Genomic DNA, 121,896 nt, shown 5'->3' with positions numbered 1-121,896 from the left:
AGTTGAAGCAACTTTCATTAGTACATTTTGATTTGGAGACCCTATTTGTATGAGAAGCATGCATTAGTATCGGGTATTAAGTGACCACAGCACTGCCACTAAAGCAAGGTCGCTATATTCCTTGACAGCATTATAAGGGTCTAATAAATGATTATTTAGCATTAGATGTTTTGTTCAGAGGGAAGAGACCTTTAGTGCATTCTTCCAAATGCACTAAAAATATAATAATTTATGACAATAATAAAATGATTTCACTTGGGACACTAACAGATATTTCCTCTGCTGCGAGAGCTCCTTTCCCTTTCTTAACAAAGGGTACAAAAGGTGAAGCACAGATTATATTGCAGTTGTATCTCTGTGTGGTTCACTTTGAGATAGGAGGCCCAATATATTAAAGTATCAAAGCGGAACACCTGAGCTATAATTTTTGATTAAATTTGCATATCACCATAAATAGCTTTTGGAACAAGTCACTGCGCAGCAGCTGAGTCTGGTCCTCGGTTTGTAGGAGGCACAGACACTGCTGATTAGACAAGATGCAGACTTAATGAGTAACATGCAATCTTTCTTACTGAATCTTTGAAGTGAAACCTTTGGCTATTCCAGATGAAAACAATGACATCCTGAAAGATCCTTCACCTTTCTGATAAGGGGAGGTGGTAAAAGTAACCAGCTCATGTGCTAACCAAGAATTTCACAACAAACAGAAGGTGGCTGTTCATATGCAAAATGCTGTCTCATTTAAGTCTTTGACGCTAACTTTATTCCAGAACGTGTTTCAAATATTACAACTCAGAAAACTATTGGTTAATCTTTAAGTCCTTTCACAGCTGCCAGAAGCATGCTTAGCCTGACAATCTATGACCACTAAGCCCTTTCTGCCCCCTTGAACTTCAAAGAGTACTATAAAAGCTATTATAGCAGAAATGGGTTAAAATTATGTCAGAACACGAACAAACCCTGGTTTCCCCCACACAGTCAATAAATCATTGTTGTGCTATTTAAGGCAAACAAAAGCAAGGCCTGGTGTTCTTCCTCTCCATTTAGATACCCAGACATCACCACTAGGCCATGCAAGCTGGCAGTAGTAAGCCATTAAGGTTTTAAATTTTGGCAACAAAATCAGCCAGTACACCCCCAAAAACTTCTGTGAAAATCTAAATCAATGAACGAAACATCATCCAACTGTGCCACCCTTGCCATATAAGAATATGTCCGCAAAAGCTGCACAAGAAAAAGCAGGCCATCTGTTCTCTAATTGTAATACAAGCTAGTTACAAAGAGATAAAGCCTCAGACTTCTCCATTCAAAATTCAACTGCCTGTTCAAACCCTCTGGGGACCAATTCTGTTGTTTCACGCATGTGGTAAGACAAATGCAGAACACCCTGGGCAGCATTCCCACTGCCATCTCCCTTTCAGGCACCTCGGGCTCCTGGAGGCCTGCTGAGGCACGGGCTCTGGCCTCAGCCTGCAGGCAACCCTGGCTGCAGCTCTGGAAGCCAATACTGAAGACTTGGGAGCCTTCTGAAGTAGCCCAGCATCACACAGGCATGCACGCCCTCACCTGCAGCTGCAGGCCCTTCATAGCCACCTGTGCTTGTCCATTGGGGTGTGGGACTGGCAGCCCATTGAATGGGTAAGGACTTCAACTCAGTCTTTTGAGGAAAACGGGAGGGCCCGCAGTGCCCCTTGTCTTCTACATTTCCTCTTTTTGTTAAAGATAAGGGTTGAGACCATTGAAGGCTTGGGACATCTTCATTCAACAACAATGTGAAGAAATAGAGAGGTCCAGGCCAAACCTGGGCCACAGGGCCTTCTATGTATCTCCAGCTTTGGTCTATGCAGCTGGATACAAGAGCATTCCTGACACCGCCCCCATATATGTGGTTAGCTGCACTGCGTTCAGGCAGGCAGTGACAGAAAACAGTGCCCAGAATAGCCTCTAAGGCTGCCTGCAGTGTGGTCCCTCACCCTGACAAGTCACCTGGCTGCTTTGGTTTCCCCTTTCGACAAGTATGACAAAAATCCTTCACCAATATCAATGTAATGTGTGAAGACATCAATGTTTGCAGCTATCTGCTTTGCTCCACAGCCAGAATTTTATTACTCAGCTGCAAGAATGACAGACCCAGACAGGCACCTGTGTCTCATCTGCTCTTGTGCAAAATGATATATTACCTCCTTGATGGAAAAGAGAGCACAGCAGTGTGATCTGAATGAACAGCTGAGGCACAGTTACAGATGGATGAAAAACAAGGAGAGTAACATCTCAAATCATGTCAGTATGCTCCAGTGAATGATGTTTATTAATTGGCAGAATTATCACTTCACTATATATATGAATCCATATTTATCTGGGATAAATATGAAATATAAAATTACAATTTTAACATTACATCAGCATGTCCTTAACACATCCATCCTCCAAAGGAACTTTTATGATTTTTTTTTCCAACATTTAAAACACCATTATTGCACAGTTTTCAATAACTAACGAAAACTGCATATGACATCATGGCCACTGTCCTTCATTCTATGTGATGTCTACACAACTAGTTACAGGAATACTAAGACTGGAAATGAGTTTCACACCCACATTGCCATCTGCAAAGCTGAAAAGATATGTTCATTCATTCATGATAGTAATAAATTATATATAAAACAGTCTAAAATTAAGTTCAATTATAATAATTCAAGAACATACCAGGTCCAGGGGTATAGAGAAATCCAGCTAATCTAGAGCAAGCAATCTTCGTTGAATCAGAAGGTGTACAAAAAGTCGTGACGAAGAACAGGCAGCTTCTTCATTTATGGCACATCTTTAGCAGGTGATACGCTCCTGTCTTTCAGTCACCACAATAAGCCTTCCTTCCACCCACACAGGTAGGAAGACTAGGAAAGACACTGACCCACATTCTGGAAGTGAGAGACTAGTTACTTAGGGAACCACCCCTTGGCAAGATCTTGGTTCTTTTTTTTCTTTTTTTTTTTTTTTTTTTTTTTCCCTACACTTCAATATTTTTTTAAGCTTTTAGAAATCTGAGTTCTAAAGAAACAGTTCTTTCTTTTATTTTACACTGCTAAATTTTGGTAGGGAACAAACTAATCTGAGAGAATATTTACTAGCAAAAAGAGTAAGACTGGTTCCCTTTACTCAAAGATTATTAAGATATTTTGGCATAATTATTTCGAGCTAACTGAAAGTGTTTTGTTTCTCACTATCCCACTATTTCAAAAGGCAATACATTAATTTTCCAAGCCTGTTTTTGCCCATGACAGTGACTAGTTAAGTGACTTCTGTCTTCATCTTGACCCATTATCTTTTCCATCCTGTTTTCCCCCCTGGCCTACTAAGGACAAGCAGTAAGAAAGCAGCTGGGCTGGCTTCTGACATTGGGCCACAGTCTACTCACCCCAAGATACAGTAGAAACAACAGTGTGCAGGAGAAAAACTTCCGGCCCTCTTGGCTAAGTGCATATTATCTGCTTCCCTTGGGCAACACAAGGAGATTGTCACTATACTTGCTCCTACAATCATCACCACCTGCTGAGACATTCTGCCAGCAGTGACCAATATCCAATACTCAAACTTCCTCTTGTATCTTAGGTTATTTTCTCTGTTTTTGTTTTTTTTTCCCCTATAGCTTATGTTGAAAGTATTATGAAGCTCTCTAATTTCCAGACACTCCCTAATTCAGCTGATACATGTTTGCAAATTAATTATCTACCAGGCTCCCAGAAGAAAGAGAGGAATCAATTAATTAATCGAGTCTTGCCTTCGCAGATGGAATGACTTAATTTCCTCTATGGTCTACATACAAATACTACTCTTAGAGTGTTTCCATTATATTCTGTTTCAGTGCAAATCATTTATGGGTTTCCACACAGTTTGTGAAAGAAGCCATTTTACAAGTAGAGAAACCAGTACAGCAAGGCAGTACCCATAGCATGAACAGGAGTCAGAACTGTTCTGACTCAGACTGTAGTTCCATCTCTGCTTTCCCCTCCAACAAGAGATCATTGCTGAGTTTTGACACGAAATGCTTTAAATATCTTATGGCTTCAATACTTTTATGTTTCAGCTCGGTTTTTCTCTTGTTTTAACCTTCTTGACTTCTCATAGATAAATCATTTTTTTTCTCAAGTTGTGCTCTAGGTTTGGGGTGTTTTTTTTTTTGTTTTGTTTTTGAGGGAAAAAAAATAGAAACTGTCAATAAAGTTTCATTTATTTATGTTTCTGTTGTTTTTTTTTTTTAGCCGTGCTCTTTGCCACCCTCCCCTCTTCATTATTTTGTACTCTGTAGAGAATGAGCTGGCACTGACAGAAGTCTTTGGAAACACTTCTGATAACTTCAATGAGCTCCAGGTTAAGTCACGAAGGCTCACACCTTCCAGACACAGTTAATGTTCTCGCTGGAACTGTTCCTGAAGCAGGCGTGTTTTAACAAGTGTACCTGTGATTAAGCTCAACTGCGAAAACAGAAGAACACAGAACTGAGAGGCCCTTGGCAGCTTTCTAACTTTATTCGGCAAAGTAGGCAAACACAGGCAGGTGCAAAATCCTGCTAGAAGTTCTTGAGGCCTAGCCCTGCTGAAATCAGGGTCTTGTTCCCCTCCATGGCTGCAGGGCAGCATAAAATACTGGGGGCCCCCTGTGGCCTTGTATAGCTGTCCTTCAGTTCTCATATATCAGCACCAGTGAACAGAATCTATTTTAAACTTCGGTGAATCTAGAGAAGAGTCATAGGAAAGCTGTCTTCTCCAAACCAAGTCCCTTGTAATGTCCTTTGTCCTAGCTATCAGTTTCATGACTATTACGTCAGTTTTCAAGGAAGACTCATTCTGCAAAGAGGGGATTAATGAAGTCCAGTTATCTCTTCCGCCAACTTATTTTTGCACAGTGCCTGTCTAACGCAATTCTGTGAATAGAATTTTTCTCGTGTGGCTTTGTAACTTTGCTAAATTGTATCTTTTTGTTCTTTATCTAGTAACAGAACGTGTACAGTCTTAAAAATACATTTCTAACAAAAGAATAAAAATATTATTTTACCTTTTCTCACCATTTTTCCATTTTCTGTCCCATAATATTTAGCAATTCCCACCACATTCAGATGGATCAGTGAGAGGTTGTAGTCTCTTTATTAATTAATTGCAAAAGAATTAATCACACTGAGCTCTATCAGGCTTCTGGAAGCAGTGAGATGACCATGAACACGTTCAGACTTAAACTGTACAGTACCACTGTCTTTTTTCCCATTTTTTTACAACTTCAAAACTACTCCAAAGATACCTGGCAAAGGAAGAAGTCTAAGAAAATTACATTATTTCTATCTGCACTGGCACATTTAATCATACTTAGTATGATAATATTTCAGTTTCTTATTGAATTAGTTATTTATAAATCCTTCTCATTTCTCTCTGTTTTGATAGTCTTTCTTTGCCAAAAATATTTAATCTGAAGGCAGCTTGTTCTGGTCTTTTTAATAGCTAGAGTAATAATCTTGACAACCTCACCTTAGACCTTAATAATGAACATTATTAAAAAAATGAAAGTTAATAACAAGTAGAATTATTATTATTATTGCTAACCATAAGTATCCTTTTAATATGTCATTTGATTATCCTTTTCTGCGATGACTTTTTAGGCTACACATGTCAGACAGTAGGAGGCTTATAAAAATCATAAATATCAACCCAGGAAAAGCTGAAGCAGCATCAAATAAATCCATAGCTATTCTGTCTGAGGAACTGACAGAGCTGGACCTTTGGGATCATCAAATCTGCTGTTTGTTGTGAGCTGCATGATCATATGGATTCCATAGGTCAGGATCCACAGTAAAATTATAGATGTTACCAAGCCCATCCAGATTGCAGGACTGAAGAAACCTGTACAGTCGCTGGCATAGGAAAACTGGCCATTTTCCACGTTGAATCCTTGAATCTGAGAATGAAGAAAGACAGATGAGTGAGATTAAATGTAAAATACAGACGTTACTTCCAGAATGTATGCCACTCTCGCTCAGCCCATTAAAAAAGAGTGAGAACAAATTATTTTGCATAACAATTTTCCAGGTCTTCTTTCCACTTAAAAATTTAAGATGCAGAAGTTATACGTTTGGCAAGAGAGAGTTGTGTTTCCACTTCACAAATCTGTATTAGTTCTGAAAGTAAAACCCCATGTGTGATCAGCCTAGCTCAATGACCACTTCTGAATCAGGAAATTCAAGGGCACGTGAGGCAAGGCTCCCTAAATGATATGATTTGTCAAAATATCTGGAGATTTTTAGATAATATCTCCTTGATGAGTAGAACTTCTAGAGCCTACTTTAAAATGCATTTAATGATACGTAATATTTTACCTGAGTTTCAGTAAAAGTTTAAGAAAATAGTTGGTAAGGTTTTTTATCCTCCATTGAGGTGTGGACTCCATGCTGTGTATTCACATACAAAAGCCCACATATGGAACTGGACTTCGTGAAGGGTGTGAAAAAATAACAAGAAGGGATTCTACAGGTTCACTGGGCAGAAGAGACAGGCAAAGGACAGCGTACCTCCTCTGACTAATGAGAAGTTACCTTCAACAGGCATGAGAGGTAGTCAAAGACTATCTATTCTGATCCATCTCCAAATTTTGCAAAAAGTATGAACTAACTGAATGCCTTTGAGACTGATACTATACTTAAACTTTTGTTAAAACCAGTTAAGATTTTGAAAGACATAAAGGGAAGACAATTTGCTGTGTAGAAACAGGCACATAATGACATAAGCATCCACTCCTTCAGAAGGAAGGGAAACCAGTGGAAGAAAATGGGAAAAGAAGATCATGGATTTTTAATTTCTGTGTTCCCATTCTATGATTACTCTGTGCTTTAAGATAAATTAACATAAAAATGTTGTGTTAATAATTGATTTTGCACTTCCTATGAAAGATGCTGCACAAACTAAAGCAATTTGTCTGCAGTTTGTAGACAATGCTATTTCAGTAAGCACTCTGAGTTTGAGTTAACTTATGGTTCAGGCAACTGAAGTTAATATGCATATAATATGTGTTAAAGGCAATGCCTGAACCTTGTGGAATGCTGATTAATAAAGCTATTATCACATGCAGGAGTAAGGTACCATGGTTGTAAAGATAACTTTAACATCATGAGATTTTTTGGACCTTGCAGAAGAACCTTTCCGAGCGAGATCTCTGCCGCTACTTGCAAATCCTAAATGCTTTCGCTATGGGCAGTCAGAGTTCTGATTAAAGCAGGATTACTGGCAGTAAGCTTTTGGGTTGGGTAACTGTGCAGTTTCAAAGAATACAGGTGCTTACCAAAGCTGTTTCTTATTAAGCCACTGCTTTGACAACAGATGAAAATGTAAAATAGTCATGAAATACAATCTGAAAAATTTATTTACAATAAAAAGCAGTTGATGATTTATATTATTTCAGTAAAAAAAAGGCTGAAGTTCTGAAAAACAATGCAATCTCATTACCACTTTTACAGGAAATCTGAAGCACTTAGCACCTATATTTTTTTTAGCAAGATATTACCACTTCTTTAGAGCCAGAAATACTGTATTTTATTTTGTCGATCCTATTGGTGGTGGTTTTTTGTGTTTTTTCTTTAGTGCTTTTTTTTTTAAAATGATTATGCTTATTGAACCTCTGAGATGAAAGCTTTAATTGTACATTCTTAAAATGTGATATCTACTTTCAAGAAGAATTATATGCAGGATTCTTTTTTAGCTTTTCTGAAGCTTTATCGTTCCTGTGGGGGTGTCACAACGCAGCTAAGCGATAAAAATGTCATTTCTAGCAGCATTTCTACCAAGAGGAAATTAAAAATACTTCAAAATTTCTCTAATTTTTATGAATGCAAAATACAGCATACAGGAGCCAAAGCTCACTTTCTGTGGAAGTTTTGGTTTTACTGTTTGGACTAGCATTATTTGTCTTGTCCATACTAGCAAGCATTTGCTGAACATGTTTTAAATTATTTGTCCTGAATTGAGTCTCCTCATCATCTGGCTTCTGACAAAGCCTTCAAGTAAGATCTCTTGTTTTCACTGATCTTAAATGTACACTGGACTTATAATTTTTGAACATAGTAATATTTCAGCCATAAAGAATCTTGCCACAAAAAGCCATAACAGACTGATATTAGTACAGTTACATCTGTGAGTGGTGACACTGTAGGCAAAGGCTTTGTCTAAACAATATCATACTGAGGTTCTTTATAGCTCCAGAATAAAGCAATACCTGCATCATTTCAGCCTGGTTCTGGAACATACTATGGAAGCCTTCACTGTGCAGACGCTACAACCTCTTTAGCATGGTGATACTATTTTGACCATCCAAAGTAGTAAAGTGCAATTGTACCAGCTAGACTGGCACTGGGTCCTGATTTCTGATTCACTGCATAACATTGACAATGAAAATGATGTTCACCAGTGTCAGCAAGCAGATTCTGTGCTGTCTGCAATCACTAAGCACATCCCATGTGCTTTCGTCATCTTGCAACACAGCTTGGGAGTTAGCAAATCTCATTCTTGGACAAAGACCAACAGTGATACCATTCAGATTTCTTCACGTATCGGTAGACGAACACTGGGAAGGTATGATCTAGCTTAGAGAGAACTTAGAAAGTGGTAAAAAATGGTGACATTCTGGCTTGACACAGAATCATATAACAAAAATGTTCAGAATAAGACTTTCCAGGCTGTTTTTAACACCAAAGACTTGATTAGAGAAGAAGGCCTTGTTCCAAAGGAAAGTTCTGTTATCTGAACAGTGGAAGTGGAAGCAGCTGTTGCTCCACAGGAATAAAGAAGAAGGTAGGTAAACCTACTTCCTCTCCTCTTATTAAAACTAGACTGAAAGGATTCCTGCTAAAGGAGGAAGAAGACCTCTCGTTACACTTTGAGAAGGTAGAAGTTCTAGGAAAAGACAGGTTGTTGTAAGTGGACCCTTTGTATTTTCACAACCCATGAATTTTCACAGATCACAGACTAGTGATGTCAAAATCTGTGCTCTGCACTTCAAAGATTTGACTAAACAAGGTCCAGTTGCATGGACTCAGACATTTTCAAGCCCTTCCTTAAAACACCACCATCAGGAGGAACCTTCACAACAATGGTATGTACTGCTGTACTGCTTCTCAAAAACTGTGGGACTTAATCTTAGAGCCTGCAAAGAGGCAGATAAAAACAGTGATTCAAAAGGAAGGCTGCCAGAGATACTTAGGTCTAGTGTTTTTGTGTGGCTGAATAATGACTAAACATATTAAACTTGCATTTCATCTTCTTTTAGAATCCAAATCTGCAACAGACCTAAGCAGCTCTGGGTAGTAGGAGGAAAGTAAATCTTACTACCAATGCTATTCTTTTGAGATTTCAGTGTTTAAACTGAAATGTCAAACGTGAATTCAGATCACTGAGATTTTTTGATAAATTATTAAGGACTATATGACTATACCAGCATTTGTATTCAGTTATGAGATTAGCTCATCTTTGACAAGGTGAGTCTGGTTTGCTAATGTGCCTCTCCCTAAGTGAAAATCAGTGCCCACCTGCATCTACACAAAATATAGGGAAGATCTGTATTTCATTAAAAAAAAAAAAAGCAGCAAAACGTTTTCCTTCTGGGCCATGTGGTACCTAGTATTTCTCCTGATTGAAATCCATGGCAAACCTTCCAACCTTCCATTACATTTAATTCTACTGGGCATTGTTTCTGTCTGTAGGAGTTCAGACTATCTATGTCATTGAAGGCTGTAACCACACTAAGCTGTACTTTTCTAGGTAAACAAAGAGCAAAGAAATCAAATAAAAACAAAGTAAGCAGCATAAAGCCACCCACCTAAGAGGTCCACATTTCCAGCAGCAGCCCAATTCATTAAACAGGCGTGGAGACTTAGTCATTCTTTGCCTGATTAAGCGCATTTGGTTTTATTGGTTTTTCTTTTCTGAGGACAACTTTGGAGGTTTTGTTTTTCACAGCTGCACTTCCATGTTCTTACTGTTCAGCAACTGCCATCTCTTTTACCCCTTTTTTGAATAGCTCACCTAGGGGGAACAGGTTTTCTTTTACATTTTTCCTCAGGTCAAATTGAAAGTAAGGGCATTATGAATTTGTGTCATTTGGCACCTACAATAGCAAGTAATAATTCTTGGAATTATCTCTGAAATAGCAATGTGTACTCACTTGGAACCTGGAAATGAAAACATCCCAGTTGATTGCTTCCATGTTGGATGGAATCAGCCTTGCCGGATAGAGACTACTTGTTCCCACCAGCTGACAATGAAATGAGTACTCTGCAGGAGCAGAGATGACAGATACATTATACTTAGCAAGCTTTTCTTCATCTTGTACAATCTCAACTGAATCCAAAGTGAACCAATTTCTAGCTGAGCCTCCATAGAACATATTGGTCATTAAAAACCTAGAAAGACAACAGAATAAACAGTAAGTCCAAATGCCAGAAGGAAAAAATTAACATTCATTTGATAAAGCACTGGTGGCAAATAATAAAGGTACATCACAGCTGGCGTCTCACATCATCAGGACTGTTCATAAGTGAATAGCCTTTGTGAACATTTCTACTGCTTCTTGGGGTTTCATCTCACATCTCATCTTTGGCAGGCAAGGAGCAAGAAAATGTGATTTCATTCTTCAAAGGCCTATACCAATGCAGTATCTCATCACTTACCAGCACTTTATCATGAGTGGACCAGAACTTAAAGACACTGTCAATAGGCCTGTAGTGGCTCTCAATAAACAATTTATAGGATTTTTTGAAAAAAATTGCTTTTATGATAGGTACAGCCCTGATAACCATTTTGATTTGTTGTAATTCTTCCTTGATTCAGATGCTTAACTTGCAATCTATCTTTGCAAATGTCTGAATTTACAGTAAAAGACAGTTTTCTCTCACTAGAGGGGAGGAAGGGTTGTCAGCCACACTTTCCTATGTGTAGCTGTTTAGCCACAAATGAATATTTTCTCATTTTGCAAAAAGTGGTTTCCAGTAGTTTACAACTGTGGCATTTAAATAAGTGTTACTACCACTGCAGTATGAACAAATGTTCTGAAAGAAAAATAACTGAGAATATACAGAAGTAAATTCTTATCTATAGATACCAGGACCAAATCTTTACCATTTTTACCCAGTAGCTTTTAGGTAATCAAATTATTTCTTCAGGAAATGATAAACTTTTCTCCTTATTATTTTTTGCTTCTTACTTAGTCCCCACTTGTTTTGCATATTGATATCTCTCCTGGATATGTGGAGTCATATAACCACAAGGAGTTTATAAGAGTAATCTGTTTATCAATAAGTCAGACTTGATTCAAAATGAAATATTCTAATGTTTATCCACACCACTACGGGCACCACTATGTGTGGATTTTAAAATCTAGGGTAATAATTAGATGCAATTATGACAGGTTTGAAAAATACGCAGTCACCTATAAATGAGGCACAATACAGAGTAATAGAGTTCTCCATTGATTGTTTAAATCAGTTGCTTTCAGTAGCATATCATCCATTCAATTGAAAGTCTACACTCAATACTATCAATGTTCCTTAGGGGTAAAATAAAAAATTACTACATTGAGCTATTTTCTTGGTTGTTGGTTTTTTTTTGTTTGTTTTTTGTTTTTTTTTAATGATCAGTGGGTTTTGATTCATATAATTTCATAAAATCATAGAACTCAAAGCATCATTCAGGTGAACAAAGGATGTTCTGTCTTTTGTCATTCCTGTCTTGAACTTAAACCGCTCCTTCCACACTATATCAGCCATAAACATCAGTGAAAAAAGAACACACCCTTTGAACTGCATCTAGTATACAAGCATGTATGGAAAATTACCCCATTGTTATAATGAAAACAACTTATAAATGTATTAGCAGAGATACTAGTTGTGAGAATCTTTCCTGATATATAGCACAATTTGAACTGAATTTTCATCTGCAGGCACTAAAAGAACTTCTTCAACTTAAAGACATGGCCTTTTATAAATATACATAAATATACAATATATACATAAACATACTTAAATCTTGTGCCAGCCACAAATGATGAGTGTGCTCTGTGCTTTTGCTTAGAAGGCAAGGAAGTGAAAATAAGGAAGTTCTTTGGAAACACACTCCATGAACAAACAAGTTTTAGAAGGCTATGCATCTTGCCCTTTACAGGAAATGCTGTGCTCACATTGAACATTACAGCCAATGCAGGAAGCAAACTTTCACAAAGCCATTATACTCTTTAAGTATTGTGGCACAAACAGTTCTTGGCTGCATGCTAGACTTCCTTTGTGGCAGATAACCCTGTGAACTCTAACTGTCACTACTTGTTACTGATCACCATCTCACATGGCTATTCATTGCAAGGAGAAATGTTTCTGAAAAGGAAGTTATATGGAATTACTGTTGTTCCAAAGATTGCAACAGAAGCACAATTGACATGTACCAGACTTTACACCACAGTTTCTGAAGCAATTCTATTTAATACATGCTGTACAACAACAGTCACATTCTTAGAAATTTAAGTAGAGAAAAGAGAAACGAAGCTCTATCCAGCCAGACAGAGCATTAGCACTTCTGTCCAATTTGGTACCTTTCTCCAGAGAAGCAGCACAGCCAGAAAACAGTTCATCCTTCTACGGCAAATGCAGGAGGCTGACCACTGCTCTTGCTAGAGGGAAGAGCGAGGCATGTTTCCATAAGAAGAGACAGCTATTGGTGGGATATGCCTAGCTGCTCAGCATAACGTGGTAGGCTTGGGGTGGTAAGGACATGCTTGGATTGAGTTTACACTGCTGAGGTTAGAGTTTATTGAGCTTAAAGAGAAACAAATTGAGCTATTTAACCATGATCCTGTCTGGTATCATTTTATTTTATTAAATGACCTTTATAGAGAAAAAATAATGCAGTTATGGCTTTGTCTTCTGTTCCTTCTCACCTCTTTGCCCTGCTCATGTCCTGTCTACTGAGGCAGAATGTAATCTTCCCAAGAAGTCATCTTCAACAGCAAATGTAATTGAAATGAACCAGAAGGGGAGAACAGAAGTTATAATGTATCTCTGTGGGCTTTAGTTCTTGAGAACAGACATGCTGGGATGAGCAAAGTAAATAAAGTCTTCCCGAATCATGAAAAGATCAATGGACTGTTCTGGTTCTGTTAAGTACATATTATATACCATGCAATACTGTATTACAGGAGCTAGTAGAGGCCTAAAATGACATGACTGTCTCTTTAAGCAGGAGATAAAGTGAAATGAAAAGAGCAGGCCACATTGCCTCTGACAGAAAACATTTAACTGCTGTTCCTGCTGCTGAGGAAAGAACTGAGGTTAGTGGACCAGTAGCTGTATGGCAATTCTCACAGCAGTACAGATGCTATCCTGGAGTCCCCTAGCAAAAGTAAAAGCAGCATGTTTTCTCTTTGAGTTTTCATCCCAAGTCTTCCTGTTTCTTCATTTTCTCTTCCCTATTATATATTCTCTTCCCTTCTTACAGTGGAAGAAGCTTCCTCTTGCCATCATCCACAGAGCAGAAAAATTATCAGTTTTTGCAGCCCTCATTAGCCACAGGCTAACTCTGAAAGAGCACACTGGTAATCCATATCAGGTTGAAACACAAGCCTGGCAAGGGAAGCAGACTTCAGCTCCTAGAACTATTTCTAAATTAAAGTTTGATTTCCCTAAGAAGGGAAATCCTGTTCTGACCCTACCATCAAAATATGATGTTTCGTGTGCCACTGTCTTACAGAATGATTGATTGTTTACACTATTTTTCAGAACTTTACCTGAGCATGCTTAGATACTCCTTAGTATATGATAACTCCTCAGCAATAAAAAACAAAACCGTGATTTTAATAGCCTTTTCACCACTTTTTTTCTTTGTCTTAACTTACAAATGGGCTTCGTTCATCACAAAGATTTATTTAAGAATAAATCATAAGTTACCTTATCTCTAGGCTGTTGATTCCATTCACTGGCTTTGTGTATTTTAATGACAGTCTAAGAGTAAGAAAAAGATTTTTAATGTTAGAGTAGTCAGCCTTAATTAAATCCCTGTGACATTTCAATCAGAAGGAATATTCTAAATCAATAGGCAATTACAGAAGTCATGTAGAAAAGGTTCACAGTACAGAAAGCACACAGAAAAATATGACAAAATATTTCTATAGCCGTTTTTCTTTTTTTTTAACCAAGAGCAGGTGCTTCAAAACAAATGAAAGCAGAGATCATGTTTCATTAATGTATTTCCAACTGAAGTACCACCTACCAAATGGCAATACTGCACTTCAAGGGAATTTTACAATGAAACAATAATCTTGTTAATGCTAGTGGAGATCTCTGTGATGGCAAGATTGGGCACAGAGAAACCCATTTGGACCAAACAGAAACAAGCAAGCAACTAAATAATGCAGAAGGAAAAAAGAGCAAATGTAGAGGAGGCATCTGAAAAATTGTTGTGGTCTTGACTCAATCTTCTTTGTACAAGAATATTAAATTTAATATTTTTTTATTTTGTATGCTTTAGTAGAAGAAAATTAAGTTTTTATTCTTTCCATTGCTCTATTAACTTCCAGAACAATATGTATATGAAATCTGAAATTTCTTGTTCTACTCACGTTGTGTTGGCGTCTGAGCACGTAGAGGAAGAAATATCCACACTCCGGGTAACAAACGTCGCTTTTGTCAATTCTATTAAAACTGAACCATTGACAACAAGGCTAAAATTACTAGCATAGAAAAGGATGCACGTATTATTTCCAGTGGTCACATTCAGAGGTGGATATGAGGAATCGTCGTCTTCTTCAGTAGCCATTAACTGTCGTCTTAATTTCCACATCACATCAGGTTTTCTAGAAATCTGGAATAACAGCACATTAACACTTCATAACCTTTGAGAGAGAACTCACAGAATCACACAGAATCACAGAATGGCCAGGGCTGGAAGGGACCTCAAGGATCATGAATCTCCAACCCCCCTGCCACACGCAGGGCCACCAACCTCCCCATTTAATGCTAGACCAGGCTGTCCAGGGCCCCATACAATCTGAACTGAACACAGTGAACCTCTATCCTTCTTAAATCTGCATTTAAACTATTTTAATATTTGCAATTGTCTGCCTTTTTAATGGGCAGCATGGTGGCTAACTGGGTGGTATTGACTTTGGTTCCCATGTCAGGTGAGTAAAATGAGTACCCCTTATATGAGACAAATGAATATAAAACTACACTAGTGCTGCCTTAAGACGGTAGCATCCATTTCTGTTAACATATAAATAATTAGATTACAAACAATATAGCGAAATAATTTCAACTCTTCTGTGATCACAAGAAAATTTTAACTTAACAGTTCAGTGACCATGCTCCTTGATAACAGGAACAGTTTTTACACTCTTCATTCTAATAAGCAAGCCAGTAAACCTCTGCAGTTCTGTATTTAGACTCTTCTCATGGCTTCTGGAAGAAAATGTATACTCAGTTGGATGAGAAGGTGAACTTTTATAAGAGACTTCACTACAGATACATTTGCTTTAAGGAAGCTTCAAGGAATTCCTTTAATTGGTGCCTTCCTGCAAATGTGCCTAGGGCATCTTCGCTAAAAAGAGCCCCTCTGATACCAACAGTAAAAGCTATCTGGTCGTACTGGATAAAAACTCTATCTTTTTGTTCATGTCTTCACTTTTTACTCATACCTGTACTATGCCATTTATTTTTAACACGTGCATCAGCTTTACAACTTGACATCCTACTAGTGGCCTTTGCCCCTGGATAACTTTAGAATATAAGAAATGAGAAGTGTCACAGGAGTTACCAGAAGTGTAAGTGTGTTGATCTACTGTCTCAAACCATATCTAACAAGTTCAAAGATAGGTAAGGACTTTTTTTCCAGTTTGAAAGAGAAGCTATCATATGACTTTATAATCCGACTGTAGAGAAGCCCCCCCAAAAATTTGTTACATTAACCCTCTAAACTGCCCTCTAAACACTGTGGGACATCTGTTATTTACAATGTGTCTTTGCAGATAGCCATCTCATTCTAGGAACAAAGCAGAATGGGTTGAGTAGAAATCCTTTAACTAAACACTCAATGAAGATTGCAATCTTCCTCTCCCATACATGCATACTTTATGAATTTCTTTTTAATGCAGAGCAGTGCCTTTTCAAATACATCAGAACATGCATTATTTTAAATGAATACCATTTCCTTTAAAAGAAGAGTGCACAACAAAAGAAAATATTCAACTTTTGATATAAAACTTTTAATCTTCCCTTAGGCTCTCCTGAAATGTAATCATTTTATTTCAAACTGAGAGGAAGAGCTGAAGTCTAAATTATATCCTGTCTAACAATTGACTTCACTATGTGGGCCCCGCATATCATCTAAGGAGGGCTTTAAAAACCACCTGGTAATAGCTGAAAACAATGCTGCATTGGAGACTGTGATTGGGCTGAGTTTGGGGATTAGTCTAAAGTATCTTAAAATAAAAAGAAAGCCATTAGGATATCATCAGGAGACTGCAGCTTTATTTCTATTGCTCTGCTGCCAGTACCTCTGACATGAAGCTTTCACATGAAGATTCCCTTTGGTCTCAGAAAAAGCATACAAACCAGAAGAGCATTTACCTGTAAAGTAGGGGTGTCAGGGACAAAGAAATCCATTCGTTTTCCCAGACTACACCTGTTTTAACCAATTTGATCATGCTGAAGAAGGGAGGCAACACAGCTTGCCAGGCACATTTCTAAAAGTGGGCTTTGTGTCAGTCATATTTGTGACTGAAAACAGAGAAAGTTTCAGACGAACAGCAGTCCTTATGTGCACTGCTATTGGTAGGAAGCACAACACCACCAAACGGGAGCCTGAAAGTGTCCCCTCTCTGGAGGAACGTCCCCCAAGTGTATTCATCCTGTCAGCCTGCAGGTGTACGAGGTACCCATGGCTGAGGCAATTTAGCATGTTCACAATCAGAAAGTAGCAATTCAAGAAAAGCTCAGTCCTGAGGCTGGAAGGAAAGGGTCTGAGATAGATACACAGCCTAGGAGCTGCTGGAAGGCTGAGGACAGCAATGGCTCCTTGCAGCATCCTGCAGCTTGGGGCGGGCAGCTCTCCCCAAACATCCCCATCTCTCTGTTTAAGTTTCCTTTTGTGGCTGCACAAGCATGAGTTTACTGAATTAAAACTGCTCTCCCCATAACGTATATTCCATGCTGAGCTGTAAATGAACAGATACTTCCTTGAGACATTGATTATATTTACACTAAATTTTTGTAAATCAATCAGATTTTTTAGAAACAATTCATAGTAACAGTGCTCTCAACCATTACACTGTATTTTGTTTGGTGCCCCCTTCAGCTTTACCTAATCTGAACTGTACGTACTGCGAGTCACTGTCGTTTGCCTGGATTTATCAATGGCATTTCTGACTTCAGATTTACAATGAACAATCACAAGACAAGATCAAACAAGATATGGGGGAAAGAAAGGGTGCAACTGACACTGTCTTAGATCTCAATTGAACACTATGGCTCCTAACTGAACCTACAGTAGAAGCTTGGACAAGATTTTTCCCTTTGATCTAGTTTGTAATCATTTCTCTTGGAAAGGAGAAAGCTAGCCGAACTGGCTACATTTTGATGCACAGACATGCTGATTTTTTTTCAAAGCAAACAGATCCAAAATTATTCATTTGTTTTGTTGGCTGGCTTACTGTTGGCTGTTCTGAAACAGAATGGCTAGGGACAAGAAAAAAGATTTGGGGCCATTTTATGTATCTGAAAATACAAACATATAGAAATTGAATGCTTGCAAATACACGTAAAAAAAAAAACCAAACATAAAATACTGGGAAATAAAATTTAATTGGCTGAAATTATGAATGGTAATGAACTGCAGAACACAGGCTACATTTTGCATTAGTTCAGAAGCAAGATTTTTGGATAACAGTTCAACAGATGGTTATGCTTTTTTTCAGTCTTGCACTTCTTGACTTGTACATGGCTATATTTAAGTGTGAACTTAACTATCACTTAACTGTGTAACTATCAGTAAGAATACAAAGTGTCCTGACGGTGTCCATTGCTCCTTTTCATCTCTAACATCAGGGTTCTGTAACCACAGCTCTGTGGAGTTGTTGCTCTTATTGGAATAGCAACAGGAAACAAAAAGGTCATTCTGTACTTTGAGAGAAGGGGGGAATGAGGAAGAAGGTTATACTTCCTTCCACTTTTTGGGTTGTATCCCAGTCCTTGACTCCATACTGGTACTATGATCTGTGATGTTGGTATCACAAAACTACATAGAATCTCAGCTTCCATTAAAAGCAAAACAAAATAAAATACAGAATATACAGTATAAGGACCAGATAATAACTTATTATTAGCTTATTCTGATACACAAAGAAAAGAGCCCTAAAATATTTAGGGGCTGTATTTCAAAGACAAAACTCAAAGTGAGAGGGGATATAAAAAATACTTCTGGGTCACTTACAAATTTAAGCCTGAATCATGAGCCCAGTGTAACATCAGAGGAGGGGAAGGCACTGTAGCCATGTGATCAGAGCACTCCAAAGACAAATACTTGGGATCTGGAATAGAATTTGCCTCAACAGCTTGAACTGCATCTACATTTAATGTACCATCAGCAGAGCTCTTGAAGGACCCCAAGCTGAATGCACAATTGCAATTTTTTAATATGAGAGACCATTACAATGTTTATCACAAGGCATCTTTCTAAAAATGATGCTAGAAAGCTGCTGTATGCTGAGTGCTGTGGTGCTGGTCCCAGGACAACAGCAGATAATGCTGCTTGCTGGGGTTCTGTTGTAGCATATCAGAGATCACTCAGTATTCATGTCTCAGCCAAGAATAAGCACATTTCCATACCTTTTACGGAAATTTCCATTTTCCTTTTGTTCCTGTGAAAAAGGTCAGTTTCTTATGTTTTTTTAAATTCATATAACATCACAGCTTCAACACAGACAGCAACATCACCACTAGTCCAGCCCCAGCCCTGCCAGTACATCAGTTCAGCTAAAAAATACTGCATCAAAAATCTGAGCTGCAGGCTCATGGTAATGATAAGTATCAGAATTCAAGATCGGTGAACAAATATGTTATTTCCAGAATCAGGCTTAGAAAAATCATGAACAAGCAGAAGGAATGTCTTTGCTCAAACTTATTTTGAGCAAACCTATAAACCATTGGCACAAATCTATAGCCTATCAATATTTTGGCCTCTAAAAAAGTAGAATGTCAAGCAGTTACCAGTTATCTCTGGTTCTGAGTTTGAACTTTTCAAGGTTTTTATTATTTCCATTTTGTTATTGTCTTTGTTGCTTTTTTTGCCCCTCTCTGTACTATTTTAAAATATCATCTCGCTTTTGGTGTTGCATTTGGCTAACTCTGTGTTCCATTTAAATCTCAAGCTATCTCTCCTTTTTTTGCTGAGCAGACTGGATGTACCTTGGATTAATTCTCTGGTACACCAATGGATTGTGCTGCCCTCCAGAGGAAATTTGACAGGCTGGAGAAATAGTCTGACTAAAACCTCAGCAAGTTCATCACAGTGAAGTACAAATTCTGCACCAGACAAAGAACAGCCCCAGATACCAGGGCACACTGAGAGTTGCCCAGCTGGAAGGCAAAAAAGAAGCTGAGAGTCAAGGTGGACACCAAGCTGAACACTGACAGCAATGGACCCTTGCCACAAAGAAGGCCAATCCTGGGCTGCATTACGCAAAGTCCCCAGAAGGTCAAGAGAGGGGATCTTTCCCTTCTTCTCAGCACTACTAAGGCCATGCCTGGAGTGCTACATCCAGTTCTGCCCCCTCCCTAGTAGATGTAAGACATGGAGTTACTGGAAAGAGATGCTGAAGGGTCTGGAACTCCTGTAAAGAAAGACTGAGAGCACTGGGCCTGTCCATAAAAATCTTGTGGTGATCTCATCAATGTGTATACATACCTGAAGGGGGCACGCAAAGAGGACATTCTCTTTTCTGTGGTGTGCAGTGCCAGGACAAGAGGCAATGGGCACAAAGACTGGAGGTTCTAACTGCATTTCTGTACCATGTGGGTGATGGAGCACTGGCGCAGGCTGCCCAAAGGCTGTGCAGTCTCCCCATTGGAGATCTTCAAAAGCCACCTGGGCAATCTGCTCTGTGTGTCCCTGATGGAGCAGCGGTTGGTGCAGATGGACCCAGACATCCCTACCAGCCACAACCATTCTGTGCTTCTGTATGATTCTGTCCTAAGTCATCTAAAGATGTAGACATCATAAACACTAGACCAGGAGGCATGATGTGAAAGGCTTCCTCCAAAATTTCAAAGGCTGGGTTCCTGTACTTCAAAAGATAGAGGCCCCACATTGTTAGGACATAATTTCCTACCTACTAAACAAACTGCACATTTTTTTTTACTGCTTTTTGTTATTCCTACTGTTTGAATTGGCCAAGAAGGCCAATGGCATCCTGGTGTGCATTAAAAAGGAGTGCGGCTAGCAGGAAGTGATCCTCCCCCTATACTCTGTCCTGGTGAGGCATCCAGAGTACTGCATCCAGTTCTGGGCTCCTAGGTTCAAGAAAGACAGGGAAATGCTAACAAGAGCCCAGCAGAGGGCAACAAAGATGACAAAACGATTTGAAGCATCTCCGGTATGAGAAGAGGTTGAGAGACCTGGGGCTGTTCAGCCTGGAGAACAGAATACCAAGAGTGGATCTGATAAATGTTTATAAATATCTAAAGTGCAAGAGGCAATTGGATGATGCAAGAACAAGGAGCAATGGCCAAAAACTGCAACACAGAAAGTTCCAACAAATATACGCAAGAACTTCTTTACAATGACAGTGACAGAGCACTGTAACAGGCTACCCAGAGAAGTTGTGGAGTCTCCTTTTATGGAGATATTTTGGACACTTTCCTGTGTAATCCACTGCAGGGAACCTGCTTTAGCAGAGCAGAGAGGTAGGACTCAATCATCTCTAGACATCCCTTCCAATCCCTGAAATTCTGTGACTCAGTATGAATTAACCTACCAATACAATGCGTGAACTCTCAGATCCATGTCTGTCCATCACCTATACAGACATTAAATCAGAAATAGTACTAAACAAAAAAAGAACTTGGTTCAAAGTAGCAAAAGATTTTGAGTAAGTTCAAATTCAAATGCGAACTTTGATGGAGTAACTACCGTCTTTCATACTCAGTCGCAAATTATCTCACCTACCTGCAACTAATTTTGACATTCATTCCTTATTACTAAAAGTGACAGAGATAACATTTCTGTGCTGCTGCAGCTGAACTGATGTCTAAACTGCATTTTCACCAGGAATGTTTGTTGGGTGACATGTCTGTTTTCAGAATCTTCTGAACATTTCCAGTAGAGATGTCTAGCTTATCAGGAATTACCAGAAGCTCATTTGAATGAACCTTTCTTGCTCCTTTAACTATCTCTTTTGAAGGCAGCAGGGTATCACAACTTCAAGGTGGTTTTTCAAATTTGAAGTTTCTATCCATACTTAGATCACCTGATATTTTACAACTTGCATATTAATTCAGTAAAGCTTACATATCTTAAAACTGCAGAAATCCCAAGTAATTGCACGTGCTGGTGTTATCAGAAACAAAACTATATTTTCAAATTGTTCTTTCCTTCCACATTACATCTTTTCAGTGCCAACAGCATGAAGTAAAGACAAAATAGTTACCAACAGAACAAAACAGGTAAAAATGTGCACTGTGTAGATTTGGAAATATTTAGAAACTTGGTATAGAAAAATCCATTTCCATCCATCCATATATAAACTAGAGTAAGCACTTTGGATTGAGAGATCCAAGTCCTTACATTTTTTACTCAGGCACACTTCCTGTCAACAATTTTTTTCCTAAATAAAAGCTTCAAACTGACCAGAATCACCAAAGCACACAGAACAAGCTAGCAGGCTGGTAACATGCTTCTTTTCAGGGAAACACTATACAGAAAAGTTGTTCTAAGTAACAAGTAACAGGAGAAACAAACTTTAAAAGAAATATCATCTAATTCAAAATCTAAGCATATTATTCTTTTACAATCAGTGTCTCAAAGCTTGCTGGGGACACAGATGAACAAGTCCTGGGCAAGGGTTGAGAAATCCTTTGTCTGGAGAACACTGATGGACAAGTCCTGGGCAATGGCTGCAAGATCCTTTGTCTGAGGGACACAGATGGACAAGGCCAGGGGCAATGAAAGAGAGATGAGCTGCAGCTTAATGGCCGTGAAGCGGTCTTTTGTGTGGACTTATCTCAAGGATCGTGGCCATCTCAGCTCATCCCTGCTCAAGCACCCAGGGATGTAACGTAGGCAGAAAAATGGATAAAATGGATAAAATGGGGACCTACAATCACGAGGTTTAGATTTTCTGGCAATAGATTTCTCATGAAGAAGAGGTTTCTGCCATGAGAAGCCTCACGACCTGCCTCTCTCCCTCCTGGACTTGCTCTGCGCTCTACCACGATGCTGAAGAACAAAAGTGTCTGCCATCAGATTCCTCACTACAAAATTCCTGCATGCTGATGGACTCTCCTGGGCCTGCTATCGGAGTGCTGCTGCTTCCTCCAGGATTGGCTCTGCAACTTCTTCTTGCTATTTGCTTGCTGCCCAAGGCCAGCCACACTGCTGCTCTCCCCCCCTGCTGCTTTTGCCTCAGACCTTCAAACGCCGTGCAACAGAACGCTGCTGGATCCTGGTGCTGACTATCCCACTTTACACGATTCTTGCTTCTTTCCTACCTTTTCTATCGCCCTCCTTCCCTTCCCCATCTCCCTGATTAGGATTTAAAATAAACTGGTTGGACCAACATTCGAACCGTTGTTTCTTAATCTCATGCTGGGTATACAGATACTAAAAGAACCTCATCTCCCTCCTTTAAATTGGAGCGAGACAGTGAACTATAACAATACGTGGGGTAAGTATGGACTTGGTTGCCTGTAGTGTTCACATATGTATGTATGCAGAAAGAATTACACAAAGTATGAAGATCCAAGTGCACTGTGTAGAAGGCTGGCTCATGGAAGAACGGGATTCAGCAGATCAAAAATATACTTTGAAGCAGACAACTCCTTACTCAGAAATCTCATTCTTATCCCAGCTGGCTGCAAGGATCTTCAGTTGTATCTAGATGTAGAACACAAAGCTAGTGTAGAACACAGATCTAGTGGTGTTTGCAGAAGGACCAAAAGGAGCTTTAAGTGGTCATACTTAACAATGCACAGCAGGAATCCTGTTTCCAAAGCAAGTTTAATTAGCAGTGCTGAAAATGGAATGGGCTCCTCACCAAAAAAGAGAGAAGTGAAAATTCTAAGATATAATCCTACTTTCTCCTTTTCCTTTCCAGTTCAGCAGTTGGTAGGAATTCATTACACCACTGAAGCTAGCACTCTGAAGTGAACTGCATGCCATTTCACACCTTTGTAAAGCAGCTGTAAGCCTAATCAAGACATCTGAATAAAACTGAGTAGCATGTCCTTTTGCTCAGTGGAGTTCTTAGCTTCTTTTTCACATTTTTATTAATATTCTCACAGAGCAGGGGAAAAAAAAGAATGCACAGAAATGAGGTTATTATATCAATGGCAATCATTTATTAACAATGATTACTAACACTTTAGTGCCTTGCGGGATATATGACCAAGCTTACTGGTTCACATTATCACCTGATGCCTCCTTCACCAACCATGAATGCTTCTATTAGCAACCCAAACAGCTCAGGGACTATGATCTGCTATTCTGCATCTCATCTCCCAGAATTCTTCACAAAAGTGAGGCTGGGACATAGGAAAAGTGAAAGTATAAACCTGACTCTAAGAGATAAGGCTCTATAATTGATAGCATTGTTGTGACGTTTTGATATCTCTGGTTAGAAGGGACAACAGAACTGCAATATAACTGCTCAGCTCAGTGGCCTGTACAAACATAATCTGCAGTGTTATTCCGTATGTTTATGGCTAGATGTGTTTCTTCATGGGTCTGTCCTTTTGCAGCACTGGGCTGTACAAGATTTCTTACTTATGTTTACCAAGTGCATGGCCAGCCTGTGCAGTTTAATATGGTGCAGAGGTGAATGAGCTAGTCCACCAGAACCATAGTTAGCCATGGTTCTGGCCAGCCATGCACTTACCAGAACCCAGAGCAGGGAAATGCGCTGAGATGCAGCACTTGAGATGATCATTCCATTTAAAAGTCCTTAAAATGAGGCATGGAACGTTTTGTGTACATAGGCTAACAAGCATATCCACAAACACCATCCATAGTAGTCTCAATTTTTCTGAAGGAAACTGCAGTATTTCCTGTTTATTGCTCCAACTTTCAAATGATCTTTATACTACACTTTTTCAGCTAACTTCTGGAAGAACAGGAACTGGTCCATAAAAAAACTCTTGATTTTAGAAAGTAAAACACAGCATGTATGAAACAGTACAACGAAATATGTGTAAAACAGAGTATGTAGCACTGGAAAGAACAGCGACACTTAAATTCACCACTTATATTTCACTTATGACAACCACCCCAAATGCAATTATTCCAATGAAAACAATGTCCTGGTCATCTATCAAATTGTTAAAACTCACTTGAATCATTTTAGCTAACCAAATTTTTTAAACTTGAATACAAAATAGGGGGGGAAAGTACAGAGAATTTCTATATAACCTAGATTTAATCCTGCAAAGAATCTACCAGATTTATTGTTCAAGCAATATGCTGATGCCAATATCTCCAGCCTGATCTCAGGCAATTCTGCTGTATAGATAAAAGAAGCTGCAAATTTTACATTAGTCTTAGACTGCTACGGGGAATACCCACTCCATCTGTTTTCCCCACTTTCTTATATCTGTATATAGAATCCAAGTTGCCATGGGAGATGTGAAAAAGGATGAAGAGTCTCTGCTGCAGGAAGAAGAAAGAGATATGTAATGAAGGTTGGACTGAGATTAGACAGGGGTCTGGTGGGCTACATCACTGAAATACGCAGACAGGGTAAAATGCATCACTACCAGGGCTGGAAGAGTTGCCAACACTGTTTTTTTCTCCAGTGTAAAGTAATCACAGGAGAATTAGAAACATGAACATCCATAAGTGCCTCTTTTCCTCCACTTAAAATTTTGAGCCCATAGCTCTTTGGATGACTAATCTGCAAAACAGGAAAGCCTATCTCCTGACTGAAGAAAGAGATGTGGACAGTATGATGGTATTATATGCAACACTTACATTTTTACTTACACTTCAATGAAATTATTGTTTTGCTTTAAAATTTACATATTATTCTTACTACTCCTTGGGTTTGTCTGTAATGAATGAAAGTCCAAATACTGGTATGTTTTTCAGATGGTCCCTATAAAAATACTGTGTTCCATGTGACAATGACATTCTTTGCTTCCAGCATCTCCATCTGCTTGTCACAACTCTTTCGGAGAAACTCAGAACCTGCAGTGAAGGAACTTGTGAGGGGAATCTGGCACTGTCTGTCTAGTTTTGATGAATCACAAGGCAAAGGCCAATAATTCAAGCAAACTGCATATTTTTTTGAACATGGAAGCTGAAACAAGCATTTTTTTTTACAGAAAATCAATTAAGAAGTGTTTACTTTCTACTCTGTTTTCTTTTACTCAGTGATCCACTTAATTTTTTCTGACAGTTGCGTGTAGCTGGAAGGCATATATATAAATGCAATCCACATCAGAAAGTCTAGAAAAAGTCTTAGTTCTAAGATAAGAACTAAGAGCCACGCATGTTAGAAGATTAGCACACTTCTTTTTTTTTCTTGATAAACTTAAATGAAACATTACAGGTTTGCCTCAAAAAGCTGTATTTCCATCAAAACTTAGTTAATTCACCCAGTTAACACAACTAAGCCTGCATTATCAATCTCACCTTCATAGTTTCCTTCATCTCCTGCCACTCTCCAGCCCATACAAGCACTGCCAGCAGTTGGTTGTAACTGCCCCCTTTGGGGCTGTTAGTTACTGACCTTCAACACATCTTGATAAACTTTGAAAAACCGAACTTTGTACAGTGAGGTGTATCAGAAAACAAAAGACCAATGCCCTTCCAGCACTACAGAGAGGTTGCTTTAGTAACCCCACGCCTAGCACTGTTCTTACCCCCTACCCAGACAATTCCAAGCCTGTCTGGGGATTTGGTCCAATCACCAATTGCTCCTGATGGCAGTTCACACCCTGAGAAGAACTGTGGAGCAGTCAAAAGGAAGATAATTAGGTTCATAAAGAACGCATATACTGAGAAGAAGGTAAGAGTTTGCAACAGTGAAGAGGCAAAGTAGGATATAATATTCATAGAATCATAGAATCACCAAGGTTGGAAAAGACCTTCAAGATCATCCAGTCCAACCGTTCACCTATTCCCAGTAGCTCCCACTAAACCATGTCCCTCAACACAACATCCAGCCTTTTCATATCCTACTTTGCCTCTTCACTGTTGCAGACTCAGGATTTGCAATAGTCCTGCTCAACGTAAGGCAAGAAATTCTCCTTATTCTGTTCCAGGATTTTGTCAGTGTTTCATCTGAAAGCCCCAGAGGCAGAGCTATCTTGCTGTTAGAATACCAGGGGTTTAACTTACATGCTGTACCACACTAAAACAGAGGATGCTGCTGCTTATGAATCATTAAATATCTATCTGCGAAATGACTCAATCATTTGAGTTAAAACAGAAATCCCATCAAAGAAGAACAGCTGCAAAGTGGCTAAAATTGTAAACATTGAGGTGTTAGAAAAATGACAAGGACAGAACAAAACATGCCATGTAATATTAAATCTGATGTCAGGTACCACTTTACAATAATGCCTCCATTAACAAATTAAACAAGATGCCTATGGCATTCTGGCAGGAAAAGTATGGGTTCCTTGTCTTTTTTTTGTTTGTTTTCCAAGTTTGACAACTTTCTAAGCCAAAATGGTAGCAAGAAAGATACCATTTATTATCTGACTGAAATTCTACTGAATCCAATGCTGTCAGCTACAAGGCACAAGTAAGCATGGTCCTCGGAAAGGAAAAACTTCCACTACACAAGCCTTTCTGTAACAGGCAGTATTTTATTACTGACCTGATCTAATTTGTAGCTTTGTCTGCTAACGCTCTAATGTACAATCTTTGTGAATAAAGGTTTGCATGCAGTTCCAGGTGAATAGATTTTTATGGAAAAGCCTGTAGTATTTAATAAAACTAACTTCTAGAGAGAGCATTTCAGTAGAGCTATCCATCAGAAGCAAGGACATACTTCTCTGCTAAAGTCATAAAAATGCTTCATTATTAATTAATCTCATCATCATCTCCTCTACTTTTAGAGGTGTGCATGCTGAACTTAAGAAGTAATAGCTGTGTATGTACAATGGCTATGCTTGAGTAATGATGGCCTATCCTTCTGCCTGCTTCTAAGGGCAGAAGGGCATTAGGTGATGGCTTTGGATCAAATCTAATACTTCAGTGGATCTCAGACAGGGTAAGAGAGAAAACACAACTAGTACATGCACAAATATCTAGAACTGCTCCACAAAATGTCTCCCTACCAAAAAACACTGCATTTTTAAAATTGTAACATTCTGTTGCACTATATAAAGTGAATAAATTAACTTCTAAAATGAAGGGAAAGATGAAATACAATATGCCAGAAGAAATGAAAATGAAACAATTCAAATTTCTTCTAATTAGTTGTAACTGTGTTACAGATTGGATGCACTAAGATTTGGGGGTTTGTTAAACTGCCTCTAACCATTAGATCACAAAAACTTCCAGGGATATCAGGGTTATATGCATCTTACTGACTGCTGGCAAATTTTTCTCACGTGCTGGTGAAGGGTGTCGTTGTCTTTCTAATAGCTCTCTTTAGCACAGACAACACTAGAAATCAAATGATGCAGGATACAAAAGCTTTTGCTTTAACTTCCTACAGAGGAAAGGAACATGGGAAGTGCTGGTTGGTGCTTCAACCACAGGCATGAGCATTCTTGTCCTACAGCACAGAACTCCTTGCTCTTCAGACACAGGAATATACTGTGAGGAGACACCAACACTGTGATTCTCATGGTGGATGGGATTGGTTTCCCACTTCTAATCTCTCACTTCTTCAAAATAGGAATGCATGTTTACCTCTGAAGATTGTGCATGTGAACCTCAATGTCCACAGGCAAGCATGAGAAGGAAAGTCCGTAAACTTCCTTTTGCAGAGCTTTTTTTAGTCTGTTGGCTGCCTCTTCTTTCTAGTTAAATATGTTACATATTACCTTTTACATCCTTGTTACAGAGAAATGCTATGTGAATATTCCAACCTGCCATCACCAGGTAATGACACAAAACCAGCCACAGTCTGTGTGATCAAAGGTCCATCAACCTCCCTTCCAGTGCTACTGATCATAATTGGACAATGAAGAATAAGAAAAAATTACATAAAAACAATTATCCCAGTATACCCTCCTTGATTCCTGACATCTTGCAATAGAGACTTTCAGAGTTGAAGGCTACATTTCAAATGAACATGGGCTCTTCCTTCCATCCTTCCTTCCTTCCTGACTTTCTTCTGTTAGTTTACCAAATCACAGACAGCAATGTTCAAGTGCAGCTTTGAAAGCAATGCCTCATCTTTTATTACGTTGGTCAACAAAGTCAGAGGTGGATGTTGGTGGTACGGTAGTAGAGGCTGAACCTTTCTGCCAGTACTCCATTACATGTTGTTGCTGGGTGACAGATGGCAGCAGAGGGGCAGTCTGACAAAATGGTGTCTGACATGGAAGCGCCAATGGAGCAGAGTTGTCATTGCATTCCTTCATGCCATTAACTGACGCTTGCTGAATTTTTTTTGAGACCATACAGTGGATGTGAGCACAGTGAGGCAGTGGATGATGCATTTCAGCAGCAGTGACAGTGGGTCACCTCCACTGGTGCAGATTTTTACGAGTGCAGAATGCAGGCTCTTGTTCATTGCTGGCAAAAAAAATAGTGTTTTGTAGCTGAGAATTTGCTTGATCAAATTCTGTTACTGGGTTACTGTGCTCTTCTTATCTGTTGTAATTTCCACGGAAATAAATAGGAGGCATTACTTTCAGAGCAACCTACATACTCTTGTCATCCAAAGATAAGTAATGTGAAAATCAGTTTATTTTGTTTGTTTTAAGGAACTTGATGCTCCTGAATTCCTGATTGCAGTCTGTAAGTTCTGATCATCATCAACAGTAGACAGAGAGAATTAACAATTACTTCCTGTTTAACTTCTCCATGTTACTGGTGTTTTTATTTATTATTTCTCCTTGAAAAGTTGCTTTTTCTAGATGAAATATTTATGTCTGGTACAGACTTCTAATGCATCCCTTTGGAGATGGGGTGGCCAGAATTTCATGTGCTATGTCACTCACAGACTTGCACTCACCAAGGACTTACACAGTAAAATAAATGACGCTTACTGCTTTACTCTCTTCCTTTCCAAACAATTCCTAACTTTCTGCTTGCTATTCTTCTCAGTGTTGAGCACTGTGATGCTCCAAGAGGTGCGCCCACAGTCACACCATAATCTCTCTTCTGAGAAATAGCAGCCTCTCACCACAGTGAAATGTGCATATTTAAGGCTTTCCTCGTGTGTCACTTTCCAGTACACTGCATTTCATCTCTCATTTTATCACACAGTAACACAATGCTGCGAGTTGTTTCTCTAACTCATCAGTACATCGACAAACTGCAGTGCCTTTAGATTTTGGCCCCCTTCCATACTGATAGTGTCTCTGAGGAACAGCACATCTCTATGTAATTCTACTGATAATTACTCCCCATTATAAACACCGATCCTTTATTTTTATCCATGATTCCTACCTTCAATTATTTTCTTTTTATTTCTGCTCTCAAGTAACCCCATTTTTACTGCAGCAACAGGATCACTCCTCCTGTGTATATTATGCATCTCAAAGAATGTTGAATCCACTCTATATTGTCCTCTTGTAGCCACATAATTACTACTATATTTTAGCCAGCTTGACCATTACAGGAGAGAGGCTTCCTGGTTGCATTCTCCAGAAATATGGAACCTCTTTTAAAAAAACATGTAATACCAGGCAGCTCCTGTAGCATGTAAGTACATATATGTGTTATATAAATTATAATGAATAATTTAGTCATTAGAAATCATAGTTCGGCAGTCCCTTATTTTATTTTTCTTAGAACCCAGGTCAAAATTACCTTACTTTTCTGACACGAAACTATTTTATTGATTTATTCTGAAATCTATTCTACCAGCTCAGTAACTACAGAAGAGACTGGATGATTATTGAAAAAGTCTTTGAAGTGAGAACCTCTCTGTGTTCCATCACCAAGATTATCAACACAGAGATTCACTTGGCTTTGTACTGTCACTTACTTTTCAGATTTCCTCATTCTGATTAGAACCAATACTCTCTGAAAGCATTCCTGCCTACAGTACTTCCATATTTTGTATATCTTTTGTACATTATTTCTAAGAACATCTGCCTTATAACTTCACACTTATCATGCAAGAATTTACATTCCTTCCCATTTTCTGTACGCATACAAGATGTTCACTTTTTGAAGAACAGTTTTATTACTTTCAACAGTCTTCCACTCTATGGTTAATCATGACGAAATTTGGGACAGTTTTATTTGAGGAGAAGTGCAAGGGGAAAGAGGTGATCTTTCAAAACCAATTTTATACATTTAGTTTGAACTTTTAATATATTATGTTAGAACAGTTTGCATTCTAACTAAGAATCAGTCAACATAATTAGAGGATAACTGGGCAACTGACTGCATCACAGATACATGAACTGTTTCAGTTTTAGGATTAAAAAACTTTACATTCAAATCACATCAGCTGGATGCTATGTACAACCTGTCTTCTAAAACACTACAGGAAATCCTAGAATACTTACCTTTCTCTCTAGATTTCAAACTTTAAAAAGCTGTCCTTTGCCAATCTGTCATTCCAAAAACATCTCTATCTTGATATTTTCCTTCTACAAAGTTTTTAACATGTTGCCAAAATGCTATATCAGTATGCTTGCTTGTTATTATGTATTCCATTTATCCTATTTTATTTTAGTATTAGACTTATTTTTTATTTGATTATCATTTTGATGACCTCTAACTGTAGATTAATGTATTTTTACTAGTTTTCTTGGCAGTTCTTCAATCTACATTTTACAGATTTCTGGCTTTTTCTTTTCAGACATCCCAGTTTTCTTGGTCCTTAATTTCAGATGCCCTGAAGATTTCTAATATTGTTTCCATGGAATCCGCCTGTATCTTAAAAGTTAGAAACTGAAAAGATAAAAGACTATAATCGTCAGATAAGAGTAATAGTTTAGTTCTGTGCTGCCTTTCATTTCTCAGTGAAGTCAATGTACTTATATATATAAACATAAAAATGGAAGCAAAGCTTGCAAAATATGTTTGAATTAATTTATTCTTAACGCTGATGTCTACACAACAGTAGAAGAGTCTAGTGTTAAAGGTAAAACACTACCTTGCAGTTCCCCACTAACAAATGGAACAAATTATACAGAATTTCTGGCTAGAATTTTTCATATCCCTAGCACTGAATTTCCACACTAATTTGGCTAAATGTTTTGTTCTTTTTTTTTTTGGTCTATAGCAACACATAACTGGCTTCAACCAGCTTTAAGCAGATCTTCTGTAATTATTTAAAAAGACTCTACCTCATCTAAGTTGAAAAAAAACTGAGTTAGCTAGAAATAATTAAGTGCATATTCTTCATCTATAAGTTAAAGTTTATTTTTTATTATAATGGAATTATAAAGAGAGAGAAGGCTTAAGGATGAAGAATTCATGTGTTTCTTCTTTTATGTTGGAAGCCTTAATGCTTTATTATACTATGTCAATCTATAATTGCTTTTTCAAATGTGAAAAACACAAAAGTAAATGATTAAGATTCTTCCCCTATTTAATGATGCATGAGGGCATCTACCCTACAACCTCAACTTCAGTAAGTGGTATTATAAGCACTTTTCCAACATTTGGTTCACAGAAAAGCTCCCATTATAATGTTTCATTATATTTAACAATTTAAAGCACTTCATTAATCAGAAGCTGTGAAGTCAGTGGGGTTGCAGTGTTTAGTCTCCTCAGCATGGTGAACGAAAGAGAGCAGCTGCATGCCAGTAGAAGATGCAGCACTGCAAAATGCACTTGAAAAAAAGTGCAGTAGGTAAAAAGCAGAAACAAAGAAAATACAACCACAGATGCTTGCCAAAAAAAAATAAAACCTTTTCCAACTCTTTTTAAACCAAGGCTCGTTTCTGTATCACCTGAGAATCTACACCTTCAAGAAACTTTCTGAAGAGTCAACCATTTGTGCCGCCCATGTTACTTATGGTTGCTCTTGTAGTTCAGACTGCTTGTCTCTTCGTGGGACCAAAGATGCAAGAAGCTTAGATGCTATCTACAGCTGACAGCTCATACGGTGAAGCAGTCAAAAGCCCACGGTAGATGCAACTCTCTGAAAACGTGGAGGCAGTAGAGGAGGTTTGAGCAGCACCTCACAACGCATCCGTAAAAAGTGGCGTCAACAAAATGAACATCAGCTGGGAAGTAGCCATAAACCTCCCGTTGGCAATATTCATCTCTTCAGAATTCAGTCCAACTAGGAAAGTGTAAAACTGTCTTGCAGAAGTTTCAGAAGCAAACTTGCTAAAACCTGACATGGACAACACAAAGACCTGAAGGATGGGAAACATCATGAGATTCACAATTTGAGGGCTACCTTTCAGTCACCACAGTCTTCTAACCATTCCAGTTACAACAGAACAAGCAATGTCATGCTTACAAACACAAGCCGAAAAAATTAGCTGGCAGTCAGCACAAGGAGGGGTGACTTTGACCACAGCTCCCAAAACCACTAAAATTCATACATTCAAGACTCAAAGTAAGCTAAACCTGATTGTAGTCCCTTTATGACACTGGCATGAGAATTCTGTAAGCTTTCATGAGAAAACACGGAAGTAATTTCCTTGGTGAACAAGATCTGGTGGTGACACACCAACGGAGATATGCAGCACAGTCTATCAGTAGATAGAGCGAATCCCAGCTCTTCCCATCCTCCTCCGCTACAATTCTAAGGGAGTTCAGAAACAAGAAAGAACTCCCTGCTCCAACAGGAGATACCAGTGCACAGCACTTTAGGCCAGCACATCTCCTTGTCCTGATTCTCCAGATGAGAGCATCCACCATTCCCAGCATCTCAGTCTTCACAGGAACTGAGGAAGAAAGGAAATGCTCTCTCTGGAGGGAAGATGACTTCCTGATTCAAGAATGGAACTGGGACTGTGGAGGGGGATTCTGATGATTCTCCCAGAGAAACTAAGCTACCAAATGAGTTTTAAGGATGAGAAAGGTCTTGGAAAGAGACCCCTCAGATCTTGAAACAAGCTTCTGTTTTTTAATGGAAAACAATACTAAAGCTATTGCTCAAAAAGTGCTGCCTGACTAAACACCTATGTTGAAACTTGACCTAAGCACGTCGATTGTCATTATGCTTGTCAGAGACAAAGGGTGCATTTCCTCTCATCCTATAGCAATCATCTATAAGAGGCAAAAGAAATACACCATAAAAGGACCATTTCAGTCAGCCCTTTGACTGTGAATAGAACCTTGGTTGATGACATTTACATTTCACTTGCCCAGAATTAGATGACACAAACCAGTCTCTCAGTGCCAGCCCAACTCAGCCAGGCCTCAAGGGCAAAGCATCTGAGAGGGGTCACAAGATACGGCACTTGCCTTGTTGCAGGAAGGCAACTCGGTTATACCGCAGCAACTGAATAGTGAAACCATTCCATGTTTCAAACAGACTCTGTTTCAAGGTCTTAATTCTGTCTCCCAGCTTCAAGCTCTGAAACTGGAACAGAACAGGAACCAGGTGGAATAAATCTCTTTCATGCACTGGGGTTATTAACTGATAGCTAAGATAGCCCAAGGGATCTGTGGCTACTGACTAAACTGAACAGCTCTTCCTCATCAGATCAGAACAGGGACTTAGTCATCAGAGAGTTTTGCTTCCTTTCTCACTAATTCACTTTCTGCAAAGCCAATACCAGTCTGGAATCTTTTCCAATATATGCGTTTTTCACATTTATTTTTCTTTGCTTTAGGCAAGGAAAGAAGGAATGGATGAAACAAGAAGATGCTATGAAGCCAGTAACTGTCCAGCAGCAGAGGTATAGCTGTCAAGACAGAAATATCTCACAACCTCACAGTTTGGAAGCTTCATTGCATAAAATTAATTTAACCCATCAGAATGAGATCTTTTTTTTTCCTTCATTCTTGAGAATGTCATGCTTAAAGCTCATTTTCCTCATCAGCAGGAAAAAAAAAGCTCACTTAGCAAATGCAAATCTTTTATAGGAAATGATTGGTATTGATTTTCAAAAGTACTGAGTAATGTGAAATCTTTTCCCACACAATGAAAGCCTTTTACTTCTCATATTGAGTTTTCGGTTATCACTTGGGAGTGACCCTGTAATTGCTAGATCACTGAATATGGTGCCTACAGTTTAAGCAGAGGGGATCAGTCCTCTAAAGTATGGGTGCAAAACAGTTCACATCTTCCACAGTTCAAGCACACCAAAGATATGTAATACATACTAAGAAGAGGTTACATGCAAATCAGACAGACGAACCCTGAAAGGCACTTTCCATTTTGACTGTCCCAGCCCTGAACAGAAGTTGATAACTGTGAATGCACTGCAATAACTTAAAGTAATTGTATAAAAAATGCTTCCAAAAGTTTTATATGATATTAAGTTCACAGAATTAAGAAAAGTTTAAATTGCTTACTTTTAAAATGCAGAACATCTAAAATACATTGCTTTAATTATTTAAAAGTGCTTCAGTTGCTCAAACTAAGTCATTTCAATTTAGAAAGTCTTTTGAAATCTGCATAGTTTTAAAATTCAACAAACTTATAAAATTACTCTAAAAATTCCTTCTCTAGATACCAATTCTTTCATTAATTAAAAGTATTTTTCATTCTAATTGTTCTAAATGCAGTTTTCAGCTAAGAATGCCCATTGCCCATGCCTCTTTTGATTTCAAGAGTAAAAAGACATAATAACTGAATAATTTTTGTCATATCTTCATTAAAAGAAAAAATGCAGTATTTGAAAAATAAAAAAGAAAGCAAGGAGTTTGGAAGTCCAGAACTCTTACCCTCTCCTATCCACAAGAAATGCACATCACAAGAGTATCAGTGTGAGCTTCCCCATGCTGCTCGGTCTGATGTCTATGTGTTCTAGCCCTGGTCTTGAAAACTAAGCCTCTGGAAGTAGGCTTACTTTACAGGATGGATGATTGAGGGAAGTTTTGTTTTTCTTCAAGAGCATTAGCTTTTGCCCGTAGTCTGAAGGGACTATTCTGACTCCTAGCTAGAGGTTTAATACGCTATTTCCTTGCAAAAACACGTTATTTCTGATCAAACCCAGGACACCTTTGAGAAACATAACAAATTTTGGCTTTACAAAAAAGGATCATTTATGAAGTGCAGTCAAGTTCCCACTTACTCTTCTTTCGGGTGAGCTAAACAGACCTCAGAACCATTTAAAGCAGGTTTTCTAGGTATTCTTGAGCTACAAACAATTCATAGTGTTTGTAGCATTCCCTCCTGAAAACCCTCCATCTTCTCAAGATCCCGCCTGAGGGCTCACTGGAGATCTAGACAATCTCAGTAATTACTTTCCTGTTCCCAAACCCAAGAAAATCATAACTTCTGTATTTTCAACTGGCATTATCCTGAGCTTGAATTAAAAAACTAAACTAAGCGTTGTATTAGCAGCTCAGCTGTATTATCCACTGGATGAGACAATTTTCATTCAAAGTGGCTACTTTATGGGATACAGCACATCCCCCCTACGCCTCTCTTGAGAGTGAACTGCATTTTGTTTTCCTCAAGCCATTTAATTACATTAAAATGTGAATACTGCTTCAAGACAACCTGTACATCATACAAAACAGATAATGCAAGTAACTATTCTGCACTGCTACTTACTGTTAACATGATACGATGATCTGTACATGATGTACTGACTATCAGCAATGATGATGGAAACTTTGTGTTCCAGTTGTAAATATAAATATTGACTAAAGAAACCAGTTTCTTTAAAAATGACTAAATTAGCAGCCTTCAGTTAATTAAATACGTTCTATCTTTATTGACCTGAAAAAGCCCAATAATGCTTCACATAAAACTTACTATAAAACTATTAAAAAACTGTTAAACATTATAGTCACTAAAAATAACTTGTAAGGACAACTAAAGACATTGCAAACATATAGTCTCCTAGACCTTTTTTTTGCTCAGGGACACGATTTAGCAGAGGGTTCTTAGAGTTAGGGTAGTATGGTTAGGTCCTGATTGGACTCAATGATCTTTAAGGTCTTTTCCAACCTGAGTGATTCTATGATTCTATGATTTTAGTAGTTCTGTAATACAGCTATTGCATATGAAGACTCACGGAGTCATTTCTGGTCAAAACCTCATATAATACAGATTGCTTGCATGTGTAATCTTGAAAATCAGCTACATCATTCTTCTGTAAACATTCAGTTGTTAGATGACAACCACTTGACAGTTCTAGGCACTGAAGATTACTCACCCTTGAAGGTCTCACTGCAGTATAAATTACTGAAAAATGAATCCCTTGTTCCTGCAGATCCCTGGTCAGTCTTCCAATTATTTTATCTATAAATAGAAACATGTATAATTTAATAAATCCTGTATGCTGAGGAAGCTATAATCCTACAGTAGTCGGCAAAGTAATGAGCTAGATGTTTAAGCTTATTTAGTTTATTTATGTAATTTAGTTGCTAGTACCATTCATATGTCAATAGGTACAAATGGGATAAGACGTGTTCAGTGTCCTGAAAAATGAACAATCCAGTGAGACAATACAAAAACAAATACGTTAAAGATGTTCAGAAAAAAAGTAGATGTAGTTTTGAAGCTGACAAGTAAATACAAGAAAAATAATACCTGAAACACAGAAGTTTGAGAAATTCAATGCAAGAGAAGAATAAATCCAGCAAGAAATGAGAGCACAATGCATATCCTGCCAGTCAAATGACCAGTTAATAAATAAATAACTAATAAAGCTGAACTAGTACCAAGCTGTGAATTACAAAGCACACAGAACAACAGATCACTGAGAAGCAATCCTCAAAATAGCAGCAGTACTTAGCCTGGAACATGATATGTATAATATTTTTGCTTCAATGGATTTAAAGCCTGATTCTGTACTCTCAACAGAGTACAGAATGGAAAATTTTGCTGTTGACTACAGTGGATAGCAAGATAGAAATCACTGACATATTTCTGAAACAGGAAGGAAAATCAAATAAGGAAGAGAGGATCCTTCAGTGTGGTCCAAGAAACTGTGTAGAAAATTCACTTTTAGCTCTGAAATGACAGGTAGTTGTGACAAATACTTAGAATTAGTAAATGTTTTCAACTTGTATGCTGAAATATTAACATCTACTTATGATGAGGAACATAACAATTGTGATTCAAAAACTGATATTACAATTGCCATTAGGACTCAGAAAGAAATAAGCCAACAGACTGACACAGACTGTTCCTGTGCCATTCCACTACTCATCCACGTAATATTCTAGTGAATGGCTATTACACAGTCTGTACAAGCAGGTTTCTCAGACTACAACATTACACTTTACAGAAATTATATTTTATTTTCACATATTGGAAGTGAAGCTTATATTATTAGCCTTTTAAACCTCTTTAACTTATAGAATCACATAGACTGACAGAATCAATAACTGCAGGGTTTGGAAGAGTTTTATGGAGATCATCTAGTCCAACAAGCCACTAAAGTAGGTTCCCTAGAATAAGTCACACAGAAAAGCATCCAGGTAGGTTTTGAGTATCTCCAGAGAAACAGACTCCACAATCTTCCTGGACAGCTTGTTCCAGTGCTCTATCAGCCTCAAAGTGAAGAAGTTTTTCTCATGCTCAGATGTGCCCTTTGCGTCTTGTATTGTCTCTGAGCACCACTGCTGGCCCCATGCACTTGAATTCCGCTCTTCAGATATTTTTAAGTGTTGACAAGGTCCTCTCTGAGCTTTCTCTTTTTTAAACTAAACAGCTCCCCGTCACAAGTCACTCAGCTTCTTCTCATATGGGAGATGCTCCAGGCCCAACATCATCTTTGTCGCCCTCTGCTGGACTCACTCTAGTAGTTCCCCTTCTTTCTTGACCCAAGGAGACCAGAACTGAACACAGTACTCCAGATCTGGCTTCATCAAGACAGAGGAGAGGGGAGAATCACATCCGCTGACCTGCTGGCCACACTTTATTAATGCACTCCAAGATACCACTGGCCTTCTTGGCCATAAGAGCATTCTGCTGGCTCATGGAAAACCTGTTGTCCCCCAGTACACTCAGGCCGTTCTCCGCTGAGCTACTTTTCAATAGGTCAGCCCCTAAACTGTACTGATGCATGGCGGTTATTCCTCCCCAGGTGTAGGACTCTACACTTGCCCATGTTGAACCTTATCAGGCTCCTCTCAACCGAACTCTCCAGCCTGTTCAAGAATCACTGACTGGTTGCATAGCCTTCTTGTGTGTTAACCACTCATCCTGGATTTGTGTCATCAGTAAACCTTCTAAGGGTGCACTCTATCCCTTCATTCAGCCATCAGTGAAGAAACTGAACAAGATGGGAACGAGTACTGACTCCTAGGGAACACCTCCAGCTACAAGCCTCTAACTGGAAATCATGCCACTGATCACAACCATCTCAGTTGTGAATATGGCTTCCTGACTGAGTAAAATGCCTAGCTTTTGTGAAAATATAAGTATTACTTTTTATGTAAGGTTGCATAACAGCTTGTTTGCAAGCTGATTTCCTCATGTCAGTCAAGAATCATAGCTGTGTAAAGTTTCCTTCTAAAAAATTATCAATAAAAACATCTACTATTAAATAAGAAACAGACTTGGTCAGAAAATCAAATGGCTAATAAACTACTAGTGAAATTATACTGGGTATAGTTGTCCAAGGAATTACGTAATGTAGATTAGTATGCAAATCTACATGCACTGAGAGTAGCTCATCAGAAATTCTCAGCAGCCTCAGCCAGAACTTACAGGAAGAAAAATACTGCATTGAAAAATGCACAGATTGTGGGGGTTTTTTCTTCCATTAAAACAACTGATTGCCTTATGAAATAACACACTATTTACATTTTGCTTCACTAAGGAGCTACATGTAACTATAGTTACTGCTAAAATCTACAGCTTTGGCCTTTGGGAAGATTCTAGAGGAAATTTCTTCATTCATTCATAGTAAAATTGAAATAGATCTTTCTTTGTATGTGATAAGATTCTCTCGAGCCAGATACCTTGCTAATGAAGTGTTTGCAGATCTCCCAGAAAAATGGTCAAGATTTGTCCATTCTATCTTGAAGTACTGAAACTGTTTGCCTACACAGGAACATTAGTTAATCCAGCCTCCTTCTGTAGTGGAAAAAGAGGCATCTCCAGATGGTGATATTAATGTTAGAGGGATTTTAGAGTGGCATTATTGCTGGTATTTTAGTCAGTATGAATGAAAGAAACACTGTGTAGGTCTATGAATGTGAAACAGTTTGTCCAGAATAACTCTCTGCAGTTAGCTTAATTGCATGCTATGCTCTGGTGGAAGGATTAAAACTTTCCGTCTCATTGAAGGCATGTCCCCTGAATTTCAGCAGGGACTGCAGGATTAGTGCTGTTATTAATTTCTAATCTACTTTACTTTCGTTGCATGCTTTTATACATGGATGGAAAGGATAGAGGAACTGAGAAGCAATGTTCTGGAAGGAGAAAAGGAAAAAGAAATAAAGAATATACACTACAGGTAAGAGAGAAAGAAAAGAATAGAGCAAGATGGACGGGGAATGGGAGAGGAGAGAGTGGAAAAAGGGATAAACTGAGAATCAGAGCAGAAAGAAGAATACACACAAAAGAATTAAAGAGCCTCATCTTACACACAGAGTCACAAGCAGCTTTGACATTAATTCTGAGGTACACTGCACACAACAGGTAAGACTGATAAGGCATAGTTCAACCTTCTCCTGTGCAGAGAAATATTTAGGAGAACTGGCAAAACCTGAGTAACAATCTCAAACTATTTCATGCAAATGAAAGAAAGAAATACTGAAAAGCAGCACACACACACACAAAAAAAAAAAAAAGCAAAAAGAGAGAAGAAATGTACAGCCTGGATGACAAAGGAGGATCCATTCTCTAAAGACCTTGTTACAATAAAAAAAAAAAAGAGAGAGGAAGAAATAGTATTTCTAGCAACTGTTTTATAGAAATTACCCAATATCTGTCTATCTAGGCATGTATGAAGGGAGAGACTGGAAATAATTCTGAATCTGCAGAAGTTTAAGCAGGTTTGAATTCTGAATTCCAGTTAGGATTTTGTAATGAGTCTCATTTTAACGACGTGCTAAAACTCCTGCTTATTCTAGCTTCTAGAGTGCTCAGAACCGCACACTTCCTTTGGGCAGAATCTGAGCACATTTGCTCTGTCTGACAGAGATTTCTGTCTGCAGTGAGTAAAACAGCAGGAGAGATTTCTCTGATGTCTTATTACAGCAGATTTTAAAACCCTCTACAGCAGAAAGGAATTAAGTTGATGTGACAAACATAAGAGTCTTTGTGAACTTCTAGGCAGCATAATAGAGATCTGTCCTCATTTACTATGGGTTTACAGTTAATACTGTTCAAAAATTACAAGCAGCATTGTACTGGTTAACAATTCTCTTGTCACCTTACAGGTATGTGACACACAGTATTTTTGGTTGCTTATCCAGATAGTGCTAGCAGCACTCACTCCATGACAAACACCAATAACTCACGGCCTTGCAAGCCCTTACGACCTTGACAGATGTCCTGGCAACAGTATTCTGCAAATGGCTATGCTCCTGCTGCAGCAAGTGCTTGGACACCCACACCTGCCTGACCACATGATTTGGGACCCTCCTCTGGCAGTTTTGCAGTGACCCACTCGAGTCTGTCCTTTCCACTGCATAGACTTCAAGTAGGATAACTTTAAGGAACTGCAGCTCAGCTTGCATGTGATTTAAAACTTACAGCTGATGATATCTGCAGGTTCTACTCAGCAAGTGTTCAATGGCCAATTTGGCAGATGTGCCAGGACATGAGAATTCAGCCCACACTATCACTTTTCTAGAGCATAACTGCAACTGAACACAGTGTGAAGATTTTGCACTTGGTCATATGAAGCAGCACATCTTCCACAATCCACACACCTTCTTCCTGATAGCAGGTAATTGAAACTAACCACAAAGCTGGTATAGCCTGTTCCTGAGTCATTCCAAAGGTCTCCCATTAACTTTACTGTTCCAACACAAAAGCAGCCTGAAGCAGGATCTGGGAGGCCTGTTCTTGCGCTTGTGCAGCTGATGAAAAAAATGTCCCATAAAAAAGAAGGTAATGTTTAGCCAAGGCTGACATTAAGCCAAAGCTTTTGGAGACAAGAAGGAAGAACTGAACAGTAATGGTTTTAAACTGAAAGAGGGTAGATTTAAAATATTTTAAAGACATTCTTTACTCAGAGGCTGGTGATGCACAGAAATAGGTTGTCCAGAGAAGCTGTGCGTGCCTCATCCCTGGCATGTGTTCAGTGCTGGGTTGGATGGGCCCCTGAGCAGCCTGATCTGGTGGGAGGTGCCATGCCCATTGCAGGGATTTGGGATGCCTACGGCAGAGGTGAATCATCACCACATTTCGGGGCACAGAGATGTATCCATTTCAGTGGATTCTGAATTACTCAGTACTTCAACAGGATGATAATTGGCTGCTTATAGGTATGTAGATGGCAGAGAAAGCTTTAAACAGTATTACAACAAAATCTGGAAAAAACAGGAAATACAATCTGTTCAAGCAAAAACAGACTTAAGTGGTGAAATGTTTGCTACGTCCTGGCTATATTGCTTACCATTTTCAGCAATTGCTTCCAGGGTGGAAATCTCATTTAAATCACTACAAAGAAGTGGGAGAAAGATAATTAAATTTTTTTGCTATACAACAGTGTGAATCAGAAATGTATACAGGTACATACTAATCAGCATGTCACTTTCAGCAGACTACAATATTTTTTCATCTTTTTCTCATCTCCTCCTTATGAACTTCTCCTTCTGCAAAGCAGTTCATACGAGGACCACATCTTTAGCTGATTCCTCCAAAACCTCAGACTTCCTTATCTGCAGAGAAGACAGATTACTGATCTTCTTTTGACCATTCTCTCCCCAGATTTCCTTGCATTTGATGGTTGTTAACCTAGATCAGCTCCATGACCCACACCCTGTGACCAGGAGTGCTCTACACCAGTCAACCCCCAGCAGTGTAAAAGCCCTGCAGGTAACAGTCAGGCACTAGCATTCACCTGAAGGGACAGACTGCCTCCATTAGGCAGCAGTTGTTACAGGTCAGGAAACAGGAAGCTCTATAGGCTTCCTATTCCTTTAAGATTGATGAAAACTAGTCTCATTATTCATATTAAATTCTAGGATGCTTGGATGTTTATTTGTTTATCTTTCCTGCCAGTTCTTTGACCCCTGAAATGTCTTCTAGCAATTAATTCAGCAGGTTAATCACATGATGCATAAAATAATTCAGCTTTTCTGCTTAAAGTATGCTGCCATTTAGTTTATTAGTTGTCCCTTTGTTCTCATATAATGAAGCAGACAAAACAGTAATGCCTGACTGACTTTCTCAATGTAATTCAGTTATTATACCTCATCAGAGGACATTAAAAAACACTGAATTCACATTTGCTGGAAAAATAACTTTGTTAACTCTGTAAACTACTCTTTGGATTTTTACATTTCCTGAATACAACAGATATTTTCAAAAAGCAGTAAAAATCTTGCATACATTTGGGTGAATGTGTTTGTGACAAGGTCCTACCTGGTAAGTGGTTGTAGCTGAATTACAAGTAAGTTTGGTTTAGATGTATTCACTTCCAGCTGAGAGATATCAAGATTTGTCAAGTTTTGCAAATTCCAATCTCCTGATTCCTGAAGAAAGCTCAAGAGATCCCTGGTAGCCTTGCAGTCAACAGCAGGCAAAACTAAAGATGAAGGAGAAGACTGAAGAATTTCCTGTAACAAATTTATGGACAGTTTACTTAATAAGTTAATACTAATCACAAACTATTTCTTTTCTCTATCCTTCATTTAATACTCAAAGTGAGAAAACAGTGTGGTAACACTAGGTGAGCTCTCACCAGTCTGATGCTGGTTGCAGGCTGCTCCTGGAAAGGTGTAGTGAACTGACATCTCCATCACTCTTATTCCTGCACTATTTTGGAGCAAGCTTAAGACACACCGTGACCTCAAAATCTTACTGTCCTTTCCATGAGTGTAATGGAAAAGGAGAGGCAGCTGGTGTAGAAGTTCTCAAGCTGAAGAAGAAGGTAGAGAGTGTACTGGAGAATATGAGGCAAAAAGATGAGGCATCAGAGGGCCATCACACAGGAACTAAATGGTCTCTTAGGTGAAAAATAGCGATGTTGGAAACTTAACATTCCATCAGCTCTAGTTAGTAGGGAGTCATACTTCACTTACCAAATTACCTTCCTTTGTGTACATGCTAGTGGTGTAGCACGCAGTACAGATAAATATCTGATTTGTAACTATTAATTAGATAAATCTGCATATTTTAGAATCTACACAAGAATTGTCACCATGATCTCTAAGAGAGCAAACCTTAAGCATCCAAGGAGCTAGTTCACATTGTGCCTGGGGGATCTGCTTGAGAGGGTTTATGGATCCAGGACAGCTGGCTGCTTTTCAAGAAACACTTCTTAAAAGCCCACAAGCATGTAATCTCATTGTATCACAAGTCAAGAAAGCAGAGCAGAAGACTGGCTTAGCGAAACAAGGAACTCTGCCTGAAACGACTTTGAGTACTGTGTCCAGGCCTGGGCCCCCAGCACAAGAAAGGTACAGAGCTCTTGGAACAGGCTCAGAGGAGGGCCACTAAGATGATCAGAGGGCTGGAGCACCTCTCCTATGAAGAAATGCTGAGGGAAGTGGGCTTGTTTAGGTTGGAGAAGGGAAGGCTCCAGGGTGATCTCACTGTGGCCTTCCAGTACTTGAAGGGAGCAGATAAACAGGAGGGGGAACGGCTGTTTACGAGGGTGAATAGTGATAAGTCAATGGGAGAATGGTTTAAAGCTGAGACAGGGGAGGTTTAGGTCAGATATTAAGAGGAAGTTTTTCACACATTGGTGACGCACTGGAACAGGTTGCCCAAGGAGGTTGTGGATGCCCCATCCCTGGAGGCATTCAAGGCCAGGCTGGATGTGGCTCTGGGCAGCCTGGTCTGCTGGTTGGCGACCATGCCCACAGCCAGGGGGCTGAAACTAGATGATCTTTGAGGTCCATTTCAACCTAGGCCATCCTGTATTTCTATGATTCTACGAACTAGGTCTGAACAAGAAAATGTATGACCTCTGAAAGTAAGGTCAGCTTCACAGAGAGAGTACAGCTCACATTTGCAGGGGGAAAACAAGAAAAAACAAAGCTCAGCTTCAGTTGACACTGCCACTGTGGAGGCAGACAAATTAGGCTTTTTCAAGTATCCCAACAGAAACTGGAGGTCAAAGGAAAACACTGGACTGATTCTTGGACCTGATGGTCACCTAAGAACGAGAAGGAGAACGAGGAGGCATTTAATGCCTTTTTCCGCTTCAGTATTTAACAGTAACAACAAATCTTGGGCTGCCCAGACCTCAGAGTTGGAACACTGTGACCTGAGATAATAAGCCCGGAAAAGTTATGGGGAGAATTAACCTGGGGGTTAAAGAAAGGCAACTACAGAACAAAGCTACTACCTGCATGGGTTCAGGAAAGGAAAGTCCTGCCCTCTATGGCAAGGTTATCTTTCTGGTGATGGTGTTCATGGACACAATACTTTCCTAGATTTTAGGAAAGCCTTTGATACTATCCTTCATGGCATTCTTCTGCCTATTGCCCAACTGTGAGATAAGCAGGTTTGCACTACGCTGGTGATGAACTGTTCCAATGGCAATGCTCAGTGTGCTGCAGTGAATGGGCTGGCAGGTGGTCACTAGTGGTATACCCCAGGTCTCAATTCCAGGGCCAGTTCTGTTCAATATTTTTATCAATGGTGTGGACGCAGGAGTAGAATGCATTCTCAGTGTGTTTTCTGATGGCACTGAACTAGGAGGTGCTGTCGGCTCCCTGGAGGGACAAGAGGCCTTGTAGAGGGATCTGACAGATTGAAGCACTGAGCGATCAGCAGTGATATGAAGTTATTTCATCAAAGGAAAAATGTCAGATTCTGCACATGGAACAGAGCAGGACTCAGCAGGAAGGGATCTAGGGATGCTGATGACAGCAGATTCAGCAAGAGCCTGCAGTGTGCCAACAGCCAAGAGGACAAAACACATTTTGGGAAGCATTAAACGGCATATCCAACTGGTCCAAAGAGACTATTCTCCCACTATATTTAGTGTTGGTGTTACTTCACCTTAAATACTGTGTGCAGTTCTGGGCTGCACAATCTAGAAAAGGCATTAAGGTCCTTGAAATTATCTAGAGGTGTGCAACAAAGCAGGTGACAGGGCTGGAAGGCATGTCCAATGAGAAGAGAGGCTGAGGACACCTGGGCTGTCTAGACTGGAGAAGAGGAGGCCAACAGGCGACCTCACTGCTCTCTGCAGCTCCCTGAGGAAGGGAACCGGAGAGGGTGGTGCCAAGTTCTGCCTCTGGGATCCAATGATAGGATGCACGGGAACAGAACAAAGATGCACCAGGGGAGATTCAGACACGACAGTATGAAAAATTTCCTCACGTTAGAAACTGGAACAGACTTCCTATAGTGGCAGATGATGCCTGTGAGTGTTAAAAGGTATATCTGGACAATACCTCACTTTAACTCCTGACTGGCCCTGAAGAAATCAGGCAGTTGGACTTTTGAAAGTCCCTCCCAACTGAACTGAACTATTCTTGGTATGGAGGCACACACAGACTTCATATTGTGTACTCTGTCTATTCATTCAAAACACAAATTATAAGGCTCAGGCTGAGCCGGCTCAGATAAAGAAATGTCACGATATCTATTGCTTATAATTCTCATAGTTGAGTTTCTGATGAAAACACTTGAGTGAAATGCATTTTAGTCATTCTCATTCTATAAATTTCAAGCCTGCATTGCTGAAAAATACCTTCCCAAAGATTTTTCTGAAAGATAAAAAACACTTGGAAAATTCTGGATAAGAACATAAATGACAGAGAGTTGAGAATGATCAAAATTGATGTACACAAAATTTCATATGAAGATTTGAAGATTTCTTTTCCTGAGTTCTAGTTTACAACTTGTTAACTTTGCTTTCTCATTTTTTATATTTAGTCCTAGATCAAGTCTGTCACTCGATCCAACATTCAGATATCTGAGTTGTTTGAGATTCTTTTTCTCCCACTTAGTGACAGAAGCGTTGTGGTGTTGCTAACACTTTTCTCCTCCTACTCTTTTTTCTTTTTGTCTGTTCTCTGACTGCCTACCACTTTTCTGGCCTCCTCAGTTCCTTTCTAAATGCTTGCACGTTTTCCTTCCTAAGTAAAGGTTAGTTTTTTCCGTATTTCTATAGATGCTCATACAGGAGGATTATGTGGTATTGTCTGATTTGCCATACTGATAGAAAAACCAGAACAGAAACTAAAATAGGACAGAAAACACTGATCTCATTTACAAATCTTTGAACAGGGTGCTTAGCACCTCCTAGAAGGAAAGAATGATATATTCCCTTTTAGTTTGTTTTGCATGTACGAATTCAGAGCTAAAATCCTGAGCAACAGTTCAATTGTCAATTATTTATTTATTTTTATGATTATTATTTAAAATATTTTAATCCTCCACTGCTTAGCAGCAGCCAGAATGGCAGCAGCCAGTTCTATCAAGGATATATATTAAGCAGTTTACTCATTTATTATAGAATAAGAGATAAAACGCATAATTACTGAGTAATGTCTGAACTGAGCCTCTGCTCCTAACCAATCCTGCAGTGCCATCTGTCTCAGCTTCCAGCCACTTGTATTCAACCATTTTCCATTCAAAGAGCACACACAGCTGGATGTTTCCTCATTAGCATCAGACAGACATTTTGATCACATGCGTCTTGACATTTGACCACTGCACACTTGCTCTTAAAATACCAGTATGTTGCTTCAGGCATTCTGCCATTTCAAGTACCACGAGCATTCAAAATACCAAACCTCCAGAAGAGGAGAGCGAATGAAGAGGACAACTGAGAAACACCTGGCACTGCATTTTGCAAAACGTCTAAACAAAAAGGTGTAACCACATAGCAGCTGGGAAGGGAAAAGGGAAAAAAAAATCCTCTGATTGACCTGAGGACTGATAGCACAAATTCCTACACTGACAAGAGAATTTTTAATGTACCTATGGCTAAATCGCTCGGATTAATTTGCCTTCTGTAATGTCCCTTGAAGGACCTCTTGTGAGTGAAGTACTGCAAGAAGCACCACGACTTGTTTACAGATCTCACTGTTCAGGTTTTTTTGAAGGTAGGTGTGAGAATTGAGAACTGAGTGTCGTTCTTCACACAGGAAACTTAATATCACATCAGTGGCTGACAGTCATCAAAACAAAATAAAATACCAGGAGGTTCTGATGGAAAGTACTGAGGACTGAACAAAACAAATCATCATAAGACTGAATAAATTATGACACACTTATCTCTTGATGCATATGTAGTTCTGCATGTTCCTTTGTCAACAGAAATAACCCAAAAATGAACAAAACCATAAAGCTAAAAGAGGTGCATGGAATGGCAACAAAGACGATCAAAACTACAGGTAGGGCCTCTATGCTGAATGTGACTGAATAGTACTCCACAGTCTAGAAAAATAACTACTGAATGATGATATGACAGAGATCCAGAACCACAGTAGGCAGTGACTTACAATAATAATTATGCAGCCACCCAGCTGGCAACTAATTGTAGTTTGCTACTGTACACTGCAGTTCTAAGATGTTCAGTTATTGCCTGGGGAAAGCCAATGCTAATATTAAAGAAAAACAGTTTGTAGAATAGGTGACTACTTAACACAAAAAAAAATCCCCAAATGATAATCTTTGTACTTTATTATTTAATTAAGAAGTTATTGAATGTTTAAGAGAAATGATCTATCTACAAAAATCCTTTCTATATTAACTGGAAATAGAATTCTTTTATTGTGTACAAAACCACTGATTTTGAAAGTTCAAAACAGCATTAATGTAGCTGAACAAATCTAATATCTGCACATGTGGTTTACATGTCTATAACTCTTACAAATACTGCATTCTTTTTGTAGTACACGTGCTGCTACATGCACATACACTCTCTAAATGAGATCTCTGGTTTAAGTTTGTGAATAAATTTGGATTGCTGAAGTTTAACAGCAAGATGCTGGAGTAATACAGAACATCTATAATAGTTTAATGAATCACGTATATAGCTTAGATTGTGAAGGTATAAAACTTTCAGATTATGCAACATGAAAGATTCTAATTTCCCCAGTGAAAAAAATCCAGATCTGACCTTTTCTTTGTCCACTGTTCTGTGAATATTACGGTCTTTTATAGCATGATTAAGAAGGGATTTCTTTCCCAAAGTAACTCAACTGGAGCACAACCAATGTGATAGCTACTGAGCGTATTTTTGTAGTCTTTGTTGCACTCAGCATGGAACTGGATGATTAGATGATCTTTAAGCTTGCTGAGAATGTGAATTCAAAACTTTCTTCTGCCAGATACAGACTAAAGATTTACTTAAATGTGATGACTGGATGTAGACCATTACATCATTAGGGACTTGCAGCAGTCATGTACACACAGCTTCTTAATTATAAGATCAAACCAGCTTTACGGCTGTGTAAACACAAAACTGGTTCCGACACCATTGTGCACAGATCTGAAACCCAGAGAAAGTACAGCACTTCAGAGAAGTACCAATACATCTGCCTGAGGATGGAGTCACTAATCCTTACGCTACATGTAAGTGTTACCCCCATTCATTCCTCAAAAAAGCCATGTACACACACTGAATAGTTGTTTTTGTTCCAGCATCGTTCTTAAAATGCTGTCATATGGCAAAGAGATGAAGGTTAGTATTAGGGATACAATGAAGATGTGAGGTTCCTACACAGGATAGGTAAAGAGACAGGTAATATGTGAATATTTATGTATTTGATTGTACATGCAGCTTGCTGTGTGGTGCCTAGGAATTAAAACTTTGTGTGCTTTGATATAAGTTATATTACTAATAGCTCTGCTCCTCCTGCACTGCCCACAGGAATGCCTTAATGATTTTCAGGTGAGAACACTTCCCTTTTCCAATTACAATTCAATAAACTGTCAAGCAAGTACAACGAGAGATACTGAGCAAAAAATCTATAAACCTCTTCACTGGGAACAGAAGTTCACACTCATGACCAGCTCAGATTCTGTGCCTAGAGTTTATTTTGGATTACTGAAGTAGCACAAATATTAAAGCAATCCAGCATCTAGGCATATATTCACACTATTCAAACAGGGAATGACATGGAGCTGCAACAGGGGAAATTCAAGCTAGCAATCAGTACAAAATTCTTCATCAAGAGGGTGCTCAGAAACTTATCCTCAGAATTGGTCATGGCACTGAGCTTTTCAGAGTTCAAGAAGCATTTGGACAATGCTCTCACGCATCTTTTCCTGTGATCCTGTGTGAAGCCAGGAGCTGGACTTGATGATTCTTATGGGCTCCTTCCAGCTCAGTATATTCTATGATTCTTGGAATAAATTAGCTGTCTGGATGAGATAAGTCAGCTTCACTTTGCATGAAAATAAAATAAGTATTCAGTTTTGAAAATCTGGAGTACATCCTTGATTCCTTACTACTTTTCTTTGTGTGGCTTCAAAACACTATTTTGGGGTGTCAGTCTGGGACTTATGCCTACGTCTAGACATAGTTTTCCATTATTCAAAATTGCAACATGCTTAGAAACAATTTTTTCAGTTAAGATAATTCTGAAAACCTGTGTTTTGAAATAAAATAGCCGCAAAAGACATTTCTGCATACTTGATTGTTTTTCTTTAGCCCATATGCTGAAACTGAAATAATCTCAATAAATAAATTGGCAAACTGCTGCAGTTTGGTTTAATATTGCCAGATATTGTCTGTTTGCATCCTTCTTACATAATTTTCAATTTAAAAAACATGCATACAAGGAAGTAAAAGAGAGAAATGCTTGCCTGAACATTTTGAAATGGATTCTTGTTACCATAGGATTCACTGTAGTAGGTGAAATCGTCTATGCTAAGCTGAAAAACAGAGAGCAGATTGGTGAGAAGGAGCCACATTATCTCATTCAGATACAGACTTACACTTGGCACTGGTAAAGGAAAAGGAATTAATGTTGCATACCCTCTCTTGAAGGAACAAAACAAGGTTGCTGGGATTTGGAGTAAAAACAGGTTGCAGAAGTACAGCCAGCTCCTGTGCTGAGACAATGTGTCCTTCATGCAAAGCAGGGTCTGGATTCCACTGGGATCTGCAAAGAAAATAATTTTTTAAACATTAAATTTGCTGCCAGTGATGACACAGCTTCTTTCTTCAAACGTACACAACTAGTTCATGATATCATCACCTTTGGATTAAGACCAGGTTTACGGTTCAGTTTACTTTTATTCCACTTAAAAGAATTTGCCCATTTACATCCCTATCCTGTTAACTGGATTACAGCATTTGTCCAGACAAGATACAATTATTCTCTGCTAACTTTTCTTGTTTGCATACAACATCACACCTACATCTTTCAAAACATTAGCTATCAAATAGAATGAAGGATATGTTGAAAACCATTGGGAGAGGTCCCAAAGGGAATCCCAACTCCCAGTATTATTTCCAGGGCCATCAGTCACCTTGATGGCTAAAGAGCAACACAGGTCAGGCCAGACCAGAAGTTACCACATTTTTTTCAAAAACCTTCTATTGAGTTAATGATTATCATTCAAAATATGCCTCTCTCGTAAGGCTTTCATGGCAAAACAACCATCTCTGGAGAGGCAGCTCAGAGTAAAACACCCTCCCAGAAGCAGGAGCTCTTCTGAACAGAATGGCAAATGATACTGAGAAAAGCCTACAGATCTTTTGCTAATCTGTCTTCAGGAGGACTGGACAGAGAAATAACCTGGCCACTTAGTTTTATTACAAAAAAAAAAGAGCAGTTATGGGCAAAACTGGAGCTGGCATTATTCTTTCAGTACCTGACTGGGATTTTAGCACTATGCACTCTGGGTGTACAGGGATAAAATTTAATATGAAAAACGTTGTCCCGGGTGACTTGACTAAGGCAGCATCGTTGTGCTGCAGAAAACTCAGACCGAGAAGCTTTAGCTCCCCTCTTCCACAAGCACAAATGATTTGCTAAGGCCTGAAAATCTGGTACGTTGGTCCCTCTGAATGGAGCTATTTGCAAACAGAATATAACATCAGCTATTACGATGGTCACAACTTGGTGAATTGACATGCCGAATTGACGGTATTTTCTAACCCAAAAGCGACTCCGAAATGACCCTTTCAGTTCGTTTATGAATGAGAACAATCTTTGTTTTCATCATGTTTTCTGCTTTCATCTAGAGATGGAGGCAGAGTGGGGGCAATGAACATAGAGGGGCATTCTGTGTCATTTCTCAGATAGGGAAAACCCATATTGCACTTCAAGGCTTGCTGATGGTTCGAATGAAGACCGCAGGGAGGGAATCAAAAGCCGCCATCCACACGTACAGCAGAGATAAAAAAGACGTAATCGTACAGCAGAAGATATCTAACTCTCCTCAGATTTGGGAAAGTACTAAAGCCCACACTATTTCTGGGGGACTTTTCCAAGACAAGGTGCTGCAGGTGTTCAAACTGGATTCTAGAACTCCTCTTGCCTGTTTTTCAGCTTTAGATGTAAAACTTGCTATGCAGGAAGGAAATTTCTCCTTGTTTAACAGAAACTGCCATTCAACATTTTCTTAGTTTTCCTCAGCTCCTTCATTTCTATGTTCATTTGTGCTTGGCAATCCACATTAATTTGTATTTCCGAAGACCATGAGCTTAGAAACTGCAATAGACATGTTAACGTCTCAAGAAAGCTGACCTCAGGATGTCAGAGATTTAAATACAAACTTCAAGAATAAAGTATTTGAAGAAAAAAGAAAAACTCTTGAAGATTCTGAATTCAGTAACTGAGCGATGTTTTAGAGTTACATTAAAGGAGTGCGTGGCCACACTGAAATACTAGTAATACTGAAGGAAAAAAAGATAGATTCAATGGGAAATGTGAAAGAATGGTTTGTATGAAAGGAAATTATAGTGAATACCTTGTTATACTTATTTTTGCAAATCAGATAACTGATCTTTTACATGCCTAGCATAAAAAAACTTGAAGACTTTGAGAACCCTCTGGATTTGCAATTAAGTAAAAAAAGTAACAGAGAGAACATGAAACAAAACTAATTCATTTGCAGCAGCACAACAGCAAAGGCTTTTGTCTTAAAACCCTCCGAAATTTAATGATCCTGTTTTAAAACATTCTTTGCTTCTAAGGTTTCCTTGTTCCTTAGAGCAGCCCTTGCTGGCTATATAACCTGGAAAAGCACGTTTTGTGAGACCTTTTAGCTTTCAGACATCAACTTTAAGAGCTCCGGTGGCATCATTAGAAAAATAAATCTCTATCACCTGGCCAATAATTCTATTTTAATACAGTGTTTGCCTAACCCTCCTATTCCCCATATGATACACTTATTTTGTTTCTCTTCACTATCCTGCCAGGTGCTCCGGTGTGCCTCACATAAGGAGCCCATACTGTGGTGCAACAGAACTCTCACCGTGGATCAGATGGGAAATGTCAGATGTGTTTTGCTGGCTGCTTACCGTTAAGTGCAGAATGAAACGGAGATATGGGCCCACATGGTGGATATGCTGAGGGTGTGCATTACTGCCTGCAATGAACCCAACTATTCCTCTGAACTCTTCACCTCCAGCAGCGTCTGAGTGAGGGATGGCAGAGGATGAGGTAGGCAGCGGGCCAACACACGTATCGATTGCTGCTATTAATTGATGGCTCACACAAAATGTGATGCCCAGAGCAGCACAGCTGTCTGCAGCCCCAGCAGGCCCTGCCTCCTGCAGTACAGTCGTGTCTCAGCCACGGGGACCTCTGCTAATGCTCGTACTCTCCTCGGGCTAGAAATGCAGAAGCTCAACGCTCAGCTGCACTCTGTAGCCAGACAATGTGGTAAACAAAGGAGGTAGCTACGCTTTGCTTCCTCCAAAACTACACTTTGGAGCTTCCTTCTTGCTCTTAACTACTTGGGCAGAAAAAGAAGTCTAAGCATGCAGACTACTACCAAGCTGGGATACATTTTCTGATCTGTCTTCCTCCTAGGTAGAAGGGGGAGCAAAGATTTCAAGAATTCTTCTATCTGGACCTTCGAGAGGACAGACAGTAAATAAGCAGGGCTTCCTCACTCAGGCCTGTTGTCAGCAGTGCGCACTTACTCAGCAGCTGTATTCTGAACTCCTGCCTACAAGTTACTCCTGTCACTATTACCACATTAGATCACCACATAAGAAATAACGTTTTCCCCTGCACAGAAGAAGCCAGTAAGCTCATTAATAAAATTCTGGAGATGATTTTCTATACAAAAAGCTCACCACTCCTAGCAGCACCAGTACAGTGACAACTGGTGACTGCAAGAAAACATTAATCCAAAGGGCTCCTCCAGCAAACAAATAGGCTCAGAGCATCTGCAGAGAAGTCCAGAAAACTTACAGCTGAAATCATTCCCTGTTTTCACGTCTCCTTTCTAAACTACACCTCCTCCCAGCAAGATTTTTCAGTAAATTCCTTACAGCTTTAGGAAGCATGGCATATGTCCCATTTGGCACTAACACTTTCTCAAAATCACTTGTAATCTGGATTCACCAGAAAAAGGTTCACACAGCATAAATGAAGGTAGTAATAAATTGTCAGCGACTACAAGCAAAAAACAGTCTAAAAGAGACACATGAAGGCCAATCACAGAAGCTACTTTTAATGAGTTTATTTCCTCAGGCTCTCTAATAATCTGTGGAGAGAAAGAAATTCTTTTGAATATTGTTACAAAATGGCTAAATCATGTTTCCGTTCTGAATCACATGTAAGAGGAACCTCCCCCCATCCCTCCTGCTCTGGAAAGCAGCAGCATTAACGGCTTCGGCTTGAAGTCTGATTTAAGATAACGCTAATTTTCCCAGGGCAAAGTTATTTCAGAAAATGTCCACTGATAATTTGGTATCTCTTTGTGAAAAGCAGGACACTGTGACCTGCTGTCTTATTCCCTTCATCTTCCTGGGTGCAATGGGGGAAGATTGCTGTTTGGTACAAAAAAAAACGAACAAAAAAACCTCTGCATCTGTTATCTAATATTAACCTTGAGTAGCATGATCACAGTACAATAACACATAAGAGATTTTAAAACGTCACATTCTCCTAATGCAGCTCTTCAAAGACACCATTTTACAAACACTGTATTATCCCTCAAGGATTCAATATGGTATCCTGACAGTTAACCCAGGAGATGGTGATGGAACAGATGGGTGCATCTCAACTCCTGTCTGGCAACGAATGAAACCAAAGTTTTAAATTGGAGGTGTTTTTTTACAAAGTGAAAAGAAATCCACTGATAATTACTGTACTTCTACACAGTCACCTCTCCTGAAACTCTCAACAATAGTTCCCACATTGCAGGGGGCTGTAGAACACCCACTGAAAACCACACACTGCCACAAAACACCAAGGTGCAAACAGAAGTTCCTGTTGCTGTCTCTTTATTTTATAAACTGACATAAATCTCCTTTCCTGTAGCTTCAGAGGATTTCACAAGAACGATTTTTTCCCTCACAAAAATTTCCCCTTTGAAAACACAAAGGTCACAGGAGGAGGAACGCTTCTTCTATTGATGGAAACACAAAACTGGTTTAAACAGTCCACCATCCTGATTTTCTTGCTCTTTATTTGTATAGACCTGAACAATCTGCAGTAGAGCAAGTTGCTAATTGCATCTTGGTGGAAAATTTGTTTTACGACCTCCCTGGGACACTGCTTATACTGACAACACGCGTATTATTTATATAAACTAGGCCAAAGGCAGCACTGGTCTTTTCTCAAACTCTCAAGATCACTTTTATCCTAAGAACAACTCCAACACTTACTTTGCTTTTAAATATAGAGGTAGCTCGTGTTACTCAGTTATATCAAGGTGAGCAAATTAAGTATTTTGAATACAAAAGACCTTAATGGAAATATCTGTTTATTTCTTTTGAGGGTGTGGGGTATGGGACAGGTCAGTTACCTAATTAAACTCACTGAAAAGGTAATGTTTTTGGGTTCTGGTATGCTGTGGCTGCCTTTGGCCAGAGGAACTGCTTAAGAACACTCTGGAAACTTTTAAGAGATGGGCAGACATACATCAAAGTTGGTATTCATTACCGCTGAGAAAAGAATACAATGCCCAGGACACATATAAAAGAAACCCAACAAGCATCTCCTACCTATATGTCTTCAAATGCAATTTATCAGCGTCTTTCAGCATGAAAAAACAAGAGTATCATGCTTGTCTGTAGGGCACTATACATGGAAAAGAATTCCCTGAAGAACTTAAACAGCACAACTGCTAATAGTCATAAGATTTCTCTTTTTGCTGTCTTAAACTACTGCATTAAGGACTAGAAAACAACGGCAGCAAGAAAACCACAACAAGACAGCAGGATTTAGCTCTGAGACCTTAATTTCAGCAATCTTGCCCAAAGACATGAGATGTACGCTGAGATGAATGACGGCAGCATTCAGCCTGTCTGCCTGGTGGCACTTAGATAGATCACCGCGCTTCAACACCTTCATCAGCTCAAAGTCTCCTGAAAGGCAGTGAGCGTGGCCCTAGCAGCTGAAAGGGCGCTTATCACCAATAAACCATTGATGGATTCCCTTCTTGCTCCAACCCCTGGCTGGAGTGTGCCAAATTCTGACTGTGCATATTAGAGAAGTGAGTAAGAACCCAGCTGTGAGAAAGCCTGCTGCTGAACTGGTATAACACACGCTGTGCAGAGCGCCGGAGCTCTCCATTGGAGGGTCTGCAAAGTAGATAACGCTCAGTTATTCCTAATACGTGAAGCCTATGCACAGAGAAGTTCTTCTTATTAAAAGAAAGAACTGTATTTAAAATTAAAAAAAAAAAAAAGAAAGAAAGAAAAGAAAGAAAGAAAAGAAAGAAAGAAAAGAAAAGAAAGAAAGAAAGAAAAAGAAAGAAGGAGAACAATAATGAAGAGAAAAACCACGGTGGAGGAGCCGGAGCAGTGAGCCCGGCCCGCAGCTCCTGGCCAGCTCCTCCGCGACGCTGCCCCGCGCTACGCCTTTAAGCCAGCAGAGCTGCAGCAGCGCGCTCGGGGTGCCTCGGGGTGAACAGAGCCCAGCCACTCCGGAGCTGAGTAACGTGGGTCCTACCGCCCGGTTCAGAACACCAACACCACACACAAAAACGAGCAAACCGTCCCGTTAGGTAGCGTGCCAGGAGGCAAACTGATTCCCTCGGCTCAGCTCCTCGGCTCGGTTCGCTGCCGGCGGTTCTCAGCCGCAGGCGGTCACGCAGAAACGCTTCCCCCACGGCCGCACGCACGCAGAGCGGCAGGGTCCCTCCGCTCGTTCTCCTACCTGCCCGTGGACCACAGCAGCGCGGGGACGTGCTCCGCGGGCAGGCCGGGCAGCAGCAGCGCGCCCAGCAGCAGCAGCAGAGCGGCGGGCCTGAGCCCGGCCATGCTGCCGCGCCCGGCGGAACTGGCCTGCCCGGGGGAGGCAGGGCGCGCGGCGGCACCGGCACGCAGCACTTCCTGCTCGGAGGCCGCTCCGGGCCGCCTGTCACGCGGCGAGCGTCTGCTGCGCGCGGGCTGCCCCGGCGCGAGGCTGTCACGGCTGCGCTGGGCCGCGCTGTGCGCGCTGGCCCCTCTCGTGCTCTGACACCTCATGGCTTCGCGTCAGGCTCGTGAAGTCCGAATCTCTGTCGCCTTGTTTTCTAGCTCCTTGCTAACAGCTTTGCTCAACTTCAGAGTGGAGTTTACAGAAAGTTTTCTGTGCTGCAGCAAATGTATTCTGCAGCACTTCTCTCCCTGCCGCGTGTTACCGTGCCCCTCAGCTCCTGCACGTGTGCTGAGAGCTGGTGTCACACATTCGGGTGTTGACAGGTTTGAAATCTGCAGCAAACCTCTGCTGCAGTTTCAGCAAAGGAAGAGAGAGTGAGAAAATTGAATCATAAGAATGGTTTGGGTTGGAAAGGACCCTTAAGATCACCAAGTTCCAACCCCTGCTATAGGCAGGAACACCTCCCTGTGGACCGGGTTGCTCAAAGCCTGGTCTTGAGTGCTTCAAGGGAGGGGGCATCCACAGCCTCACTGGGCAACCTGTTCCAGTGTCTGACCACCCTCACAGTAAAGAATTTCTTCCTGATATCTAATCTAAATCTACCCTCTTCCAGTTTAGAGCCATTTCCCCTCATGCTGTCACTAAGTGCCCTTATAAAAAGTCCCTTCCCAGCTTTCCTGTAGGCCCCCTCACGTGCTGGAAGTCTGCTATAAGGTCTCTTGGTACTTTCTCTTCTCCAGGCTGAAGAGCCCCAGCTCTTTCAGCCTGTCCCTGTAATGGAGGTGCTGCAATGCTTGGAACACTTGGAGTGTATCCATTAAAAACATGGGACTGTTCAGCTGCTTTCTGTAGTGATGCTGTCCCAAAAATACTAAATTGCAAAAGTCAGGAGCAAACTGTGCTCGCTGCAGAACTTGGCTAGACTATTTCCCAAGTTTCATGCATGAAGAAAATTGTCCTAGAGGTACTCTTGCTGCCAGGAAGTGTGTCCCTCTGCAGTTCTCCTTCATCCCTGGTGCTGCTGAGCTGTCTCTGCCATCACCTGACAGCATGAGGCAGCAGGAGTCATGCAGCACATGGTGAGCACATGGGTGCCTCATCCAGCAAAATAGTAAGGATGTTACACAAAAGGAACAGTTAGCTGTGCTAAAACAAGTTAGAACAAGGGAGAAATAAGGAAGCACAATGAAAATTGTAAGGGAGGTTGTAAACACTGGCTGAAGACATGCATTTCTGAATCAGAGCACACATAGCTTGACTCATCCATTTGCCTTAATTCACAGTGTATTATTCCAGCACTGTTGTCTGACAAGAGACAATTTGTTCAATTTAAATCTCAAATCAGATTTCAGTTACAAAAATAATATTAATGAGGAAAGTAATGAAGCCGATCTTCTATATGTACCTTTCCATAGCACTGAAGTTAACCCTTTCATTGCACTTTCCCCTCCTCAGAAATATTCCATAAATCCTTCATCTCCCATTTCACTGCATGTCTGAGGGAGCACACTTGTAAGGACAATCAGATCACAGAGGATAGATGTAGAATTGGAGCGCCCTCAAGAGAATTTAGTATAGGTTGGAATCATTCAGTCATCGCAAGCAAAATTATTTGTAGTTCTAGAGGTGGTTGACTTATCCATGGTATCTTCCAGAATGTGAGATACCTGTTTTCTCACATAACCATCTGGAACAGCACTGACAAATTCTGTATTGCACCTGCTGCCTACAAAGTCATGAGCTGTAACTCCTTCCGTCCGCTTCTTCCCTTTAATCTTCATATCAAAATCAAGATTAATTGAGCGTCAGCATTATATAAATCAAGAGTGCACAATGTGGTTGCCCACAGAAAGGAGTCACAGAATTTATAGCAAATCTTTCCATTTTGCAGAACAAACTAGACCTGCAACTGCAGTTGGCAGTCTAGAGAAATAGCATGATACTGCTCCTCCCCTTGTTTTTATCCCACTAACCCACGCCTTCTGAGGTTGACTCCAGTCATTCTGCAGCTCTCACAATGCAGAGATTCTTGTTTTGTGAAGCAGTAAAGCAGCCTATTTCACTATTTTTCAAACAGCCAATGAAAAGTAGGCTCTACTGGCTCTCTTCCATTCCTAATACAGTTGATAATGTGACCAACGCTGCCAGGACCTTCATGTCTGAGTAAGACTTAACAGTCTGACCTGAATGTATGGAATTCAGGGCTAACAAATACACAGATAGATAATGTGTTATAACCTGACAGGAACCTAACCGCAAGAGCAAATGATTCATTAGTACTTGAAGATTCCATACTTTTTTCTTTTTTTTTCCCTTCCCTTCCCTTCCCTTCCCTTCCCTTCCCTTCCCTTCCCTTCCCTTCCCTTCCCTTCCCTTCCCTTCCCTTCCCTTCCCTTCCCTTCCCTTCCCTTCCCTTCCCTTCCCTTCCCTTCCCTTCCCTTCCCTTCCCTTCCCTTCCCTTCCCTTCCCTTCCCTTCCCTTCCCACTGCGTTATCATAGGGCTAAAAAATTACAGAATCATAGAAAATCCTGAGTTGTAAGAGACCCACAAGGACCATTAAATCCAACCACTGCCTCCACACAGCACTTGCACCATTTCAAAACTTCACTGCTGACATGTGAAACTTCTTTTGCAAGTCCACACTCAAATGCTGCCAGCATGAATTAAGAGCCCAAGTCATGCGATTCCTGGCTTCTTGTTCCTGAAACGGTTGATGTAAAGTAGACTGTTGAAGATCAAAGAGCAGCTGATACAGGGGAGAGAATTGTAAAATAAAGGCATAAAGTCCTTGTTTCTGGCTGATATCTTAAGAACAGTTCATCTCCTGGTTTGAATGGGATCTTTCAGAAGGCATTTGCACGCTGTACCCCGATCACACACAAGTGAAATGAAGCACAGGTGGTGGATATACTCTCCATATTCTGACTTACAGAAACAATCTTAAATTTTTTTGAAACAAAAACAGATTGTTTTCTCTAAGATTACCCCATCACTTATGATCAAGCTTCCAACTAAAAACAAACTGCATTTTCTTTTTTAATAACTCCCCACAAACCACAGTCTGGGAATGACTGAAGTGAAGAAAGCTCTAAAAAAAGGAACGAGAAGAACCCATTGAGTTGGATCTTCATCTGCCTCCCCCAGAAAATTTGGCTCTTGAATACTTCTGCATATATTTACTCCTCTTTTTTTTTTTTTTCACTTCTAAAAATAAAAATTTCTTGCCGAATGATAAAAAAGAAACTTAGCTCCTGCAAAGAGAGATTTTTCAAAAGATTCCTTTCTTTGAATTAATTAAAATGAGACAAGATCACAGAATTTCTTTTATCCACGAGCAGGAACCTAAATACAATACAGACTGATATCCCAATATACACAAAAGCACACTTGATTTACTCATGCATTGAGCGTGCATTTTCCATACCAGTTTCTCCTTGAAAATCCACAGGTTTTCTTGAATACAAGTTTAAAACTGCTTGTACATGAAGTTGTTTTTTTTTAATCTAGCACAACTCCAAAAACCTGAAGCGCAAAAATGCTCTGAAATAGTTATAAAACTGCAATAAAGAAAAAAATAATTTCATCACTATTTATCTCAATTAAAATAATTTTATTAAAAGAAGCTGCAATACTGACATACCTCGTGTTTGCCTTCTACTCATACCCATTCTTAAGAATTCATGTATTCTTTTATTTACAACTGTATTCATATCTCATATCCCAGATATTTCTCATCCTGTCAGCAATGAAATATGGAACTCAAAAATAATGGAAAGAAATGGGATGAACAAAATGAAGTAGGTTTAATTATAATAGAATCATAGAATGGCCTGGGTTGAAAAGGACCTCAGTGATCATCTAGTTTCAACCCCCTGCTATGTGCAGGGTCACTGACCAGGCTGCCCAGAGCCACATCCAGCCTGGTCTTGAATGCCTGCAGGGATGGGGCATCCACAGCCTCCTTGGGCAACCTGTTCCAGTGCATTACCACCCTCTGTGTGAAAAACTTCCTCCTAATATCTAACCTAAGCCTCCCCTGTCTCAGTTTAAAACCATTCCCCCTTGTCCTATCACTATCCACCCTTGTTAAAAGATGTTCCCCTCCTGCTTATACTCTCCCTTCAAGTACTGGAAGGCCACAATGAGGTCACCCTGTAGCCTTCTCTTCTCCAAGCTAAACAAGGCCAGTTCCCTCAGCATTTCTTCATAGGTGCTCCAGCCTCTGATCATCTTAGTGGCCCTCCTCTGGACCTCTTCCAAGAGTTCCTGAAAGCTTTTCTTTAGAAAAAAAAACTAATTCTCTCAACTTCATTATTCAACATTCCTGATGTAAGAACTGCTGAATATAAAGAATCATGAATGCCAGATCTCTGCGGGATGACGGTAAAGTTAGGACTGTAAATCAGACTAGAATCACTCTTGTAACAAGGACGATTTACAGTGCAAGATAAGCTAAAAAAATTGTGTACAGACCAGTGATAAAAATAAATGCCAGTCATTTCATATACAAATACGGTTCTGTAGCCATAGGTTTGGGAGCTAAGACGGTACTGAATCTTTTCACCTAGCTCAGAAAGTAAGCCTATTCAAATTTAGGCTTTAAATAAATCAAGATTTAGATTATGTATATATTATATATATTATATATATATATGTATATATTACCATTAGAAAATACATTTTCAGTAAGAAACAATACTATGCCAAATACTGGCTAGCAAGTGCTTTGCTACTCTCACATATTTTGTCTATAATACCATTTTATCAGTGTTTGCAATCACATTATAATACAAGAAGGGAATTAATGCTTTCTTAATTGGGAGACCTTTTGGAGTCAAGAAGGTGGAAAGAATGATTACTTTGAGTTCCTATTCCTTTGGGAAATAAATAGGGAAATTTACATCATGAAAAAAGCAGTGTTTTCTCTTGGGAGTGGGTAGGAAAAATGCCTGTTCTTTGCCAAACTCACATCTTACCCACTTCTGTATGTGGGAGAAGGCTGGAACTTTTTTGTCTGGAAATGCTTCTAGTGGGTAGCGAGAAGGCAAATTTTCCTTCATTTTTGAAAAGCCCTGCTCACAACAGAGTCCTGCAAAGTAAACTTCAGGTGTTAACTGTCCAGGTGTCTTTGCTAGTGGAGAATGAGAAATGCAAGCCATATGGGCCAATCTTGTTCGTACGGTGGGAAAGAACTGAGGCAAAGCCAGTATTTCTCACCACCATTTCTGGAGTCCTTGTGGACTCAACCTTTAAGGTAGAATTTAAGATTTCATAAGCCACATTCCCAAAGCAAAAGGAGGTCAGAATTTCATCTTAGTCTGTTATCCTTTGAAGAGGCACTGATGTTAAAATAATTGTATTAATAATTAATAATTGTAAAATAATTTGTTCACATTATCCACGAAAAATCTAAGCTCCAAAGCAGGGACTATTACACAAATAGATTCCAAAATCATCTTTTGTGTAAGTCTGAAGTTCAAGAAATGATGATCAGCTGTGCTTTTAAAGCATTTATTCAGTTCTAATAGAAACTGGCAGATCTGACCCTTTATCTGAACAGTTTTCTTCTCCTGATGAAAAGCAATGACAATTGAAGGTAAATGAGCCCAGGCAGATTTCCCAGAAAACACTTCCTAGAAATAGAATGTCTCTATCTGACCCTGATCTCCTGAGTTGGAATCTCCATTCTTTACCTCTGTCTGATGCAGAGAAAACTTACATCCTTCATACCTGTCCAGCATCCTTTGTAGCTTATATAAACAAGCGAACCAAGGCAGTAACTATTATAGAAAAGTTTCAAATTAATGCCTTTTCAAAGCGTAATACAATCATAAATGCTATGAACAAGTCATGCTAAAAATCTTTTTTTTGAAATTCAGTAATATAAAAACCACATGTCAGATGACAAAAGTAGCAGTCAGAGAAGACTATTAGGGTTGTTCCAAAAGTAGTGCCTCCTGTTTTATTATCTTGGCCAACAACATCAGAGGCGGTGGTACCACCATCATGTTGGTGGTACGGCAGTAGAGACTGAACCTTCCCACCAATATGCTGTTATATTTTGTTACCATACAATGGATGGCAGCAAAGGAGCAGTGTGATAAATGGTATATAAAACAAAGGTGTTTCACTCCTTTGAATTCCTCCATGTGGAAAAAAATGGCATCCACTGACAATCTTCAACATTTGCTGAACATTGATGGAGACCAAGAGTGAGGCAGTGGGTGGTGCATTTCAGCAGCAATGTCAGCAGATTTTTTTACAAGCATGGCATGCAGGCTCTTGTTGTGGTGAAAATGCATACCTAATAGTAGTGACTATGTTGAAAAACAGTATGTTATAGCTGAGAATTTGTTCTATCATGTAGTGTTACTGTGCTTTTTGTAATTACTCTCAGAGCAACACACGTAACATGAAATTCTGTATGATAATTTCAATCATTAGATTTTAAAAGTCATTCTATTTTAGAATTGAGGTGACAGCATTTGGCTTTTATCAAACAAAGAGTTTCAACAAGATAACCAATAAATTGCTATTTTAATACGTTTTTAATTTTAAATGTTCTTTTCAATATACCACATTCTTCAAAACACTCAACTTCTATGCTTTCAAAAGCCATTTTTGGACACTAGCTTGAAGGAAGACATGAGTTTTCACTGTATGTTCTGTATGCAGGTAGTTCTGTGAGAACTATGAGAATCATTCTATGATTCTGTGACAGTTTTTTTCTTCCTCTGAATGGTTCAAAATCACAAGACAGCCATGTCCCAGAAAAGTCAACTGGACTTTTGCATAACCAAACAAAAAAACCTGTTTGTGAGCAATTCTTTGGCAGGCTAAAACAGGCTTGGTTGCTAATGCTTAACTGAATGCAGAATCTAGAGATCTTCAAGAATGAATTCTTAACTCTGCATCTAATTTCATGTCCCTCAAATCAAGAGGACTACAATAAATGGAGCAAGTTCAACAGCATTCCACTGAGAAGCAAAGGAGGCAGAAGCACTTGATGTAGAAGGAGAGGCTGTACTTATTCAGCCTAGACAACAGGTTTAGGAAAATCCTGATAGAAGCTTTCTGAAATTTACAAAGAGATTATGAAAATTAAGGCAGGTGTGCACAGTAAAAGAGACAGCAGACTTCACTGAAAGAAAGCAGCTTTCAACTGGATAGGAGTGTAGATTTCTTTTTTAAGCTGAGGACAGTCAGGCACCAGATCAGATTGCCACTAGAAGTTGTTCATTCTCCATCCGTGAACATTTTGAAGGTACAAATGGATAAAGCCCTAAGCAATTCACACAATCATAGAATGTCTTGGGTTGGAAAGCACTTTAAAGACCATCTGCTTCCATCTCCCACGCCATGGGCAGAGTTGTCACCCACCAGATCAGGCTGCCCAGGTTCCCAGCTAGCCTGGTCTTGAGCACCTGCAGGGATGGGGCATCCACGGCTTCTCTGGGCAGCCTGTGCCAGCACCTCACCATCTCTGAGTAAAAATTTCCTCTTAATACAGAATCTAAATCTCTCCTCTTTTAGTTTAAAAAATGCTCCCCCTTTCCTTATCACTATCTGCCTGTGTAAAAAGTCAATTGTCTTTCTGTTTATAAGCTCACTTTAAGTACTGGAAGGCTGAAACAGAAAAGGTCCAACAGTTCCACATATTTTTATAAGGGCACGTAGTGACAGCATGAGGGGAAATGGCTTTAAAGTGGAATAGGGTAGATTTAGACCAGATACCAGGAGGAAATTCTTTACTGTGAGGGTTGTGAGACACTGGAACAGGCTGAGCAGTGAGGTTGTGGATGTTCCCTCCCTAGAAGCATTCAAGGCTTGGCCAAAGGGGTCCTAGAGAGGTGTCCCTGCCTATAGCAGGGGGTTGAAACTAGATGATCTCAAAGGCCCCTTCCAACTCAAACCATTCTATGGTTCTATGAATGTACACCATAAAATATTTTCCTCTCTAACTGTAATCAAACATAAATGTAACTGTGTAAGTTTAGGGAGGCAATTAACTTTTACTTTAAATAACACAAGCCTCTCAAAAGATAAACAAGTTCTGAACAGTCTGCACTGTGTATTTTCAAATGTTAAGCCTGATTCACAATAACTTCAAGATCTTGGATCCGATAACTGCGTTCTGGCAGTTCCATTATGACCAACAGGATGAGCCACAAAAAGATGGCTGACTTTTTTACACCAATGTTTCCAAGGCATAACTGCTTCTTTTGGAAGAGAATATCAATTTTGGTTTTTGATAGGTTATGATTTGGTGTTTTTTTGCTGGGTTTTCTGCCAAACGTTTTAAAATCAGAGAAATAAATTTCATATATTTATTGTTACTTTTATAAGTAAAAGACAACAAAGATTTAGCTTAATTACCTCATCAAAAATATTAGTTTGCAAACAAAATATTCCAAGTAACACAGGCATACATAACCAAACAGTCGTGGCTCATGAATGTAAACATCTCACCATCAATTATCTACCATTTAAATAATGAGGCTACAAAGCATGAAATGCAGTTACATGGATTGGTAAGGATCAAATTATTTTATACTCAGAATTTTATTTTGATCTATGAAATGCAGTTTAGATGTTGGGAAAACAACATATTTCTTTAAAAGCAGAGGAATTGTATTAGTAAATAATTCAGTGAACTTCTTTGACACCTGTTATCTGAAGAGTTACGTTTTCATATGAGTAGGAATAAGGATAACTATTAAAAATTAGCTTGCATTAGCCTGCTTGTCACTCCTGTGGAAAAGTGATGTCATCACTGGGATCTGAGCAAAGTACTTTTTTGCCCGGATATGCTTATGCTTTATTCCATGAATAAATGATGCTTCATAAGCCTGAAAGGAAAGAAAATCCAAATCCTATTAAATACAGTTAAAATATTCAGCAATATACTTGTTTGCTTTATATTTTAGTCAATAGAAATAGCAACTCTTTACTGAAGTGAACCATATAATGTATTCGTATCTAATACAGAATGAAATAAAACATTCTACAGTTCTATACTGCTACCTTATGGTGAAAATCACTAACCACTCCTGGTGAAAATGTAATCATCTGTTAAAAACAGTTTTTTATCCACCCGAGGTAAGTTCCATTTATTTCTTTTCAAGTAAGAAATTTCAAAAATGGAAATGGTTAAACATCAGCACTTGCAATGTAATTAATATGTGAAATTTCCTTGGTAAGAATCAGAATGGTTACTTACAAATAACCATGGCAGCAAGCACTTCACTGTGTTTGAGTCAGCGTATTTTCCTGATGTATCATGATCAGTACTAGCACAGAGGATGATGTATAAAGCCAGAATATTTAGTTGAAAAAATTTTTTTTTTTGCTATCTCTTTAGCCATAGTTATGAAGTAGAATCATTACTAAATAAAGTGCTTAAGAGGCCACTTTCTTTGTTTCAAAGAATGACAAACAATGATTCAACTTACGGCATTTTAGCTTTGCCTCATTTTCTCTTATTTCACAAACATTTTTTGAAACAAAGCTTTGGCCATTACCGCTGAAGCAGAGCAACTCCTCGCTGGCCCACTTCCATTTCTGCATCAAGAGATAACTGAAAATAACATGCAGCTTTAAAATAGATTATATACCTTATCTGCTGCTCTTCTGGCCTATCTCCCACCTCCACTAAAGCAGATGTGGAGGCCTTTCCCTGTTATCCTGCTGCTCATTATCAGTCATACAGAAGAATGAACAGTTCAAAAATTTTCATTTCCAACTTAGAATGAAAGCATTTGGAATAGGAAAATTAATGGTTCTTTTCAAGAGTCTGTAATTGGCTTCAAGCTGTGCCAGGGGAGATTCAGGCTGGGCGTTAGGAAATACTGCTTCTCTGAAAGAGTGGTCAGGCACTGGAATGGGCTGCCCAGGGAGGTGGTGGAGTCACCAACCCTGGAGGTGTTAAGGAACGTTTGGATGTTGTGTTGAGGGACATGGTTTAGTGAGAGCTGTTGGTGATAGGTGGATGGTTGGACTGGATGATCCTGTGGGTCGTTTCCAACCTCGGAGATTCTATGATAATTATAGAGTGAATACCAGCTTAAAACACATTTAATAACACATGAAATACAAGACTGTTACTTGTTGTCACAGATGAAGTTTGTTTACTTTCATTGTACATGGAAAAATGTAAAAATGCAGAAAAAATTCACTCTGTACGCTATCTCATATAGTTTAAGTTTCATTGTTTGGAATAAATTCAGTTACAGAGAACATATAAGTCCAAATCAGAAAATATTTCTATTTCTATTGTGTAAAAGTAATGAAATATTTTTTTACTAGTATTTATCATTCATATTAAAATGTCAAATCTAAGCTTTGGACTTAATCAAATTAAAAAGTCTGACAATGACAATCCAGCCTTAAGAAGTTAAACCAGGAAAATGCATAAACAGAACATTTGCCTGCCATCATGCCGGGAAGATAGATTTATGGATGCAAAGGTGTATTATTAGATTCAGACCGCCTGGAGAGCACTGTTGACTGGAAGTGAGACAGAGGACTTAATATAGGAATTTCCATCATTAAACCGATTCTAACTTTTAAAGGTAATACTCATGTAAGAATGTGTCTGCTTGAAAACAAAAGCTGGGCATGCACTGAACAAATATGGATTGTTAAATTCCCTTTATATTTTGAGTTCCCTACTGTATTTCGTTCCCAAAACAAAACCTTCTTTCAGAGAGTCATTTATTTGCTTTGTCAATTTAGCTCTCAGATAAGCTCAACATTTCCAAAACGAGTACCATCTGAAGTCCATGCTAGATCAATAGTTACATTGGGACAATTTAAACATGAATGAGTGCGAAGTCTTTGGCCAAACATCATTACTCACAGGATACTACTAGAACAGTAGAGTTACTGGAAAAATATAAGCCATCAGATATTACCTCTTGAAGGTTATGCAGCTTAAGATGTGCATCAGCTTCATCTTTAGTGAGGAGAATAGTGTTCCATGGAGACCACTCTTGCTGCTTATCCCATCTGACCATAACCAAATCATAGAGGTCATTGCAAGAACTAAGAGCTGACTGACAGCCCCATATGTTCTCAATCATGTACTGCAGATGCTGCTGCTGAAATGGAAAACAAGAGCAAGAAAGGTGAAGCATATTTCATTCTACAGCAAAAATGGTAACCATTTAAGAGTCCAGACTTTGGAGTAAAATACTTCTATGCATGTCACACAATCGCTTGGTTGAAGAATATCTAGACTTGCATCTTCCTTAAGCAGGGCATGGAACTATTAACTAAATTTTTCTTACGTCATAGCTAAAATGCTGCATTCTTACTTGGATTATTTCTGCCAGTGGAAATTTCTTATCTTCCTTTCACATCCTAATTGCTTAAATGCTCTTATAAAGCTTCTTAGATCTCATTTTCTTTCTCTTGTGGCATGCTTTAACCTGTTCAGACTTCTTTGGTTGATGATAATAATCCATCCCTTTTATCCCCCATTCAAGAGTTCAGAATTACTGTTATTGAATAAATAAGTTATTATACTACTAAATTACTTAAAGTTTACATATAATCAGAATAATCTGGCCTGAAAAATGTGGAAAATTACAACAATGAAAAGTTCTCCCTGTTACAGGCCTTAAATCGTGGCCCACTCAGCTTTTTTGCTCTCAGTCTCTTATTGGCACACTAAGTGTGTTCATGAAACTGTTATTCATTTTACCAGATGTGGTCACCAAAGATCAGGTAGTTAAGCTACAACATTAACAAAAAATAATGGAAGGGCTGCGTGTAAAAGTTCTCTGGTACAGAAAGATCTTTAGGTATACTTTTCAAGTTAATTTACATTGATCTTAATTTGTCTAATTTTTATTAGCCATCTGAAATAACTACAAATTCTTGATTAAAAAAAAACAAACATACATAACAAAAAAAATTAGGCGAGCAGTTGCCACTGAACTTGGTGAGTTTTTCAGTCACCCTACGTTGATTCTTCTCTGTCTCAGTCATGGAAATGTTATTAGAAGATCGTTCTCTACAGGAGCCTGTATTCAGCAGAATTTAAATAGGTTTTCCTCCAGCAAGCCATTTAAAAAGGCTCATTCCTCTAAGGAGAAATCATTACTTACTTAAATTAGTGTTTCCATCTTACTTATTAGAACCCTGGCAAAATATGGATGGAAGTATACCAACACAATGCTTTAGTGAAATGAAGTCTCATGTATTCTCAACTACCTTGCTTCCAAAATCCAGGAACCCACCTAAATTGTTGCCAGGAAAAAAATGTATGATAAAAGATGGGCTTAGAACATCCATTATAACAACTATATGCTTACTGGTTCCAAGAACATAAGACTGCTGCTACATCTGGTCTTAAATCTGGTCCTCCTTTATTAGCTTTCATTAATTGGTGTATATTTTTAGTATTTCCTCCTTTTCACCACATTTTGAATAACATTTTGAATAACTGCGTCTTCTTTTAAGAAGCCAGACATTTGAAAGTACACTGGCATGATCCTAAGCTGTGAATCTCAAATAATTGGCTAAAACTTACATTAAAGTATATGAAGTAACATCTAAAACAGACCCACAACCTAATTTGTCATTTTCCTTTCCTGCCTGTAAATTAGACGAAAGCCTGTTCTGTGTGAAAACTTTTCTGGTTATGGAGTAAAGTCTGATTTAAGAGACAACTTCTGCACTTTGTTAAGGTAGATATGCATTTTGCTGTGAAAATTCACAATTCATATCACATGACACTCTGTCCCTCCCCTCTGGTAACTTGTTCTACTCTCACAAAGAAACAGAAAAGTCGTTCAACCATTACCATCAGACAAGTTGAGAGTAAGCATCATAGAATACTTAGCAACGGAGACTGGGAAATGAGTGAAGGCAAAGAATGGATAAACGAGTTCATCATATTCATTAGTTCAAAGGAACACTCCCATCAGCCTCAGGACTTGACACGTTGCTGAACTAGTTCATTTTGATAGCAAAAAGCAGGTCTTTAGCTACAGTAAACTGAATTTAGTGGAGCTTCCATAACACACACCAGCTGCTTTTTTGCCTTAGTAGCACTCATGGCGTTCAGCCCAAGCATGGTTAGAATCAGCATGCAAGAAAAATCTTTTGTCACAAAAATCTTACATCTATCCACGAACAATACAATCAGAGCCTATTTTGGCACTGAGCTGGGCAATGAATAAATTCATAGCTGCTGCAAGACTTCTGGTTGTGACAGTCATTTCTGGATGAACCACAGCTGTTTTCTGAATAGGGGTAGAGGACAGACAGTTGTTGGGAGATGAATAAAAAAGCAAATAGCTCAGAAAAAAATGAAACAATTTAAATAAATGTTAGAGAAAAAAATAAGGAAATTAGTAGCTGAATATACAAATCTTGGCTGTTTAGATATTTGTAGCTTGAAACAGAAGAACTTGAAATTAATTTGGTTAAAAGTGACAGAGTCTCAGCGACAGTCATTATTGAGATTATGCCAATATCTTTAAGCAACAGGATGGCCAGGGCAGTACCAGAGAATTTGGATCATCTGATTCTGTTAGCTGGACATCCCGTTTCTTTTAATGTATTATTTGCAACCACTTTCGAAAGGACAGGTATACTTAAGGAGCTGAAGTGCTTTCTCTTAATACTACTGAACATCACAGAAAGAAGTTTTCATAGCTTTTAGCCTATTTCTCTTCCTGACAGTTACATCCACAGAACAAAAATTATAATCCAAGCCGCCAGTTTCCATTATTAGCAATGCTCTTGTAGACATTACCTGAACTAAGAAAACAATTCTAGCATCGTCCTTATAATCAGCTTCAGACTTTCTGAGACTTTCTAGAATCAGTCTGTACTTCAGAAATGATTCTCGTTGCCGAGCCTCATTATCAAGCTTGCAACAGAAGTGACATCTGCCAACGGTGTGGGAATTAGCAGGAATAGGAAACTCAGTAGCTGGTAAGTAATTTTGACAACTGCAACACAAGTGAACGTTTTTATAAAGCTTTAAGGGATCTGGTGGAACCTAAAAGATGAAATTAAAGAAAGAAGTTATTTTCTCACAACATATCTCACTGTTACTTGTGAGCCACCCAAATTCTGTAAGGAATAGATTTTACGTATGTTTAAGGAAATAATATTTAAAAGCCAATGATTTATTTCAAAATATTTAAAAGGATTTTTATTTTATTTTTTTAACAGAAGACTTAAAACAGGTGTCTACCACTATTTTTACTTCCTCTCTGTTTCTGCTTTTCAGGAAGTAAATATTCTTCCTTTCTGGACACAGGGGGACTGTCTTTCTTACAGTGGAAGAAAAAAAAACTTTCAAATCTCTCTACTGACTGGTTCCCCACTTGCTATTAAAATTTATTGTTAACATTTTGAAGATATGTAAGGCCACTTAAAATGCTCAGATTTTTCAGTTCATACCTGGAGCTCTTGGCTCGCTCTCTACTCCCTGCTACCTGACAAATTGTTAAAAACATGCCTATGCCTCCTAAATGACTGCATAAGTTTATTCATGTGATACTTGTATATATTTTGACTTCTTGAGGAATACTCACAGCAATTCTACAGCAAAAGGTTATAGGAAGTAAAAGAACATTCATGATTTTCAATTCCCCTTCTCTATCTTTAGTTTCATAGCCATTAAGTCAGATTGCAGTCTAGGAATACTACCTTAAGTATCCTTGCAACTTCAGGGTTAAACTTCGGAATTTTAATATACTGAAGAAATAGTGTACAAATTCTTTTCCTCAGTCCTTCTAAGTTGCATTCTTTTACTTCTCTTGACATAAGATCAACTTCCCTGTCAATTAATTCCACTATTTCCTGTGTTAATTTACATTTGTGTTCCTGAAGGAAAACAGAATTAAAAAGGAAAAGAAAACTTTATTGTTACAAAGAAACAAACAACATAACTCTTAACAATGGTATGAAAGCAAATTATAGCTTCTGTGTAATTCATCAGTCACAGCTCTGTTCACAATAAAAGAACCCTTAGTGGAAATAGGAAAATAACCTCCAAGCAAACTAATGTAAGAAGTTAAAAAAATAAAAAACAAACAAACCAAAAAACCAGGAATACATACAGATTTTGCTTCAATGAGCCTGCATATATACTGAAGCTAGGAAGAACTGTAAATCTGGAGGCACTAAATAATGCCTCTAAAACGAGGCTGAAAACTGTTCTGTTCTGTTCCTCTAAAAGCTTGAAGAAGCATCTCAATAAGAAGCTTCCTTTGGTTCTGCGATAGGAAATGTATATACACTGGTAGAAAGGAAAGGGGGAAAGGAAGGAAAAAAAAAAATGATACAAAAGGCCTAAGGGACTTACAACCATGCTTGAAGTTAGTGCCTTCGGTGCTCCAAACACTTAGAGATACTCCAGAGATAGAAATCAAATGACTTAGGTTAATGTTTCTTCAACTGAAACATGAGTGCTAATCTGCAGAAATTCTAGAATTTGTTTACTACACAGTATTGAATTGTATTAAGACGAACAGAAGTTCATAAATTAGCAATGCTCCCAACATCATATTGACTTTTAATCAAATTCTGCTATTATCAAAACCAAGAGCAAGACATTAGTTTCATTCAGTAAGAACCAGGAAACAGCATTCTATTCTACGTCACTGTGCTTGAAAACTTACCTTGGTATTCTTTTTGTACATTAATATGAAAAAAAGGAGAGAAAGAAAGAGATTAAAAGAAAGGCAGACAAGTTTTTATTCCACTGGGAATAGTGGCAGCATCTAGCGGGGATGTGAAGCGGAAGAGAAAAGAATATCAGTATTTGCCAGCCATAGAAAGTGGCAACAAACCCACAGAGATCACAGAATCACAGAATTGTAGGGGTTGGAAGGGTCCTCTAGAGAGCATCGAGACCAACCCCCCAAGATGACAAGGTTCTAAGCAGATATGTCAAGCAATTGAGAAAAACAGAAGTACAGTAATAGCCATTTACATTTCTGTCAAGATTTGCATCAGTTTGTTACAAATATTAAGCTGAACTTTGTACTAAATTTGTATTATGTATTAATACACACACACAAAGACTAAAGCCATGGGGTTAAAATCCTAATGCATCTTGAAGAAAAATGTGTACGTCACAAAGTGCAACATGGAATTTAAGTACATGTGGAATACAAATCTTTCTGTCACGCCAGTTGGTAGACTAGGCTTTCTCTTGCTGCCAACTGATTTCCCTGGCACTTATTTGCCAGAAGAAGCATTGTTTGTGTATCAACACAATTAAATCATAGAGTCATAAATGATCACGTCTTTTGAAAGTGCAGCTTAAATCCAAACATAAATAGAAAAATAAAAACATACCTTCACTGTACCTCTGAGTGTTAGCAGCACATCTCTTCTCTCGTCTTTCGGGATGTCATTCATGCTAACACTGCGGTAGATTTCAAGTAGTTCTCTGGCACGGAGTGTGTATTGTGTATCCATTTCAGTGATTTTTCCATCACATGCTTTCCATCTCTTAGGTTGTGCACACTTCAGAAACAATTTGTACGACTGAGCTACTATAACCAGCTGAACAAGTGTATTGTTACATAAAGTTTCACCAGAGCAAATTGGGACATGACTTTAAAGCTTAACTAACACCAAAATCTAATTCTATTGCCAATACTTTACAGTACCTTTTCCACCAGAGCAAGCATTCAATTGCACACTTTGTTTAAAATTGCAGGTCATGAAATCTCAGAGTAAATTAATAGTACATAATACTCTCCTACAAGGATACGCTCTACTCCTTTAGAACAAATTTACCGATGGTGGTGTTAGAATACATTTGCTCAGTATTTCATCTTGCAGTCATAAATCCCTCTGAAGTATCAGTAAGATCAATGGGACTGTTGACTGTGTAAAGATTGCAAATTTAAGCCCTCAAAGTCAGCTGCAGTACAAAACATTTCCAGGGAACTGCTCTATTTATGCTAGCTGCACAGACAACTGTAGAAGGCACAGACTTTGGTAAACTAAATTACAAGATGACTTCACAGCTTTTTGGATACTTGGGCTAGCTCCCTGCTCGCTAACTTAACTACGTAAGACATGCTTACTACTTCAATTCTCTTTGCACGTGTTTATCTGCTAAAGACAGTGAGAACTTACACGGTATTGGTTGCACTACTCAGTTTGAAAAGTCCAAACATCGTCCTCTTTCTACAGGACTGGCTCTGAGGGCTACTTACCCAGCGAGGTAGATATCTAAATCCAACAGAAACACAGCATTCAAAACCCTCTCCCCATCACTGCCCAATTCCATTCCCTGTCCTCAATCATATAGTGGGACAGTTACTTTGAACTTCATTCTCTGCGTTAATTATTCACTTTCACTGTATTTGAAACTTGAGTATTCACAAACATCTGTAAACTTCACTTTGTGATTTTAGTGGAAGTCAGATGCAGAAACACAACATGGAGCCTTCAGATACTTGAGTAGTTCTGTGGAGAACGCCCCAGTATCTCTGTGATCATCATTCTGATCAAATATACAGGCCTTCTGTGGTGATGTCATAAAAACAGCAAGGATATTAGATAGAACATGTATGAACAGTCTACATAGGGTTTTTCTCTTTTTAAAATAAATTACCAAATTATAAAAATACGTAAGCAAAAGGAAAACAAAGCAACTGAAAAGGGAGTCCAATACTGAATAACATTTGATTATGTTGTCCCTGTTTTCCAAGGAGTACTTGAATTCATTACCTTCATTTGGTCCTCCTAATGAAACCACTCTTTCTAAGACAGAAGGGTCATTTGCTTACAATATGAGCACAATGAGTCAATGAGCACAACTTTGCCTAGGAAATAGCTATTAAAGCTGGGTTTTCTCATCAGTTTGCACAAGCCACATATAAGCTAGCAGCCTCACTGTTCTACACTGAATACAATCTGTAACACAGGCCATTATATTATGACCACATTTAAATTATTCAACTCAAGATATGATATCTGTAAATTCTGTCATTTTTTCCTCATTACTTTATCAAAACTGAATATTGTATAAATTTTAAACAAAGAAATTAAACAGCTTTCTATTGAAAACAAAACAGGAGTCTCATCATTACAAACAATATTGCGGTGTTTCAGATGAATTCCAAGTTAAGAAGTATATTTACTTTAAACTGTTCCAGGCTTCTTTTTCTGAGATGACAGAAGAATGTCAAATAGTAGAAGCAAGTATTTAACAACAAAATGATTTATAATTTTGGTATCATTTCTAAATATTTAGTTTCCTAGCATTTTTCACTCCTGAAAGCAGTAATAGAGAATTCAACCACATCACAGCAATAAACCTCGTAACAGTTCCACCAATACTTCAGATAAGTAATTTATATGCATAGTGAAGAAAGATCATATATTTTACCAAATCAGTTTTTGTGAACCTGTTCCCATTCATCAATAATAAAAACAAGGAAATTTCCTTTGTACCAAAGAGTCACTTTTTTGAAAACTAAGTAGTCAATGTTGAAAAAAACAATGAACTTAGATATTCTAAAACTCTTGCTGCTGCAGTATATTTTTTCATAGTTATTTCACAACTATGAAAGTAGACACCAAAAACCTTTCTTCTTAAGGGATGGATTGCTGAGATATTGTTCTAACTTAAAAAAAAAACTTCTCATATTTTATATTAAAGAGCCATTGAATCTAATGTCACTCTAAACTGTTGTTGGAATGAACTGAATGAATTGAATTTATTTTTTTTTAGTAAGTTTTATCCTCAAGATTATACAAAAATAAATTCTCATGTAAAATTTGTTGCTCATCTAAGAGCAGTCAATTAATCACCGAGATCAATAAGATTCAATTAAAGCTCTCCTGGCTTTCTCATCCAATACATGAACAATGAATAAATACCTCCTTTCAAGTCCAACAGAAATGATGACTTAGGAACAAAGGCCTATCCTAAATGGAGAAATGAACAATAAATCTAATTTCTGAAGGATAACTTTTTTGAGGGAAGAAAAAAGAAAAAATAATCACATGATTAATTCTGTGGGATTTAAGATTTTATAATCTTTTTTTATCTCCATATAATCTTTTATAATTTTATAAATACTAAATATATGCTTAAATTTTGCATTTAACTGCAATAGCAAACATTTCATTCTAAAAAGCAATGAATGAAGATAGCAGAGGGAAGGTCACCTAGTCATTAGTTTCATTTAGAGAAACAGAATGTTTTTGAAAGAGCTTATAGGCAGATTTCTAAAGATTCAAAAACTGATTAAGACAGATCACAGTTTCATGCATGAATTATTCTAGCATTCTAATTCACAGAATGCAAAATACAGAATGATTTGCAATGTTCTTGTGTTTCATAACCTCAAATCAGCCTTTCTGAATTCTGTCAGAATGATCTTAACAATGCTGTCAGAATTCCATCCTTGATGCGGGACAGTTAAAGGATAAAAAATTCATCCACTCAGTGCTAATAGTTTAGATTAAATACACAACTGGTTGTGTCTATGGTAAATCTCACAATTTTAATGTTGCACTGTTTGTCTTTTGATAATCAGTCACAGAGCTGCAAAAGTTACTTCTAGCAAATGGTTTGCAGATACCTTCTCTGTTCTTGTATGCTGGAACTTTCTTTATATTCAGTCTAAAATTATTTCACTGACCTTATCCAGAAAGTGCAGCACTGCTTTCTGTTGATTGTCCTCATCTGCATTTAGCTTGTGTCTCCCAATGGAAGCAATCAGCTGTGTCTCTTGTTCTAGAAGTCCACAAAGTGCTGCCTTTCTTTCAGCTCCAGTAAGAGTTCTGTTAATCCGTTCCATCTCCTCCTGCCTCCATGCTACAGATACAAATATTCTGGGTAGTTTTTTAGAAGATGCTTTCCAGTGAGATTTCTACTTTCATATTCAAGAAATAGCATATTTTCTATAGTAATAATAATAATAATAATAAGCTTTTGTATTAGCAAATTGATTATTATGCAAAATAGACATAAAAACAGCACAGAAAATAATGCTGAGGATAAAGATGTTCTGAGAGTGCAAGTATAAATCAATACCACACTGCCAGGAAAATCAGTGAGAATTTAGCTTCTGTGCAAATGTGTGGTACAGTGATTTCTTTAGGATTTTGCATCTAAAAACTACTCCAAACAAGATGAACACTAGGAACTTTTTAACCAAACATCGATCACCGTGATCTTCTCAACAGATTAAGAACAGAATCTTACTGTGGTCCCACTAGTATTCGGTGCTACAGCTTCTCCCTGCAGAAATGAGTAGAGATCAAACAAGACTGACTGACAATCAAGTTTAGCACTTCAGGGCTTAACAGTGAATATTGAGTGGTATCATCTTTTGCCACCGAAGGCTGATGGATGCACATACATAATTAGATGATCATTATGTTACTCTCCCTTCTGCAGCAGAACCCTTCCAATGGAGGGAAGTGATATACAAACATGCTGATGACAGCAGCAAGTAAATCAGTGGATGCTATAAAAACATCTGGCCTTCTGACTCAGGGGCAAATCACCAAACCACAGGTACCTGCTGCACTTTGAAGTAGAAGCCAAATGGAATGACTAACATGCAGACACATCTCTCATGGCTTATTTTGCAGTACCCATTTCTTGACTATAATTGCTGACATCCAGCTTGTACGCCCTTACAGAAATCTCTCAGTAAAATCACCATTTACATAATACTGCTTTCCTTTGCATCCATCATAACAATTCCTGCCTATTTTGAAGGGTATGCTCCATTTAAAATACATCCAAAGATTTTTGCAGGGAGTTCTGTGAGATCCAAAACTTCCACATTCCTGAATAGTATCAATAAGTTATTGTTTCAGAATAGTTATGCAAAAGAAAAACAGTGTGAAGAAAACAATCCAGTATGTGATGAACAGCTACTGAAAAAAAGGGCTATAACATCCTGTATCAGGTAAGATTAAAGGCAGGAGGAGGGAAGGGAAGAAAGTTTATTTTCAGCCTGTGGCTTCCTTATCTACAATGCTTTATGTTTTATACTTTAAAATATTTTATTCATTTCCTTAAGGCTTTCCAAGCTTTGGTATTAATGTGACAGCTGTCTGACAAGTTCTGAGTATCCAAAGATATATTTTTAAATAAAGCCATTTCAGCAAATAAAAGCTCCTCACAGAATTAATTCACATGAGGCTTTGTATGCCTGAAGGGGGCAGCAACTTCAAAGGTGGAGTTAATAAATACACTAAGCAACTTTGTACCTGCAAAAATGAAGGGCCTGTCAAAATGTTACCCATACTCATCTATAAATTCAACATGTACATTTTATCAGGTCAGACATTCCTCTTAGAATATCTATTTTGCCTATTTGACTTGCACTTTTTATTCCAGTGTTTATAAAGCAAATGAAGTAGTTCATACTTTTCAAATAAATAGTGAAAGTGTCTATATGCAGAAACACAGAATATTTAGATACATCTCATTTGCACCATACAACCAACAGGTAAGTTTTTGTACCAAAAAGAATTGCTTCTCCTGGCTGACGTTGTAATAGTATCCCTATGTTGTGATCAGCAGCAATAACCTTCACAGATCTGTAGAGGACAATAACCTCATTCTATTACTGTCACAATGATTTAGCTTGTGTAGACTGTTGACACTGTAAGAATGTAAAAGTAGTTTCAGATGCAGGTAGGAAAAAAAAGACTTCCTAGAACCACTAAGCTCTATTATAATAAAGAGCATGACTGCAAGTCTCCAGAGAAGCAATGAGTCAACAGTGGTAAACAAAGACCAAAGAATATGATTGATACTAGACAATTATCTCCAACAAAATGTTTAAAAGACATTTCAAATATCAGTGTTTAGTTTATTCCTTCACAGCTCTTGAAATGGCAATGCTTCTCAGATTTCCTCAGTAGGCAAAGCTGGACTTTTTTATTGTTTGTGAATCCAACCATACTAAATTAGGCAAGAGAGATGTATGTAACCATACATTTTAAATCTAAGAATATAAAACAACAACAACAACAACAAACAGTGTGCTTATTCAAAACAACAAATCCCAGGAAGATATAATTTCCCAAATTTAAAAGCTTTAAAAGCTTAAGACTGGAAATAATTTTTACATTTGTCAGAAAGAACAGTAATATTTATGTCATTTATACATTTAGACAAAGCAATTTGTTCAATGCCACACAAAGTATGACAGAATTAAAAGATAAGTGGATAACTTGGGGTTTCTTGAATGATGAGCTTAGACTCTATGAATAACACATACTGCCAAATTTATGCTCAGTTTACCATAGGAAAAATAGCTAGGATGGTTTAAGGTAGGTTCAGTAGCTTTGCAATGAATCAGGGAATCCATTCCGTCAGTTCTGCTATAGGGACAGCAATGTAAAAACTGCCAGAGTTAAACCACAAGCAACCACTTAAGCTTAGATAAAACGAGGTGTCCAAAGAGACAATGCAAATATATAGGCCATCACATTACTTTCTGTTGTTTTCATTTTTCCAAAAGGGCATGTGTTAATTTTTTGTTATACTTAGGAGATCATTCTTGTATAAGACTTCATGCCAATTATTTGCAGCATTCACCTTATTTTGCCAGGGAAGTTTACAAGTGCTTGTCTGCAGACACCATCCACTCTGCTAGGAGAAAGATTTCATGATGCCCTTTAGGAACTTAAAAAAATGTTCTTAAGATTTAACATTTTTATTTTTTAAAGATTTTTAAAATATTTGTAAATATTTGTAAATTTTTGTCTGCAGTTACAGCAGCTCTGCGAATAAAATACACTAGAAAGAGAAGAAACAGCAGCAGAAGAGGACATGCATGAAACAAAGAACCTCATTTACCTTTCATAAAATTCCTGGTAGAATTTAGTCCATTATGAAAATTAAATGGCAAATGATGGATGTTAATTGCAATTTCTTCATGACATTATTTTCAGTGACTTAAATGCATCAGAACTTAGTCTTTTGATCATTAGAAGAAAACAATAGAAGAATCTCGTTCTTCTTGTTGACCTGTATCAGGTCGTCTTGATCAGAAAGGAAAAGAAATCAACCAAAACCAGAAAAACTTGCTTCTAAACTACTCTCTTTTTTGCTGACTTAGGAGTGCTCCCTTAAGAAAAACTTACATTCTAAAGCGTGGTAAAGCAGGTCGAAGTCTTCTTTGGTTTTAGGGTTCAGTTTTCTCTCCTGCTCCATTCTCAGTTTGTCTTCTTTCTCTTTTTCCCTTTGTAACACTTCTTGTGCTTCCCATGCCAGCCTTAATCTCTTTTTTTCCTTCAGGTTTTGTACTATATTTCTAGCATGCCAACGACGAAAGTATTTCTGTAATACTATTACCTACATATGATAAAATATCACAGAACCATCAATTGAAAATCAAACAGCACAGCATTTTGTTCTTAACTGTGTTTTTTTTTTAACTACATTTTAACTACATTAATTGCATTTTAACTACATTTTCTAAGATTTGTCTTGTACTTAGGCTAATTTAAATGCTTTAAAAACAGTTATGTACTATTAGTCTAAATACTAGCCTGCTTACTTTTTTAGTTAACTGCAAGAGTGTAATCAGTTGGAGGAGGTCATTTTTCTTTTTCAATCTCCCCTTAAAAATTGCCTTCTGCCATGTATTGCTTTAATTTTTTCCCTTCAGCTGTGTAGGCAGAGGTCTTCATTTTAGTACCAATTTATGCTTTGTCAAAATTAGGAAATTAGATTCATATTTGCAAATTTAATTCTCTTATCAAAAATAACAACAACAAAAAAAATAAAGCACAGCCACAAAATTAAATTAACTACATTTTATGTGTAAACAAAGAATAAAAATGAAATTAACACTGCTGTTATGACAAAACTTAAATATATATATATAACCACCATCAAAAATGTTGCTATTAAAGACTATAGAGCTAGCCTAGACATATCACAGTAGGGAGGACAATGCACAGGCCTGAACTTCTGCCAGCTGAGTTAGCACCTGCACCAAAAACACTTGAGCCAGGTTAATTTAATGCCATTCTGAGTTTAAGCATCATTCAGTGTAGAAGGCCATCAAACACAAAACCATGTTGATACAGCTAAACCGCTCCAGAGGTATCTTAATCTAACATTTCCTTGGATACATCTCCAGTTAATATTTCAGAACAGAACTACACTGTGCTGTGCAAATCCACCAAATTGAATCAGCACCAGCTGATGTCTCCACTGTGCTCTATTCCTTGACACAGATGCACTCTAAAAAATAATTTTAGAATGTTATATATCAACAATAAAAAATACTCCTGTGTTTTTCTTGTATTGTGAAAAAATACATACAGAAAACTAACCAATATCCAAGGTATTAAAACCTGAAGGCCAGTTTTGGTTATGAGAAGCCACTGTGAAGGGAGAAAGTATTTTGGAATACATTTGCAAAGTGTTTGCTTTTGAGGTGAAAAATAAAGAAAATCATTCTGTGGTAACATTCAGAGCAGCATTATAGGTTACCTACAGATACATTACAGGTTTCAGTGAGTAGCACTAATGATCACAGTAAAACTTTCTCGTAGTCCTGGGGAAACAGTTAGATACTGGGGTTCCATTCCAACAAGATGCTTATTGCTGTCAGCTGATGCTAACCAAATAAGAAATTCTTACAGAAAATTTTAACAAGATTTAAAAAGCATCTTGTCAACCACATTAATACAATGATCCCACTTAGACACTTGGGGAAACCAACTTGTCATCCACTTAGTAAGACTCAGACTGCTTATTTTAAGCAATTAAATTAGGAATTAGAGCATTCACAAAGCAGCGTCCAAGCTAACATGATGACAGGGAGTAATAAGATTGTGTGCAATGACTGAACAGGTGGTTTACAAAGAGAAGTTCAGAATGCATAAAGAGACATTCTCTGTACAATGACTATACAGCATCTGTTGTCAGAATCGGCTACGCTGAGCATCTCAGTGCACCAAAAGACTCCGAACCAAAAGAACCCTCAAGGCCATAGCATATATATATATAGTCTGCTCTTAAATAAATAAATACAGGGGGAAAAAAAGCCATAAACTCCAGAAGTTGAATGTAAGTCACATAAATCCTAATCCAATATTCTAGCTATTATGTCATACATGGCATTAGGCAGGGAGTTCGGGTCCTTCTAAAAGAGATCAAGAGAATGGGAATGGGACAGACCTATTGTAATAACTAACAGTATGTATGAAAGTTTAACTTAAGACAGAAAATAGCAAATTCACAATGATTAATATTTAAGAAACTGAAATGTCTCAAATGTTGCTAAAAACACCAATACTGTAAATGTGCACACGCACACATATCAGAAAGATAAGGAAACGTGAATATTCTGAAGTTCACTGCTAAAATCCCTCTTGGAGCACTCTGAAGACTCATTACATATTCAGATAACCTTTTTGCTACTTTTCTTTGCAGATACAGTTGCAAACATATGAGAACTTACTGCTTCAAGTCGACGCTTATGGTATTCCTGTGCTGTTAGGTACTTTCCAGGGGTTATTAGTTTGTCACTTGTGTTAGACACATACAGACCACTTTTAGTCATCTGTGTAGATGTTGGATTTGTTGTTTGTTGATATCTATTTCTTTCAAAAACTGTCTAGGAAAAAAAAAAACAAGTCAAATTATCAGAAAATACATAGATTGTTTTCTCATTTCAAGAAATAAAGAACAAAAAATTAGCTATTTATAAACCCAAATCTCAAGACACATTATATAAATTCATTAAATATATTCAATTGCATACTTACTGTTGATTTATTTACTTCCTCATTTCTGTTTGAAATAATTGTGTCAACATTCTGTTGTTTGGCAAAATAAAATATATCTTAAAAAGACACTGTTGGACCCTTACCTGTGTTTCTCTACAAAATAATGTAGTTCCTTTTTCAGGTCTTTTTTTGGGTACCGTTTGTGACCCTGCATTATGGAATTCCACTCCTGTTAGTCTGTTCTTAAATCCACCCAGAAATGGTTTACGAAAAGTAGGTCTTTCAATTTTCACAGCTACATCGTGGAATGACTCAGAATCTGCTAAAATGAAAGTTACAGGATAGAAATATTGTTTCTTTCAGTAACAGATTGAGATTACAGAAGGTTTGTTTATTTATCTATCTTTATGTAGATATCCATAGGTATACAAACACAGCTACAGAAACGTATTTAAAGGTGCCATTTACCCATCTGTACTCTGACAGTGATGACATCTGGCATATGGTAATCCTGTTGAGCTGCTTTACTAGGTAAAAGTTCCAGGTCAAGACACAACTTCTCAGACTGGGTAGTTTCATGAAATTCAGCCCTACTCCACACAACAGTTTGAATTATGCTTCCTAAAAGGTAAAAGGACAATTTATGATATTGTTCTCAAGCAACAACAAACAAAAAGCTTTTCAAGTTAATCCCCAGATGATTTTACTGAAACACTGCAAGAGAGAACAAATACAGATTTTTGAGCTGAAAAAGTTTTCTTCAACAAAAATTTATTGCACACTTTGAGACCTAACATGCTACTGTTATTACATAAAAATTCATTCATACTCCAATCAGAAAAGATACAGTAAGTCGATATCTTTATTTGCAAATAGAGAACTTTAAATCAAAGTTACCCACATACGCAGTGAACTTTTATTGAAAATCTTACCAAAGCCTGTTCCAACTTAGAACCAAGCATACAATGGTGGAATTGGTATGTTTTTTTCACACAGAATTTGACTTTGTGGTGTTTATTCAAAGACTACATTCTGAACCAGATTTACATAGCTTCGTGCTCCAGAAATTAATTTGGTTTGATTTAGAGATACAACATACCATCTGGCTTTGGTACAGTGCATTTCCCAGGAAGGGAAAGCCAGCTACTGGAGAATAAGAGCATCTGAACACAATTCAGACAAGAGAAGGCAGTCAGCAACTCCATATTCTGAAGGGTCAGCCACTGTGCTCACATGTGGAACGGGATTTGTTGCCTTCAGCTCTGAAGGCCCAAGGAAGTGGGGCACTGAACTGAAAAGGGGAAGCAAGACAGGACACCCAGAAGAGAGAAGAACAAAGTGCAGGAAATGCTGGACTGTTTCAGGGACTGCAGGAGAAAGGCATGGAGGGTGGCTGGTAAGTCACAAGAGACCTAGGAGGTAAAATAGTAAGGTGATTGCTGTGGTCTAGTCTAAATTGATACCAGGTCACATTGTATTTGGAATATGCGCTGCTTATTTTAAAATACCTGTACAAAAGCCATATGCATTTCTTGATTCAAGCATCACTCAATAAAATGTCATATTAATCCATAAATTGCTATCACAATGTGAGATAAACAATATATCCCTCGCCTTTTCAATCGTGTTTCATTTAAGAATTTTAAAAGTCACCTCAAAACCAAGAACCTGCAAATGTTAACAGAACAAGAGTGTAAGAAGGCATAATCAGATTGAACAAAAGAATCCCTTTAGAGCAGTAACGTCCAACATTTTAACAACTTCTTTACCTGTCCCTGTTGAACTTGTCACATTCTCTGACAGCGACGCATTTTGAGATGTTTCTTCTTCCCTTTCTGAACTTCTTAATTCAGGTAATGTAGAGGACTTTGTAACAGCAACAGGAGATGCATTCTCAGGTGACGCACTGAAGGGGTTCTGTGGCTCGAGCACACCTTGGTTGCCATCTCCCATCACCTCCTGATGACAGAGTCCTTCTCCAGGTGCCTCCCGCAGAGCTGCCCCTGCCTGCTCCCAGGAGGCCAGCAGCTTGCAGCCCTCCTCTGCCTGCATCGTGCTGGCAGCAGGGTGAAGCAGGGCCTCACCGGACGGCTCCGTGCTGCCAGCCTGCCTGGGCCCTGCAGGAGGCTGCTCTGCTGCCTGTGCTCCTGCTGGAACACCTGAGGGGCAGCTCTCGGAGGCACCTTCCATCTCCGAAGGGCGAGCTCAACTTTTTAACCTTTCTACAGGAATGCTTGCAGTACCTATTAAAAACATACAGGTTTGTTATTATCATCACAGGAGTGGCAATATCCTGCAAAGCTTCTCCCGAATTCTTTTCCAAGCAGCCTATTTAGAATAGCTTCAGGTCTTAGTTTTTACTCAGAGCAAAACACAAAACATCTTACTGTTCTGTGAAAGCCATAATGTGCCAGCAGGCAGCCAGCAGAGCTTATATATATATATATATATATGTATATATATATATATGCATGAATATACATGATAAGGAATACACAGGTAGGAATATTTCACATACTCTGATAGATACAGATAGGGGAGATTCGGGAATCCGCGGAGGAGCAGAACCCCGCCCGGCCCGGCGTAGCGCCGGTGGGACGTCGGCCCCGCCCACAGCCCCGCGCTCCCCTGGAGGTGCATCCGCGCGGCTTTCCCAGCACGGCCCGCGCCAGCGCCCTCACATCGGCCGTCGCGCCAGGTGCTGGGTGCCGCTCAGCGCCGCGGGGCGCTCCCCGCTCCGGTGCCATCCCTGCAGGGCTCTCGCAGGACCTCCCGTCCCGGGCGGCTTTCCATGGTGGCGCTGCAAGCACGGGCAGCGCGTTGCGGTAACCATGGCAACGCAGGGCGGGGCTGGAGGAGCACTTGAGCGTGCGCGGTGAAGCCAGGCGGGAGACGGCGGCGCCATCTGCGCGGCTGCTCGGCGGGCGGCTGTGGGTGCGGGGCTGTGGCGGCGCTGAGCGCTCGCCTCCTCAGTGCGCGCCGTCCCGCGCTCGGTGCGAGGCTCCGCTAGGCTCGTGTACGCAGGCCTGCTGCTTTCTCTCTAAATCCTGAGCTGAGCCTGAGCTCAGAGCAGAAACAGCCGGGAAGTGACTTGTTCCGTGGAAAGAGCTCTGCTTTATCGCCATCATAACTGCCTTCGGCATTCCAGCTCAGCTTCAGTTTGGAAAATGCTTTCTCCTCCCCCCACAATTACTTTGTTCTTCCTCTTGGCAAAGAATTAAACTAGTGAGAACACTGCCCACACACTGATCTCTCTCAGCGCTTCAGTCTGCTCTCTTCCCTCCCTTTGTTCTCAATAACCCATAACTTACTAATAATCTTGGGTAGCATAAATGGAGTTAATTCTTGCTTTCTAAGAGCAAAATTTAGCCAGCAATAAAGCATAAAAAGAACTTTTAATGCATGCTGAAAATTTGATAAAAATCTGAAAAATCCTTCGTGATTTCTAGACTTTGGCTTCACAGTAGAATCTTTCTAATACTTAGGATAATGGATTCCTAAATTGAAGTATGAGCGAAAGCTAATTCAGTGTTTTGATAGATAAAAAAAATGATCCTATTTTGAGAGATTTGAAAGAACCATTTATAGAGCAGCCAAAGCACTGTGGCTATAAATAGGAAACATAGCAGTAAAAATACCTGTCAAGGCAGTAAGTTAGTCTGTTGCAAGAACTTATTTCTGCCTTTGAGAAAGGGAGAAGAGGTGAACTTCTGGAGAGTGGAACCTGACCTCAGTGCCAGGGAATGTTATGGAGCAGAGGGAGATCACACGGCACGCGCGGGACAACCAGGGATCAGGCCTAGCCAGCATGGGTTCACAAAGGGCAGGTCCTGCTTAACCAACCTGATCTCCTATGATCTACTGACCCGTCTGGTAGACAAGGGAAAGGCTGTTGATGTGGTCTACCTAGACTTCAGCAAAGCCTTTGACACTGTCTCCCACAGCATTCTCCTGCAGAAGCTGGCAGCCCATGGCTTGGACAGTTGCACTCTTGACTGGATAAGGAACTAGCTGGAAGGCCAGGCCCAGAGAGTGATGGTGAATGGAGCCAAATCCAGCTGGCGACTGGTCGCGAGTGACGTTCCCCAGGGGTCGGTGCTGGGGCCTGTCCTTCTCAGTATCTTTATTGATGACCTGGATGAGGGCATCGAGTGCACCCTCAGTAAATTCGCAGATGACACCAAATTGGCTGGAAGTGTGGATCTGCCTGGGGGTAGCGAGGCCCTACAGAGGGATCTGGACAGGCTGGAGAGCTGGGCTGAAGACAATGGGATGAGTTTCAACAAGGCCAAATGCCGGGTCCTGCACTTTGGCCACAACAACCCCAGGCAACGCTACAGGCTTGGGGCAGAGCAGCTGGAAGACTGCATAGAGGAAATGGACCTGGGGATATTGACTGATGCTCGGCAGAACATGAGCCAGCAGTGTGCCCGGGTGGCCAAGGCCAATGGCATCCTGGCTTGCATCAGGAACAGTTGCCAGCAGGAACAGGGCAGTGATTGTCCCCCTGTACTCAGCTCTGGTGAGGCCACACCTCAAGTACTGTGCCATTTTGGGCTCCTCACTGCAAGAAAGACATTGAGGCCCTGGAGCGGGTTCAAAGAAGGGCAACAAAGCTGGTGAGGGGTCTGGAGTACAGGCTTTATGAGAAGAGGATGAAGGAGCTGGGAATGTTCAGCCTGGAGAAGAGGAGCCTCAGGGGAGACTTTATTGCTCTCTGTAACTACCTGAAGGGAGGTTGTAGTGAGCTGGGAGCCAGCCTCTTATGTAACAGTGATAGAACTAGAGGGAATGGCTTCAAGTTATGCCAGAGATTCAGGCTGGATGTTAGGAAACACTACTTCTCTGAAAGAATGGTCAAGCTGGAATGGGCTGCCCAGGGAGATGGTGGAGTCACCGACCACGGAGGTGTTAAGGAATATTTGGATGCTGTGTTGTGGGACATGGTTTAGTGAGAACTATTGATGATGGTGGATGGTTGGACTGAGCGATTCTGTGGGTCTTTTCCAACCTTGGTGATTCTGTCTTCAATGCTGGCTATCAAATTTCATCACTAATGAGACAGTAAGAGACTTCCGCCCTGCAGTATAATTCACTAGCTTGTAGGACAGATAATTCATATGACAAATACAGCTTTAGAAGCAGAGTATGTAATGGAATGAGAGCTCAGCTCTCTCTGTCATGAAACAATAGAAACAAATTGCAATAGCTGTTACTACATTTTGCCAATGTTTCCATCTCAAGAATTTCTAGCCAAAATACTTTGTTTTGGGGTCATCATCATCATCTGACATCATTCACACTCATTCAGGTTTACAATTCTTTAGTATTTCTCATGTGGAAATTGTTTGCAAGTCACAGTGAAGTCCTTTTCAATAATGCCACCTAGTGGCTTTATCTTAGAAGAAACCAGCTTTTACTTTTCACAAGGCTGAAAAAGCTGTCAAAATCTACCAACGAAGTGTAATATTTTCAACTTTTTGAATTGTGGAGAGTTTAAGACTTCTGTGATTTCACCAATAATCAGTGGGAAAAGTCCCTCTAAAGTTGCTCTAAAAGAAGTAATTACTCGCACGCAAGCACTACATAGCTTATACTGGCTGTACCCAGTGGGTTCTCTTCCACTTGCCTAATGCCCTAATACCTTACCTATACTCATATATCTACAACATAATTAGTCACAGGTAATTAGAGAGAGGTAAACTGATGGTTCTAAAGTCTGTATACCTATTACAAAGTACGTGTGTAACACAATGCACTGGAACTGTCAACCTTTAACAAGCTGCAGATCTTTGTCATACAGCTCATCTTTAAACTTCCATCAACATTATTAATGGTACTGAGAAACTGTGAGCAAAGACAAACTTGCACATTGACCCTGGATCTAGTCTGTCAAACTTAGATTTCTAAAATAGTTTTGAGACTGGAGATGTGTGGCTGGTTCTTCTTTCAAGCATTTAGATGGAAAGAGCACACGTCAACAAAAATCCATTATTTTTTCTTAACAGTAATATTCCAGGTCTGAATCAGTAATATACAAATAAACCAATGAAGTACACACTTATATACAAAACCAAATCCTACACATACAAAATCAGAGTGACGTTAAAATTTTGTGCCACGTATATCATGCTAAGTATGGTAAGCTACCTGCAAATGAAGAAACCCATTCCTGCTTCTCAGCACCTCCCTGAGCCAGAATTATTGCTTATGTGGCCAGTGGAGTCAGCTAGTTTGGGACAGTGATTCAGCTAAAACTAAAAAACATTATTTTTGGTAAGCCTGACTTGCATTACATCAGATCCGTAATACTGATATCTGCATGGTCATACAGACACTGGTACTGGCTTTACAAAGATAGCAAAAACACACAACCATCAATGGCAGACAAAGGCAGAACTGTGCTTTTCTACAACTTTGATTTTGATTTCAAATGAAATACCTGTATCTGCTAATATACACATACAGATTATAACGTTATCGTGCACAAGTAAGTACCCTGTTAATCAGCAAATGACAAAAAGAAATGAATCAATGGTTGTAAGTAAGCTGACTATTCTTAAAGCCATTTTTGCAAGAAACTGGTAGCAATCTTTAGATTGCTGTATATAGTGGACATTAAGACAAAGCATGGTTTTATTAAGTCACTTTTTTAATTTAAAGGTACTGTCAGTAATAGATTATATTTCAACTTTTTTGACTTTCAAGAGGTTACACCATTTTCAGTATTATATTGGCCATCTCCACTGGTCAGTAGGAGGTTCTTCAACTAGAGGCTCCCATGGTTTCCACTGTAACATTTTTCTTGCCAGGGAAAGCTCATTTTCAGCCTGTTAATAAAGACCATACATTAAACAAGTTCTTAAATTCTATACAACTGCCAGAATACGAAACCACCTTTAGTTCAGTTCATCATCTCAATGATGTGCCACTACCTGTCGTAGTCAGGGACAATCTCAAAAATTTTATGTTTAACTATGGTACTTCTTTTCCCCCAAAAGCAGCTTTGTGAATTTAAGATGTGCCAAGTCACCCCCAAATGCCTGCAGTCTGTTCACCTCATTCCTAATGACTACTTTATGAGAAGCTCATCCCTGACATTCTCCAGTCTATTTGGATTAACCTCCCACATCATCCTGCCACCTTCTGTCCTCTCTTTTTTGGTTGATTCAGACTCTGCAAGGTAAGTATGCACAGTATATATATTAGACATAATATAGTAAATGTGAATTATCATGTTCATTTTTAATATGGTCATGCCATTCACTATAGGATGATTCAGACTCTTTTATATATATATAGATATATACATATATACACATATATATACATTCACATATATATATATGTATATACACACACATTTATATGCTGTTTGTTTTGCAGCAGAGGAAGAACGTGGAAAAAATGCCCATATTCTGAACAGCCAAAGGAACACTAAAAATTACTAACTCAACTTACACCTGATCTTAAGTTTCCCTCTTTTACCTGTACAATGACTTCTTCTATTCGACCACTATTCAGTTTGTCCTGTAGTTTCTGCACATCAGTTTCCTGAGAATTCAAACAAATAAAGATTTAGCTGTACTGAAAAGTAGAAAGAACAGACACATCATAAAAATACTAATTTGGGCAGATCACACTCCAGCCTTCCTTTATGTTCTTTACAGAGAGAGTGGTGAGGTGCTGGAACAGGCTGCCCAGAGAGGCTGCGGATGCCCCGTCCCTGGAGGTGTTCAAGGCCAGGTTAGATGGGGCCCTGGGCAGCCTGGTCTGGTATTAAATGGGAAGTTGGTGGCCCTGCATGTGGCAGGGGGGTGGAGATTCATGATCCTTGAGGTCCCTTCCAACCCTGGCCATTCTGTGATTCTGTAATTCCACAAAACTACCATCTAGTTAGCTGGTCTTTGTCATTTACTTCATTAAAAAAAAAAAAAAAAAATCCCTCACTGGAAACCAAACATTAACCTCTCCATGAGAAATACTAAAATAGAGTACTGCTTAATGACATCCAAACAGGCATTAAAAACTAATGGCTGCAGTATATAACCTTCAAAGAAGATTCTGATCTTAGGTTTTATAGAGAATATCGTGCAACCTCCTAATAGTTACCTGCTCTCAGATGTGCAGGACAAAGACTGTATTAATGTAACACACCAGTAAGCGGACACAGTTTTTGTGCAAATGTGAAAAGTACATACCAGTTTCATCAATCTTAGAAAGTACTTATTCTAATTTTCACAGGCAATATGATTAAGAAAGCAATTATTTCTGATGTACCAAAGTACTCAAGACTGATTATTTCTGAATTGATATTTCAAAGTCACTTGTACTCCTGGAAAACAGCCAGTCATTCAAAAACCTTTTTGTCATCCTACAAATCTTTCCATGTGTAACACTCATGAAACAGCACTGTACTTACTGTTTGCACCAAGTTATATCTCTGATTTACAATCTGCTCTGTGTACTTCCTGTACGCTGCATCTTTGGGAATTTTCTGCAGGACAGCAAGGATTTTGGAGTACAGTATTTGCAGGCGCTGAAACAATCACAACACATGGTTAAAATTTACAACCAGAATTATACAATTACCCGTCCCACTAAGCATGACAGCACTCTATGTTCTGTGTTATAGATAGTTAGGGTATTCAAATCTAAGATTAACAAAATGACCAGGCCTGAAACGCACAATTCTGTTTTAGATGGGACTGGGATTTGTCAGAACAAGAAGTTACCACTAGCAGATTCCTTAACTGCAATTTTAAGCATACTTAATGCAAAGTTGAAACAACAAAAGCTGCAGGTCTAGTACTAACCACACTTTTCACAAATCAGACAAACTCACGTTTAAACCAGCTTCTGAGAAATTACTTGAGAAAGATATAAAGAAGCACATAATCTTCCAGAGCATAACTTGTTTTTTTGTTTGGTGATGGCATTTAGCACTTCTTCGTATGCTACAAAGTTCTGAGTGATAAAGCTAAAACCCAAAACTTCTACTGCTGAATTTAAACATAGTGATGAAGGCCAATGAGGATCATGAATAAATTACACTTTTGTCCCTATTGCTGGGTAGCTATCTACCCAAAGAAGAATGGATATCCTGTAAGTTGCATATTGTTCTAACTGGAATACTGCAGTGATAAATACAAAGAAAACACAAAATGAAAGGGGGAATGGCACAGAACCTATACTTGTAAGCACAGCACTATTGATTTCTCTGCTCTAGAAACTGAATCACTGGAGAAAAAACAAAATTTTATCAACTCCACCTAAAAGCCTACCTGACAACACTGTAAACTGCAGTCATTTGTTTATAACAATATCAGTTGCCACAACTATTGATTGTTACACCACTCCTAAATATTGGTAGCATTTCTGAAACAGAATCGTTGCATAGTTGGGAATTTCAAAGCTCATGCCTCCACAATTAAGATGTGGCAAACATACTTTCATTACAGACCCTGGGAGGCAAAAAGCAAGCACCAAACTGCTACACAAATCCCTGAGTGTTGTTCCTGAGAACCACTGAGATATTGCAGTGCTTGCCATCACAAAGCACTGAGCCTGCTTTGCAACAAATGGTGCCTATTTAGGGTGAAATCAGCCTTCTCTCTTGGCACAGATAGAGGTTATTTCAGCACTTTTTGGAAACACAGCACAGCGGGGTGGGAAAACACCTGTATGCTTCTGCATTCTGTGGGTGCCATGAGCCAGCAGTGTGCCTCGGTGACCGAGAAAGCCAATGGGATCCCAGGGTGCATTTAAAGGAGCGTGGTCAGCAGGGAGAGGGAGGCAATCCTCCCCCTCTACTCTGGCCTGGTGAGGCCTCACCTTGAGTACTGTGTCCAGTTCTGAGCTCTCCGGTACAAAAAAGATATGGCCCTCCTGGAAAGAGTCCAGCAGAGGGCCACAGAGATGATAAAGGGCCTGGAGCACCTCTCATGAGGGAAGGCTAAGCGCCCTGGGCCTGTTCAGCCTTGAGAAAAGAAGACTGAGAGGGGATCTGATCAATGTACATAAATATGTGAGGTGCGGGAGGCAAAGGGATGAGGCCAAACTCTTTTCACAAGGACAAGGGGAAACAACAAACTGAAGTATAGGAAGTTCTGCACAAACATGTGCAAGAACTTCTTCACAGTAAGGGTGACGAAGCACTGGCACAGGCTGCCCAGAGAGGCTGTGGAGTCTCCTTCTCTGGTGATGTTCAAGACCCACCTGGACACCTACCTGTGTAACCTGGTCTAGAGAGCCTGCTTTGGCAGGGGAGTTGCACTAGATGATCTCTAGACGTCCCTCCCAGACGCTACAATTCTGGGAACTGGATGTTACATTTACGAAGGACTGCATTTAGAAAGTTCTTCACTTTTACTTTGGAGATGAAAGATAAGTGAAGCACTGTTTCATAACAGCACTTGTGACAGAAAGGTTTTGAAATCAACATTTGCGGCACACACTGCACCTACACGCACAAACCCTTCACAGAAACGCTCTCACTGGCGGCACGCACTACGCTGGGAACAGGACACACAACGTACCTCATGGGGGTTTTCAGCCACGGCCAATCCCACGAGCCCAGTGGTCTGCACAAAGCACACACACAACCATTTATTACACCAAAGCCATCGCTTCCACGCCGTTCCGCACCGGCGCGCCGCCCCCACCCCAGCCCTGCCCGTGACGCGAGCCTCTCTCCCGCCCGACGCTGCCACGAACGCGCAGCGTTCCGAGCGCCGCGCTCTGTACAGCCGGCAGCCCGGCGCGGTGACCTCGGCGCAGCGCCGCGCTCCGGGCCCATCGCCACGCACAGGGGCACCCAGCCCTGCCCTCCGCAACCCTTTATCCCACAATGCCCGCTCGTTCCCAGCCCTTCGCTCCGGCGTCCCCGTTCCCTCTCAGAAGAGCGGCCGTAGCCCAGCTAAAAGCCTCATAACTCCCAGCTCACCTTCCTCAGCGCCCCCGCCATAGCTGCGCCGCCGCGCTGCTCCACCGGGCGCCGTGGGCACCGCCGCCGACCGGGCCGCCAGGCGCATGCGCGACAACGCGCGGGCGTCTGAGGTCACCAGTTAGAGGACATAGCGAAGGGCGCTGGACCGCGCATGCGCCGTAGTCGCACTCATCCAAGCGCGGGGCCGCCCGGTCTGTAACCGTATGGCTTTGCGCATGCGCGGTTCGAACGCGGTGCGGCTGTGCGTATGCGCCGTGAGCTAAGCGAGGTGGTGCGCGTGTGCGGAGTCGAACGGAAGGAAGGCGAGCGTGCGTATGGGCCGCTGGGGTGCTGGCTCTGGCAGTTACGTTAGTGTGCTGCCTGTTCTCCGAGCTGTGCTTCTGGCCCTCGAGCACAGCGTTCGCCTGGGGCGGAGCGCGGTCCGAGGGCGGGTGCGTGGGATGGCTGTGCACCGGTGGTTGGTGTGCTCCGCACGGCTGGTGGGAGCAGCTGATCTGTACGGAGCAATAGCTAGCTGTAACTGCTAGGAATGGTCTCTCTGCACTGTCGTGTGTTTGTAGCCTTCGCTTTGTGTGTTGTTTCTCGACACGGTTTCCAGTGGTTTTTCAGCATACAAGCTCCAGAGCTGATTCCAAAGCTCACTTCGTGAGTCCAACAACTATATAAAGCCTTAAAGCTTCAAAAGTGTGTTTGGCTGCAGCTGAGAGTGCTCTTCATAGAATCATAGAATGGCCTGGGTTGAAAAGGACCACAATGATCATCTAGTTATGCTATGTACAAGGTTGCCAACCAGTGGACCAGGCTGCCCAGAGCCACATCCAGCCTGGCTTTGAATGCCTGCAGGGATGGGGCATCCACAACCTCCTTGGGCAACCTGTTCCAGTGCGTCACCACCCTCTGTGTGTAAAACTTCCTCCTAATATCTAACTTAAACCTTCCGTCTCAGTTTAAAACCATTCCCCCTTGTTCTATCGCTGTCCACTCTCATAAACAATTGTTTCCCTCCTGTTTATATACTCCCTTCAAGTATTGGAAGGTTGCAATGAGGTCTCCCTGGAGCCTCTTCTCCAAGCTAAACAAGCCCAGTTTATGTCGTTCTTCTCTTTGAAATAAAGATGATTTTGTCTACTAAACATGAGATTTTAGTATAGTGACTGTCTTTTAAATATCTGTCAACTTCTGTTATTCTTTCATGAAATGCTTCAGTATTGAGCCCTTGGAGAAGTTTCCGGCATATCAATAGTGTTTTCCTACAGCAGACATGGTAAAAAAAAAAAAAACCAAATTGGTATGTGTGCATTGGGTAATCAGGTCTTACTAAGGTCAGAAGATTTCTACCTTGCGAATACTCATAAAGTTGGGTAAATATTCTGGAATTTGTTTCATAATACAGTGTGCATATGCCTCTTATAAATTTGCTTCATGGAATTGGTTGGCTAGGAGCTGCAGAATCAAAAGTGAGATTCACTGGAGTAGAATGTGGTGAACAGGCAATTGCTGAGTTAACGTGTGCGAGGACAAAAGTAAAAAACCCACCACATTAAGGGACTTGTGATAGAAGAAGATAAATTGGCAATAAAAAGGCATTTTATGTTGTTAGTGGATTTTGGACAAAATAGTATTAATAACAAACTGAAAAGCCAAACAATGCCATGTGTGTCATATTGATATGTGTTAATTGTGATAGCACCCTAGTTACATGAAGGAAATGAGGTGAACATTTAAAATCTTTACGTTCTTTATAGATATTATAAATCTATATATTTAAAATATTTTTCATATATAAGGATATATTCCTGTTCTTATCAGCTGTTAGCCAGCAGTTGAGCAGGGCACTGGCACTGTTCATGCCTGTTTCTATTGCACTATATTTTGAAGGCTCACCACACTTGTCTACCACACTAACAGAAATTGCATTTAATAGTATATCATCATTGAATGACTTTCCTGATCTTGCGTTCAAAAATTAGATGCATGTCACACATTGGTTAAGTTTACAGTTTCACAGTTCTATACACATGGATGAATTACGTAGCACAGAAGATCAGTGGAGTTCTGACATTTTGTTCTATCAGAAGTGTAAAATTTCATTGTATCAGATACTTATATTAACAACACGTTGGACATTTATTGTTTCAGCTTGTTTTCCTTATTGTGTATTAATTTTGGAAAAGATAGTAACAGATCTGATTGAAACAAAAACGAGACTAAGGTATCAGTGATATGACCAAGGGAAAAAAATGAGCTGGCAGGAAAAAAAAGATCCAATTTTTTCCACTTTCTGGGTACAGTTGTTCTTCGTGTTGCTCCTGGGTTCCTGTGTTTTTATATCACTTCTACTTGCACTATATAATGACTGAATCATAGAATGGTTTGGGTTGGAAAGGACACTGAAGATCATCTAGTTCCAACCCCTGCTATAAGGCAGGGACACCTCCCTCTAGACCAGGGTGCTCAGAGCCCTATCCAGCCTGGCCTTCAATGCTTCAAGGCAGGGGGCATCCACAGCCTCTCTAGGGAGCCTGTTCCAGTGTCTCACCCTCACACTAAAGAATTTCTTCCTGATATCTAATCTATATCTACTTTCTTCCAGTTTAAAGCCATTACCCCGCATGCTGTCACTACATGCCCATGTAAAAAGTTCATCCCCAACTTTTCTGTAGGCCCCTTCAGGTACTGGAATGCTGGTGTAAGGTCTCCCTGTAGCCTTCTGTTCTTCAAGCAGAAAAGCTCCAGCTCTCTCAGCCTGTCCCCATAGGAGAGGTGCTCCAGCCCTCTGATCATCTTTGTGGCCCTCCTCTGGACCAACTTGAACAGCCCAATGTCCTTCTTGTGCTGGGGCCCCAGAGCTGGACACAGTACTCCAGGTGGGCTCTCATGAGAGCAGAGCAGAGATGCACAATCTGCTCCTTCTTTCTGCTGGTCACACTTCTCTTGATCCAACCCAGGATACAATTGGCCTTCTGGGCTGCAAGCACACATTGCTGACTCGTTGAGTCTTTCATCAACTGACATCCCCAATTCCTTCTCCTCAGGGTTGCTCTCAAGCCATTCTTTGCCCAAACTGTATGTGCTTGGGATTGCCCTGACCAAGGTGCAGTGCAGGACCTTGCATTTGTGTTCTGTACTGTGTCTCCTGCTTTTCTGACCAATTTCAAGTTATTGAATCTAGACAAGTAGGTGCTATAATTGACTATCATCAAATCTATAAAGCTTTGCATCATATCAGCTTCAGATATAGTGATTACTATTTGGCCATATAATTTGTCAGAATTTACAAATCTACAAATAGTTAAACGCTAAAGCTTCCCAGATTTCTTTTAATTTATGTTAATATGTTACAGGATGTTAATGTTATCCTTGAAGCCAAGTTGGGAATTACTTTAAGAGTTGTTGAACCAATGAGGGCACAGATAATCTTACTATACCATCTAGACCTCATGTTACATTTGGTGAGATTTTAGAGAAGTCATGTGTAATACTTTCCTGTGGGTTGAGTCTGCTTGTGTTACAGTTGCACAAGGTCAGACCTTAATTTATCAAGCAACTGTGTATTTAATTTTAGAAATATCACAGGGCACATTAGCTTGCAGGTCTCTATTCCTGGCTGTTCAAAATGCAGGCCCCAGACTAACAGTGGCAAGATAATGGGTTGAAAAGGTGAGGCTATACGTTGTGCTCGCCAATTAGACTAACGGTGAAATCGTTTAAAACTGTAATATTTAATAGACTGAGACCAAATTTAGAATGCTATTTTTTAATTATTATTATTTTTATTATTTTATTGCTGTGAATAACCTCTTTGCATGCCTAAGGGCCTTCTATTTCTAGAGAGAAAAGCTAGGTTTGTCTGGTTTATTTTAAGGATAAGTAATGAGAGTAACATGAACACACATTATTAACTTTATGTGTTTGAAAATGATAAGTGCTTATCTATGTGTTTAAAAATGATAAGTTCTTGATATGCTTCTTCCAGGGAAAGACTTGGAACTCTTTATTAGCAGGTTGTTCAGGAGTTTGGGGGTAAAAACAATGACTTTAAGATGGCAAAACTTTTTGGTTTTTTTGTATGCAAAACAATGGCAAGTAATCCCTTTTTTCAGGTAGAAACAGAAAACAATATCAGAATGGTATCAGATTACTCCAAATGTTATTTAAGTAAAATGTTCAACATAAAGCAACTAAAATGTAGAGTAAGCATTTGTAATTGTTTCTTGTGACCTAGTGCTGGGTTCTAGTCACTGCCAAATACCCATAGCTGGCTGGGAGAAATTTTTGCTGCTGAGCTTTTTAGCCTTTTCTCTGCTGCACTGCATAAGAGGGACACTGCTGCTGCTGCTCTCATGCTGGCTATGCTGCTGCACTCCTGTGTGATCCCAGTGGAACATCCACGCTTCTGTCAGACCTCATCACTTTAGCACAGCGTATTACCAGCAGTGATATAGCAAATCAGGCTCTCAAGGCATGTATAGACCTCTAGCTATGTGTCCAGCACTTGTGCTGTGGTGAGCCATTTACATTCTACTTACTCTGCCATGTCAGTCAGTTGCTACCTTACTAAATTTATCATTTTACAATATACTATTAATTTTTGTGTGATAATTTGAAAATGGCACACACAACAATTTTGAAACACTGCTTACTTAACACCTTCCTGGCTAAGTCTGTGTTGAAGCAGAGCTCTGGGTTGCCTGTGGCATTATCAGTTCTAGGGATTACAACAAAGCAGGGGATAGCTGGCAAAATGAGCATGAGAGTTGTATGACCAGAAAAGAGCTACACATTTAGATGATGACTAATTTCTTCCCCTAATTGTGTGGAGATAAAGTGGAGGTAGAAAAGCAATATATATATATTTAAAATAAAAGAATTTTCTTGCTGTCCTGCATTTGAGTATCCTACAAGTTGTTCTGTGCTCTTAATCCCTCTTGGAATAAGTGAGGTTGGATGGTATGATCAACTTGCAGGATTAAACCATTTGTGAACGTTTGTGAACAATAGAAGCAAAACTCAGTAAGATGCTATGAAATTAAATTGATGGAAACAATTTTATTATTTAAAACAAAAACAAAAACAACAACCTTAAGTAGTGTACTAATCCTAACCAGTATATTTTTGTGTGTATTTCAAAACAGCATATGAATATGATTTGCCATAAAAAATGATGGATGAAAGTGAAGATGTGGTCGAAAATCTGCTCACTGAGTATGCCATACAGCTTAGCATTCAAGAATCAAATGCAGCCAAACCACGAATGTCCAGCTTTAGTGACAGGTACTGTGAATTCAGAGGTTATGCCATAATTTTAGTGTTTTGAGATACTGACATTTAGTGCTTGATATTGTCCTTAAAGCAGTTCTTGGTTTAGCTGTTATGCGTTTTGCTCAGTGAAACACTGCCTGAAAGAATAAACAAAACAGAAACTTGTTAGTGAACTTCTCTGTACTCACTCAATTTTCCCCTGTGCACTCGGGTATCTAGGTGTACAAGAAAACTGCAAACGAGAAAACCAGAAGATCCTACAAAAGTGTTCAGCAAGAGTTCAGATGTGACATTAAATTGGACTGATTGAGTCCTTTGATTGATGATTGATAATGAAAATCATCTCCCTGGCATCACCTGGGGCTCTGTGCTGGAGACAAAGCTGAGATCCAGAGCAGGCTTCTGCTCTGCTTTGCCGTCTGGAGCAACCCATCTTCTGGAGTTGCAGAGAGGTTAAGGGAGACGGGACTCACTTGATAAAGTAATACTTCCCGTAGCTTTTTAGGCCATTCTTGTGAAAAGGTACACATGAAACAAAAATGAACTTTCTCTAAGCGGAGAGGTTTTTTGGCAATAATCCCATGAACACATATTGTAGGTTGATCTATCTTGGGACTGAAAGGGATATCATAGAATCATAGAATGGCCTGGGTTGAAAAGGACCACAATGATCATCTAGTTTCAACCCCCTGCTGTGTGCAGGGTTGCCAGCATCCAAAACCTCCTTGGGCAACCTGTTCCAGGGCATCACTACCCGAGATGTAGAACTGTAAGTCTGGGAGCACTGTCAGCCTTAATTTCCTGTGGGATCTCAGGACAATTTGGCTCTTGGTCATCAGTGTTTGCGTGAATCTTCCTTTTCACTTGGCTGCTCCTTTTTTTTTTTTTTCTTTTTAATCTAATCTAGTTTTTAAGTTTAACCTATTCTAGTTTTTTTAAGATACTCAGTGTACTAGCAGAAAGCAGCATTTAACTTCTGTTTATGGAGGTTTGAATAATACTGTTAAAAAAACTGACAGTTGTTTTTCAGGGAAAACTACATAATTGACATAATCAAATTCATTCATTAACAAATATTGACACTCTGATGCCATCATGTATTCATTTGCTGCATAAAGTTTCTGAGTCTGAGGGGCTCGTTTCTGTACTGTGTGGCAAATACGCCTTTTAAATCCACAGAATTCTTTACCAAATTAAGAGCTTTGTCAGAGCAGTTCACAGCTCCTCCTGGAAACAGCCACACCAGGGGAGGATAGGGGAAGGGACACAAGGCTGCTCAGGAAGCCAGGCAGGACCTGCACCTCCCTTGAGAACTTTGGCTACTCTGAAGGTCCTTGGTACAGATGTAACTTAAGAGATCACAAGGCTAATGGGGACTATAGATGATATATAAAGGAAAGTTGGCTCAGATGAGAAGCTCATGGAAAATATTGAATAAATAATGTAATGTATTTATTACGTGTTTGTATTTTCTATTTTCTGTTCTCTTTTGGGTAGTTTTGTGCCACCTAGTGAAGAAAATAGGAAAATTGTAACAGCCATAAAGGAAGGTAAAACCCCTTCTGCCCCTTTGTGAAACCGAGCTCTCCTCATAAAATTTTTCAACTGCATCTCACTTATCTATTGGATTTCTTAAGGTCAGATATTTGGGCTCCAAGATCTTGTGAAATGGAAATACGCTTTGGATGAAGCTGATGAAAGAGGATGGTTTCCTCTGCACGAGGCTGCAGCTCAGCCAATTCAGCAAATACTGGAAATTATTTTAGATGGTGAGTAAATGAGGATGTCTCATGGGACAGAGGAAGCAGCAAAGAAACAGAGAACAAAAAGCCAGACATGGACAACAACAGACTAGAATTGATGACTAAAGAAGCATGAAGAGATCCTCTATGAAGCATCCTACAGATGTCATTTACATCTCAGGCAAATTTTATTTTTGGGATGTTTCATCAATTTACACTAGGAAAGAGCTTGAAGTCTTTTTTAATGCTTTGTTCAGAATCCTACGGAATTAACAGAGCTAAAATGAATATTCAGTATTCAGTCTGGAAGTACAAGTTAGATTAAGATAAACATAATTACAAGCAATTTTCATAAAGATTAAAGACTTCAAGCATTTAAGGACTGCTGGTTTACATGTGTGCATTAACAGCATTGTGCTTTAAATTAGTTTTATGTTTCCTCACTTTCTTACTTCTAGCATCGTATAAAACAATGTGGGAATACAAAACATGTGATGGAGAAACACCGCTAACTTTGGCAGCCAAAGCTGGCTTTGTGGAAAACGTCCGAGCATTGCTGGAAAAAGGTGTTTGGCCCAACACCACAAATGACAAAGGCGAGACTCCACTCCTGATTGGTAACTGCCTCCTTTCCCTGGGCTGCAGCCCGTCCACTTCACCAAACTGACACATCTGCTTCATCAGACTTGAGAGCCAACCCTGACAAGGGGAAGTTAGCTCCATTTCTGTGAATCCTTGTCAGTGCGTGTAATTCTTACTCGCTCCAATACTCTGCTGGGCTGTTTTGCTGGCTGTTGGTAGATGAAGTGAAATGTACCCAGTGTTCACTTCAGCGATAATTTTACTTAAGTCATTCCTGAGTTGCATGTAAAGATAATCCTGAGAATGTGACCTCTGTTTTGTTTGAGGCATCTTCTCTGTGTCTTCAAATGCTGTAAGGCCATTAGCAAGCTGTCCATCTTAAAGTTTAAGTCAGGTACAAGAATAAGCCGTTACTTTAACTTGAACGTGCCTTCTGTGGAGGTCTGGAGGTTACTGAAGATTTTTATATTTTTTGGATGGTTTCTTCAAGAGTAGAACGGCATTTTCGGTTACAAAATCTCCCATCTCGTCTCCCTTCCTTCTTGCACTGAAAGCAAGCTTGTACTGCATTTCTAAATAACACCTCAATCTCAAGAAAGCTGATTCTTTGTAAGATTTTATGCTATTGGTAGACTTAAATGAGCATCGTTACACGTGGGCAGCTTAGCAGATATCAGCTTCTAGTTGCTGTTGAAAGCCAAATAACTCCATTCTGCTGAAGAGAATAAATCTCTGAAGTTAATGCAATTCTCATGTATACATCAGAGTACCATTATACTGCATAATGAACTGCAATATATATTACAATAGCCAGTATTAAAATCTTAAGTTCTATGAATTTTTGATAAGTCGATAAGTTAACATTTTAAGGCTCTGAGGTTTTTCTGAAGTTTTCCTTTGGGGTTTCTTGCTTTCCATTGTTTCAGCTCTTTTCAGTAATTTTAAGTCTATAACTTTTAAGTTATTTTCAGTTTTTGTTTTAATGAAACTTGGAAAGAATAACTAGGGCAGATGTAAAAAGAATTCCCCTTATAGTGGTAATTTATTTCCCTGAATATTTCTCTATACAAACTCCTGGAAATGAGGCTTGCCAGATGTGAACTGTTTATGTGATGCTTTTTGTGTTTTTGTGCCACTTAAAGCTGAGAACGTGGACGCAGATATTGCTGTGCATCACACATTTTAGCCTTAGTGAAATAGAGAATCAGAGAATCACACTTAATAGATGATGTTGAGAGCTGAAAATCACCTAGCTTCCCTTTTTAATTCTAAAATTCTGAACTGAAGGGCTCTTCAGTGTAAAGATAAATGCTGAAAAAAAAATCTAGTGATAATTTCTACTTCCCACTGTGTTCAGTAATGCTTCTCTTCAAAGCAGATGTAAGTAATTATGAAGACTTTTGCTTCATAAAAACCTTCTAACATGTTTAAAAGGACATTCACTGAAGTTAAATTTGCTAACCCTGACCTTTCTCACCTGCCTTGCCAGTCAGAGAAGAGATCTGCTATTCCAAAAGATAGTTCAGATGTGAGATTAGACTTCTATCTGGATCACTGTTTTATATGGGAATAATTTGCAGGTGTAGTTATATATGGAAATTTCAAACTTAGCACATGAGAAGGTCAGAATATGGGATGGCAGATGTCAATGTTGTTTTGGCTGACAACAGCCACTGAATACATGCTAGGATTAGAGCTACCAGATGACTAAATCACAACTGAGATTTTCAGTGGACATTGTAATGTTGGCATCAATTTTACAAGTAAGGACTATTGTCTAATGCTTTATTGTTTTTATTGTTGCTTTTCCTTGCAATTGATCTGATGCCGCTTTTGTCTTCCATATTCCTAACTGATATTTCTTACAGATTAAGATGGTTTAGGCAAAGAACCTGATAAGGACTACTTCTTATACACTAAACAGCATATGAGAGGCATTACCTGTGACTACGAGCTTGAATTTCCCATGCAGCTCACATCATCATTGATTTGGACCCCCAGATTCCTAGGACTGGAGGTCTTTTGAATTTCCTCATATTAGTACAGAAGAAAATAATTCTCTAAACTTACTAGATATCTTTAAATTTCAAGACAACGTGCTTGAAAATATAATTGTATTTTTTTTCCCTTTTTTAATATCTTCAAGCTGTAAGAAGTGGTTCTTTTGAAATGGTCTCTACTCTGATTAAACACAACTGCAGGATCCACCAGCCATGTGTAAAACGTTGGTCTGCAATGCATGAAGCTGCAAAACAGGGACGCAAAGATATTGTTTCTCTTCTTCTGAAGAACGGTGGAAATGTGAACCTTAAGGATGGGTATGGAGTAACACCATTAGGTGTTGCTGCTGAATATGGTCACTGCGATGTGCTGGAGCATCTCATTCATAAAGGTATGTAGCCACCACGTAAAAAAGAATTGAGCCTCTGCTCTGGCATGCATCCTGCCTGGTTGCTGGGGTGTTTTAGAGTGGTAATGGAAAAGGAGAGAAATAGGAGCGATGAATGATTAGATTTGGTTTCTTGGAAAGAAAGGAAGCATATATAAGCATTCCTACACTATCATAATCTGTGTCAAAGGAATGATGGAGTTGATACCAATCAGTTTCAATCAAGGAGGGACCTACAGCTACTGTCCTACTTTGCCGCCTTCTACTTGCTCCTGTCCCATTTTCTTCATCTGTTTCATTCCTTTCTACAGTGTACTGAATTATATTGGTACTAATTGATGCAGTTAAATATTTATTTAAATAGGCCAGGCTTTTGAAAACCCTCAGTTATAACCCTTAAGGCCTAAGCAGACCCCACCCAAGTGAGGGTGTTCATGCATCTGGACTTATATCTATACAAGATTTCTTTTTGCCTTTGAAGGCTAAATTTGTCACAAGAAATGTTTGTTGCTTACATAACGTTTTAATATAAATACATTTAAAAATATGAGGGAGAGTATTCTGGGCTTGTTTTTATGTTGATCTGCAAATCAATTTGGTTGCAATTCTAAACTCTCTATCTTTCTTCAAGGTGGTGATGTCCAGGCCTTAGCAGATGATGGTTCATCAATACTATTTGAAGCGGCAGGAGGAGGAAATCCAGACTGCATATCGCTTCTTCTGGAATATGGAGGAAGTGGCAATGTGCCCAATAAGGCAGGACTGCTTCCCATACATAAGGCAGCTTATGAGGGGCATTACCTGTGAGTATGAGTTTGTACTTCACATTCTCTTTAAGATATAGTGTGTCTGAGGGTCACGCTGAAGAACACTGTTAAACACAAAAATGTACAGACCACCTGTATTTCAGAAATGGCTGCGTCGCATCAACTTGAATCAACTTCTAGGAGTTATTTTAGCAGAAACAAAAGAAAATGTAAAATATACTGCTTTAGAGCTAAGTAAAAAGCACTGAAATATCTTAAAGACAAGGTTCCATTTGATACTTCCCGAACAGGTGCTTCTGTGTTAGGATTTTCCTGTGTGAATTGTCTATTTGGTAAATTAACATATAGCTGCGTGATGGTCATTTTCTTCATGCAGAGGAGTGATGCCTTATTGTCTTCACTGTTTTCTAGGGTCCTGAAGTATCTCATTCCAGTCACATCCCAAACTGCAATCCAGAAAAGTGGGATAAGCCCTGTTCACTCAGCTGCAGATGGCCAAAATTCACAGTGCCTAGAGCTCCTTATTGAAAATGATTTTGATGTCAATACTGTCTTGGATGATCATATCTCAAATAGTTATGATGATGAAAGGAAAACTGCACTCTATTTTGCTGTTTCTAACAATGACATTCTTTGCACTGAAATATTACTGAAAGCTGGTGCAAATCCGAACAAGGATCCTTTGAACTGTCTTCTTGTGGCAATAAGAGGTGGTAACCATGAAATAGTAAGGCTGCTTCTATCTTACGGAGCAAATGTCAATTGTTACTTTATGATGGTTAATGATACGCATTTTCCCAGTGCCATCCAGTATGCCTTGAATGATGAGGTGATGCTAAGGCTGTTACTGAATCATGGATACAATGTGGAGTTGTGCTTTGACTGTATGCATCAAGATGTCTTCGGAAATTCTTTTGTGTGGTCAACTCCAGAGGAAGAGATTCTCCCAGGGTGGACTTCTTCTGTAATAAGGGATAATCCAGTAAATACATACCTTCCTTCTTTTTTCTTTCTTCTTTCCATTAGCCAGCTTTAAAAATTCCATATTATTGTGCAGAATTAAGCATATACTTGCAAAATCCTCTTAAAACAGCCTAAAAAACTAAAACAGCTATTTTTCATTTTTGATTCTGAGATAGGGAAAATTATTTATGTAGAGTGATTTAGTTTGGTACCTGTACATTAGAGATTTAGTAAGGAAGATATAAGAAACTGCAAATCAGGCTATTGTTATTTCAGTTCCTGTCCAAACAAAGGCTAGATCACAAAGACTAAGCATGGAAGCAAATGTAAAGTAATTTACATAAGCATCTATTCATAGCTGTTAAAGCTCATTCCTAATACTTTGTTTTAATTACCTTTTGTAATTGCTTTACAGTGTGTTATTTTGGCATTCCACTGCGCATATTTTGAAATTATTCTTTGATATGTTTTCTCTTTCAGTTCTGTGACTTCATCTCTGTTCCGTGGTTGAAACACTTAGCAGGAAAAGTTGTTCGTATTTTTATAGATTACATGGATTATGTTCCACTATGCACAAAAATTAAGTTTGTTCTAGAAACACAGAAGGAATGGACAGAGATACGTCAGATATTGGGTAAATATCTAACTTCCAATTAATTATGTTATGTCTTATTACAGGAGACTGTAATTGCTTTTACCAGGTCATATTAGTCTAAAATGCAGTAGCAATACAAGTGTGTACTAGCTTAAGAGCCAGGTTGTATCTGTCATCCATTTCTCAGATTGAGACAGGTCGTCTCGATGTTGCCACTGGTCACAGTTAATTGGACTGGAATATAAGTGTGAATGAACCTGGTGTGCACCTTACCAGTCTCCTGTGGAATGTCAATGATGTGTGGGAAGCCTCTTCAATTGTGCAAGACCATTGGGGTACTTGTCATCCTCCACATGAAGCATTGCAGTGCCAATCATTGCACAGCAATGAAACATATTTTTTATGGAGGAATGTTGCTGATACTTTATCTTTTTTTCCTCCCTTGATCGGCCAAGTCTATTAATCATTCCAGCATTATCATAAGAGCGTGTTTCAGATGCTATTATGTTCAAGATGAGAGATGTTGACAATGAGTTACCATCACAGTGTACCATCAATTCCTGATTTACAAGATCTACATTTAGAGTTGCCGTTCAGTAATTAATACTTCTATGTATGCTTTATCTTTTGAAGCTCTACAACCTAGTTCAGATATTTTACAGCAGGTGGCACCAGAAATAGGTTTCATCCACCTTAACTTTAAAAAGTTGAGAAATAAAGGAAAAGCTCTCTTTGCAGAAACTAACTGTATTTGACTGTTGTTTGCAGTTTTTTAATAGAATTTTGTTCAACATCAATTATAAAGGAGCACAACATTTAAATTTTAATCTGGCATTTGATTTTATTTTGATGTTTTATACTGACATGCAGAGGAAGTTTTTTTTTATTTAGTTTTAGTGTCATAGGCACATCAAAATAATTTTGTTGTCTTAACTATAACAGGCGTGTTGAAAATTGTTGAAGTGTTCAGGAAAGCTAAGTCAAACCAAAATCTTCCAGTGATATGAAGTCCGGTAAGAAGTTTTGGTTTAGATCCAAGCATGGTCTGGTCTCAGTGCCTTATTTCTGCTCTATTGAGCAGAAATGGAAGTGCCAGGTCATTTGCACAGCTGGTTTCAACCTGCAAATTTTTTCAATATACATAGAGAGAAAGGAGAGATCATTTATCAGTTACCATTGATTACGTTCAATAATGTCCAGCTTTGGTGACATAGCACAGCGTGCATATTTCTTAAAAGGAGGAATGTAGTGTTAGGAGAAATCCAAAAGAAGTTTGATTAATATCAACAGCATGTAACATCACATATTCAGAAGTGGCAAAATTATGCCCAAAGGTAGATTTTGATATTAATTTTTTTAGGGCAATCAGTCATCAGTCATAGTTAATGACATTGTTATTTCTCTCTCACTATTATTTGTAGACAATCCTCGCCCATTGAAACATCTGTGTCGCCTGAAGATACGTAAACTCATGGGGCTGTGGAGACTGCAGAAGCTGTCATCCATGAAGAAGTTTCCACTTCCACCAGTTCTCCGGAACTACATCCTATATAAAGAATATGATCTGTATGGAAAAGAGATACATTTAGAATAGTTTTTAATAATAACTGTGCACTATTTTAATTTCTTTTCTATTTTCTACTGTCTGAAGATTTGCTTGATGATTCTATGATTCTATGTTTTATATATGTTCACAACATTCTGCTATGTATTGTAATTAGTTCTTTGATGGGCACAAATTTTTCTTCAAACCTAGTATGTTTTAACACAAGATTGTACTTTTCAAATCTAGGCTAAAATCACAATAAGGGCACTATAATAATTATGTAGAAAAGAATCACTCTAAATGGGAATGTGGATGAATAAAAGACAAAAGATTTTCCTGGTAGTCTTCCCTGTGAGGATGATAAATGCACACTCAGTTTGTGGCATGAGTTTATGTAGAAAAGAGAAGAAATGCCTAATATAACTTGGTAAGGAAAATTAAACCTCTAAATGCAGTTCTCTGACATGTAATTGGCAGGAAATACATCACATTTCGTATCTGGAAAATCATTATTCTATTATAAAATTCTCCAAACACTTCAAAGAGTCTTTTTAGCTATTTTTACCAATCAGTGTTCCCAGGTACATCTACTTGTCAGTACAGTATGTCAGCGTAGAAAGTTTTAATGCCCAGCAAAGATTGAGGGATGTCAGGCTTCTTTAAAAAAAGAGTAGATCTTGACTGGCAAACCAAGCAGGAAATCAAGTAGCTTTTCCCCTTAGTTGAGAAATGGTACAATATCATAATTTAATCATGATTCCTACAGAGATTTGTCAGTTCATTTCTCAACCAGACTAAACAAGACCCTTAGTCACATACTGCGATATACTTGGCAGCATGTTTCTGTGCGTGCCCAGAATAAAACACATCTGACTAAATATCCTTTATATTATCCCATTAAAAGTGGATTGCACTTGTTCTTTTGCTACGCATACACACACACACACAAGATCAGCCGAAGCATCCTTCTGCCCCATTCCTTAGGCTGGCATTCCATGTTCTCCAGAGTGTGTGCTTGGTGTATATAACTTAACACCTCAATCAGAATTGAAAAATTCCACTCCCCAAAGCAGACGTATCAGTCATTTGTGGGTCTGTCCTTTCTCACAATATATTTACAGGATAAAATGGAAGAAGTGAAGATTATTGGTCAAGGACACGAAGAGTGTTATAAAAGAAGGCTTAGTTGTTGCTTCTGCTCTCACTAGAGCTAATCCTCATCTGAATTTCCAAGACCCATCCTCTGTTGCTTTGCCAGACATTTTTACTAGGATAAAGAGAAAGAATTCGGTTATTTGTGTGAAATCTCTTGGTATCTGGCTGACACACTGAGCCACTGCCAGCAGGATGTCCCAGGTGGTGGATGGCTCCACACATGGCCTGAGGCCGAACACGCAGTGAAACCATCATGGCTGTCCGCAGGCAAGGCTCCCCAGGCCAACTTATCTTGGGCACACCAATCTGTGAGCTGGTTTCACTGTGTGGGGATTTCTAAACAGAAATATGGGCTTAATAAGACTTAAATAGTGGTAGTTTCGGTGAATCCAGTGACCACAACGTGCGGATCTGAACGGTCACATATTTGATACCATACACTGCAACCAGTGAAGGAAACATGATCAAATGGGCTTTAGATGGGAGGCTTAAGACCCCTTCTGTGGTGAGAGCCAAATTCCATTAGTAATTCTAGTTCATAGACCAAGGTTTATATTTAGGGCTGTATACACGCCTCAGGCAATAGTTACATTGCCTCTGGCATCAAAGCATTCAGCTCTAGGGCAAAGTATTGCCTGAAATGTTTAAAATATCATGGACTGCTCCATAAAATATCATTAGGTAAGTTAAAAGACCTTATTGTGCTTATCTTATTAACGATGTATCTGGGCCATTTTTGTTATTTGTCATCCTGTTGCCACAATACTGTGGCATAATCCTGTGTTAAAGTTTTTCTTTCCCTCAACATTGAAGATGCCAGTTTATCAAAGACTTCCTCCTCCCCTCAGCCCTTAAAGGAGATTTAACATTATAGCGAAGCATCCGGAATGCCTCCAAGGCACCTGTGGTCTGAATGGAGAAGCAAGGGGCAAAACTGTGTTTTAAATGGAATATGAGAAGAGATATATGGATACAGAAAGGAAACTATTTAGTTTGTGCCATGCTTTTGGCAAGTTAGGAATTGAACACAAGCCTTTTGATTCCTGTGTTTTAGATCGAGAGCACTGAACGTTTGTGGGGTTGAATATGTGTTAGTGAGAGCAGGAAATGTGTGAAGAGAAGTGAGGGCAGCAGCCCCAGCTGAGAGAAGAGATTGCTAAGAAAAAAACAACTCCTTTTCCTCTCTATTTGGATACTGATTGAACCTTTGTAGAGCTGGATTTTCATTTTCTCTGCTATTTGGGTGTGTCTCATTGGGTGTTCCATCCCAGTCCAATTCCATAGCATGTCTACCCTATGGGCAACACTGGCTAGATGTAAATAAATGTCCTAGTTTTGATTCAGGCATGCTCTGGGGTAGGGACTCTGATCAGCTGGGGGCAATGCTTGAAAGCAGTGATATCATTTGGACTCTGTTTCTCTTAAAATCTGACAGAAACAGCTGCACCAGGCTGATCAGATCTCTGAGGAGCCAGGCATTCAACTGTGGTTACATCAGCCTTTCCAGCACCAGTGAGATGGACTTTGTAGCTGTGTTTTCATAGCTTGGTGTAGGACCAAACCACAGCCATGAGTTATAGGACTAGCTATTGCCTTTAGAGCCCATAATGTTGCTTATGCCTTCTGTAAAACTTCCATGCACTGGCTACCATCTAATCTTGGATGCTGGCAGGGCAGATCCTTGCTCTGCATATCAAGTGGGGGACAGTTTTACTGTTTCTGTGCAGGTGTCAGTGTTCTGGCTTGGGCTCTCCGTGCCTGAGCTGCCTTTGCTCAGATCATTTCTGATAGCATGCGAGCCATGCATGGAGAAACTGTCACAATGTAGTGCTCTTCTGTGTCTACCTTTGGTTAGGTAAAGGGATTTTCCTAACCCTCATTTGAGGTAGAAAAAGGCTTCTAAAATAGCCAACCACTTAGCTATGGTTTGCGTGGGGGAAAAGTGGTGTAAACTCATGAGCGCGTATCTCTGTAGTAGAACAGGTCTCACCTCTTTAGGTTTTTCCAGAACTCCCTTTAATATGAACCTGGTCATCAGTCTCTTTACCTCTGTCTTCTTCTGTGTAGCCAGCTCTCTGCTGTACTCAGCCACAACTATAGTCTGCCTGTTGAGTCAGTCCATTTAAAGCCTTCTTCCCACTTTCTTATTTTGTTATTCATATGATCCCTGATAGATCTTTGCTCAAAGAAGTTGATATTAGGAAAAGTAATACCAGCCAAAGTAAATTTCAGCCTTAATGGCTCTATTCTGTCTAGTTCTCTGCCTTCCTTTCCACTGGAAATCATTTGTTTAGGATTCAGGAATTAAAAATGGAATGTTGTCATCCAAGTTTTCTACCTTTCGGAGTCTTTTTTTGCACCTAGAGATATTGATCTTGATTAAAAAACACACCCTCTGTCTCAGAACAGTCTTCGAAGAAATCCATTCTAATCCTTTACCAGGACAAATGCTGAACAGATCAGAAAGAAGTAAATGGGCAACTGCACCAAATTACTGTTTAAATATTTAAAGGTATATACTGCAATGGGAAACATTTTCTCTCTGAGTTATTCCCTTAAGTGTCACTCACATCAGCAAAAGAGGTACTTAGATTAGGAGGAATATTCCCCGGGTAACTTATGTTTTGTGATTTTCCTGAAAAGCTGTAAAAATGCATGGTTAATAGCTAAAGGGCTGATATGGTATTGTGGCTCTGGTGACATGTACAAAGTATTCAATTTCATTTTCAGAGTCCACATTTTCAGTAGAAATCTCTACAGTTGATCAAGTCTTAATGCAAAGCCAATGACTTCTCAGTGACACTGCATATTGTGTGCATGGTCGATACGGTGCCCAGAACTCCTATCGTCATTAATATGGCCTATTTAAAAACAGACATAAATAAAGAGAATAAAAGAGAGAATTTACTTCCTACTGTTGCTTGTATTTCATTCCTTATTATTTACATCATTTGTTTATATTGCTAACACACTGTTAAAAATACTCTGACATAAAAATAAGGAAATGCTAATTATAGAAGCACATGTGTTGCTCCTTGAGTGTAAAGAAATAGAGGTGTTTGGTTTTCATCTGAAAGGCAAATGGTAGGTTTGGCTAAGCTACACAGGAGAACTGGGCCTTTGGCACTCCACAAAGATTAAATCCATGCACTTTCTATAATTACTTAAAATGTAATAGCTGCATACTCTCGTCTGGACATACGACTTACGGTATATTTACAAATGCTGTAAGTATTGTGAGGCTTACATTGACAGATGTTATATGTTTTGGCATGCTTCTGGGGGAAGAATAATCTGACTACAGCTGCCTAAATAGTATCCCATGGAAATTAAAAACTGCTTTATCTGTGTTCAAGTGCACCTCTGCTCCTTTCTCTGCAATGCAGCGCCCTCTACTTCCTGCCCCAAACCATTGAGTAATATTGCCCTGTAATTCTACACAGCCAGAATGTCTGTACATCAGTAGTGAGTGAAATGACTTCTATATATAGCTTGTAAATCTGTTGGCAATGTTTGTAAAGCACGCCAAGATTCTTTGGAAAGATAGGAGCAGCTATATGAAAGCAAGAGCATTAGGATCATCATGGTGTACAAAGCAATTTATCTTTTTGGGGTGGCTGAAACTGGCGCTGGAGAAGTGGTCCCTCATTAGAGATGTGGAGAAGAGCTTACAGTGAGCAAAACCGTGACAAGAATAGTTTGTGCTGACAGAGATAAGCAGGTTCATCATTCCTTTTCCCTTTTTTTTTTTTTTAATCAAAGGCTGGGGATTTTGTTAGTCTGAAAATGTTTTTATTTGCACCCGGATGAATTTTTTTCCCTGATGCTTCCCAGCAGCCAGGTTTACCTCTTGAGTCCCCTTTCAAGATACATCAGCACTACCAGAACCCATTCATTTATTTTCTGTGACATGTATTTCTATGACTGTTCTTTCTTCTGGATAAGTACAAGGCAACCCAACACTCCTACCATCAAAATACATTAGATTAGGGGTTGCCCCGTGGCTTGGTGGTATGTGATGTTCTCCAGACTTCTGGTTGACTTCCCAGCAGCTGATATTCCCACCTGCTGTTTTCAAAACGAATCTGAGCAGCAAGGCAGTCCATGTGCACACATTTTTGAGTGAAAGCTGATCATTGTTTGTGATGGGACTGAGTTGTTAAGCTACAATCGGGACCTGGAATCTGCCCTCATATTGGCCTTAGGGTGTGCTGCCAGGGGTCAGCAGGAAAAATCTGTCGTTGAATTAGGTTGTGGAGCCTGACTCCTGAGCAAATGTTGCTTTTGGTTCACAGTCATCTTTGAATTCATCCCACATTTATTCTTTTCCCCAGCAGAGCTAAAGGGAAAGGTCTTTTTCTCTAGATAGACTCCCTGTTTACAACAACACCAGTAGAGATGATAGACAACAGAATAATTTGGCGTCGAGAAGATCAGCTGAAAAATTGTTCTTTTAAATTCCTTCAAGTGCATGCTTTATCCCATTTGCAATGCTGATAGCACTGTTAAATGTAGGTGATGACACATCCTTTTCAATAACAGTACGGTGTGCACACTTTTCAAAAGTAACGCTGGTCTCTCAATAGAAAGGACTACAGCTTGTCCCATCAGTCTGCCAGTCTGGCAGTCCTGCTTGGATGCCAGGTTGCTGACCCTTTGTCTTTTCTGGCCATTTGACTCTGCATTCCACCACCTGGGCCTGCAGAAGCAGTATACGGAAATCGATATAGATGACTCTATATACATACATACAGAGGGAGGATGGAGAAAGGAGTGTGAGGCAGGAGAAGGGGGTGGGATTAGGTGAGGGAAGGAGAGGCCAGGGAAAGGAAGCATGGAAGGGCACAGCAGTGAGGAGATTGGGAATGGAGTCTGGGGGCCTGCAGGAGGACTGTATACCAGGGAAGGCACTGGGTAAGGAATAGGGGTGCAAAAAGAGGTGGGGAAAGGCAAGAATGCACAATGGGAGGGAGCAGGAAAGCCCAGACGTGCTGTGGCTGCATTGTTTTTAACATGCTCTATGGCAATTGGAGCTGTTCCTGCAGCGTGGGCTGGCGTTTTGATACAAGCCAACGCATCTGTCTGACAGGCTGTCCTCAGGAGCTGTGACTGAAATAGCCAGTGTCCTGGGGGCAGGCCACGTCCCACGCCTGAGGACAAGGTTGTGCAATGCTCACTGTGCTTTCCTATCTTTTGCCCTGTGCTCACCAAACTAGAAGTGAAGTTTAAGCTGTGGGTTTTACCTTGGTTGAGGATGCATACTGCCTGTCTGATGTAGCTCTCTTCCTTTCAACAGCTGGGCCAACAAGTTACGGAAACTTGTGAAAAGCAGAACGTTTCCAAAGCCACTGCTTGAAATACCAAGATCACTAAAAAAGTAATGCCTCCTATTTATTTCCACAGAAACTGCAACAGACACAGAGAGCACAATAACATGATTTGACAGAGCAAACTCTCAGCTACAAAACTATTTTTCAACATAGCCACCACCAGTAGCTTATGCAAATATTCCAGCAATGAGCAGAAGCCTGTATGCTGATCTCATAAAAATCTGCACCAGCAGAGGTTACTCACAGCAGCTGTGGTGGCATCATTACTAGAAAAATGTTGTCCACACTGTCCATCTTCCATTGGCCCGAGAAATGAAAGTCAGGAGGTGCCAAATCTAGGCCATAAGGTGAGTGTGGTACGACAGCCCCGCCAAGATTGGCAATATGCTCCACAGTCTTCAAATTGGTATGGGGCCTGTCTTGTGATGCAAGAGAAAGGTTTTCTTCTCTGGCCTAACTCTGGAAGTTTGAGCCGCAATGGTAGCAGTCAGAGTTGATGGTTTCCTATTATTCCAGGAAATCAAGAAGGATTGCCCTTTTCACATCCCAGGGACCTACCTGGCACAAGCTTTGCAGTATACCAACGTTGCCACCACCATTTCCAACAGCGCTGAAGCTGATGTTCAGCTCTGTACACAATTCCAGGTCATAATCCACTGAATGCCTGGATGAGCTGATCAAGACACTCTTCATTTCAGGTGTGACAGCTGAGCATGGCCGTCCAGAACATGGCTTGTCTTTCATGTCACAGTCACCACTACTGAAATGCACCACCCACAACCTCACTGTGCTCACATCCAATGTTTGGCCTCTATAAATGTTCAGCAAGCATCAATTTATGTCAGTGGGTGTAATTTTGTCAGCGAGGGAATGGTTTCAAACTAAAGGAAGGGAGATATAGATTAGATATCAGGGGGGAGTTTTTTACTGAGAGAGTGGTGAGGAACAGGCTGCCCGGAGAGGCTGTGGATACCCTCTACCCTGCATGTTTAAGGCCAGGTTGGATGTGGCCTTGGGCAATCTGGTCGAGTACTTGACGTCGTGGTTGGCAACCCTGCCTGTGGTGGGGTAGCTGGAATTTGATGATCCTTGAGATCCCTTCCAATGCTAACCATTTTATGATTCTATGATTCTGTGTTCGATTCATGAAAATTGAACACACTCTCCCCATACTATTTCCAGTGGAGCAATATGAATCATAATTAAATTTAATAAACAATTTGGCTAAACACCATGCATCAGTTCTAGTGCCCAATCCATACTAATCATAAAGAGGCAATACTGGACAAGAGCATAGTTCAAATTATTTTCAATTACATTAAATACTGACTTTACCAACTAAAAATAATAATTTAAAAAAGTTTTATTATTTCATCATGTTAACATTTATCATTATAGATGCCATCTTTCTTCCTTGCACCAAAACCAACTGTGTCTTTCTTTCTCCATTTCTCTCCTACAGCACTGGTTTGCAGATATTGCTGGGCTGGGTGTTTCAAAATACCTCACTTGTTCTATGTTAATAAAGAGAAAAATCATAGAGGGAAGTTTAAGCTTTCATTCTGTGGTTCCTTATATTGGAAGATACTTCTCTCTAAAAATAATGTCAGAATAATACAGTAGAAGATGTGACAATATACATACACTTATATATATATACTGTTCCCAAATATTTATGTTTGTGTGTGAGAACATTATCATATACCTATATTGGAAGAATGTACATGAAGATTTATATATACAGATATTTAAAGGCAGATATGAATGTGAGGGTGTTCTCCAGCTGCCACCTGTCACCTCTACTGAGCCACAGCCGTTGACCAAAATGCCCACTAGAGGCCTTCATTTGCTAGTCTGTCCAATCTACTGAAGCCAGAGCCACGAGGGCCCAGCAGCCCCAAATCTCGGTGAGATACCACAGCACACAGCCCGCTCCACTAACAACATCTGGGCAACAGCCTCAAAGGAATGACTTGATACCACCATCACGGGTGGATTAGCTGGCACTCCACTGAGCGATGCGCAGTGTGTGAGGCATGGGCTGCGATGTGCGGTGTGTGAGGCACAGGCTGCCACCTTCTGCAGCTGCCACCCCACCGCTGCAGTCTCCTGCTGATGCCTCGCTGTGAAGGCAGTGCCACCAGAGTGCTGGCAAGGCTGTGGGGCCCCACTGGGCCCCAGTGAGCCCGTTCCACTCGCAGCCCTGTGGCAGCCTGGGATTATGTGGATTTTCACAGCTCTTCCCTCCTGTTGTTAGAGGCGAGGCCGGTGTGAGGCCGGCAGTGTTCTCCCCACCCCCTGCAAGCCCGCTGCTCTAAATAAGGCAATGGTCACTGTGTCAGTAATCCCCTCTTCCAAGGACCTGCAAACACCAGTGGAGGGACATTCCTTCTGTTCAGATGTCTGGCTGACGTCTGATGCTTAAAATGGAGCATGCTTTCATCCCTCCATGCATTGTCGCAAGCTCCCGGTGCTTACTCTTAAAAGGGTGCCTCAGCTACGCAGGGAAACAGTTGCTGACCAAACGGGACGTGGTGTGCTCGATCCAGCCCTCGTGAATGCCTGATCCTTCCAGTTCCGTACCAGCCTGACCCAACGGGACCATGTCTACCTTTGGCTACAGAAGAGAGCTTAGCAAATATGAGGACATTGACGAGGATGAGCTCCTCGCTTCTCTCACGGAAGAGGAGCTGAAGGAGCTGGAGCGGGAACTGGAGGACATCGAGCCCGACCGCAACCTCCCAGTAGGACAACGGCAAAAGAGCCTGACAGAGAAAACACCCACCGGGACTTTCAGCAGGGAAGCACTGATGGCCTACTGGGAGCAGGAGACCAGGAAGCTCTTGGAAAAAGAGAGGCTGGGCGCGTGTGAGAAGGTAAGGCAGCAGGCATTCCGTTCCCTGGAACTATTAGGGCTTGTTCCTCCATGGTGTGATCTTTGTGTCTCTTGCAGCATTTGTAAGGCTATTGTCAGCGATGTGTTTATGCCTGCTAAAGCACTGCCTATGAGCTTGGAGAGTTCTTGCACCCTCTCTGGAGGTACATTAAAATCTTAGCAGAGAGCAGAAGAACTTCCTGTAGAAAAGCATGGGTAGTGATTTAAAAAATGGCAGGAATACAATTTTAGGGGACAGGGTAAAAATTTTTGCCAGCAAAAAAATTATTAGACTGTGTTTAATTTAAAGCCTAATTGCTTTAAATATATGCATGTTCATGTTGACTCCTGGAATATATGAAAATGAGGATTTTGAATATAATGCATGTCAGAAGTTGAGTAAGTGGCCAAGAGGCTCCATGTTCTCTGGATGGAAGTGGCATTGCAGCCAGCAGGGTTGTCGTGCCTCGGTGCTGCTGAGCATCCTTGGCCCCGAACTCTGCCAGCTGCAGTGGTCGGAGGGTGGCTGTAAGGTATTCAGAAGTTGGCATTGAGCAGGGAATCCATCAAACACCTGTGTTGCCTACAGAACAACTCACTGCTTGTCTGACAATTCCTTCCCCAAATAAAAATTGTCGTAATGAAAGCTGATTCATGAGCTACAAAGTAACGGTACAGCTAGGACTTGGTCTTAGCAGGTGATGAGCACCCTCAGTCTAAGCTGATAGTCATATTGGCATTCTCTCAGCCCTTGCAAAAACAGACTGTGAGCTGGGGCTCATTCAGAAAGCAGTTTTTGTCTTAATAAAGGCTCTGTGTAATTTCCAAGCAAAGCAAGGACTTGCGGATGTTTTTTATTCGTAAGCACTGCTCCATACCAAATCCTGACTTACAAGGACATGTTTTCCTATGTTTAAATAATAATAAAAAATAAAAAATAAAAAGATAAAAAAAGCAAAACTGTACTTTTAACTTTAAACAGCCTTGATTCAGGAGTTCAGTTCATTTCCAAGGAAATAATTACAGTCAGTGCATTAGATAAATACTTCCTTAGAAAAAAATCACTTGGACCTAAATTAGCTTGCAATACTAATAGTCACGACTGCTTTAAATGTTTCTTTAAGTGTTCTTTCTTGCTAGTGAATGGTGCTGTAGTGACTTTGCAGGCAAGCACACAGAGCACTAGCTGTCATCAGACCGTTAGTATCAGCTTGCAGACGTGGGCTTCACTCCCTGTTCGTCAAGTCCCAGGAAAGCAATGGCAAGATTAATGTTTTTTTTCAGCTGAGCCTGGAATTCGAAACGTGGACGGTTCCAAAAACTTTCTGCATGGATCTTGTTCCGTGTCACATAAAGCTTTTCCATGTCTGTGTAGCATTAATGCTGTGTGCTGGCTGAACCTTATACCAGTCGGAAAAGCCTTTATATTTTCAGATCTGAGAAATGGATTTCTAAATATGTTCATAAATAGGAAAATGTTCACACGCTGATGTAGAAGGCACAAATGCTCACTCTACTAAAGGCAATAAGAAACACCTTCTGAGTCTCTTGAAAGCAATCTTCTTGCCCTCAACTGTCTGAAAGTTAGACACCTTACTTAAGATAGCTATTTGTGCCCTTTCTATAGTTAGTGGTGAGACATCAGCCCCTCCAGAAGGCAAAATCCTGTAGATAGCCATGTAGGGGGAATGCCTTGCCCTCCAGAGGTATTTCTCTCTCTGTATTGACTATCTCAGGCCTAACTTTTCATCGAGCTGCTACCAAGGAGTAAGATGAAGCCCTGCAAGCTGCCAGCAGCAATCCCTTACTGAAATGCTGCCACAGTACCAGGGCATGCCTCCAGAGATCTGCAAAGAAAATAACTCAATTTCAAAATTATTTTTCAGATTGCTATGAGATACAGCAACCTCACAATGTACGCTATGGAAAAATAAGCACCTTTACTCCTAGAAGCGCCATTCCAAAAATTCAAGTTGTTTTTTTTTAATCATTAATCTGGTGTCATCAGAATATACCAGCAGACTTTTCAGAGGCACAAGCTTCTGCTCCTATATGTAGCTGCGCTGAAGGCTGTAGGTGTATGTGACTGGGTAGATAAAAGCACACCGTAAAAAATGGCTTCCTGGATAACCGGTGTTTTCAGCTTTTAAAAGGCTGCATACATGTGCAGAAGCTGCAGATACAAATTTCAGTGTCATAATAAACCCAGCCGTTTCATATGCAGTTCAGTGCCTTCCTGCTCGGAATCTGCAGGCCAATGAGGCTGGACCCTGCAAGCCCTCCAAGCACTGAGCTCTCAGGAACAGTGGATTGGAATGGTTTGATGTCTTGTTTCATTTGAGTCAAATTTATCTGAATATTAACAAGTACTGTGTGTTTTGCAAGCATCCCAACACAGAAATCTGCTCAAGAAAACAGTACCATGCGACCTATCATCACTATTGTTTTAATCTGTGTTTTTAGAACCAGATAATTAAGCAAACTTAAAGCTGCCCATGTTTTCTAGAAATAAGCTACCACATTAGTAACAACTGTATTTTCTAGAAACATAAAAGCCAGTGACTGTGTCTCCACAAGGTGTACTCATTCTGCCTTTAGTATTTTACAAAGACTAAAACATGGATGTTGATAAGGTGGTTTATGCAACCACTATTCTACCTCTAAAATTGTATAAGCATTTACCAATGTAAATAAAAAGGGTTACACTGTGGCTTGTCCAGTAGGCTACAAAGCACACAAGTGATTTTTCAGGCAGGAGGTTGAGGGCTGGTTGTAGCTTGAGGGCTCGGTCAGGGCCCAAAACAACACAGCCATGCTTCTGGAACTCTCCATGAGCAGAGGGGGGCTTTCCTGGTGCGCAGGTCTTGCTGATCCTGTGTGTGAAGTACTGTTCTCTGCAGCCAAAACTGCCGTGTGCCCCTGACAGAACTTTGAGAAGTGGATCCAAAACCGGTGTTTTGGTGCCAACAAAAAACACTCAAATAACATTGGAGTTTAGAAAAGGAAGGATTGCTTGGGCAATGAGTTATAACATGTTGCAGTGTTAGAGCTGGCCTGACAGCTGTTTGGGAGCGAGGTCCTACCTCTTGGCAAACCTGAAGTGATCTGTGGTTTATTGAGATGATTACCTGTTAGCTGTGGGGATGCATCTGGGTCTTTTCTTCACAAATAGCTTTGAAGTGTGTTCTGAATCTTTAGTTCATACAGAGTACTTTCTGTGTAACTCTTGCAATTCTATATTATTTTGCACATCAATATGCATGTTGACACATGCAGACACTATTTGTATTCTAAATCATGGTGTTCTTTACCTTTTTGGATCTAATAAATGAAAGGGAGACTGAGCACTGATACAGCAATGTTTATGAATCAGGAAATTTGTTGCTCACAGATCACATTCATTCTGAAATTGCAGTCTCGTGTTTCTGTTGGCAAGGATGGATGGTTCCATATCAGGCCCTTGTAGACATCCCAAATCATAGACAGCATGAAGTTCATCCATATCACAATACCTTGTATCAAGTTTTCTCTTGGGAGTAATCTTTGACATTGGGAGAGCAAAGCCAATTTACATTAAGCATATGTATTTTAAAGAAAATTAAAGAAATAATGATAATGATGTGTTAGGTGCTGAAATAGTTTTCTGCTCACTTAACTGGCTTTGTTTGTGGGGATTTATTTTTAGCTTTCAGCATTAACTTACATAGTTTCAAGATAATCATTTTTGGAAAAAAAAAAAGCAGTAGCTACATTACTGCAATCATTTTAACACCCACACCTACATTCCTGTTCAGGATTCAGAGCAAGAAGAAGACAACTCAGAAGACATTCAAGAAGAATGTTTCACAGAAAGCAATAGTGAAGTGTCTGAGGAGGCATATACTGAAGAGGATGATGAAGAGGAAGAAGAAGAGGAGGAAGAGGAAGATGAAGATGACAGTGATGACGAGGATGAGGAAAAGCAAAATTCTGCGGCTAGTGAAAGACCTGTGAATTGTGAGGACGGCAGGAGTTCTGACCACGTCAGACACAAGAAGTGTAGCAGTACAAAGAACAGTGAAAACTTGTTCAATGGCCATGATGACACTGAAAATCTGAGCTTTAAAAGCAGTGCCATCCACCCATGTGGAAATCCAACAGTTATTGAGGATGCTCTGGAAAAAGTTCGGAGCAATGACCCTGAGACCACAGAGGTTAATCTAAATAACATTGAAAATATTACTTCACAGATGCTTATACATTTCTCCCAAGCCCTGAGGGACAACACTGTAGTTAAGTCATTCAGCTTGGCTAACACACATGCTGATGACAACGTCGCAATAGCCATTGCTGGTATGTTAAAAGTAAATCAACATATCACTAGTCTGAATATCGAGTCGAATTTTATCACAGGCAAAGGAGTACTGGCTATCATGAGAGCTCTGCAGCATAACAAGGTTCTAACAGAGTTACGGTTCCACAACCAAAGGCATATCATGGGCAGTCAGGTGGAAATGGACATAGTTAAGCTGTTAAAAGAGAACACTACTCTGGTCAAGCTGGGGTACCACTTTGACCTTGCTGGCCCAAGAATGAGCATGACGAGTATCCTGACAAGAAATATGGATAAACAAAGGCAAAAGCGCATGCAGGAGCAACGGCAACAAGAGTATGGTTGTGATGGAGCTATCAACCCAAAGACCAAAGTCTTGCAGAAAGGCACTCCTCGTTCCTCACCATACACGTCACCTAAGAGTTCACCTTGGTCCTCTCCAAAGCTCCCTAGGAAATCAGCGCCAGCAAAAAGTCAGCCTCCGGCTCCTGCACCCCCTCCACCCCCACCTCCACCCCCACCCCCTCCTCCTCCCCCTCCCGTTATTCCAGACAAGAAAGCACCGACCAGGAACATAGCTGAGGTTATCAAACAGCAAGAAAGTTCAAGAAAAGCCTTACAGAATGGACAGAAAAAGAAAAAAGGCAAAAAAAGCAAAAAACATGAGAACAGTATATT

At 39.6% G+C, this 121,896-nt stretch overlaps 5 protein-coding genes across 9 annotated transcripts in view; 2 read left to right on the top strand and 3 right to left on the bottom strand.

The window, feature by feature from the left end:
• Positions 1-4,159: 4,159 nt before the first annotated feature.
• On the bottom strand, positions 4,160-57,163 carry LOC125690948 (V-type proton ATPase subunit S1-like). The gene is made up of 10 exons (XM_048939799.1): positions 56,838-57,163; positions 50,525-50,651; positions 50,353-50,421; positions 42,997-43,190; positions 42,026-42,069; positions 36,659-36,744; positions 14,632-14,873; positions 13,961-14,014; positions 10,195-10,432; positions 4,160-5,943 (listed from the first exon to the last, which is right to left on the bottom strand). Exons 1-10 carry the CDS (start codon positions 57,146-57,148, stop codon positions 5,734-5,736), a joined length of 1,575 nt encoding a protein of 524 aa, XP_048795756.1. The 5' UTR covers positions 57,149-57,163; the 3' UTR covers positions 4,160-5,733.
• Positions 57,164-61,130: 3,967 nt separating this feature from the next.
• Positions 61,131-86,688, bottom strand: IQUB (IQ motif and ubiquitin domain containing). Of its 4 annotated transcripts, none has more exons than XM_048938016.1 (12): positions 85,271-85,397; positions 84,522-84,995; positions 83,221-83,373; positions 82,896-83,074; positions 82,485-82,640; positions 80,152-80,362; positions 76,680-76,855; positions 73,369-73,539; positions 71,713-71,889; positions 70,808-71,056; positions 67,956-68,141; positions 61,131-65,891 (listed from the first exon to the last, which is right to left on the bottom strand). In XM_048938016.1, exons 2-12 carry the CDS (start codon positions 84,940-84,942, stop codon positions 65,766-65,768), a joined length of 2,205 nt encoding a protein of 734 aa, XP_048793973.1. In that variant the 5' UTR covers positions 84,943-84,995; positions 85,271-85,397; the 3' UTR covers positions 61,131-65,765. The 4 variants fall into 4 exon arrangements, with proteins under 4 accessions (XP_048793973.1, XP_048794137.1, XP_048794056.1 ...); XM_048938180.1 differs by lacking the exon at positions 85,271-85,397 and adding an exon at positions 85,434-86,688 and having other exon boundaries at positions 61,141-65,891; positions 67,956-68,138; XM_048938099.1 differs by lacking the exon at positions 85,271-85,397 and adding an exon at positions 85,434-86,687 and having other exon boundaries at positions 61,141-65,891; positions 82,896-83,071.
• Positions 86,689-88,729: 2,041 nt separating this feature from the next.
• NDUFA5 (NADH:ubiquinone oxidoreductase subunit A5) lies at positions 88,730-93,792 on the bottom strand. Its single transcript, XM_048942995.1, has 5 exons — positions 93,698-93,792; positions 93,291-93,335; positions 91,175-91,291; positions 90,241-90,306; positions 88,730-89,582 (listed from the first exon to the last, which is right to left on the bottom strand). Exons 1-5 carry the CDS (start codon positions 93,716-93,718, stop codon positions 89,481-89,483), a joined length of 351 nt encoding a protein of 116 aa, XP_048798952.1. The 5' UTR covers positions 93,719-93,792; the 3' UTR covers positions 88,730-89,480.
• Positions 93,793-96,449: 2,657 nt separating this feature from the next.
• On the top strand, positions 96,450-111,056 carry ASB15 (ankyrin repeat and SOCS box containing 15). Of its 2 annotated transcripts, XM_048939400.1 has the most exons (10): positions 96,450-97,360; positions 98,836-98,974; positions 100,460-100,512; positions 100,600-100,731; positions 101,163-101,321; positions 103,433-103,678; positions 104,307-104,478; positions 104,854-105,424; positions 105,886-106,039; positions 107,422-111,056. In XM_048939400.1, exons 2-10 carry the CDS (start codon positions 98,862-98,864, stop codon positions 107,592-107,594), a joined length of 1,773 nt encoding a protein of 590 aa, XP_048795357.1. In that variant the 5' UTR covers positions 96,450-97,360; positions 98,836-98,861; the 3' UTR covers positions 107,595-111,056. The 2 variants fall into 2 exon arrangements, with proteins under 2 accessions (XP_048795357.1, XP_048795438.1); XM_048939481.1 differs by lacking the exons at positions 96,450-97,360; positions 98,836-98,974; positions 100,460-100,512; positions 100,600-100,731; positions 101,163-101,321 and adding an exon at positions 101,331-103,303.
• Positions 111,057-116,402: 5,346 nt separating this feature from the next.
• Positions 116,403-121,896, top strand: part of LMOD2 (leiomodin 2) — an 8,131-nt gene continuing 2,637 nt past the window's right edge. The window contains exons 1-2 of the mRNA XM_048939683.1: positions 116,403-116,907; positions 120,701-121,896. The exon at positions 120,701-121,896 is cut by the window's right edge and continues 151 nt beyond it. Of these exons, the coding sequence (XP_048795640.1) occupies positions 116,635-116,907; positions 120,701-121,896 (1,469 nt within the window). The 5' untranslated portion in view covers positions 116,403-116,634. The remainder of the gene's footprint in view (positions 116,908-120,700) is intronic.

The sequence above is a fragment of the Lagopus muta genome, chromosome 1 (assembly GCF_023343835.1).
Source record: "Lagopus muta isolate bLagMut1 chromosome 1, bLagMut1 primary, whole genome shotgun sequence".
In the NCBI taxonomy this organism is placed as follows: domain Eukaryota; kingdom Metazoa; phylum Chordata; class Aves; order Galliformes; family Phasianidae; genus Lagopus; species Lagopus muta.
This window is presented reverse-complemented; position numbering and strand designations above follow the sequence as displayed.

Excerpts from the sequence above, each read along its gene's own strand:
- LOC125690948 (XM_048939799.1), bottom strand. The coding sequence starts at position 57,148 with ATGAGGTGTCAGAGCACGAGAGGGGCCAGCGCGCACAGCGCGGCCCAG. Across the intron at positions 43,191-50,352 it reads ATCCATTTCAAAATGTTCAG|GAAATTCTTCAGTCTTCTCC; the intron begins GCAAGCATTTCT and ends AATTTGTTACAG. Across the intron at positions 10,433-13,960 it reads ATCAACAGCCTAGAGATAAG|GTTTTTAATGACCAATATGT; the intron begins GTAACTTATGAT and ends TTGTCTTTCTAG.
- IQUB (XM_048937940.1), bottom strand. The coding sequence starts at position 84,942 with ATGGAAGGTGCCTCCGAGAGCTGCCCCTCAGGTGTTCCAGCAGGAGCA. Across the intron at positions 83,075-83,220 it reads CACTGTCAGAGTACAGATGG|CAGATTCTGAGTCATTCCAC; the intron begins GTAAATGGCACC and ends CTTTCATTTTAG. Across the intron at positions 65,892-67,955 it reads AGCTGCATAACCTTCAAGAG|GCTTATGAAGCATCATTTAT; the intron begins GTAATATCTGAT and ends CTTTCCTTTCAG.
- NDUFA5 (XM_048942995.1), bottom strand. The coding sequence starts at position 93,718 with ATGGCGGGGGCGCTGAGGAAG. Across the intron at positions 93,336-93,697 it reads TGGCGGGGGCGCTGAGGAAG|ACCACTGGGCTCGTGGGATT; the intron begins GTGAGCTGGGAG and ends TGCTTTGTGCAG. Across the intron at positions 91,292-93,290 it reads TGGCTGAAAACCCCCATGAG|CGCCTGCAAATACTGTACTC; the intron begins GTACGTTGTGTG and ends TGATTGTTTCAG.
- ASB15 (XM_048939400.1), top strand. The coding sequence starts at position 98,862 with ATGATGGATGAAAGTGAAGATGTGGTCGAAAATCTGCTCACTGAGTAT. Across the intron at positions 101,322-103,432 it reads CGAGACTCCACTCCTGATTG|CTGTAAGAAGTGGTTCTTTT; the intron begins GTAACTGCCTCC and ends AATATCTTCAAG. Across the intron at positions 103,679-104,306 it reads GGAGCATCTCATTCATAAAG|GTGGTGATGTCCAGGCCTTA; the intron begins GTATGTAGCCAC and ends TCTTTCTTCAAG.